Source organism: Lupinus angustifolius, chromosome LG01 (genome assembly GCF_001865875.1).
Source record: "Lupinus angustifolius cultivar Tanjil chromosome LG01, LupAngTanjil_v1.0, whole genome shotgun sequence".
In the NCBI taxonomy this organism is placed as follows: domain Eukaryota; kingdom Viridiplantae; phylum Streptophyta; class Magnoliopsida; order Fabales; family Fabaceae; genus Lupinus; species Lupinus angustifolius.
The window spans coordinates 21,816,138-21,958,393 of NC_032009.1; the positions used below are offsets into that span (position 1 = coordinate 21,816,138).

Below are 142,256 nucleotides of genomic sequence, written 5' to 3' on the forward strand. Positions count from 1 at the left end.
GTGATTAATTAAAAATATATATTTAAATTAAATTTTAATAATTAAAAAACAAAATGAAATAGAATAATATATTTTTTGGGATACAATATGTAGACTCCTTATAAACATTGAAACGTTTTTATTTAAGATATGTCCTTATTTTGACATCGTTAACGAATGGCAACGGTGTATATGGTTCTGTGGAATATAAGGCGCTTTGCCCACAAATCCATATCATTCAATTTTCAGACTTCCTCTTTGAAAAGAATGCGTCATCATATTATATTGTATTAATAATAAGGTAAGATAATTTATTTCCATCATCTACTAAAAAGCATGCGTATATATTATTTGTTATATCATATTATATTATATTATATTTTCCTTTTATTTCTAGAGAAGAATCTTGTGTGCAATATGAAACTTGAGAAACTTGTGTATTTTTAAGAGACGCGCTACTGCTATAGATATTGAACCTAGTATAATTAGAACAATTTATTATAGAGCTATAGTGCATAAAGGATTGAAATTTGAAAATGTATATGTGATTTTAGTAGTTTTTATTTTGCCTAGCTTCTTAGTTTCTTAGTATATTATTCTGGATCGTATGATCGATGTGTATTTAAACATTTTGATAATAGAATTTTTTCTTGGTCCAAAAAAAGGTGTTATATTATATTATATCTTCCTTCTATTTTTAGAGAAGAATCTTGGTCATGTTTTTTAATAAATTTAAGGTATAAGATTATCAATGATTTATCCAAATAAATTAAATTGGTTATTTAAGTTAGTAAATTAAAATGAATATAATTTAATGAATATTTTTAATAATGTAAAAAATTAAATTTGTTTATTATATACAATAAATATATATCCGGATCATAAATGAATAAGCAAAATATGATTGGATCAAGCAAAATAAAAAAAAATGATTATTCCAAAATTTCATTTTATGGGAATTTTTCTCCCCAAATGTTTTTTTGGTGACAAAGTAATTTTAATAAAAAATGAAAATTTTGGAAGAGTCTTTTGAAAAAAGAGAATGTTACTTTGGAAAAGAACTCTTATGATAAATGCCTTCAGAAAAAAGGAGATTTTGTGGAAATGTTATTTCGGAAAAAAACTTTTTTTTTATGAAAAAGTGATCTTGGAAAAAATGCTTTTTTGAATTATGCTTATGTGAAAAATGACGTTTGTGCTTTTCTTCTTTATATTTTCCTATTTTGAATATTTTGATTCTTTATATTTTTGTGCCAAATGATGTGATATTTTATTTTCATCGTAGATAATTAGCAATCTCAACTCGATCAGGGTACTAGCAAAGTGGTACAGTGGTTCAGTAATTAAATTGTATGCCGGTTAAACCAGACATACCTACTTATATTTATATATATACAAACCTATAACAAAAAAATTACAAATAGGTAGATACTCAAATTTATAATTCATATTCATAATCTACTCGAAATTCACATAAATAAACAACTTTAAGTCTTTAACAAATTCAAAGTCTAAACTACAAAACATATATCAATCCAAGAATATCACGTAACAACCACAAGATATAAATAAATGACACAAGTTCACAACTCACTCTACAAAATTAATAAATTTGGAGTTTTAACATTTAATATCAAGAAGTCAAAGTTGTCTCATATCGTTATTATATTTTTTCACCAAATCCTATATTCAGACTCCAAAATTACATAAATGTCACTGAAATTACACAAGATCTCCTGCTTGTTTTCACAAGATTCTTGTAAAAGACTTAGGTTTAATCTTTAGAAACAGTATTTATTTAAAAGGATAATCATACATACACAAAAAAAACAAATTATTTACAATAAAATAAGATAATACATTTAGTTAACCACCAACTTTATGCATCCCAAATTAGTTCAAAATTATTTTTAATAATGAGTAGATAAACAAGTAACATGCCGATGACTCGATACATAGAGGCAAGTAGAGTGCAAATGAGTTGGGTTAACCTAAACTTTATTTAAATAAATAGATATATGTTTGTTTTGTAAAATATCAATTTCGATTTGAAAGAATTACAAATATATTTATAGCAAACTGATTACCCTTAAGTAAGTTTTCGCGTTTGAGTCTTGTGGATAAAAAATATTCATTAGAAGAATTAACCTCACATATTTGTGGATATTCCTGACTCGAACAGAATTGTCTCAAGTATGATCGGATACATGTAGGAAACTACAAAAACTGAATACATTTCAAAATAGAAGATATGGAATTGTTATTTGTGATTGAATATGTTTTGCTCTTGACTTGTTTCTTTACCAAAACATATATGCTTGTTAAATTCAGGACAAAAACCACATACTTGCTCTTATTTTTCTTTTTAACGCCCTTTTGGTCATGATTAGAATGTATCACTTGTGCATACATTTTTTTTTATCAAAAAAAGCAATCACTTCTTGGATTAGGTAGCTAAATTTGGTGTTAAAGATAATAATAATAATAATAATAAGTTTTAGCATCACCTCTCTCATTTATGACGCTTTTGTTGTTGGAAAATGTTTATTTTACACCAGAAGCACCAAAATGAGGTGTAACATAGTGTAAAGAAGTGAGAGGTATGAATAAAATATTCTTCAAGAGAAAATTTCTCTTCTTCTTTAGTTGTAAAAATAAATGTGTAATCTCAACATAAAAAGTACATAAATATTATTACACTTTATTTTTTCTTTACTTTTTTTAAGAAGAGTCTCATTCAAACAAAATAATAGATGTCATTGATGTTGTACTAGCAAGGATGAGAATGTAAGAAAGTAAATTAAGATTGATATAAATGGCAAGATATAATAAAGGAGTATAAAAATATAAAGGATGAATTGTTAAGTTTTAGTGAAATTATATAAATCATTCGTTCATTTTTTATACCTACCGAAAAACTTTGATTGTTATACATACATTACACTGAGTACTTCTGCATGAGAAATAAGTGTGCTATTTTAAACAAAAAAAGATGATAAATGTAATTAAGTTAAATAAAATATAATTCATTATGGAGACAAATCCAAATAGTATATCAGTCAATACATTTTCATTATTTTTTATTCATTATAAGATGCATCAAGAATTACAAAGAAATATTATTTAAAACTTTAAATCACTCTTATACTATATTGTAATGAAAAAATAATAATAAAAATGTATTGACTCATATACTATTTGTATTTGTTTTCACAATATACCATAATTTGTTTAACTTAATTACACTATAACCCATTTTGTTTAAAAATCAACTTATTTCTTATGGGGGTAGTCATCATAATGTAGGTATAAAAATTAGAGGTTTTTGTATATATAAAAAATAGAAACACAATTTGTATAATTTCACTTATGGAATGTGAATATAATTTACTTCAAATATAAAAGATAACCAACAACAAAGAGGAGGATGAGTTGCCTTAGGAGTTAGTTCTTTTTTGCAATTGTACCGACAAAAGCAACATATTTTTATACTATTAAAAATATTTTTTCACTTTATATATAACGAGTTAATCTCTTTCAGGGTTCGTGATTGTCCCTCCTAACAAATGTCGCTCATAGAAATCAAACTCTTAATATTTTGGTTATCATAAGAATCTAATAGACTTTATGTCACCCTGGTAAATAGTTAGAAATACAACTCAAAAATTAAATTCATACATTAAAAATAAACATATATTAAAACTTTTTAACGATGACCTATGAAAAAAATAAAAATTCAAGTTTGAGTCAGACATTCCCCTAAAATCCCACCAACATATCACAATTTGACAAGGATCGGATTACATGACTTTGTATAGGCCTCGGAGATGGACCCGTACATTGATATCAACAAAACCAAGTTAATTGAAATAAAAATATAATCATGTCAAATTTTTAATGTTGCCGAATACAATTATTACACCATTGATAATGATATTTGAACCCCTTAAATAAACATATATGATATATCCCTCTTCCACTATGTTTCATGATGACATTATAATATACAATATAAAATATGAATGTTTTTGTATCATTGAAATGAGATCACCTGTTCCACTTTTTGTGACCTATTCTATTGTAATCCAATAGAAAGTTAACACATATGTGAAAATAAAAATAGAAAACATATGATAATATCTTTTATGTTATTTTGTAAAATATAATTAGTTTGAAACACGAGGATCAAATGATCCTGATTTGTCGATAGAAAATAGTTCATCATATCTTTTCTTCTAAACTCTTGAAATGAAATATAAGTTCCAAAGGATATCAAGTTCCTTTTGTGTATAATTAAGAAGCACAGTACTGAATCTATGACATGCATTAAAGGAATCTATCAATTTGCCCTTTGTGTCTCTTATACTTGCTTATGTTCACTACTTAGTTGCTACATATGTATGCATTTATGTGGTGATCCTTCTATGTACCAATCTCACTCTCTTTTGGGTGAGACATCACTGTCTTATATGGGCAAGTTTCCATGTGATTGCTCAAACCCTTCATAGAAGTTGGTGGGTACAATCAACCCTTAACCGAATGGAACACAACCCTCCTCAAAGTAATGTCTATCTTCATCTTGGGCTTTTGAGTTTTGTGATTTTGTCATGACATGGAACATATATAACTTCATTTCTTTTAGTTAAATCATGATTTTCATAGAAAATGAAATCCTCAATCTTGTTGTTTTGTTTTGAAAAATATAATAAGAATAACCAGGAACCACATATTTGAGGATTAGCTAGCCTTTAGGATCGGTTTGGTTTGGGATTAGTAGTGGGATATGTTTTTAATGTCTTTCTTTAACGTGTCTTATATTTGTATCTTTTATAAATAAAAAAGTAAAAAACAATAACTTCGGGTCATTTATAATTAAAAAAAATGTGTTGGAAACCCAACTTATTCATAAATGTGTTTTAGGTTAGATTTTTAGGTCATTGTAAATATGATAGTTAAAATTAGGAGTGACCGACACTATCTGATCATCCATTTTAGATTGATCATGACCACACCTAAATATGGCCAGGTTTTTATCTAGGGTAGGTTTAGATTAAAAAATGAGACTCGATTAAAATTTAGGGTCAAGTAAAGGACAAACATGATTCCGCTCATGGTTACTCATTCGTCATATTTGTATGTGTGTCTATTCAATTGTGAACAAAGTATGACATATATTTGGTCGAAAGTATCATTAATTTTCTAATTTTTCATCATATATTATATAAATGATTAACATTATATATACATATATTATTTCATATTTCAAATTAAATATTTATAACAATAAATAATATTGAGAAGATTTTATCAAAAGAAATATACATTATATTTAATCGATTCTAAGTTCAAAGGTCGACTTCAATTGACATTTGGGCTACATTCCAATTTAAAAAACAGTCCGATCAATATTTAGTGGTGGGTAAAGGACAAACCTTGTCTAGTAAAGTAAAATCCATCTCTTGCTCACCTAGTTAAAATACTGATAATGAGGAATCATCATTTCCATATTTAATTGACAGCATCAATGCCTCTATTCATTTCTTCATCACATTGATATTGACTCCCCTTACAATTTCAATACCTCAATTATTCTCCACAAACCCCTTTTCGCAAACCAACATTTTCACTAAAACAACAACTTCAGTGTATACCACAACCAAAACTACACTCATTCTTGCTGTTTTTTGTTTGAAACACTAGTTATGCCCTTCTCAAAGCTACATTTGCTAGAAATGAATCTAATGTTGACATGGTGTCTTCTAATACATGACCCTAATGCTTGCACGACTTAGAAAAGTACATTGCATATTTGATGTATAACAAATATTTAATAGGATTCAGGTATATATATTATAGTTTCTTATCTATTGGTGTTACCTTTATCTTTTAAATCATTTTCCCTTGAATATAGTATAATTAGTATAACTACATATGAATTTAATATCCGACCGTGGCAGAATTATACTCTTTTACAGTTTTACCATCAAAATTTGGTAACTATAACTATGAAGAATTTTATTTTGTATGCTTTATAAAATATAAGTTATTTCTCCCTCCTTCAAATTATTTTGTTTTATAGTGACTATAAAGGAAACTTATTCTATATGCCTTTTACTAAAGAGGTGATTTTATTTCTCCTAACAAATCAATCTATAAATCCTCCAAAATATAAAAAAATGACATGTGCAAGTTTGTGTGATTATTAGGTGGATAGAAAGTAACCCAGAAGTTAAGTTGGATAAAATTGCTAATCTTTTTTTCTTCTAATTAAGGATATTTTTTCACCGGTTGATTATCCTTACTAACAAGAGCTTTCATGTGGATTAAGCATTGGTCATTGCCTTGTATAATATGTATAAATTCAATATGATTTTATATCACCAAATCAACTCTTTATTGATGTAAAATCTCTAATATTACTAATGGTAGTTATTAATACAAGTATAATTGAGAGTCACTCCGGGATACTCTTAGGAGATATTTACAAGTTATATTTGAAAAGGATATAAATAAATAAAAAAACTTCAAAGTTATATCACAAATATATTTCATATTTTAGAATCTTTCCTTTCTCTATCCCTCTCTCAAACAATACTCATTACTATCTAATCTAATATTCTAATAGAGTAATATAATATTATAATAATACGTTTCCAATATAGGGTATTTGCATTTTATTTTTGCTTAAAAACCATTTTCACCACTTTTTCCGAGAAAATAAATTTAAGGTCGGGCAAACATTTGAGCATATATGACTAAATTTAGATTAAAATATTATGAATATTTAGGAATTTATAAATGACAAACTTTATCCAACCCTATTGAGCTATGCTCACCCTATAGACAACGATAGCAGTTTCCCAAAATTATATATTCTTTTAAGAGAAAAGATATATATGGTATAGTGTAAGAGTTTTTTACACTGTCATTGTATTATCCACTATTTATTTTTATTTATCGTTAACATTTCAAAAAAATAATAATTCAAATGAATGATAAATGACACACTAATTATGTATAAATTTTTATGCTGTAAATATATATATATATATATATATATATATATATCACACTCTTCTTTTAAACCAAACTTGGCAAAATGGATTGATTTCAAAGATGATTTACTTATATGACTGCTAACTTCTTCCAACCTCACTACTATAGTTTTTTATTATAAATATACCCAAGTTTATTCAATCCATGATTTTTGATTTAGGAGCAATAACTTTATTGGTATCTCCGAAAAATAAAATCACCAATGAATATCATCTTTCATTCTTACAAATTTTAACATTCATCTGTATCATTTGATATCAGGAAAAACAATTTAAACTAATATTTAAAAGTTGTGTACAGTCATCAACAATCATAAAAATATTAAGAATGACTAATATAATTCATATTTAATAATTTTAAACTAGTCTTTTACTCTAATCTTGTATTTTATTGTTACTTTTCTTTCCAATGGGTAATGATTAATATAATCAAGGTACGCTTATACAACGTCATTCTAAATGTAAGCGAGAGATATTTGTCTTGGTGCGTGTAGTGTATAAATGTATAATTAACTCGTGCAAGATAAGCATGTATAATAATTTAAAATTTAATTGTAGTATATATAGTTGATACTTGGTATAAAGGTAAATCATTTTCAGCACATTTTCCGCAACATAGAAAGTAGATTTGGTGTCATAACCCCATTTCGTTTTTCCTTTCCTCCCATTTTCACATTGCAACCAAAAATGGAAAAGTAAATGAAAAAAAAAAATGCATAAGAAAGTTTTATACACTGTTAATGTATTATCTATAATTTATATTTAATTATTATCGATTTTTCAGAAAAGTAATACTTAAATGATTAATGATATATTAATTATATATTACATTTAAATTCTCATCGGTTGCATTATCAACTAAACCAAATATAAGATTGGGCTAAAGATGAGAAACTAAGGGTCCACTTACTCACCAAGACAAGAGAGCAATATGATAGGACGTGGAGCATGAGAAGTGTACAATAAGTTGGGTTGATAATGAATCTAATGTTTCTTTCGAAACTTCACTCGTTATTTAGTTCAACAAATTTGATTTATAAATTAAATGAGCTGAATTTGAACTAAAATTTGAGGAAAATCAAACAATTCATAAACATTAATTAAGTTTGATTCGAGCAGTTATCCGAATAAACTTTATATATTATATAAGTTTGATATATTTAAGGCAAAATCCAACCAATTTCAACCTGAATTTACTCAAGGTTTGTTCAAACTTCAAACCCCAACGAGATACACACCATTTCCCCAAGACACGTTAATTACACAAACACCCTTAACATGAACCGGCACACAATATTTGTTTAAATAACACGAAAACATGATAGAAAATCCCAAAATAATATTATAAGCAAGTATTATTGGAGGTAAAAAGCTTTTATTCCAGCAAATAATACTTTAGTTTATTGACTTATTCCTTCACTCATCATCTCAATATAACAGAACGGAGATAGAGAGAGAAAGCGGTTCAGTGTTGCTTCCCACAGAAGGGTTCTCTTTGTAATTTCCCAATAAACAAAGCAAAGAAGAAAAAGAAGAAGAAGAATAGATAGAAGCAAAAGAAAGAAAGGGTTATGCGATATTATTGTTTTGATTCATAAGAAATCATCGAAGCTAGGTTCCGTAACGATCTAACTTTGTTCTTCTTATTTCTTAAGAGAGAGAATCATAGATTCATAATCTTCACGTAATATATTCTAACCATTCCTTCATTTTCGCCTTACCCCTTTTCCCAATTCCTAATTTGAATAATTCAATTTTTTCAATTCCGTTCTGTCACTTGCTGGATTCAACTGTTTCGTGCTGTTCATTCTCTCTCTCCTTTTCTATAAACCGCGTTTTCACTGTTGTCTTCGTTTTTTGGTCTTTTTTCTTCACTTGGGTTTCTTTTAACTAGGGTTTTTGGCAGGATCCGAATTTAAATTCGTGATTTTTATTCAATTTTTATGTTTTGTATGTGGGAAGTTGAATATTGTTGCACTGCGCTATAATTTTGTCGTAAAAGGTTTCTTTGTTTTTGTCTGGTGATGCTGATGGCTTGTCTCGTTTCTGGATTCAGTTGTCTGAGCACTTATTAGGTTCAAAATCGAAAAAAGTTTCCTTTTTGTGGTAAAAGCTTGTGTGCTCGAAAAAAGAAGAGAATTGTTTGGTGGTGTGGTGTTTCAGTTTCAGCTATTGCTCAGATTTTGATTTTAGTGTAACCCCTTTATTTGGTCTTGGTGGAAGCTGTTTTTTTTTGTGTTTGGAAGAAAGTGATTTGTTATTAAGGTGTTGTTGTGTTGATTGAGGCTTAGTGGTGGAGAATTGGATAAGATGAGTTCCAGCATCACTGGAAGCTTGGTCCATGAGGGCCAGCTTATGGTTCGTATTGCTGAGAATGGACACTCAATTGAGTTAAATTGTGATGAAAACATGCTTGTTGAGGCAGTTATGAGGTACATTGAATCGGTTACTGGCATTAGTTTCAGTGATCAGCTTGTTCTTTGCTTGGATTTGAAACTCGAGCCACAGCGGCCGCTTTCTGCATATAAGCTTCCATCTGATGGAAGGGAACTGTTCATATTCAATAAAGCAAGGCTTCAGAACAATGCACCACCTCCACCACCTGAGCAAGTTGATATTCCAAGTTGTTCGGAGCCTCCATCACCATCTTCCAACCATGATTTGCACCCTCTAGATGATGCTCTGGATCCTGCTTTGAAGGCTTTGCCTTCTTATGAGCGGCAATTCAGGTACCATTATGATAAAGGGAACAAAATTTATACTAGTACCATTAAGAAATATGAGCATTGTGGGAGACTTTTGAGAGAACAAATGGTTCAAGAAAGAGCAGTTGAAGTTGCAAGGGGTAATTTAGATCAGTACTACAGAATGATTAACCAGAACTATGGGGACTTTATGAAACGTTATATGCTGCAACATAGGATACATTCCGATCTTGTGGTGAATTTTGGGAAGGATGTTGAAAAACTAAGATCTGTCAAACTTCATCCTGCTTTACAAACTGCTAATCGCAAATGCTTACTGGATTTGGTGAAGGAAGACCAATTGCGCAAGTCAGTGGAAAATTGTGCCAGTTCCCACAAGCAGTTTGAGAATAAAGTTTCACAATTTAAGCAAACTTTTGCGGAAGTGAAGCATCGAGTTGAGGAATTGTTGTCCACCAGGGCTTTCTTGCCTATCAAGAATTTAGAACAAGCAATTAAAGAACATCACAGATATATAAATGAGCAGAACAGTATATTGCAATCTCTGAGGTTAGCTTATTTTATTTTGAATTGTGTGCCATCTTTATTACGTGTTGATGAAACGTTCAAGGTTAATGGATTTCTACAAACTCCTGGTCCATTATATGACGATAGTGAAGCTTGTACAGTTGAGACTTTTCTGTTCTAATTTTTAGACCAAGCAAGGAAAATGATATAGGGTTGTGCTTGGTTCTAGATATTACTTGCTCTACTCATTGATTGTTGTAGTTCAATTTATACTTATCATTCCACAATTTTATACTTCTTATCTTATGAGGTACTTTCACAATATCAGCACAGCTCATAAATTACACTTTATGTGGATTTCTGCAGCAAAGATGTTAACACTGTAAAGAAGCTGGTGGATGATTGTTTATCCTCTCAATTGTCCTCCTCACTCCGACCTCATGATGCAGTGTCAGCCTTGGGTCCTATGTATGATGTTCATGACAAAAATCACTTGCCTAAGATGCAGGCTTGTGATCATGCTATTTCTAAGCTACTTGACTTCTGCAAGGAAAAGAAGAATGAAATGAACCTCTTCGTTCACAATTACATGAAAAGCATAACTTATGTTTCTTACCTCATCAAAGATCAAAAGCTACAGTTCCCTGTATTTAAAGAGGCAATGGCACGTCAGGACGGCTTATTTATGGATTTAAAGTTGTTCCATGGCATTGGTCCTGCATACAGAGCTTGCCTTGCAGAAATAGTGAGACGAAAGGCTTCTATGAAGCTGTACATGGGTATGGCTGGGCAACTGGCTGAAAGGCTTGCTACTAAGAGGGAGGTTGAGGTCAGGAGACGGGAGGAGTTTCTGAGAGCACATAGTTCATGCATACCTAGAGATGTATTAACATCTATGGGATTGTTTGATACTCCTAACCAATGTGATGTTAATATAGCTCCTTTTGATGTTGGTTTGCTTAATATTGACATATCAGATGTAGACCGCTATGCTCCTGAGTATCTAGCAGGAATAACATCCAAGTTGGAGAAACATGGAAGCTTTAAAGGTTCATCTGCTTTGGGTAGTGATAGCTCTCACTCAGCTGAAGCTGCAGATATTACTGCTGACTCAATTGATAGATATGATTCTGAGGACCTCCTTGATGATAGTGAGTTGGTAGAAATTGCTGGAACTACCAAGATGGAAGTTGAGAATGCAAAACTGAAAGCTGAGCTTGCTTCTAGAATAGCTTTAATATGTTCTCTCTTCCCTGAGATTGAGTACGAGTCACTGGATGATGAAAGTGTGGATAAGATACTGAAGAATGCCACACAGAAGACAGCTGAAGCCTTGCATTTGAAAGATGAATATGTTAATCATGTTCAGTCCATGCTTAAGATGAAGCAGCTGCAGTGTGTCTCCTATGAGAAACGTATTCAAGAATTGGAGCAGAAATTGTCTGATCAGTATGATCAGGGGCAGAAGATATCCGCTGTAAATGATGTGGCTGGCTTTCCCCTTATGGTTGAGAAGGGTAAGTCGGAATATGCAAGTGGTGAAGCTCATATACCTTGCCTTTCTACTTCTGAGCCCATGGATGAGGTTTCATGCATCTCAAGTTCCTTGGATGCAAAACTTGGTCTATTTACACAACATGCAGGTAATAGTTTAGATGGGGTGGATGAAAACATGTTGGATTCATCTATGATGGAGCATCATCGTGAAGAAATGCAAAGTGTTCATAAGGATAAGAAAGATAAGATAGTCGGACAATCAGGCATGTCACTAACAAACAGTTCTACTGCTGAGAGCATGCCTGTATCACATGATCTTGTACCATGTGCATCAGTTGTTTGTCCAGAGTTGGATTCCAAAGTAAACGATGATAAGTTATTGGAACTACGAAGGGCACTAGCAGACAAGTCAAATGAATTGAATGAAACTGAAGGCAAGCTCAAAGCTTATTTGGAAGAGGTTGCTGTGCTCAGGAGGGAGTTGGAAGCAAATCAAAAACTACTTGATGAATCTCAGGTAACAGTGTGGAATTGATTCAGATGCATATCATTGTACTGTTGCATTCTAATTTTCTGAAAAGTAGTTGCTTTATTCTCCTAAACTGTTGCTTATTTTCTTTATGTTTATTACATTAATCTCATTTTCCAATTCCTGACTCTGTTTTTTATCCTCAATCTAACACGTGTATTCTGCCATTTCTTCTGAAGAGTGCTCAAATTATTATGTCAAAGACCATGGAACGAAATTAATATTTTTGTTATCTTCCCATAGCCTCCACTATCAACACCCATATCTTTGTTAGTGTTTCATTTTTTAGATCCATTTAGATGATAATAGGTGCAGTATTAATAATGAATTTCATAAGCATTTCTATTTGACTGCATGCTAGCCTGAGCGAAGTTGCGTTTGGTTGACCTGTGGCTAGTTTACAATAGAAAAGTTAAGATCATAGGGGCATAGTCTTCTGTAGACACGTTTTGAGAATCTATTGGCTTGAATCGGTTTCTTGGTAAATGCCCCATCCAAATAAAGGTTCATTATTTATTCTTCTGTCTATATTTGGTAGGGAATTGCAGGCCCAGTCCTAAGATTCTTTGGGCCCTAGGGCTAAATATAAATGGCCCTCTAAATTTATGATTTTTTAAGTATGCAAAACTTTAACACCAACGTTTGAACAAAAGTAAAAAATTTGTATATTCTAAGTTTGATGTAAATTTTTGCAACAATTCCAGCAAAAAAAGGAAACAAACTGAAATTTTTGCTTTGAACTTTTTTTTAAGAATATATGTTTATGTATCTTTATATATTTTATCATGGTAATCCTTACGTTATTATTTGCTTTAGCCTAGTGGTCGTTAAATGAATGAATTTTTTGAATGGCAAATCAATTCAGTGTTGCCCAATAGCGGCCATGGCGGATGGCGGTGGCGTTTTTCGGGTACCACTATTAGCCATTTGGGAAATCCTGCCATATGGCCGTGTCCGCCTTTTGCTTGAAAAAGCCACCATGGCGGTAATGGCGGCATTTTGGCTTGCTGGTTAGTTTTTTTTTTAAATTGGGCTGGGATGGTTTTTTTGGGCCCATTTATGGGTTAAAAATTAAAATCCTAACCCCTTTCTATTTTTGTCTCTTCTCCTTATTGTCTCTATCTCTCAAAACTGAGTTCTCTTTTGTGCGTTGCATCGACTACCGCCGCCACAATCACGTTTCTTAACTCTTTTTCATTGCATTTTCCCTTTCTCTATTTTTCTTTCTCTCTTGTTTCTTGTTTTCTCATTTCTTTATCTCTTTTTCATTCCATTTTTTTAATTTTGTTTTTTTATTTACTTTCAAAATATATATTTTTCCAGTTCATTTTTTTTTTCAAGATTACTTTTTTCCCACTTTTTTTCAGTTTAATTTTTAGTTTACTTCTTTTTTTTTTACAGCTTACTTTTTTTACCAGTTTATTTTATATACAAATTTAAAACAATTATTTAACAGTAGCACAATGTATTCCAAAAATAGGATAACACACGGTATGAATGTTTTACATTTTATATTTGTGTTTTGCTTTGATTTTTAGTTGTGGCTCTTTACAATACTTCTTAGTATTGTTTATTTTACTTTTTACCGATCTTATGATGTTATGAGACATTAATACTTATTGATTTTTAATAAACTTTATGTTATTTTTTGATTTTTATGTTATTGTATTATTATTTTATTTTTCCTATTATGTTATATTTTTTATTTATTTTTTGTCAACCGCCATTATGATGTCCGCTATTTTCCCGCAACGCCATCCGCAACGCCTTCATGGCTGAATTTTGACAACCGCCATGGGCCACCATCTGCCATGGGCAACACTGGATCAATTCTCTAATAATTTAAGTTCTAACAAAAGAAAGGGGGAATACCATAGTGCTGAGAATCAAAGACAGTATCTCTAGACTAGCAATGAAGCAATTTGTAAACGTACCACAATTGCATCTTGTTAACTGCTTAAAAGGGTGGCCCAGTGCAGTGCATGAGACTTGGGGAGGGTAAATGTATGCAACCTTACCCTACAAGTGGAGAGGCTGTTTTCAGGATTTGAACCTATAACCTCACCGTCACTAAACAATATCCGTACCATTGCATTAAGCTCACCCTCTAAGTGGGAGCCTAACTGCTTAAGAAAGTATGTTTACTATGACTGTAGTAAGCGTTGGTGCAATAAAAATTTGGCCCCCTAATATCATGAGACCTAGGCCATTGCCCCTCTGGCCTACCTTTTGGGCCTGGCCTGGGGAGTTGTGATGTGAAGGTGAATTGATATGGTTGATTAAGAATTGGGCATCTATAACTTGTGTATGATTAGAAGGGGATCTGGGATGAAGACTAACTAACATAATTGAATTTTTTATCCATAAGGGAAATATTCATTGGTTTTCCTAATTGTTGTGGTGGACATTTTAGTGCTGGCCTTTTATATTTCTAATGTTAAACCTCTTTCACTACAGATGAATTGTGCTCACCTAGAGAATTGTTTACATGAGGCAAGAGAGGAAGCTCAAACGCAAAAGAGTTCTGCTGATAGGAGGGCCTCAGAGTATAGTTTACTGCGTGGATCAGTTATTAAAATGCGCAGCCTATTTGAAAGACTCAAGACCTGTGTTTATTCTCCTGGTGGTGTGGCTGGTTTTGCAGATTCCCTGAGTATTTTGTCACAATCCTTAGCCAAGTAAGTTATTTACATGACTACCTATAAGTAGTTACATCATTAGGGCCTCTCGGCAGTAAAAATGACATCCACTCCCACTTGGTAAAGAAAAAGGTTTTATGGTGTTAGATTGATAGTGATGAAATTAACAATTCACTTCCTCAATAGAAGTATAGCATACATACATTTGGTAGTACTTATATTCAGTTAATGCTATTTGATGCTTATAAAATCGTCTATAACAAGTTAATTTTGCAATTATTTCATTAGATTGACTATGTATACATTAAGTAAGCAGCTCCTGCCTCCTTTGCATGCTTTCCTTTTTTTGGGGAGGGATTGTGTCATACATGATGACTGACTGACTCATAATGAATAACGCCCGAAGATGCTCCTTTCTGGTTGTGTATCAAATAGAGCAGCAGATTCTAAGCTATTATAGTGTTAGACTGATTTACTTTGCAGTGGTAAACTAGTTTATTCATGAACTGTGACAAGAAGGATGAAACTCTCTTTTTTCAGTTCTGCTAATGACAAGGATGATGATGATATTGCTGAGTTCCGGAAGTGTATTCGTGTGTTGGCCGATAAAGTTGGTTTCCTTTCTAGGCACCGTAAAGAGCTGCTTGAGAAGTACACAAGAATGGAAAGTACGAATGAACAGCTTCGGAAAGAATTGGAGGACAAAATAGATCAGGTCAAAACTTATTACAATAAGCATCAACTTGAGAAGCAGGTAATTTATTGTCCTTGTGTTCATGCTAGTTCTAGTTTTGTTGTTTTTTTAACAGCATGTGTTAACATCTGATTATTACTTAGTAGCATGGGTGGTTTGTTATAACTGCATATAACAGGATGCTAGTTCTAACAATTCTAAACTCTTGACTGTTGCTACAGGCTAATAAAGAGAAGATTTCCTTTGGTTGCCTTGAAGTTCATGAGATTGCTGCCTTTGTGCTCACTTCAGCTGGGCATTATGAAGCAATTACTAGGAACTGCTCTAACTACTACTTATCTACTGAATCGGTGGCCCTCTTTGCAGACCATCTTCCAACCAGACCTAACTACATTGTCGGACAAATTGTGCATATCGAACGCCAGACTGTGAAGGTGCTGCCTCCTACTTCTGCTCGGCCGGAGCATGGAAGAGCAGATAAGTTGACCTCTGACATGGCGACTGACCGGTTGACCTTGAGTTCAGGATCAACTACAAACCCATATGGTCTCCCTGTTGGCTGTGAATATTTCCTAGTGACAGTAGCCATGTTACCCGATACCGCTATTCATTCGACGTCTCCTTCCTGATCTTTCTGCTTCATCATCCTACTGGCAGATGAGACATGATGGAAGAAATCAAATGTAAATAAACAACATTCTAAGTTAGAAATGCTCTTTATGAGTGTTGAACTTATAACCATTTGTACAGCTGATGGAGTACTGTTTCAATCCCCCTTTACCCTTTTACATATTTTCTTCTACCTTTTGTGTTGTTGTATAAATTGTGAATATTATTTAGCACTTAGTTGTTTATTTGGACTTATATTGGTCTTCATATTTTTTTCTATATTTTCACGTTTGCTCTTGTAAACAGTGTTTTACAAGGTCATCACCACATCCATATGCAATTAACATTAGATTCTAGTACGCGCTTCCAAATTTGGTCAACTAGAAAAGTGATGTCCCAAGAAAGCAGCAATGTCTGTTGTGTATTTAGGTATAGGGGCATGTAGCATTTGGTCTAAAAAAACTAAAAAAAAAATGTTTCTTCCTGATATAATTTACAAAAAAAAATTGACATCGCCTTGTATTTGAGAATTTTAAGTTCTAACATATTTTAGGAAGCATGTGATTCTTATAACAAGTAGAAATCATGTGTCCCTGCAAGTTAAATAATAGTGCTGTGATCATACAATTGCCTGTAAATCATCAATTTCTTCACCCATGGAGAGTCACCTGATTTTTTAAGATGTATTTCCTTTTTCCTTTTTCTTTGAAATGTTCAAAATGGCAATCTAATTAATCCCTAATTACTATTACACATACATTTGATAGGCATTTTGAATATTTAGGGATGAAAAATATAATTTTAGAATATAAGGACTAAATTGCAATCTGCCTTAACTTTTCGAGGTCTACTTAGAAATTTACTTTTATATATAATCAATGAAATCCCCTTACTCATGAAAGCAAATATTATTTACACATTAAATATTGACGTTTGACCTTATATAATATTAGAGAATCCAAAAGAATCTTATTAAGTTTTTGTTAGCTAATTTAATTTAATTGGATATAAATTCATGTCTATTATTTTAGGCTCTTAAAATTGAATTTTAGCACAATTACACAGAATTACTTCCTACAAATGAATCTCAAATTAAAGGGTAAATTTCCTTCGTAAGGGATCAACAGAATTTTCCACGAATCTCTTAACTTGTGTAATGTGAGTAATTTAATTAGATTGTATCTTAAAATTGCTTTGTCTACATTTATATACATTTATGTACATTTTCCAGAATTTTCCACGCATTACGAAATATTTGTCTACATTTATACTTCATTCATTCCTTCAATTATCTTTCAACATTACGAAACATTAGATTAAGAATTGTAAGTAATATATCTACTTGTATTACATTTATGTATTTTTCTAATTTATCTCTATAACAATTATAACAAACATAACCCCCTACTATATTTATCTTATTAATAATCACAGCTGTTATCTTCATTTTTTTAAAAGTCAAATAAATAAAATTTAATATATATATATATATATATATATATATATATACTATAGTGTAAAAGTCAAAATAATATAAAATAAATATATTTGACTGACCGTTTAAAAAACATTATCGGGTAAATATTAGACTCTAAATAGAACCAAAAGATTTCCAGACGAATAAAAACTAACTGATGTAGTATTTCTTTTTCTTTTCGATGTGAATGAATAATCATTGATTAAAATTCGCACCGGACCTCAATACACCAAGACAAGTTGATATCCTTAACAGACACAAAAATCTAAATCCATAACAAGTGAAATTTAACTAGGCAACGCATTTACTTAAAAATGCGAACAAGAATCGTCTACGAAACCTAGAAAGAGAGACCACAAAACTATCTTTGCAGTTTTTTACATGGGCTCTCAGGATTCTTCATCAAAATATTTTCCAAATCCTACAAGTTCCCAAATACAAATTAAACTTGTACATGCCTATGAGGACATAACGTATTCGCCATCACGGAGGCTCGGCCATGCTCTACCCTCCATTTTTTCTCACTTTGAAATTTCAAACATGAGAAAAACTATCTGCCATTACTACCCCAATCCTCAGATATGTTAAACAGGAACTTCGGAAAAGATGCAATTCGAGGAAGATGAAGAAGCAAATCTCCCAACGAGTCTTTCCTGGACATGCCTGGTGCCTGCTTGCTAGAAGAAACATTTCTGGAGTCCTCTTCAGCAGCCTTCACATCTATTACGCTTTTGTTGCCCTGAATTGGATCAAAAGTATGATGTCTAAGTTGAACATCTTTTCCACCATGAGGTCCTTCAATAGGATTTTCATTGACGTGTGCATTGTGCGCTTCTGCGGTGTCCTTCTGCAGAAGACAGTAGAGAGAATTGACCCTTGACATGAGTTTTTCATCAGAAGCTGCTGTAACCTGATTGTCATTAAGCAGATACTGTCCTATCTCCTCCAGCATTTCCTGGTACTCTGGTCCTTCACCATCATAGGATGGATTCCCAGAGGTAATTTGTTCCGAAAGGCAATGTTCAATGTGGCCAATAAAATCACTCATTGACATAGAAGGCCGCAGTCCAGGCACTTTTATCTGATCCCAATTTCTTGGGCCTTCTTTGGAGTCCATTACAGAACTTGCTGAACTCCTTTCAATTGCACGACAGTCCATCACTTGTACATAAAAGAAAGAAGGTTAATGCAAAGCACACCACATTGGATATCTAATAAAACCAACCCAGATTAATAGATAAGGTATAGAAATGACCAGATAATCTTGGTTCATTATGAAGCCATGCACATATAACAGACAAAAAGTGTATTGATGATACCAATCCACAACATACCCCTTTGGAATTTGGAGGAAAGATAGGCATGAAAAACCAAAATGCAGATTTGTATAGTCAGAGACCTAAAAATAAGTTATACTTCTGACGCTAAATTTTAATTTTGTAAGAGAAAAAACAATCTTGTTAGAGTTGACGGAGATAAAGTATGAGCACCCGGGCTCAAAACCCGGCAGTTGCATGATTCCCCCCTCCCGTAAAAAAAAATGAAGATCCACATTAAGAATGGAAAACTTCCAGCCCAGAATGTGGTGTGTTCAATGCCCAAGTACTATTTGACAAATACAAAAGAGCTACAAACAATATTTCATCCGGCTTTTCAGTAGACGTAACAACACTACTCAGCAAGCATAATGAATGCATGACGAAATTGACATGTAAAAACAACACTAATAGATATGAGAGCCATTATTGAATTTTATTATCATAAACATATCTGACAAATGTCAGACAGGTCTTTTCATAATGATGCTATTTTATTATAGGTGAGGGTGAGCCTCGGCGCAACGGTAGTGACCAAGAGGTCACGAGTTCAAATCTTGGAAGCAATCTCTCTACTTGCAGAAGTAAGACTGCATACATCTACCCTCCGCTGACTCCACTAGGTGAGAGTCACGTGCACAGGATCACCAAGTTATTTTATTATATGCGATTGAAGAGTCTAACATACCGATTTTTCCTGATTTTTATCACAATCACTTTTAAAGTCCTGAATAGATAAAACATGATCCTAAGATGCCATATATTGTAAGCATGAAAGATATATGCGACCTCTCTCTCACACACAGGGGCAGGGGAGAGGGGATAAGCAAACTAATAAATGAAATAAAAGGTCTAGTGGATAGGGAAATAAAAACACAACACTGAAGTTCTTATAATACCTGAACTAGGGGAAGGTGCATCACGGGGTAGACCATCCAAGGAAATGCCAGGAAGTCCATTGTGCTCAATCGTAAATGATGGTGATAGGGACGAATGAGGGGATCCCATGTCCTGGAAACAAGATACAGCAGATCCTTTACCATTGTCTTGATGCATGCCATGATCTTTCAGACTGTTATAGTAAGGCCATGCATCAAAATGAGGTGGATCCAAAATTAATTCTGGCAGTCTGCTTAAGTAATTAAGACGCTCATCACACTGGATAAGCTTTTCAAAATGCTTCGTCAACACCCCTTGCGCACATTGCAAAATATGCACCCTACAAAAGCACAAGATAGAGTTCTAGACATCATTGCAGCCAAGTTAATATTGGAAACATATGACCCAAGCATTTAGTACCAACCCAACACTTGTTAAAACTGGCAAATTTAACCAGATAAACCTTTTACAACAAAAACGACTTTTGCTTTAAAATGTTTTAAAATGTGCATAAAAGTGTTCTCTAAGGTCAAAACATATTGCATCAAATGCAAGTTGACCTCTCTCCCTCAATTATTTCGAAGAGCTCACTTGCTCTTGTCTGAGTGCTCTCCGATGTCCAATTGGAAAAAAGACTTTTAGCATTTTAGAAAGGTTATATTGAATGCTGGTTGTCCTGCCCAGCTTAAGAGTATTAAATGAAATCATGATATTTTTCAATCCGTACCAAATTACTAATGCATAACGGTTGAGCCCAGAACCACATGATATACCTGTATTTGCTAGCCTGTCCATCAGTAAAATCTGCCGTTGCCTGCCACAATGTATGCTTTCTAGGCTGAGGATTAGTCTCCCTGAAGAAAAGAGGCTGTCTAGCAAGCTGCAATAGACAGAAACTCACAAATGAATCAACAAACATAAATGCTCATCCATAAACACAATTTCATATATTAAAGTAGCTAACACCTAGCGCTCAAAGGAGAACAGGGGAACAAAATACCACTACAGTCAACGAGCTAGGACCATTATCAGGACAATTTTCCTTAAGTGCTGTAATATCTGACCACTGGATTTCTATTTTGCTCTTTAACGCACCTTCGAGAACTTCCCAAACAAGCTTGTGTTTAGCAAAGTAACACTTCGCCACTAAGTCACCCTCATATGTTGATTTATACTGTCATAGATAAAACATTGAGTTAGCATATAATCATTGGAACATAAAATTTCCCAAAATTAATAGTGACATGTAGCATCCTGATTGTACCTCCCATGCACCAATCCTTAAAAGTGAAGCTGGGAAATTTGAAGCCTTAAGTTTGTCTGAAGGACCTGATATGGCAGTACCTCCCTGGCTCTCCTTTTTCACTCCAGAGCTTGAGTTTTTGTTTTGTGTATTTGCAATAAGAGTACTCCCTTGAGAAAGCTTCATCTGTATCAAATCTAAAAGCGAAGGACTTTTCCTCAAACGCAAACCCAAAGGGCTGGGCTCATCAAGTATATTGAATTGGGAGGGAGAGCTGAGAGATGTGTCATTTGAAGCATTCCCTTCCTAAACGTTTCACAAAACCATGCACAAGGGGAGAAAAGTAAGTTACAAAAGTAACCAGTCAAATTTATTAACCATACAGCTTATGGAAACAAAAACACCCAATAAAAATGTAATACAAGGATTTTTTATGTTATTTGTAATCAAAATGCATGTTTTATGACCTCAGCTGGATATTACTAATGGCAAGAATAACCTTGACTCTGAAGGCAATGTCTCTATCAGAAAACTACAATCTTATTCCCTAATTCAATTTCTAGGTCAGAATGCTCTTGTAGCAAAAGGCAAAAACAAAATCAACAAATATAAACAATAGTCTTCCTTATTTAATGTTAATGCATGTTCCTAGCTTATTTCGTATATAAAAAACTTATAATCAAATACAAAATATTAAAATCAATATCTTACAGAGAGAGCTTCTGACTCTTAAAAATGTTTGAGTAGAAATTAATCAAATACAGCCATACAGTTGGAGTATAAGGATTTCCAATCTCAGCCAGCTAGAATTAGATAATAGAACTTATAAAACCAAGACCATATATATGAGTATATGATAGATAAAAGAGTAGGAGCTAGATCTGTGTGCCATACACTAATACATAGATTTATAAAACAATTATATGTTTTTTTCCATCATAATTACTAGGATTAAATACATTCAGAATTTTCAAATCCGGACTAGAATGAGAAAATATAGTGAATGCAGACCTCGTGCTAATGCCGCCTATGGTGATTATGATGAGTTAGTTGAGAAAAACATTTTAAACATGACCAGAATAAGGGATTCATTCAAGAAATCTTTTGTCTTAAAACAAAACAAAAAATCCAAAACCACAAATAATTATCACAAAAGTAAATACTCCAGGTCAACTTCGGAGTTCACCCCCCAACAAAAATTTCCTCGGAAACGAGATATTGACTAACACAAAGAGTTAAGATCACAAGTGAACATATCATCCTTTCATATTTCATAACACAACATTTGATTACCAATGAAAATAAGATAAGTAAAGAAGAAAGAAAAACCTAAGATCACATTCATTCAAGTTCTTCCACTGTTTAACACAAATAACAACCTGAATCTCCTAAGATTTACACTGAATATATAATTTATATAATAATAATAAATAAATAAAACTGACTACAATTCCAGAAAACCAAAAAAAACCTTAAAAAGCAAAAAGAGAATCGATTGATGAGAAACCTGTTGCGAAGGCTTGAAGCGCTTGTTGAGAGGTCCATGCTCCTCTTCTAGAGGATCCTCGCTCTCCAACTTCACCGGTACTTTGTCACGAGACGGCGGCGCCATTTGCTGAATAATGAATCAAATAATCCTAAAAAGTAAAAAACAATAATGGAGAGATAAGATAAATATGGAAGTTGTTCAGAAGAATCGAAACCACGATCGAAAAGATTGAAGATTCTGGTAACCCTAGAAGAAGAACCAAAGATGAAGGAATAGGAGTAACAGAAATATTCGATTATTCTGAGTTTGGGAAGAGAAGAGAAAGATTATAAACGCGGACACGTGAGTAACCTGACTAATATGACCTTGCCTTTAACACTTGTCGAGGTAAAAAATTAGATATTTAATATGTTATCATTGGGCTGGTTGAACTGTCTTAATATCAATACGGTATAATAATTATACTGGTCAAATAATCATATTGTCAAAATCAATTAAAACCAGTTAAAACTGGTCATATAGACCAGTTTTTAATTAAATCATACCAGTCATATAAGTCAGTTTTTATTTAAAATTATTTTTTAATAAAAATAAAAGAACATTAGTTTTTATTAATTTTTCAACATTAATGTTAGTATATATATGATTTTGTTAGTATGCAATTTAGTTAATGAACCATCAGATAAACTGTTATACAATTATCTCAATACTCTAATCAATTTACTAATTTAATGATCGATACGATATTAATAACACTCGTTAAGAAATTAGTTGTTTTTATATCTATATACACTTCTCTACTGATGTGTTTGGTTTGAGGAAGGTTAGTTATGTCATTTAGGGGTAGGTCATAGAAAGTGTGCTGGCACACACGTATGAAATGGATAATATGTGGGTCCCTTCTTGGCAGTGATGTGTTTGGCATGCCACGTGGAGCCAGATGGTGCAACGAAAGTAGTGCTGTGTTTTTGTGTGTGTCAGAGCTGTTTTAACTTTTAATTTATTGACCAACTAAATAAGTGAAAGGAAATATTACAAATACTCTAAGATTGTTTTCTAAAATGAGTAATTTTATATAAGGAAATTATACGTTTAAGGTGTGATAATAAATGGATTTGAATTTTCAATATTAATTTACTTATTTTCTATTTATTAAACAATAACAAATTCATATCCATATTTTTACATCATTTTATATATTTCCACATAAATTAAGAATATAAATCATTTTTTTAATAACAATAACAAACATAAATATATTTGGGTATCACAATCTACTATTTTATTTTCTCTCCTCCAAAACATGTGCATATGTCAAGCTATGGAAAGAACTTGTTCTTGAGTGAGAAAAGCTTTCCAAAAATAATAACAACTATAATAGTGAACAAAAAACTTAAAAAATGAATAATTATTATGATTGCTTTAATATTCTTGTAACACCCATTAAAACAAATCATAAATGAATTTATAATATAATAATAATACCATGTTAAATTCCTTCCGAGAAAATATTGCCATTTTAATGTGCCAGCTTGTTACACTACACTGAAATTATAATTTTTTATTATTATGTATACTTTTTCCGCCTTTTCTTTTGTATTTTTATTATCAATCTATTCATTTCATATTTTTTTAAGAAAAGTAATATACACATTAAAAATTATTAATTTATCATATTTAAACTAAAATACTCTTGTTTATCTATTGAACAATAAAAATACATGGCTCAGAGTACGAATCTCTCATTTAGTAAGGTCTAAATATGATAAATATGTATATATTCATTGGATAATGATATAAATGAGATGAACAAATTTATAGAATCTTAAAATTACTAGAGTGGAATAAATTTCAAACTTTAAAAAAGTCTAAAACAAATACTTTAAATCTAAAAACAAACAAATAATTAAAAGGATAGAAACTAGTTTATGCAATTGAAGTAGAAAGATCAACGGATGTTGGTTCAAGTGATACATGTTTGATTAAGGTCTCAGATTTGAGTCTTGTGAATGAAAAAAAATGTCCGCTAAGAGAGTTAGCCCCACGTACATGTTGATGTTCCCGGTTCGGACAAGATTGCCTCCAATGCGAGGATGCATGTGGGAAACTAAAAAACTTTGAAGTAGGAAGGTTTTTTTATAGAGTTAATATATCATTTATCATCTAACTATCATCTAACTATTAATCTTATCTTACTTTTAAGCTGAGGTAATACATAATAATAATAATAATAATAATAATAAATAATATAGTGATTATATAAACTATTGATTACTTTACCATTTGATTATATAAACTATTGATATGAATGGAACTAACAGAGCAAGTGATAAAATGTTTTGGATTGATTTTCTAACTCATTTATTTCTATATTCTTCATCAACACTTTCAACAATATTTCTTATGTAGTCATTTCAGATGGATGGTCACACTTTGGAAAAAAAGTATTTCAGTAAGTATAAGGTGTAGTTAATTTACCTCATTCTCCTTTGAAAATATTTTATTAAACCCACGTGTATTTAGTGATAAGTAAGGGATGTTTTTCTTCCACTTGTTTTTACGAGTAATAATAGTATTTTCCATTTGATTTTTTGAATTTATTTTATCCTAATACAAATGGAGAACAATTTTCCATTATGATGACTTTCTTTTTTTCCAATGTCAAAAACATGTTTAACGTATCATAATTTGTTGTGCCCTCATTTTAAGCTTCCACTATTGTTTGTGATAGATTACTGCATTTTTTAATTTTTGCATGTACTACTTATTTTCCTATATTAATTAATGTCTTGATTTCTAAAGTTGGACAGTAAAGATTTTTTTGCTGCTTTTACTACAGGTGGGTAAGAATGCTGAAAACATTATTTTTATGAGTGGTTAAGAATAAGAAGACTTGATTAAAAATATCATTATCTATAACATATAAAAAAAACACACTTCCTTTCATTTGAGTACTAAGTTTGCAGGTTGCAGAAATTGATACAAACTTAATTGATAAAAGAGATTGAGTAAAATAGACAAATAAACTAAATTTGTATGCCACAGTGACAAAAAAATGCATGTTATATGAGTGGGCCTACACGACTTTACTCATTTTGCAATTATTATGAGTGGCTACTTTAAAGATTTTTTCCTTCCTTTCTATAATGCGTTTTATAAATTTCATGTTATATTTTTTGTTTTTTCTTCATATTTGTGATTTGTTGATTAATAAAAACAATAAACAGTTGAATTTGCAAATGAGACTTAAGGATAAAATTGTATTTACATCATTTATTTATAAGTGGTATCCTTTTAAAAAAATATTCATAATTAACTGTTATTTCTAAAGTTAAAAAGAATATTAAAATGATTTACCAATTATACCCTTACCATTATTACGAGGGAGAGAAAAATAATTATGAAGTAAAACATAAATAAATTTTACCGAAACAAAAAATCATCTATTTATCTGTTTGTGTAAAAAGGAATCTACAGTGTTGGAGAAGTTAATATTAAATTAAGATAATAACACATAACATAAATTATTTTTTAATTAAGTAAAATTAAAAATGACTAAATTCCATTTTCTCCTCATATATTTCAGGAGAGTATGGAAAAGAAAAAATACTTATAAAAAAGTGTAATATACTCTTATAAAAAAGTAGGGGTAAGGATACAATATCTTTTTAGATGATTGAAAAAATCAACCACTCTTATTTTTTCAGACTTATGGAAACTAATCGAACTCATCTCAATATTAGAGATAAAAATTATTAATTTTACTCTTGATTTTAAGGGAAGAAATATCATATAATTAAAGAATAAAAATATCATATTATTTATATATATATATATATATATATATATTTTGTAATTTCCTTAATGCTATTTCCAAAGATTCTCATCCAAAATGGAAGTACGATATTTCTTCCTAGTTTTTTCCGATGTACCAAAAAAAAAATGAAAGTACAATATTGCCCTTTTATTTGATTGGGTCTAATGGACTTTAGTGTAAATATGATGTTGATGAATGGCAAGTGGATAAGATGAGATGGCTGTCACAGGAAGGAGCACAAGTGTTATCTACCTCACCTCTTCTCTACCTGCAAGAAAAAATGGCAGCAAGTTTGGAACAACAACAATATTTGCAAAAAAGAAAGAGTTTAGCAAAAATCAAAAGCAGCAACCCTTTTTCAAACTCAAGATTTCAAAATCACTTTTTTCTCGCACTGCCATTGGAGTGTTTGGATTGGGATTTATTGATGCAGGGTTAGCTTAATTGCTTCTTTAAAATTTGTTTGCCTTCTAGTGTTTTAGTAAAATCTGGTTCATGAGAATGCTTCTTTATACGTTGTTTCAGGTATAGTGGAGATTGGTCAAGGATTGGAGTAATAACAACACAGAGTGAGGAATTGTTGAAGGTGGCAGCATTTCTAGTGGTTCCATTTTGTATGTTTCTCATTTTCTCTCTGTCCAATGATTCTGATTCTTGAAGTTTTTAGCTTACTTAGTTTAATTTGGATATGTATAATTGTGAGTTTGGACGTGATTAAATAATTTACATTTTGTAATGTTATTGTCATTTACATTTGGAAGTTCATATTTTTGCAATAGAATCATAGATATAAGCAAGTGTGGCTCTAAAGGTGCATCACGGATAGAAATGCAAGGAAATTGCCAAGCAACTTCATCTGATTTAAATCTAGTGAAGCCTTCACCTAAAGATTTCTCTTAATTTCAATCGAACTTACCTCATTCTTCTACCTGTATAGATGTGAGACATGGGAATTGGGAGGGAGAGTGTATGAATCATGATCACCATTTTATTTTATGTAATTTTTTGAGAGCTAATATGCCTTATAAGTTTGGACTTACTATACATTGCCCACACTGTTATTATACATTCTTCCTATCGTATACTCAAAGCTAACTTTACTATAGATATCGATCGGGTTAGCTTTTAAACCTGAGCCTGACACTTGATCCGATTAAATATAATGATACTCATTTTAGATAAAGTCTTCTTAATATTATTTATCATATGTATATGATAAAAAATGAGAGAATCAATGATATTTTTGACCAAAAAATGTCATTACTCTGGACACATTTTAATATGAACACATACAAATATGATGATTGAGTAACCATGAGACGGGTCAGGTGATGATTGGTCTCTACCTAGCCATAAATATTAATTAAGTCTAATTTTTTTAACTCGAACATGGTCCTAGATGTGATAAGACCCGACCCTATTCAAGCTCAATCATGATCGGACTATACCGGGTGAGCTGGTCGGGTCAAGTCTTACTCACCCAAAACTAGTGAGGCATGAGAATAGTAAAAAACTACAAGTAAGATAATATGTATTGAACTAAATCTTTCAAGATAAGTTATGAGTAACTCTTTCACTCATCACCTGTATAGTATACAGACCATGGACTCAAAATAAACCTAACACACCTAACCAAGCACCACAAAAAGGGAAATTGCTTTCACATAATGTGTGGAAAGATGTAGACACATTTTGTTCTGTGAGCATGGGAAAACGTAAAATCCGGGTTCCCTTTATTAGGACCAAAAGACCGAAATGCCCTTGGGCTTCAAATTATTGTATGGGCCCCTAATAAGGAAGGAGTTATGATATTTGAGTTTAACATGAGGGTAAAAGTAACCCAAACCAGTCTCTTTTCTTGCCTTTTCTTTTTTAAAGTGCAACTTTGTCTAAGCCCCTCATCATCCAAGATAATAGAAATCTCAAATGAGTCAATGTTGGTCAAAAAACACCTTTTGGGGTGTGTGGCTGCTTATTCTAACAAATGTCACTATCAGTAATCAATTTATCGGTCATTCTAAAATTTTAATAGGGTTTTATCTCCCTAAACCAAAATTTAAATAACATTACTGGGATAAATTTCCCTATGGGCTGAAAGCTAAAATAAGTGGTATAACTTTTTTGATTGGAACAAAACAGAGAAGAGAAGCTCTATGTCATGCCCCAAAAACCGTAGACCAAAAAAGCACACCAACCATTAATTTCTCTCCTGCATTTACTCCTTCGAAATCACTTTATGTTTGGTCAGACAATTTCAGTGGGACAGAAAATGCACAGAGACCACAGCTTATAGCTTCTTCCAATACACAATCACTTTTCCATCTCTTTTCTACAACCAACTTTACCCTTTAAACAAAAAAATAAGACATGCACCCCCTTTCTCTCTCTCTAGTATCTAATTTTGATTTTTATTATTCATGTTCATTTTGACTACTATGCACTAACCCCACTATTTATTTTCCTTCACAGTTTGTCTTCAACTGTGTAAAGTATCTCACCCTTTTGATGGTAGTAGCAGCTGAAGAATAAAAAGTGAAATATGGTGAAGCCTGTGGATGCAACAAGAGATTATGGGATTGAAGAATGGTTGGTGTTTGATATGAGAGTCCTTATGAGGAAAAATGGTTTCTTTAGAATATGTGAAGAATGGGGTGCTTATTATATAGTACAACTTCTGTTTCTCAACAACAACTATTCTTGCTAGTGACTATGTTCTTGTTCATGTTCATCCTCTCCCTCTCATGATTATGATTTTGGTGATGGTGATATTGGTTAGACGGCTCAATATGTTAGCTTAGTGATAGTAGTATTGTTCTTTTTTTGTTTTGATATGGAAGGAATTTGATATCAAAAGCATATATTGCTTTGCCACAGTCACAGGTTTGAATATTATTTGTTGTTATGATCTTAGTCCACTGATTGATTTTTGGATTTTTCTGTATTACTAAAATATACCTCTCGTCCCTATAAGTAAGAAACTAATCATTTCCGTGTGCCTGATTGTCCATCATAACCAGTGTTGCTTGCATAAATTAAAACCTTTAACTTTTGATATTTCTGACATCAAACGACAATTTATACTACTATACTAATATTTTGTTGGTCGGTTAAGTTACTGAGAAAGCAAAAAAGGAAGGGGACGTTTCTTCATTTCAGTTTTGGGTTTCTACATTTTGCAGTAAATGATGTGCACCATATCCTCTAGGATTTTGGTGGGTGAGGCTTTAAATTGAGGGTCCCTTCAGGTACAGTCCACATAACCTTCACCATCCCAACACTGTTTTATTACCGTTTCAAAATTAATGTCAGTCTTTTCTTCTGTCTCTTTTACAAAAATTTATTCATTTTTCTTGGGTAACGTGAAGCTTTGTGATAGTACTGTTAGTAATAAGGAGAATTGAAAAAGATAGCTCTTTTAAATGGTAGTAGCTGACTCTAGTTAGCAACATTCCTAAAATATTACTAAAGGATATGCTTGTTATTTAGTCATCCCTTTCAACATTTTTCCATAATTGAAAATCTCTATTTGCAAATGTTCACAACTTGCAATATATAAAGGGACTATCATACTAATTACATATATTTATATTCGTATAATTTTACACCTACATAATTTCTGCTATTTGATTATGTTTAGTCTTTCAGTTTTCTTTTATGAACGTCATCTAGTCTGCCATATGAAAGTGGTGTATTAAGCAATTTTCAGCTACGTCTTCTCCCTGCTAAATTGATTAGGAATTGTCTGAATTTGTTCATGGAATTTCGTTTTCAACCTTGTGTGATTATGTAGTAGTTCAATGCTATTTTGGTTCTTACATGTGGAATTGTATTATATTGTCCAATCAAGATTGTGGGTGTGGCGTCGGTGGAGATGTTGATCTATTGGTGTAAGACACCCAACTAAATCCAAGACTAAAGAGTGAATGATTTGATTTCTGAGAACAACACTTATTGGAAAGACATTCATATACCGTGAAAGTAGGGTTTTGGGTTGCAAAACATTAAAACTACCAAGTAACCAAGTAACAAAAAGAAAGGCAGAGACTAAGAAATTTGAGCTATGAGTGACGAATGCCTCTTCAGTCTACAATTTCCCTTTAGTTTTAGTATGCAAGTCAAATTGTGGATGTGCACAGTGCACAGCACTATTGAAGGAATAAAGGGTAAATAACAAATAACCAAGAAAAGTTAGATGATTCTTCCTAGGATGGTGACTTGTTTTTCATGATGGATGCTAAAAATTTCATTAAGCATTGTGACAAATATTGTCCTCATAATTTACGTTGGTTTTGATTGGACACGAAAATAATAATAATGCTAGATGGGTTTAACTTCATTTACCTTTGCAGCAAAAATGCATTGAAATGGAAGAGAGATCAGAAATGAAATTGAGTTCTGAAAATATTTTAACCCACAGTGAATGCCGTCAACACATTATTCATCATTGATTTGTATTACTTTTGTTTGACAATCAATAGTAATTAACAAATTAATATTATATGATTTGCTGATAGTATAAAAAACTCTTATACTGTCAGTATATACATATTAAATTTCTGACACAATAGAGAACACTATAACTGTTTTAACCTTTAGCCTTTGTTTACCAAAGGAAGCATAAGAGAGAGTCATTACCATTCTTTTAATTTGAAAGGAAACAAATGGGTTCGGATAGTCCCATTACTCTTATCTATAATGATCCCATTAATGATAAATGAGTTTTTCACTTTTTCTAACATGTTTCTATGGGGATCACACATTTGAAGTTACTGAAGAAAAATATGTTTGTACTGAAATTTGATAAATATACATTTATTGATGTATCTGAATTTTATAAGTGCATTATGTTCCAATGCAAAGTCTATCATTTTTGGGTGACATAAAAGGTAAAAAAAAGTATCATTTTTCGATGGATCACACATTATAAATGCTTGCCCCTACTTTTATTTTGTTTCCACTTGGATTTGGAGTTGTATTTGAAGCCCTTGTAGAGCTTGCAAGTTTGAACTTTGGAGTCGAATGAGGCCACATGACTTGGACTAAGCCCAAAAACAACTAGCCAGATTTAATTGGTAGTGAGTATGGATTGTGTTTGAACTTTGAAGTTTAAGCAATGTGCATATACAAAAGTAATTTAAAGTAACATTTTTCGTGTCAGTTTCAGTGGAACATTTTTCGGGTGCACTTGGTGCTGTTTAATAATTTGGATCCACGTAACTGTGCATTAGCAAAAGTAATTAAATTAAAAGGACATGTGACCCACCAAGCAAAGATAACAATAATAAAGGAACCCAGATGAAAGGGAAGAAATACAATAAATAAAGTAACCAATGAAAGCTTGCTCTAGTAGATATAGTTCAAAAAGATTTGTCTCATTCTTCAAAAGTGCCGTGAGATTGAATGTTGATTACAATGTGAATAATCATAAGTTTCTACTAGATTATCAGAAATATTAAAATGTCAAAATTTGATTTTTAAGAACAACAATTACTAAGAGGAACAAATACATATTAAAAAATAGATTAATTTCTTACACATGTAGTGAAGGGATATACAATGATGAATAGTTTATAATGATGTATATTGGGAGTTTCCTAAAACTTAACTTAACTTTATTTTAAAAGATAGGAAAAGAATCGAGCAACATGGATTGGAATTTTTTAATATTAATTACGTGTCATGGAGAATATTATATCAAATTCTGTCCAACTAATAATACCATGACTCTTGGAGTGTAGTAATCCTAAATGCAAAGGAAGTGTTTCTTTTACTCCATGTAATTGACTATTTATACTAGTTCTTTAGGAAAAAAATGTTTATCATACGTTATTTTTTTAATATTAAAATCTTGACCTACTCAATTTTATACCCTATATGTAAAAAATAAATGCAAATTATTGTCCGAATGCTATATAAACTACCAAATTCCTGATATCACCACCTTAATTTTTGTTAGAAATGATTGCTCTATTATTGTAGGGATTAGGTATATTAATTATACTATGAGCAAATGGAATCTACACCGTCCAACAGTGGTGAAGATGAGAAAAGAGTGGGGCTTTGAGAATTATGGGTAGGTGGGGCCATCCGAGATCATAAATAAGATTAGAAAAGCACAAAAGGATGCAATTGCAGGTGGTAAAGAACGATGTGGACGTGGGATATACAGAATAATTATAAGAGGAAAAAAAATTAAGAAAATGATATATGACTAAATTTTTATAGAAATTTTTATTAATAATTAATTTATAAATAATATGTGTTATATAAGAAGTGATTTCTAGAAATATTTTAGTAACAGAATATAACGTTACTGAAAAAGAGGTTGACTAACACATAAATAATTATGCCTTCACCTCATTAAACCATATCTCATGTTCAATGAACTAGAACTATTGTAGGTGGATCAAGTTGTATTTTTCTTTCTTACCAACAAAGTGTTAGTTTAATCGTTTAAGACTCTGTTGAATTACTATGATGACTAAAATGTTAAGAATTCGATTTTGTAAGTGATATTTGTTAGGAAAAACATTCACATACTTCGAAACAGATTAACTCTTTCCGAAACATAATGTTAATAGTAGCAAAAATAAGTTTGTATTTTCTTTTACATAAAAAGTATATGAACTAGTAATGTAATAAATGAATGATATACACGTTTATATCTAAAGATGCACACATATCACACCTTTTTTTAATCTCAAAATAAAATCACCAATTAAATGGAGCCATTATTTCACGCTTTGTCCAAGTTTTAAGTTAATCAAGCTCTAGTATTATTGGGAGTTAAACATCACCAAATTGTATTGTTGGAACTTTTAGGCCAAGTTTTTAGCAAAACACATGCGGAGTCAAACATTATCGGAAACAAAACCAAAACTAACCTGTTATAGGCTTATAGCAATTAGCAAAACCATATCGAGAAGAAACATCATCGGAGCGAACAAAGTTGGAGGCTCTCATATCAATATCGCACGATTTCTCTTCTTGTTTTCTGCGACTCTTCTTATCTTTTCTCCACCAAAGTTAGTATCTTATTATTTTTTATTTTTTAATATTTCCTTTTGCTAAAGTTCCCCTTTTCAACATTTTACCTATGATGTTGGAACCAGTTAGGAATAGCGGTTATGGTTTGTCTAATTGTCTTGCAAAGTGCATGCATTCAAAAGTTGTCACTTTTTCTTTGCCGGAGATCCAATTTGTTTTTTGTCTTAATCTTTCTCACTCATTTTTCATTTTCAGTTTCTTAATTTCATTGAAACTTCCCGTTCTTGTTTTCATTTATATTTTATAATTTTCAGCACATTATTACAAGGCTTTACATATTAGTTTGTTCCATTTCTGTGTTGCTGAGAAATTGTTATGATTGAAGATAGATGATTATTTTATTTCAGGGATTTTTGATATTTTTATTTTGAGGTTGAAGATGAGAAACGTGGTGATTCGTTCTCTACGCCAATTTGCAGGAGCTTTTCAGAGCCAAACATATATTTTGATCAGTGGTCGTGTTCCTATAACACCACATCACTTTGAAAACTGCTATCATCATTTTCATACTTCAGCTTATAGAGTTGTTGATCATGCTGAAGCTAACCATAATAAAAACCCTTCATTTACAATAACCACAAGAACTCTCTCACTTGATTATGCAAAACTCACTAATGGAGGTTAGTATTTTATTTTATTTTAATTTTTGAGAAAAAATGTATGCTATGAAAGTGCAAGAGTTTTGAAGTTTATATATGTCACTACAACATTCATATTTAATCGTCATTGGCTATAATACAAATGAATGATGCATGATGTATTTTCTATAAATCTTTAAATGACAGTGCATAGACTCTAACTTTTTGGTGTGAATGTTTTACCGTTATTTAATCTTTTATTGGAATTTTTTGTTTTGAGTTACAGAAACAAATAGAGCAGGGCCTCTTGTTGAGTATGAAAGAAGAATTGCTAATGGTGAACTTGTAGAAGGTGATGTCTGCCAGGTAAGAATGTAGCACCATCCATAAATTATAACCCGTAAAATCATTAATGGAATGTATTTTGCTACTTTGGTTTATTGGTAAATGATGTTAGATTGTTAGTTATTATTACATAGATTTGTTCATGCATACATTGCTAATTACTCCACTTAATCTTTTTTTCCTTTGTTTAAAACATGTTTACAAATTTTGTTTTTTGGGGAAGCAGGTAGAAACTCTGACAGAACTTCAGAGACTCTATGATGAGCTTGTTGAGAATGCTGATGCCTGCCAATTGGATCAGACTACTGAAAAACCTGTAAGGTATATGTTCTTTCTTCCACTTCTAGAATGTACACTGTTTCCGGTTGATATATCTGTTCAAATGTTGCAGCATCTATTTTTGTTGTTTTCAGATCATGTTCAGGGCTTCTAAATTTAATTTAGCTGTTGTTTTTCACAGAACTGGGTGGTTGTGGTCTCGTCTATTGTCGCATCCTTCTTACTCACCTGTAAAAGGTCTATATCTTTATGGAGGAGTGGGCACTGGTAAAACTATGCTGATGGACCTGTTTTTTCATCAATTGTGAGTTTGAAAGGATTTATGTTCCATTGGTCTTTCTTAACTTTGCTGTGTTACTTGCCATTGAATCTTTATAATTTTCAAGTGACAATATAGAAAGAGTATGAGGTATTTTTGGAAATTTTATGAAGTGTATTTGGAGGAGGATATAATTTTATAATCTGATCATCTTCACATGTTCTCTCTTAATACCTTTTTTTTCTTCCTCAGGCCATCAAATTGGAGGAAAAAGAGGATCCATTTTCACGACTTTATGTTGAATGTACATAGCCTATTGCAAGTGAGTTTGTTGAACCTGTTGCTTACCTCTCAAATGTATTATTTCTCTTTTTGTAGATGAAAGGGGACTAAAGCCCCACATATGTATTTATTTTTAATGCATGTTAAAGCGATGCTTTCTCAATATAGTTACAGATGACTACACTTTGATTGAAGTAAGCTATAATTCAACTGCATTTGTCGTATCCTTTTGCTGATAATTTTTTTTACTTACCATAGGAAAAAGTTCCAACAGTTTTGTATGCTTTAGGAGTAAGAAATTGTTTAAGAACCATTAAGCGATACAAAAGGGGTATAATGCTTTGAGCATTGATAAATTTTGTTAGCAGTTTCTGGAATGATGTTTTCCTTGTATGCATAATTGGCCAAAATAATAAGAGGGGACATATCTCTAATTTCTTATTGTGTATCCTTGTAGAAGCATAAGGGGTTGTCAGATCCTCTTGATGTTGTTGCAGGAGAAATTTCTGAAGAGGCAATTTTACTGTGTCTTGATGAATTTATGGTAAATTCTTTAGCATAACATTTGTTTCTTTAAGCCATAGGTCATGCTTTTGTACTTCAATGGCATTACTGGACATTTTTTATCTCGTTTTGCGTAGGTAATGTTGGAAATATCATAGTCAAAGAATGTTGAAGATATAAACTACATTCATCCACTTCATTAAGCAGTATTCATGTATTTTGTAGGTTCATGGTATTTTTCCTATGCATGCATCTATACACTCAAGAACTCATTATTTCTAGGAGTTGTAGTTTTAATGCACATGCTTAAGGTTCCTTGTACAACTTGCATCATATGACATCTAAAGCACCTAAAAATACCCGTGTACTAGTCCATTTGTAAGCAACTAAAGCAATTCACAAAACTTGTTTATTCTCTCCTTTCTGTTTTTCTATCTAAAACCCTTCAATTCAACAGGTAACTGATGTTGCTGATGCATTGATACTTAACCGGTTGTTTAGACATTTGTTCAGCAAAGGAATTGTGAGTAATCTAACCGTGCAGAGACCTCTCTAAGCGATATGATTTAATTAAATTATTACCTAATTAATTTCACTATTTTCATTTCTCCAATGTGCTTGAACTCAAGTATAGATTCTAGTTTCCACTTCAAATCGTGCTCCGGACAATCTATACGAGGGTGGATTACAGAGGGATCTCTTTCTACCCTTCATTGCAGCATTGAAGGTATGCATCTAAATGTTTCCTCACTCTGTGGTGTCAGATAGGCTATTCTTAAGCTTCATCATATTGTCAACAAATATTCCATGCATAGATATTCAAATTTTTCTACAGGTTCTTCTGTTTTCTTAGTAATTTACTAATATGTATACTGATGTAGGAAAGATGTGTAGTACATGAGATTGGTTCATCAGTTGACTATCGCAAAATGACTTCGGTATGGCATACATACTTTTGCATCTGTAGATGTATCTCATAAATTCCTGTCCCGCTCTCAAATTGTTGGATTTTCTACTCACTAATTTTGGACTGAAGGGTGAGGAAGGATACTACTTGGTTGGCAGAAACTTATCTGGCATTCTTCGGCAAAAGTTTCAACAGATGATTGGAGAAGTTGAGGCTACTCCCCAAGAAGTGGAAGTAGTAATGGGAAGGACACTGCAAGTATGAGCTAAATTTTGTATTGCAGAGAGCCAGAGACACATGATTACTATTATTACCAATTTTAATATACTTTCATTTTCATTATTTAGGTTCCACTTGGAGCTAATGGATGTGCCTATTTTACATTTGAGGAACTCTGTGATAGACCTCTTGGGGCTGCAGATTATTTTGGATTATTCAGTAAGTCATATTTATTTTGGATTTTGTCTGTCAGAATCGTAAACGAGGAAGATAAAAGCAGCTAAATTTTGAAGTTGATATAAATCGGTTAAAGATTTCATTTTTGTGGAAACTTGGGTTATTTTCTCACATTGTGTTGGCTTTCGTTTCCCCTTTAAATATGTGTTATCCTTTATACATTTTCAAAACTTCCAACATATAATAGCCTCGTGTTTTTGTTTTTGCAGAGAAATTTCATACCGTAGCACTAGAAGGCATTCCAATTTTTGGGCTTAGCAATAAATCAGCTGCACATAGATTTGTCACTTTAGTGGATGTAAGTTCCTTTCCATTTCTAAAATGGGCTGCTCTTGTTTAAACTTTCTGATGCAGGTTTGATAAATAATTTTTGTCAAACCTTATGTATTTTAATAGTTCAGTACTTCATTCTATTCAAGTTAAATCCTAGCCATGTATAAGCCAGCCACTTTCCATTATTTAAGAACATGAAGCTTAGATCACTCTGATAAGTTGTTGGGGATGGATATACATTTTTGTTCTCTTCCATTTTCATTTTCCTGCAGTGTTAGAGTACAATAAGAAATTATGAATGATGCCTTGTATCATTTTGATTATTACAGGTGATGTATGAAAACAGGGTTAGACTATTGTGTACAGCTGAGGGAAGCCCTCATGAAATTATGGAAAAAATAGTAACAATATCTGAGGCTAAACAAATGGCACCAAGAACCTCTTCAAGATCAAGGAAAAGTGATGAATCTGATCTTTGTGTAGACAATGAACTTGGTTTTGCAAAAGATAGAACCATTAGTAGGTATAATATATTTCCACAAAAAAACTTCTTATCTATTGTGTTTTACCATCTCAATCCACTTATGTAAATTGGAAACTTTCATCTTAATATTGATTATGTTTTCATGTTATGTAGAGCAATTTAATGTGTTGGGAACGTCATTCCATGTGCCATGAATTGTGATTGGTCAGAACAAATACGTAATAATTAAATTTTTAACTTCAATACATTTTGTCAACTAATCATAGTTCATGACACATGAAATAACACAAACTCTGAGACAGCAGATGTGCACCCGTTAGAACAAACTCTAACAATTTATGTATTCACAGTGCTGACAGTGCTCATCTTAATATTTGATGCAGATTGACAGAGATCAACAGCAAGGAATACTTAGAACATCATGCTGCTTTGTTAGAAGAAAAGAAACTAAAATTGGGTCAGAATGTGGTTCATGGTTGAAGAGAGGATTGAAAACTTGTTAACAGTTCTGCAGCTCCTCTAGTATTGTTGCAGCATATATGGAGTAAAACCATGTGTAATGATTGTGAAACAGCCACTAATATGGAGAGGTGTTTAAGAGACACTATCATTACCCAAAAACAATGAATGTATAATTGAATAATGTAGTATACAAATTCAAAATTAAATGGAATGAAGTTTGAGAATAGCCTTTAGTACTTTGATTGGTGTATGTATGTTAAGGTGATAGTAATTTGATTTTTAACTCTAAATGTGGAGTATTTGATTGGAAGCAATGAAAATAGGTTGTGTGTGTCTTTACAATTTACTCATTTGGTATATTTAATATGTTTTCATAATAAAAATATTCCAAACGTTATTCACTCACTTCAAATCACTTTTTTATACCCAAAAATAAATAAATTTCATCTGCCAATTTTCTCTCTTTTTCACACTTATATCTTCCAATGTTACTCTACTCTCCAATGTTCTAAGGACTGGATGGTCTGATTAGTAAAATGGGATTATATCTGTTATTTCATTTTTTTTTGTACTATTGTTAACTTAGATTGGTTGAAAAAAATTATTTAGGTTAAAATTGTAATTATTAAATATTTTTCTGAGTAATCACACTTTTTGACATATAGAGTGATACAAAGTTATGATACAACAGATGTGGAGTATGTTAAACCCAATTAAACTACTTTAGTGTGTCCAAAAAAGATGGAGATAATTTAATTATACATAATAAAAAAATTGAATTTATATATTACTATATATATTTATAATAAGTAATAACTATTAATTATATATCACAATTATATATGACACCATTAATACATGACATCTTCAGCTTGAATGTCCTCGTAGGTTCATAACATTGCTCCTATCACATTGACAACCATGTTTCCCCACTTGTCCTTATCATCCCAGCTGTCTCCACGCTTTCAATTACCTCCTTCCAAAGTCACCATTTTTTTTTATCCACTAAAACTAAATAGTACATTTATAATATTATTAAAGATTATGATCCACTTATTCTAAGAACTAGATTTTTAAACTTACTCTAATATTGAGTTTTTAAACTTATTACCATTAATTTTAGAGACATCTAACTTACTAATTTAAACCATTAAATTTCTCTAAAATTAATAACTAAAATGAAGAGTTGGTTTAAAAAATTACGAATGAATCCCTCCTGATTGTTAAATACTCTTATCTTTTAATCATTAATCGCTGGATTAATTTTTAACACTATACTATATATATAACCTCAACAATTAATAACCATCCAAAAGACTAAGGCAAACCAAAGAAAATTACGGTGCACCAAAATTAAAGTTAGAAGAAAATTAAATATAAGAATAAATAATTAAACTTCAGTCACTAAACAAACTTGAACTTTTCTTTACAGAAAAAAAAAAGAAAAACAAAAAACAATAATTAATTCCACAAAAAAGAAAAGAAATCAGCCAGGAACAGCTGTTTTTAGCTATCCTCTTACGCAAAGACAGTACTTTTCTTTTCTCTCCTTTTTCCTCCATTTTCTATCTCTCTCCTTTTCCCTCCATTTTCCATTTCTCTCATTTTTTTATAGTCTCGTTCCCCTCTCTTCCCCAGGTTCTCTTTTTTTTTTTATTATTTCCTATTTTCTTTTTTCCTCAAATCTGTCATAAAAAATTCTACAGACTAAAAAAAGAAAAATAGAAAAATAAAATACCCCTTCCAAAAAAGGAAAGAGATATTAATTTACAGGTTTCCCGTGATTGTAGCCATAATAGGAGAGATACCACTTAACAAACTTCTTCAACCCGGTTTGCAAATCGGTCGTGGGCTTATACCCGAGTTCGATTCGGGCCGAACTTATATTCGCATGTGTAAACGGAACGTCACCGTTTCCAGGCATATCCACAACGTTCTTCTTCGCTTTCACCTTCAAATGACCCTCCAATATACTCACCAATGTAGGCACTGTAACCGGTGAAGTATTCCCAAGGTTGAAAATTCGAAACGGTGCAGGCCCACGCTTTTTCCCACCAGACCCGGTACTCTTACCCGAAGTATCCAATGACCCTAAACAACCCTTCACTATATCATCAATGTAAGTAAAATCACGGGCCAAATCGACCCGGTTTTTGCCCCGGTACACAGTAATGGGCTTTCCTTGAAGAATATTACGGGTAAAAGAGAAATAAGCCATGTCGGGCCTTCCCCACGGGCCATAAACTGTGAAGAATCTCAAACCAGTTATTGATAAACCGTAAATGTGGTTATATGTGTGAGTGATTTCCTCTCCAGCTTTCTTCGTTGCAGCGTAGAGACTAGCGGGTTGATCGGTTTGATCCAATTCAGAAAATGGAACTTTCTCGTTAAGCCCGTAGACGGAACTTGAAGAAGCCCAAACAATAGCGGGCTGTGGGTTTGCAGATTTACAAGCTTCCATTAAAGTCACGAGGCCCGCGATATTACTATGAACATAAGATTGCGGGTTTTCCATTGCGTAACGTACACCAGCTTGGGCCGCGAGATGCATCACGTGCGTAAAAGCAACGACGTCAAATAACTTGGCTAAAAGCTTAGCGTCGTTAACATCAGCTTCAACGATGAAAACGCCGTGAGTTGACAGAAGAGCCTTGCGGGCTTTTTTCAATGAAGGGTCGTAGTAGTCGTTAAAGTTGTCGAGTCCAACGACACCGTCTCCTCTTCTTTTTAAAGCAAGAGAAACGTGGGACCCAACGAAACCGGCTGCACCGGTAACCAAGACGGACATACCTCCTTGGCGGTGGATCTGAGCGGAGGTGCGAACCTGTTTCTCCCACTGGATCCCGCCCCATGAGGCTGTAAGATACCGGCTACCGGAAGAGACGAAGCTCTGGAAGCTGAAGTAGGAAGCGGTTAAAGCTATGAGAAAAAGGGTCCACAAGAACATCGTGCTTGAAGAAGAGAAGCAACGATGGAATTGACGATTCATATGGTGAGTTCGTTCGATCTTAAACTTTCCTGGTGTAGATGGGAAAAGTTCTTCCTCCAATGACGGCATTTTGTTCCCCATAAAAGATGAAATGCTATTTTTGTGGTTCGTTTTCTGTCGAAATTGGAATGATTGATGATGAAGGGAAAGAAGGAAGATACAGATGCAGAGAAAAGAAGTGGAAGGATGAATAATTTTCTTGCACCTGATGAAAGATGAAATGGGAGGAAGGGTTATATATAGTGAGGGACGAAAGAGAAAGGGAAATGTAAACGCGTGAACGCGTTAAACGATGGACAGGGTGGAGGGCAGAAAGAACACAAAATAAGGATGTAGGGTAGGATGTAGGGTAGGATGTAGGGTCATCCACTTTTTTTAGACAGAGAAAAAAACAGTGTGTGTATGATGACTGATAAGTCTCACCATGCCACATTAAATTAGAAAATTGCCCTTTTCCTATTGGGGGAATCAATTATTTACTCTTTTTTTATTATTCACTTAACTCATTACAAATGGACAAAATAGTTTATGTATGTCAGGTGATATAAAGTTTTACTAGATTCTAAAGTTGAGAAGAATTCAATTTCTGTGAGCGACACTGGTTGGGATAAGCATCTATGAACTCTAAAATGAATTAGTTTATTACATAATATTCTTAGTAGTACAGAAAAAATAGTTTATGTATTCGGTCTAATTTTGTTTTACATTACATGTGTAACATTTGTCTTTTCATAGATTAATTAATATTGAATAATGAGTAATGCAAAAAAAGAAAGTAGTATAAGCTAGACATATATTAATTTCTTACAAATGTCGTACAATAAAATGTGAGAGAGAATTCAATCCAGTCACTAACGACGAAATAGCCCGTGATTCATCTGTGCATATAACTGTACAACTTTTGGATACATTGCATTGATAGGAACTTCTGTTTGGCTTCCTTTTTTATTTTATATGGAAGAGTATTTATTAACATACACTGATGCCTTTAGCAATGTATCCACAAATATTTGATATAATATGAGATGAATTTGGATCGATATTATCCACTTAATAAATTTGAGCTAGATGTAAACAATATAAAATTTGAAGCATCGAAACCCATGAAAGGATAAATTTAGAGTTCTATTGTGGTTACCAAAATCTTAATAGTTCGAACATAATGCTAAAAATAGATTTCTTACAAAGACAAAATATAATAATTTCGTACCGTATTAGAATCAATTTCTACTGCAACCAGTTATTGACGGTGTTTAAAAAAAGCAGAATGTTTTATGATGCAATTCGTTTTAGGTTTTGGCCCATGTTTGATGTGTGTGCCTTGAATTCAGCCTTTTTGTTGTCGAGCCCATTTGTTAAGTCCATGAACAAAGTAAAAGAAAAATAGTGAGTGTGTATGGTGGGATCACCCGTACCCAATGGTGTCTCATTCCATGTCTCAAACCAATCATATAATAACACGTAGTTAAACTAAAAAATTAAAATAAAAAATAATAAAATGAAGCATTTTGATTGACTTGAGACATCAAGTGAGACACTGTGTTTGTGACAAGTGATCCTCATTCGTGCGTATGAAGCTCCATCTTGGATTAGCTATCCCACTTTTGTGTGTCCCATTGTGTCACAATCCAATAAAAAATTGACACATACTTGAAAAGAAAAATAAAGAAAATATAAAGTAACATTTTTATATTATTTGGTGGAATATAATTAAATTGAGATATAGGGGCAAGAACTTTTGAGGATATACGATGGTCATCCTGCATGTGCATGTAGAACGTGTTTTTAAAGTTCTGTCACCTTCTTTTAGTGCATTAGTTAAGGCTATCTCTTTGGCATAACTTGTTGATGAGTAATGAGTTTTTTTGTTGAAAATTTATAAGTGAGATGGGCTGAAAACTTGTAAAACATTTAAAAGTTTATTAGTGTTTGATAAGATGATCTAATATAGTAAAACGAACTAAGTTCAATGTTTATAATTCATAAATTATCTCAAGTAATTTACTGCAAACTATCCAAATTAAACCTCTTAACCCTTTTAGTGCCAATAGACAATACACTGGTTCAAACTGAAATACAACATTCTTCTATTCTTCTCTAAAACACACATAATAGGCAAACACTGCTTTATATGAAGACTTACAATACATAATAACAATAGCTGCTAGATAAACAAGTGAAACATTAAGTAACAAAGTGACAGGCACATAGTGAAGTGCATGAATTAAACATCACAACACACATCAAGGATCTTGCACATTGAACATAACTAGAAAGCACCATAACTCCCCCATGTACTTAAATGTACTTATGACAACCCATGTAAAAGAAAAACAAAAGGTGAAAAACATAATAGAATTAGTACAGTGAACTAATGAGTAATGATGAGTGGTGACACATGTTCTTTACTTTATTACGCATGATTTTACTTTCCATTACCACCAGCCTTAGACCCAGCATATGAACCTGCTTCAGAACCAGCTTCAGAGGATCCAGACCCAGCATGTGACCTAGCATAAGAACCTGCTCCTGCCCTAGATGACCCTGACCTTGATGATGAAGAAGAGCTAGAACTTGAGCTTGACCCGGACCCAGACCCCGCACCTGCACCAGCTCCAGCTCCAGCTCCAATTCCAATTCCTATCCCAGCACCCAAACCAATTCCAACACCACCAAGGTCCAATCCTAGGTCCTTTCTTGCAACTCTACTTTCAGACACTATAGCACTAATTGCAACTAGCAAAACAACAAGAGTTAAAGCCCTCATAGCAGCCATTTGCATGAATCAATTAAAGCCAAAGGTTACTCACTACTTACTATCTAAGGAACCCAACTCTATCACAGTGGTTAGTTACAAACTTGAAGAGAAGTATATTACTATGAAGGGTATTTATAATAAGAGAATAGCTACTTAGTGAGGTTGTTGAGCACATGTGTAAAAGACAACGCGTGCTTACTATGACATATAGGAGATTCGGTACACTTGTTGGGTTTTGCAATGCAGACAAAAGTTATTTACCTCTAGGTACATTATTTTCATGGCTTCATTAGCATTTTTATAAAAATACAATATTGCTTCAGCTGTCAAATGAATCTGATGACATGAGAAAGATTAGTGCTTTTTGTTTTTTTCTCCATAGGGTAAAATATTAGAGAAGTTATACCGAGTTGAGTAAATCAAAGTGTATCAACTTAGCATATATATTTGGATTACATTTGCAACCCATGTTGGTCCAAATTATCACGTTTTGGCAGAAGTTATGAGTGATGTTGGCATCTCCAACGTGATTCAGAGCTAACTCACCACAGTTCAAAGCAGCACGAACTTAAATAGAGTTACTCTCACACTCGAGATAAACCTTGTTGAACACTTTTATGAACTAAAAGGCCAGGTTTAATTTTCCAAGTGAAAACTTGAAGCAGAATGTGGATATATATATGAGAACTTTCTAGAAAAGTTCGAGGTTCCTTAACATGTTGGAAAAATACTAGTTGAAAACTCTTCTGTTCAAATACAATGTTAGCAATACATTTAAAGAGTGAGATTCTTCCTCATTATGAGAGAGGAAAACATTGTACAATATAAAAAAATAAGTGTATTAATATTTGTATTTTTTATTTAAAATATGATTATATTTTTATCTTTAAAACTTAAACAAAATTTGATGAGAGAGATCTTCAATAAATGATAAGTCAGTCTTAAAATATTAAAACTTTAATTTTCCTCCTCAAATAATACCCTTAAATTATTTGTTAAAACAGAGAAAATTGAAAAATAATAAAAGGAAAACACGGAAAACTGCATCCACAAAGAACACAACACACACGAATAGTTTTGTGGTTGGAATGTGAATGCCACTGAATAACTTTGTCTTAACTTGCTCTCACACTAGCAAAAAGGTGCATTTCTTTATAAAGAGTAAGGGTATTTAGAAAATTCAATAAATGCAAAGTTAGAAAATTCAATAAATGCAAAGTCAATCTTAAGCGATGACGCATTTAAATACTGAGAAGCAATCATATGATTTTTTAAATGAATTTTGTATTAGTATATCATTATCATTTATAAATCAATCACTAATAATTAAAGTATAAATTTATAATATATGTCAATTTTTTATGCATAAGATAATTTAGTAAAAAATATATTATTTTTCATTTTTACTTCTTAAATATTTCCCTACAATTATTGAAAATCAATAAACAACCCATCCATTCTATAAGTGTTTCTTTATTTTTAGGCAAACTATGGAAATTATTGTATTTTTTATTTTAGGAAAACATTGTTTTTCTTATTATAGCCTCATCAATTATTCCCACCACTTTATTTTATAATTATTTTATATTTTCATATTAATGAAGGTGGGTTATAATCTATTGAGCAAAATGAAAATTTATCAATCATAACGTGCATAAGATAAATGACAATCCATTAATATAGTTAGTATAGGGATGTAAGATGCTGTTATATCTAGAATGATCAAAACTCAAAAGATTAAGAATTTGATTCATGTTAACGATATTTGTTATAAAAAGTAAACACACAACCCAAAAATGATTAGTTCATTACTCATGGAGTAAGTACATACATTTTATACCCTCTATTAAAATGGAAAATATATAAAATATGATAAATTTAAGGGAAAAGTTCACAAAACCGCCTTAAACTTTATGTCTTTTCCAAGTAGACATTATAAACTATTTTTTCTTCATAGTTACTCTTTACTTTTAACTTTAAGAATTAGTGACTTACCTACATATAATTTTAAATTACTAACAATAAAAATAAAATTAACACATTATTTAATATGATCTAATTGGGTTTTCTTTAGCATGTGGTACTTATATAATATTTAGGAATTTTAGAAGTGAAACATGTATAATATTGCAAGTTGACATTTTCATGATTTTCAAATAAAATAGAAGATATATGCACAGGGCAATTAGTAAATAATAAGATAGTAAGTATTAGATTGTCATTCCATACAATGTTTTGCCTTGTTAAACTTTAGGTAAGGTTGTTTGCTACTTCTGTTTAATGCGTCATCCAATCACCACTAAATTTGTGTCAGCCATTAATCATACATTAGTCCACTAATCAAATAATTTCATTTTCATTATTATTAATTTAAAATTATATATATATATATATATATATATATATATATAAATATAAGGATCAATTTTACTAATAGTTAAAATTCAGGGAACAATTAGGATGAAAAAATAATTTATAGTATTTAATTACGAAAGACATAAAGTTTAAGAGATTTTGTAAATTTTTCCCAAAATTTTAATTAGACCAACTAACTATCTATTATATTTGTTAATAACACAAATATGGTTAGGTTAAGGTATGTCCTCAAAAGAATTATTAAATGGAAAACAATAAAAGAAAATTTAATCTGAAATGCTAAGTCCACTAGTTAAGTATCTCATAGATTTCCAAAACCAAAGCTTACTTTTGACTAGGTTAATGTTCCACTTGTCATATTCATCAGGCATGGAATAACATGTAAACGATAATGTTGGATCGCATTAAATCTAAAATTTTATGTGAAAAAAGATGTATACCTTTATGCTGTTAATGCATTATCTATAATTTATTTTTAAATATTATTGATTTGTAGATAAAAATAATAAAATATATATATAAATCATTACATTATTAATACATAGATATTCATTCAAACTTGGTAAAGATATGAAGTCTTCAAGGTGAAAGTATAGGTAAGATATGGAGAGAAAAAACGCGTATAACGTAACGCCCCTTCCTACGTTTCGACCCTGTTGTGAAAAATTCAATTCAATTTTAATTCATCCCAACTTCCCAAGCGGTGCTGGTTTGTTTTGTTTTCGCTGTCCTTATCAATAGTCAAACCTACCCTAAGTAAAACCCACCCCACCCACCAACAAAATATAAGTATAATATGGTGGAAAGTTCGACTTATTTCTAACATGATAAAAATTAATATCATTACTTAAGAGATAATTATGCATTTCAAAAATAATTATATTAGACCATTTCCAGCCGCAAATAAAATCCTCATTTTTATTTGAATTTCACACATTATTTTATTATTTATTATAATTACCCATAAAATAAGATTAATATAGATTTTTTCCATAATAACAAATATCATTTTTATTGATCTTACAACATTTATTTTTTTCATACGATCTTTATCTCTTTTCTCACTTTCTTTTGGCTAAGAGCAAGAAAAACATTAAGAAAAAGAAAATAATGAAGTTTGTTATTTCATTAAAAACGACCTTAATAAAAATGGTGGTATTAGTTATTTATGTGATATCATACCCTTGGTATTGTCATAAAAAACTCACCCAGCCTTAATTAAGCCTCATAACAGGTCTTACATATTTATATATAACCCCCTCTCTCTTCATTATTCATTATTCATTATTATAGCCAATCTTTTTCATCAAACATGGCTAAGTGCAGCAACAGCTTAATCGGAATACTCAATTTCGTAACCCTTGTCCTCTCCATTCCAATTATTGTCGCCGGCGTTTGGCTGAGCAAACAATCCAACACCGAATGCGAACGGTGGTTAGAGAAACCCGTCATCGCCCTCGGCGTCTTCTTGTTAATAATCTCAATCGCGGGTCTCATCGGCGCGTGTTATCGTGTTACATGGCTTCTATGGGTTTATCTATTAGTCATGTTCGTGCTCATCGTTATTCTCTTCGCGTTCACAATCTTCGCTTTTGTTGTGACCAATAAAGGTGCTGGTGAAGCGGTTTCTGGTAAGGGGTATAAAGAGTATAGGCTTGGTGATTATTCGAATTGGTTGCAGAATAGAGTTAATGGAAGCACTTGGGAGAGGATTAAGAGTTGTTTACAGTCTGGTAAACTCTGCTCCAAATTTGAGAACCAATTTATCAATGATAGTGTTGATAAATTCTACACCGAGAATTTGTCTTCTCTTCAGGTATTTTCTTTTTTCAATTTCTATTTTTGAATTTTTTTTGTTTGATTTTGCATGTGTTTCTTAATTTTTTTTCTTCATTTTTTCTGGATCTGGCTCTTGATCTATGAAATATTACTAAATTGCTTTGTAGATTTGATACGATTTTAGCTGATTCCACGATTTTATAGCAGATCTGGTTTTGATTTCGAATTCTGTTCTGCTTAAGGGTTTAGTTTTGACTTAAGTTGAAATTTAGTGATGGATCTCATATTTAAATTTTGGGAATCTTCGTTCTTTCTGAGATTGAATTTCAGTTTAATTCAAATAAAATTCCGGGAATAATTATTGATCATCCTATTATCTAGCTTATAAATAAATCGTCCAAAATTGAATATTTTTCCTACTTATTTGAATCTATAAATAATAATCCTAGATATTGAATTGAATATTCATTAGATTCTCAAAGATATTGAATTATATATTATTTAATATTTCATTATTTAGTTGGAAAAGGGTTTGTAGAATAAATTAGCAGCAGTGCTTCCTTGTGCATAGTCAAGGTTCCTTTTAGAAAGATGATCTTTTTAACTTGGATTTGCTTCCGTCTGAAAAAGGCTGTTTTCTTTTTCTATAAGTCTCTTTCCCAATGCATTTTTGATAGGCTTTTAGAACTCTTTTCATCCATTTTTTTAATTAATAGCTCTAATGGGTGCTCCTGCCACTATTCTGCTGCTGCCGGCTAAAAGTTAATTCGCTTTTTTTGCTCTTGGCCAAGCATGTTTTCTCTACCAAATAAATAATAACCTTCATCCTTGTCGCATTAGTATATAGGATTCAATATTTATGCATTCTTAAAATGCATCATACGTAAGTATATTATGATTATGATTGATTCTTAAATAAAAAATAAAATTAAAAACTCTACAGTGACAATGTATAATATCAATCTCTAGTATATAACTATTTCTCTTTCTATTTATTGGTTTTGAATTTTTGTATGGAGTTAAATTACACCAACATCATTATCTTTAGGTTAATTATATTCACTACATTTGATGTTTAAAATATAACACTCACATTCCCTAAAGGAAGTTAGAGTAGTGTATATGTATAAATTGTTGTAAAAATGATGAGTAATTTGTGTAGTTTCACAAAATTTGTCATTGTAATTTACTCTTATTAGCACATAATTATTGTACATATATCTTCGCCTTTTTTAAATACAATTTATTATGATAATCAGAAAATAAACACGTATGATGTCCTTTAATGTTTATAAAACTTTTCCTTTATGTTTGATTCTAGAATGACCAAATGTGTTTGATCTTTAAATTTTCAGTTTGAACCTTATTTTTGTTATCTGACTTTTTTCTGCTTCTGTTTAGTAAATCTTAGACACCTTATGAATTTCAATGTTTTTGACTTATAATGCAGTCTGGATGCTGTAAGCCTTCAAGCGACTGTGGTTTCACTTATCAGAGTCCAACTAGCTGGACGAAAACAGGAAATGCTACTTATACAAACCCTGATTGTAATTCTTGGAACAACGATCCGAACATTCTGTGCTACAATTGCCAATCCTGCAAGGCTGGTTTACTGCAAAACATCAAGAGTGATTGGAAGAAGGTAGCTATTGTGAACATCATATTCCTTGTCTTCCTCATTATCGTCTACTCCATTGGTTGCTGTGCATTCAGGAATAACAGGATGGACAACTATTATAAGGGATATTAGTGTGTAATTAGATTCAGTACTATTACCATGTCAATGAGTAGTGTCATTTGATTTATATGTTGGATATTTTACAGAGGAGTATGTTTCAGATGCTGGATTTTGTACTGCTTTCAGTACAGTGACTACAGTCTGTTATCTTCATTGTAAATTCGCACAATTTTATATTGCAGTTTGCTAACATATGTAGCTATATCTCTATTGTCTTGGTCACATCTTCTTCTAATTCCAGTTTCTCCACTTGTGTTGCTGATGATTCTGATCAACTTTGTTGGCTAACAAACTACTTTGGATACACTGCATTTCATTCTGTAAACTTGTTTTTTGGGTTAACAATTCAAATTATGGATACACCAAGCACAAAATATCATTCTTTCTCATTTCTGTTAGTGATTAAATTATTAATTTCTGATCTCAATGGTATCTATCTATTATCTAGCACAAGAAGGTGGTTGTGTTCAGACTCATCCTTGTAACCAGGTGGTTCAAAATATTGTCTTCCCCTCCCATTCGAGTTGGGACTGCAGGATCACACATGGATTTGATTGGCTAGCTAAGTTTTTTCATCTCTCCTTTTGAGAGAGTTCATCTGGATTATCCCCTTAACCCTCATTAACAAAATAAAAATAGTTTAAGATTATTATACTGCATACAAGCGTATAACCTTTCTATAAATTTTTTGGCATGATCTTGCACATAATTCTTAAATGTTTCAAAGTGTCTTGCATTTATAATTGTTGTGCCCAGATTGCAGCTTTATTTACATAAGACCAGCTTCGAAGATGTCCATACAATTTCAATTCATCCATTGAACGGTTAGTTCTGAACGTTCTATAATAGTAAGTGGCCATTATTCAACCCAAAAAACATTCCAAACGGCCAATTCTGGACGATCTATAATTAGCAGCTATGTATATCTATACATAAACCATGAGAAATTCAATTCTTGTTTTCTGCAACTTCCTTCCTCTCCTGGTTTGTTTTGTTTTGCTGTCCTTCTCAACAGCCAAAACCAAAACAAACCAAAACCCACCCCCATTAGACCATTTGACATCTTCATAAGATGGTTCGGTGCAGCAACAGCTTGATTGGTACACTGAATTTCTTGACCTTCCTTCTTTCCATTCCCGTCCTGTTTACCGGTATATGGCTCAGCAAGCAAGCCCACACCGAATGTGATCGATGGCTCGAAAGACCCATCATTGCATTTGGCGTCTTTCTGTTGCTGATTTCCCTCGCTGGCCTGATCGGAGCATGTTGCCATGTCAGGTGGCTCCTATGGTTATACCTGGTGGTCATGTTCATGTTCATCTTGCTCCTCTCTGCATTTAGCATCTTCGTTTTTGTTGTGACCATCAAAGGCGATGGGGAAGAGCTTTCGGGTAAAGGGTACAAGGAGTATAGGCTTGGCAATTACTCCATCATGTTGCAGAATAGAGTCAATAACCCCGTTGCATGGAACAGGATGAAGAGTTGTTTGCAGTCTAGTCAAATCTGCTTCCAATTCCAAAAACAATATGTCAAAGACAATGTTCACCAGTTCTACAACGAAAAGTTATCAGCTCTTCAGGTATTTATCCAATTTCTATTCATTTTTGAAGTAGACAGTGCATGTATATTATTTCTGTTTTTGAATTGGGATAGAGGGTAAGTCATAGCACAATACCGCAATAGTAAGGTTAATGTTTAATAACCAAGAGGTCACGAGTTCAAATCCTATAAAAGTCTCTCTCTTTTTGAGTAATGACTCTAGAATGATTGATGTATGATGTATGTTATCTGACATTTCTCGGGTCCTTATTCCTAAATTTGAGACTGGTAATTCAAAGAAAAGAAAAGAATCAAGAGGGAATAGAGTTCCTCTTGTTGAAGAAGAAGAACAATGTGACAAAGAAAATGAATATATGTTTCAAAGGGAGGAAGAAAAGAATAACACTTATACTTTTTATTAAAGATTGAATTAATTATACAAACTTGATTCTCCTCAATTTATAGGAAGAATAATCCTTTAACAACTCTTAACAGCAAACCAACTAACTTAACTAACTTAATTAGCACATGCTAAATATGACAAAATACATGAATAGCACAATGACTTGGACAACAAGTAATAGAAGGCCCAGTGGACTTATGCCCAGATTTCTGGTTAGGTTGCTTGACTGGTCCTTGGCCTTGCTTAATTGATGCTTGGCCTGAATCGTGGCTGAGTGGATGGCCTGAGGAAGCTGCCTAAGCTTGACCCGAGGGGAAGTGCCTTGAATGGCCTGAGTCGTGTACAAGGCAGCTCTGGCCTGGTGCAAGGTGTATGAGGATGCTCTGGCCTGGTGCAGCTGATGCATCTGGTGCATCTGATGCTGCCTTGTGACCCTAGCCTGGTGCGTGTGAGGTTGCCTTGAGATCCTGTCCTGGCGCAGCTGATGCAGGGCAATGTCTTGGTTAGTCCAATCTGTTTTGATCAAAAGCAGGACATTGCCCAAATTTGGAGCATCAATTGTGTTGCTGATCATGCCCATTGTGCACATATTGATATTAAGCCTAACTGCCATTGGTATGAGCATGACTGCTGTTGGCTTAAGGCTAGTCACAACACCATTAGTCTTGAGCACATTAGTTCTAGGCAAAGAACTTACAACATTATTAACAAGATTCAGTTTATCATTTTGATGATCATCTTTTAATTTTGATAGTAATGAATTTCCTTATTTTTCGATGTTTTACGCAGTCAGGATGTTGTAAGCCATCAAACGACTGTGGTTTCACCTATCAGAGTCCAACCAGGTGGATGAAAACAGGAAATGTGACTCATTCCAACCCTGATTGTGATGCTTGGAGTAATGATCCAAACATTATGTGCTTCAATTGTCAATCTTGCAAGGCTGCATTACTCCAAAACACAAAGACTGATTGGAGGAATGTGTCTATTGTCAATGCCATAATCCTCATCTTCCTCAGTATTGTTTACTCCATTGGTTGCTGTGCATTCAGGAATATCAAGAAGGACAATTGGAAGGGATATTAGTGTCATTACTATTAGATTCAGTATTATTATCATGTAGATGATAAGAGTCATTTGGTTAATATGCTGGATTGTTTTAGGGAGGGGGAGGGTTTCACATATTCAGAGTCCTAACATCTGTAGCTAGTTGGGTATGGTCTTCATCAAATCTTGTACTCCTAGTTTGAGTACACTAAATAAAAAATATCATTCTCTTCTTATTTGTGTTAGTAATCTAATTATTGATGTTCGGCCTCATTCACATGTCTTAAGGGAATCTCTTGATCACAATTATGGTCACATCAATTGTATTTTTTTCTCCATATTTGTCCATGATTACTATAACCACAATCTAACAGCTACAGCTAAACTATGTCATTGACATGGTTCAGGAAGCATTTTTTCACACGTTTCTGTTGCATGTATGAGGTATACAACTATGGAGGGACATCATTTGTCTCCAACAATGTCTCATTTCCCTGTTCCGGGTCAATCAAAATATTAACTTTTGTTACTTTTTGTTTTTAAAAAAATTCTTTTTATTTTATGCATGTGACAATATGTGATTGATTTGTGATCAGAAACATGACACTGTTGGTATCTCTCCATTCAACTATACTACCATCATTCATTTTTCTTTATAGAAATTTGGGGATAAGTATGAAATGTGTGATTGAGGTGTAGACACAGGATCTTAAATGGATGTCATTTTAAAGAGATAATGGATGGTTATGTCCTTAATGTGGAGGAAGAGAGTTTTTTCTCTAGGAGAGTGAAATAATGTGTCATTTTAAAGAGATAATGATGCATGGTTCCCACTGTTCTTGTCCCAAGTCCTTAACCATTGCTATTATTCTATTAGAGAGATAAGGATGTGGATAACATTTGTCGCTATTGTTATCTGGTACACATAAAGTTACTAACTCATATTGTTTGGACTAGAAACAAAGATTCTTTTTCAGATGTATTAACATTTTTAATAATTGCCATTGAATTATCATCTTCAATTTGTTTTCACGTTCTCTTCAGTACAGATTTTGGAGAAAGAAACTAGGCCATGTTTCTTTAAGCTGCCACTTGTTTCACCTTGTTGTTTCTTCAATTCTGAAGTGATCCAATTGCACCAAAACTATCATTGGTTCAGCATCATGGTTCAATCTTGGCCTCTGCTACATTTTCTGAATTCTCTGACAAAAGTGGTTCTTCCAAATCTATACTACTACTAATTATCTTATCATCTTGCAAATTTGATTGTTTCTCTTGTTTAATCTCTTCAATCTCTTTGGCTTTACCCCAAAGTACAATATATAAACCAGCTATCACTCCAATAGCTCCTACCAAACTGAAAATGAAGTCAAAGTAGGCTTAAAGTGAAATCCAATAACATTGTTTGAGTTATTGATGAACAAAAGCTAAATATAAATAAAATATACGAACATGGAAAATTAACAATGTATAACCTTCCAACATATAGTTCTTCATGCATAAATGTAACAGTTATCAAAGCTGTTATGACAGTTGCTAGAGGATTGAACATTGCACAGTACAAAGGACCTCTTTCTGATATGCACCATGTTTGAATAAAGAAGCTAACTGCAATCCCAATTCCCTATATCATAAAAATCAATGATTACATTTGCATCTACAAGCCAAATTCATTATACAAATACTAGTTCAGGAGTATGTAACTTACTGCATATAAACAACATGAAAATTCTAGTGGTGAATGTAAAATCCATGCTTGAAGATTCTGCTCATAGAGCAGTGCAAATATAGCTGATTGTATAGTTGCAAAGAAACACATCCAAAAGGTGGATAATATATGATCTGGGCAGCATGAAGAAATTGGTACCTGTTAAAGTTAAATCAGATTTCTGTTGATAAACAATAAAGTTGATTAGATTATATTAATGATGGTGTTGTCAATGCCATAATCCTCATCTTCCTCAGTATTGTTTACTCCATTGGTTGCTGTGCATTCAGGAATATCAAGAAGGACAATTGGAAGGGATATTAGTGTCATTACTATTAGATTCAGTATTATTATCATGTAGATGATAAGAGTCATTTGGTTAATATGCTGGATTGTTTTAGGGAGGGGGAGGGTTTCACATATTCAGAGTCCTAACATCTGTAGCTAGTTGGGTATGGTCTTCATCAAATCTTGTACTCCTAGTTTGAGTACACTAAATAAAAAATATCATTCTCTTCTTATTTGTGTTAGTAATCTAATTATTGATGTTCGGCCTCATTCACATGTCTTAAGGGAATCTCTTGATCACAATTATGGTCACATCAATTGTATTTTTTTCTCCATATTTGTCCATGATTACTATAACCACAATCTAACAGCTACAGCTAAACTATGTCATTGACATGGTTCAGGAAGCATTTTTTCACACGTTTCTGTTGCATGTATGAGGTATACAACTATGGAGGGACATCATTTGTCTCCAACAATGTCTCATTTCCCTGTTCCGGGTCAATCAAAATATTAACTTTTGTTACTTTTTGTTTTTAAAAAAATTCTTTTTATTTTATGCATGTGACAATATGTGATTGATTTGTGATCAGAAACATGACACTGTTGGTATCTCTCCATTCAACTATACTACCATCATTCATTTTTCTTTATAGAAATTTGGGGATAAGTATGAAATGTGTGATTGAGGTGTAGACACAGGATCTTAAATGGATGTCATTTTAAAGAGATAATGGATGGTTATGTCCTTAATGTGGAGGAAGAGAGTTTTTTCTCTAGGAGAGTGAAATAATGTGTCATTTTAAAGAGATAATGATGCATGGTTCCCACTGTTCTTGTCCCAAGTCCTTAACCATTGCTATTATTCTATTAGAGAGATAAGGATGTGGATAACATTTGTCGCTATTGTTATCTGGTACACATAAAGTTACTAACTCATATTGTTTGGACTAGAAACAAAGATTCTTTTTCAGATGTATTAACATTTTTAATAATTGCCATTGAATTATCATCTTCAATTTGTTTTCACGTTCTCTTCAGTACAGATTTTGGAGAAAGAAACTAGGCCATGTTTCTTTAAGCTGCCACTTGTTTCACCTTGTTGTTTCTTCAATTCTGAAGTGATCCAATTGCACCAAAACTATCATTGGTTCAGCATCATGGTTCAATCTTGGCCTCTGCTACATTTTCTGAATTCTCTGACAAAAGTGGTTCTTCCAAATCTATACTACTACTAATTATCTTATCATCTTGCAAATTTGATTGTTTCTCTTGTTTAATCTCTTCAATCTCTTTGGCTTTACCCCAAAGTACAATATATAAACCAGCTATCACTCCAATAGCTCCTACCAAACTGAAAATGAAGTCAAAGTAGGCTTAAAGTGAAATCCAATAACATTGTTTGAGTTATTGATGAACAAAAGCTAAATATAAATAAAATATACGAACATGGAAAATTAACAATGTATAACCTTCCAACATATAGTTCTTCATGCATAAATGTAACAGTTATCAAAGCTGTTATGACAGTTGCTAGAGGATTGAACATTGCACAGTACAAAGGACCTCTTTCTGATATGCACCATGTTTGAATAAAGAAGCTAACTGCAATCCCAATTCCCTATATCATAAAAATCAATGATTACATTTGCATCTACAAGCCAAATTCATTATACAAATACTAGTTCAGGAGTATGTAACTTACTGCATATAAACAACATGAAAATTCTAGTGGTGAATGTAAAATCCATGCTTGAAGATTCTGCTCATAGAGCAGTGCAAATATAGCTGATTGTATAGTTGCAAAGAAACACATCCAAAAGGTGGATAATATATGATCTGGGCAGCATGAAGAAATTGGTACCTGTTAAAGTTAAATCAGATTTCTGTTGATAAACAATAAAGTTGATTAGATTATATTAATGATGGTGTTATTTACCTGCATGATCATCCAACATGACCAAAATACACTACTTGCTAAGAGCAATAAACAACCTAGTTGCCAATTATCACTTTCACTGGCAGTGAGATATGTAGAGGGAACAAACTCCATATGTAACAGTTTTTGTCCTTTGAGCAATGCCATGGTTAAGGCTCCACTGACACAACAAACTGTTCCTAATATCTTGGCAATGTTTCTTAAGCTTCTTAGACCAATTTTCTCAAATCTAATTCATTCAAAGAAAAGAAATGTTATTCCATAGTAAGTAAAGAAAACAAATATTAGTTATACTGTTCTTGATTTAAGTATTGTTTTTACCATAATTGCAAACTGCATACTTAGTTTTGGAACATCATGGGATAAGAGCAATTACGTACCCAACAATTGCTGCCATAATAAAAGTTAATGCGGGTATTAGATTACTCATTGCAGTAGCTGCAGTGGAAGATGCATAATATAAACCTTTAAAATATGCATTCTGATTTGCTGTTACTCTGCATGTAAAAAAACCAACATTAGTAAGTTTCATAATATAAGAGTTACAAGTTTTTTTTCCTTTCAAATTGTACCCAATAAGAGAGGTAGCAAACATCAAGAAGAAGCTTCTTAATCCCATTGAAATCTTCAAAGATTGTCTCCTCTTAGAGGAAAAAGCCATAGGGACCAATGTTAAGGTGGCTATGCCTTGTCTGTACACTACAAATACCGTGGGACTCAAGCCATCTAACAAAGCAGCTCTTGTGAAAATTGCAAGTGCTGCATAATGAATCTGTAACCCTATCATGCCTATTACAGGAAGATGGTCACTTAGACCACCCATTTTTGTGTGAAGATGGAGTAATCTATTTCACACACTTGATATATATATATATATAGAAAAACGTATTCATTCATGTGAGTTTTATACATTATTACTGTATCATCCATCATTTATATTTAATTATCATTAACTCTTCAAAAAATAATACAAATAAATGATGGATAATGAATTGAATGTGTGAATAAATGATGGATAATGAATTGAATGTGAAGAGATATTACTCTCATAATCACTTAAAAAATATAAAGATTTGTCTTTTTAGTCTAGTCATACAAATAAATATAAATGATGAGTGGAGTTGGATGATTGGATTGGATTCAAAGATTTATTTGTTTTTTTGTCCATGTGAAGGACTAAACATTAATGATAAAGATGCACGTTCATGACGAGGTGTTAAAAGATAAGTTACACTTACTCCTATCATTATTAAAGATATGTGGAGATTGGAGATCGTCATGGCAGGACAAAGTAGACCATACTCGTTTAAAAAAAAGGAAGCTACCTAACTTATGATGCTCAATATATATATATATATAGGAAAGTAAGTTACATTTGCCGACTTTATTATCTCATAAATAGTTTAAATACATGTTGTTGAACTATTCCTCTTATTGTCAAATGATTTTCAGATAAAACCTTAACATCTTCTTATTTGTAAGTGAAAAAGTTATAATAACATATGATACATAAATGTTTGGTGAACATTGGAAAATGACATTAGGACAAAACCCAATTTTAATTTTGATGAAGAAGATAGGAATTCCACGTCAATAATCGCTGTCTTGGACAGATCATAAGAGTCCAAGTTAATCTGTTTCTAATAATGTTCATATAATGTTTATATATACATGAAAGGAAGTTTCTTGAAGAAGCAAGGTGGCCTGTATATAATGTTTTTAATTATATTTGGAATAAAATCGAGTGAGATTCCACAACAATGTTCATCATCTCACGTGAAATGTGACCCAAAAGACAATCAGACTAGTTATATTAATTGAGAGTGTATCAAGTTTTAAACATCATATTTCATTTCACACATATTTTTTTGTCTGTCACTTTATCTTTATTTTTCTTGCATATACATATCTCAAATAATAAAGAAAACTATTTTGTTGACCCATTATCGCCAAATTATTTTCCTAAAATAGAAAGTGTGACACTCCAGATTAACAAGGGCAAGGGAGTGGTTACTAGTACAAGAGACATGGTCATGAAGCGAGTTCTTACAGGCTTATAGATGTTTGGTCTCTTATTTGGATGATTGGAATTTGGATAATTTGAACTAACATGAACTAATTATTTTCAATAGGGAAACTGTTTCGGAGGATATTATGGATGAGATAAAATTCAAGTCTTGGATCTAGATCAAAGAAAGACATAAACATGCTAATATGTTTTGGTTTGAATGAACTTCTCATTCAGTTCTAAGCTTACACTGTTGTTTTAGATGACTTTAATTAGTTCTTTCTTGGTTTTGTGGATTGTCTTGTGTTGTTGCATGTGACTTGTTTTGTTTTTGTTGGGTACGCTAGGAGGTTGTTTTGTATATTTATTCCATTGTAAGTATTCTTGTTTCTTAATAAAGTTTTACTTATAAAAAAGTCCAATAGAGTATTAACACCTATTTTTTTTTATATGTAACTTCATTTATTATCTATAAAAAATGAGAAACAATTATCCGTTGGCATAATTTCTTCCCTCGTGTTGCAAAAAGTACTTATATATGTAAAAGAAATATTTTGGACTTTCATTAACTATAGGGCCCATGAATCCGTACATGTGCACAAATAGCCCAATGTGTTGGTTTACAAAGTTTTAATCTAAACTCTAACAACACGATGGATGCTCTGAACTATTTATGACAATAATTGGATGTATTGTAATTTAAGCAACTTTGGACTTTCAGTTATATAAATTTATCTAATGTTGGTGTTATGTTTTGTTTGATTTTGATTATTGTATTACGGCAAGAAAAAGCACAACACAAGTGTTGTAGTTTTTTCTTCTAGTTCGACCTGTGTTTATATTAATCAAATTATCAAAACTATAAATAAAAAACTATGTTCAATTGATATGAAAAAGTGTTGATTCTAAATTTTCTATAGAAGTAGGGTTTTTAAGGACCAAGACTAAATACATCTCATAAATAAAGGAAGACTTAATTAACACATGAATATTATATAAAACAAATTCGATAGTGTTAGAGATTCAATTATTATTTTCTTTAGAATCCTATCAAAGAATTTTGAAGAATATCCTAGCTAGAACTACCATTGCCGACAAGAAACACAGGGCCTTGGAGATGAATTAATAAAGATGTGTTGGACCTCTACTAGAACAAATAGATAAGATGCTGTAATAATATCTATAACCTACATGCACGAAATTGCTTTCTATAGAGGGTCGCCATCAATACTCGAAGTTGCTTGCCATAGAATAAGGTCACCACCTATAAATAAATGGTAGATAATAATTAATGATAATAACTTAAAAGTGTGTCCAAAAATAAAGATCTACGAGAGTAAGTCTATAAGGGACATTATCTTTTAGTGGGATGAGATCCCCTAATTCAGGTTAGTTTAAATGTAATGTGGATGGTTCTGTCAAAAAGACGAGTATGATGGTGGGTTGTGGTGGTGTTTGTAGAGATGAGATCGGTCAATGGATTTTTGGTTTTTGCAATAACTTGGGTGGATCTAATGTTTTTTGGGTAGAACTTTGGGGCTTATTCTCAATTATTACTCTTGTATGGAGAAAAGGAATAAAAATAATAATTCTTGAGAGTGATTCATAATTGGTTGTCAACTTGGTCAATAGTGGTTGTGACATTTTACATCCTTATGCTTCTATGGTGAAAATGATTATATCCTGGATAGAGCAAGACTGGACAGTTGAATGTATTCACATACATAGAGAGGCAAATCAAGTGATTGATTTTATAGCAAATATGTCTCATGACTTAGAGTTGGGACTGCATGTAATAGACATTCCTCCCACTAGTTGTAGGGATTTGCTTTTGTTTGATTGTTCGGGTGGGCTTGTCCCCCGTAATGTTCTAATGTGGTTTTCTCGGGTTCTTTATCCCTCCTTATTACCAAAAAAAAATATCAAACTTTTTGATCACTTCCTATTCGAGTACTTGACTATCTCCTAATCACTTTTACATATCTACCACTTAATGAAAAAGTTAGTATCAAGCGATAATAATTGACATAGAACTCAAGTTATATATAAGTTTTTCTTCTTCTTCTTCTTTATTTATCATGTGGATGTGATTGGAGCAAGGTCCTAGAACTCAAGTTAGTATATGCAACTTATGATAAAGCTGGTGTCTACACGTGAACATTAAGAAGTGAACCCAAAAAAAGAACTAGGCAAAATCATCATTCACATGTTACATAAGATGAAAGGTTTTCATAAAAAAAAAAGTATAAAGTGGGCTTGGTGTTGAAATTTTAAAGGATATTCATTGTATATTTAAGTTGAATTTCAATCCATAATGTTAAAACCAACCCATTGAATTAGATGGGTGAATTGAATGAACTTAATTTCTCATCATTGATTTGGAGATTTGATAAATCGGTGGATAATATTCTCAGGCCTTATTTAACTTGATGTATTCACCATATTAATTAGCTCCATTAAAAAAAAGTAATTAGTCTTTATGCAATTGTTTGGTCATATATTTTCGGTGCTTGTATCTCTATATATAGTTTCAAGATGTGAGTTTCAATGTCAATGAATGTCTTTATGTCCAATATATCAAATATAATACGAGGTACTTATAATACTATAAATATTACTAAAATACTTGTTCAAGAGAAGACAAGTACTCAAAAAACCAAAAATAGTAAAGCCATGAAATCAAAGCAAGTAAGATTCCAAAAGATTGTACTTATTTTCCTTCTTTGTCTATTCCTTGCAAGGGATTGTCGGTTCCATAATGAGGTTAGTAGGGCCAGATCCAATAATCATATTTATTTAATCTTGTAATGAATCATTTTAGTTTGGCCATTTGCATCATCGCACGATGAGTTATGAGAGAAAAAATGTTAGAAGGTGTTTGGATGCTTATAGAGAAACCAATTCTTAGAAGCTAAATATTCATGCCATAACCTTGTGCTAAGCACTATTATAGTAAATTTGTGGTGGATTTTGTCCAAGTTGTTTGGTGACGGATGGTAATCTGTTGTCCCCAACCACGTTCCTGACCAATCACAATGAAGTAAAATTGATAAAATTATAAATATTTAATTTTTTTAACTAACATGACATTATATGATTGGTCTGAGACAGAGTTTAGGACAACAGATCTTTGTCTGTTTGGTGACACATATCTCGGAAAGCCCACCTCAATGCTGATATGTGTTTACTAATCGTAGGTAGTTAGTTATTACCATGTAGTCAATTGTATCACCATGTAGTTCAATTGTATCATAATTAGAATTGGTTTTCCAAAGAAGTTGATTTAGCTCACAGATTCTTTGATAACTAAAAGATACAGAGTTTAATTCTAAAAAATGATACTTGGAAGAGACAATTATACATTTTAAAGGGGATTAATTTTTTATCTATAGGATAAGGGTATATCATTGGTAGTACAAAAAAAATTACAATTTTATTTTGAACCATGGATTTTATGTTTGAGTTTTGAAAAGAAATTAAAATGTGAAAATATAGCTTTAAATTCTATTTTTCTTAAATTGATGATAATGACCACTACGATGATGCTAATAGGAATAAGTGAATAACATTATGGTGGTTGGAGTGATAATATCGATAGTTAGGAGAATGATGGTGGTGTTAGCATTATAGTTGAGTTGTTCTTTAAGTTATTATTACAATTATTAGGGTGAATATTAAGATTTGGAAAATGTTTTAAGTTGGCTATATTTTATTTTAACTATATATCGGTCATTTAAATTATGATTCCACTTAAATAGGCTTCCTTAACTTAAAATTAGAATTTTAATTAGCAATTCTAATTCCGAAAACTAACTGCGGTTCAAGACACTTAATAAGGCAATATTGGAATTTGTTAAGAAAATATTAAATTACTTTTAATGAGGAAAAATATATATTTATTATCCATATTATGAATATGATGTGTTAATTACTCATTATAGTAAATAGTGTTCACGTGATTCTAGTTTTCCTTAGTTGTTTTATTATGATTTTAATATGCATATATATTGTAAGTGTAAAGTTTTTTATACACACATTACATCTTCCATCATTGATTTGTATTATTTTTACTTAAGAACGATAATAATTAAGATATAAATGGTGGCTAATGAAATAACAATGTAGAAAACAATTATATTATCCGATTAAATCTTTTTTTTTATTTCTGTTTTTTTGGAATGGTCTTTAGTCTTTCACAAGACAATTAGTACTTGCCGACCACGTCTTGTGATGCACGTGGCAGTTAAACCATTGCCCCTAACTTCATTATTAGACGGCTTGAAATGAAAATGCTTCCAAACTAATGTGCAAGTAGCACAACTTTGTTCCTACTAATTAAATAGTTGGTATACTAAAGTTGTAATCACTCATTCATTTTTGCTGCAGAGATTTAAAAGCTTAAAACTAGCATTAACTATGGCAAGTTGTATGTACATAATAACTACATATTTATTCATAAAAATCGCAAATTCAATTCTTAATTATAATGCTACATTTCCAATTATGCTAGGAAAAAAAAGACTTTCCATAAACAATCTTAAAAAAGGTAAATTGTAATATCATATATTATCAAGGTAAAGATTTATATACAACTATTATCATCTATTACTCATTTGTGTTATGTTTTTTGATGAGTTAATAATGATAAATATGAATGATATATAATATAATAATAATGTGTAAAACTCATACACTATATGTATGTTCAAATGATACATGTTTGATTCCCCCTAAGCAAGGTCTCTGGTTCGAGTCTTGTGGATAAAAAAAATATCCGATAGGAGAGTTAGCCCCACATACCTATGGATGTTTTCGACTCGAGCATAATTGCTCTAATGCGAGCATAATGTGGAAAATATAAAAAACTCATACACCTCCAGAACATGTTTTTTATTAAAAGCTAAAATTTGGATTCTCATATAAATATTTGTTAGGTAAGAACCTATTTTCTAGAATGCTAACCAAACAAGTCAATTATTTTTCCGTCGGAATAAAACATTTATTTTATTAAAAATTCTAAACAAACTCATTCTACGTCCAATTCAGACAATTGTATATCATTTCATGTAATTAAGCTAAAAATACCCTAAATACACTAAATGTCATTTTATTTATTAATAATTAATTTATAAATGATATATATTATTTCGTTAAGGTCAAAGAGAATGAGTAGCTATTAATTAAAACATTTTGAAACCGCCATAACCTACGTTGTCAAAGAAGGGTACAACCCCCAACCATAGCGCATTTACTTCTCCAACTGTGCCAATAACAGATTTCAGCTGCAGAACGCGTTTAGTGATACAATCCTCATGGATGTCTTGTCAAGTTCTCATGTAAGTGGATTCCTAGTTTTTTTATAATCTGTTTATGAGTTGATTTCTAGTAGGAAATAAAGGAAAAAGAATCACTTAAAATTTATCTTATAAGTATATTTTATAATTCTGAAGTCTTTTTCTTACGTTATTCTCCCAAACGGCCAGCAAACAAACTCTTAGCCTTAATTTTTTATAAGTAACGTAACATGAATAGATATACGAGTATCAGGATATCGGTTCAATGAACACATAATAATAGCAAAACTAGTATGAAGTCACGAACCGTAATAATAATGATCAACGTATCAATCTAATTCAATGGTGTACCGTAGGAACATTATTCAACATTAAATATCTTGAGTGTAATAATTGCAAATCTGGGGATGGTGCTCTATTACATATTTTCATACATATATTAGCCTTTAATGATTTATATCTCAGCAAGAAAAAAGAAAAGATACAAGGCTTAGTAACTATTATCAAATTCGGCTCACATCAATCAGATTGAAATTAGGTACCTGATTAACCAAAGTCAACGTGAATTGATTCCGTTAGACTATAAGTATAAAATTAGTGATCTGGGAGAAACACCTCTATCAATATATATATCATATTTAAAGACATATATATTGGGAATAATTATTTCAGAATTTTTTTTAATTAGATTTTTTTATATATATTATCAAGATTTTATTGATTTTTTTTTATATATATATTTGTTTTGATACAAGTTTTTTCTCACATTTGAATCTTATTTAGACTGGTAAGTCAAACAAAACAACATCATTTTAAGTTGAATAAATGTGATTCATCAAACTTATTTGTTAATATAATTATGATTTTTTTGCTAAGCAAAATACATTAAAATACATGTTATTTATCATTACACAAATTAACAAAGAGTAGATGAGTGAGAGCAATTTCTTAGAGAAACTACGTCTAAGATCTAACTTGAATCAAATCTAAAATATTTAGATAACTCACTGCCTTCACTTTTAAAATCAAATAATTCCTTGTAATCTAAATAAACCACACAAGCATAAACAATAACATCCTCCAAAAGCTAGAACCTTTAGAATCGGTTCTAATAATATTTTCATGGCTCAAGTAAAGTTGTTGGAATTGTAGTAGACAAATTAAGCCATATAAAAAGCATTTCCAAACAGAAGATGCAAATTTATAAGAAAGGAAAAGATGTTTAATAGATTTTTCATGATCGAAACAAATAACATACTTGATAGATTTATGATTATTATACATTTATTTATCATTTGTTAACTAATATTGTAACAAAATCTTACTTCTTTAAAGTTATTTGTATTTTTTGTCCTAAAGCATAAAAAGAATGTTTTTTATAATGATTTTAAACTTATTTTTGAACATTTTATTATATTAAGATATTTCTCGTTTGTAGTGACAAATCTAGGACTCAGAGGTAGACTGTATAAGATATGTCATCAAGATGAAAACATTAATATCCAAATTATAAAATTTAAATACATTTAATCACATAAATTGCATATTTCATAATTAATCCCTATGATATTTCACATTTTAAAATCGTTGAATGATCAATTGGTTAAAAATATTATTGAATAGTTCTCGCTAAATATAAGTTAATGGACAATCATTCATCAATGTATCGCCTATTTGATTACATGACCTATTTTTCAAATTTTCATAGTTGAAAAAACTCTTTCTACAATTATATTGTTAACTTTAAAATAAGATAAATCAATGTGTAAACAATCCACTTTCAACAAATTATATGAAAGATTATTGATTCAATTCAAAGAATTAAATTCAACATTATTATGCATTATCAATGATATATAGTAACTCTCAAGCTGATTATCAAACATCACCAAATCAATTGAATAAAAACCATGTGGATAAAATTTTGCAAATTTAATGTTGTCATGTCAAGACTAGAGAAGAAATTAGTTAGACTCAAACAAGACATACATAAAAGCAGTTGAGTCGTATGTGCCTCGAAAAATAATCATGAAGTTTCTTAAATTACATATCCATAATATTATAAAATAATAGAATACAGCAATGATTATTTCTTTTTCACAAAGAATATTATATTATTTATAAAAAATAAAGTTAGGATTTATAGAGTTATAAGTGATATAAATATTATTTTTTAAAATTGAGAGTCAGTGACACATAGCATCGTCCCTGCTTGTTGGTAGTGTGAAAATGAGATGTCATGTTTTTAAATTTGTAATATAATTTTTTTAAAAATATTAATCTTTTTAATGTAAGCGTAGATAGCAGGTTAAAGTTTAATAACACCAACTATAATAATTTCGTGTAAGTCATGATTCCTACACCTATAAATAGGTGATGGGAGAAAATAAATGCTCAAACAGTTGAGAAAAACTTTCCAATCTAGAAAAGATAAAGGAACAATTTCATTACAGAAACGAACCCCTAGGCCATTGATTCATCTAGTTGTTCCTTCTCTCTGATATTTTGTTAGGGTATTGGGATATTTTTCTTGTTGTTGCAGCTATATTGGGTGTAGTTAAGTACAGGAAAAATATAGTAGAGGTACCTATAAGAAAGGTACTATACTAACTCTAGTGTTTGACCATTTTACACTTGACAAGGGAAAAAGGTTAAAATTTAATAAATAGTTGAAACTTTTAAAGTTTATTAATTACCATCCATATCTATCTATCTACTGCAGTGAGATGGGTGCTCCTTTATCATCTTGGCCATGGCAGAACTTTGGAATATTCAAGGTATACAATATATATGTATATGATGTATATTGTATCATCATGCTTCTTTAATCTTTTCTTATTATTATAACATTTCTATGGTACTAACATAGGCTATGTTAATAATCTTAATAGTATCTGTTATATGGCCCATTTATCGGGAAAGTAGTGCATGAAAGGTGGTTCTATGATGAGGAAAACTTCAACACCAACCATAGCTGGTGCTTTCATTTGCTCATACTATGTTTTCTCAGAGGCTTAATTCATGTGCTATGGAGTTCTTATACTAATATGCTTTTTCTTACTCGAAATCGACGGATTCTTCAACAAGGTGTTGATTTCAAACAGGTTGACAAAGAATGGGACTGGTAATTACAATTGCAGAATGATTTGCTTCTTTAAAAAAATATATATTATGTATTATGGTTTCATACATATTTACGTGATTATTAATGTGTTTGTTATTTGTTTTTTTTTGTTGTGTAAAAGGGATAATTTCTTGATTCTTCAAGCACTAGTTGGTTCCATAGCTTTCTACATGTTTCCCTTTCTTCAACATCTTCCTCTCTGGAATTTAAAAGGTGTTATTGTTGTTTTGATGCTCCATGTGGGAGTCTCAGAACCACTTTATTACTGGGTGCATAGAAAGTTTCATAGAGACTATCTTTTCATTAATTATCACTCACTCCACCATTCTTCTCCAATACCAGCGGCATTTACAGGTGAGAAACATAAGTACCTATCTTCATCTTATCTTATGTCTTCTCTTCATATACTTATTTTTGTGGACATGATTGTTCAAAAAGGAAGATTAGTTGCAGTAGTTTCAGGCATGTTCATTCTGTTAACATTTCACATCTTATCTAATAGTTTATACACGGTACACATTTGTTGTCTTCATAGTTATGTCATCACTTGCGATTGGTCAAAAAAATAGTTAATTTTTTATTTTTTAATTTAAATATATTTTTTCAAGTAATTACAAAATAATGGTGATACAACTTGTAGGAGATCAATCCCATTTATATAATCATTTTCATTTAGTGACATATTATCCTCTTAAAAATAGTCTATGATTTTTTAAAAAATCAAATTATTGGATTAATGTATTTACTTATTTTTTTAATACTCCACTTTCTCAACTAATAGAATATATAACGAAAACAATATCTACTGTCTAATAAAATATGTTACTACTCATGACATAAATTTTGATTCATTTAAATATTCAATCACTATTAATAAGAGATGTTATGATTAGCAAAAACTCATTCATTAATTAGAAATAGTTGTTAATCTTGCATTGATGATTGCAGCTGGAAATGCAACATTTTTGGAGCATCTTATTTTGATGACAGTAATAGGAATCCCTATCCTGGGGTCTTGTGTGATGGGATATGGATCATCAAGCTTGATATATGGTTATGTTTTGATTTTTGATTTCTTGAGATGCTTGGGCCATTGCAATGTTGAAATTCTTCCACATCATCTCTTCGAATCATTTCCTTTCCTTAGATACGTGTTATATACACCAACGTAAGTTACAAGGTCACATCTGCATATATATCTCAATTATTGACATCACACATGTATTTAATTGTCAGACTTGAGAACCTTGCATTTATTTCTTTCTGCTTTTTTTTTGGTGGGATAAGGAAAAGCAGTGATTGTGAGAACTTAAAGGCAACATGGACACCAATTTTTGGTGTACTCGTACTTGTTGAAAAGAAAAACCATAAGTAAAATTATCAAGGGAAATAGGTAAGGAAGAAAGTAGGAATAGAATGCATCAGAAGAAAAAAAAGTTAGGTTCATAACTACCATAAAAAAATTATAGACATAAAATATGAAGTGTGTGGTATGTTGTTAAGTTAGATTAATATGTTAGTTGATGTTTTAAATCATATAACATTATGAGAAGTTTAAGCAGCCCTTTTAAGGTATCATCAGGTGGTTTGTTCATGTCTGCAGAAGGACAAATTATTTGGATGATTCGAGATAAATGACTCTAGATATTCCAGTACTAGTTAGTAGTTACTATCCATTTTTTATTTCCCTTTTAACTCAAAATGTTTATTAAATGATGGTGATGCATGCTGAATAATTGGTTCCTAAAAACACCCCACTATTCCACGAATTCTAGCACATAAAACCAGTAAAAAATATTAATATTTGTTGATAGAAAATACTAATATTTATGATAAAAAAATAAAAAGAGAATATATTAGACAATGAGTATCCCAACTACTAGAGGCAAAGAGAGAGAAAAGAAACCATAATCAACTATAAAAATTATTTGAATATCAATAGTTTGCATATATGATTTTTTATTATGTAGGGAAAAGACTTGTTATTGTTCATTTTTAAGACCCTTCAAATTTTATCTAGCTTAATGGAACATTGAGATGCTCATATAAAAATTGAAGTCAGGGATTTCAAATAATTGCATGATTACTAACAATTGGTTTAAGTGGTACATGCTTGATTCCCTTTAAGTAAATGTCTCGAGTTCGAGTTTTGTGGATGAAAAAAGATGTCCGGTGGGAGAGTTAGCCCCATGTACATATGGATGTTCCCGGCTTGGACAAGATTGCCTCGAGTGTGACGATACATGTGGAAAACAAAAAAAATAATTGCATGACTAAGTAGGAGACAATTAGATTATTCAGGGACTAAAGTACTAGTTACAAGTTTACTACAAATTTTTGGCATGAAGCCTATTTAAGTTGCAGTAGACACATGCACTTTCTATAAAGTGGTCCTCACATCCATTTCCCACGTACTTGTATATATTGATTTACTTTCTATGCTATGCAGATACCACTGCTTACATCACACTGAAAAGGACACTAATTTCTGCCTCTTCATGCCTCTCTTTGACGCATTAGGCAATACTCTTAACAACAAGTCATGGCAACTACACAAAAAACTAAGTTCAGGTTCAGGTATATATATAACCTATCCTATATATGAAATTTTAAATCCTCCATCTAAATGAAAATTTTCATTAGGACTTCAATTCTTTAATATCTATCCCTAATCACATGCTGATTATTCCTGCACACATATATCAAGGGTGAAGTTGTATCTGTATGAATGCAGGAAACAGTAGTAGGGTACCTGATTTTGTTTTCCTCGCTCATATAGTGGATGTCACGTCCTGCATGCATGTTCCTTTCTATCTACGATCATTTTCTTCATTGCCATACACAACAAGGTTCTTTTTGCTACCATGTTGGCCCATTGCTCTCTTAGTTTTGCTAGCCATGTGGGTTTGGTCAAAGGTCTTTTTACTTTCTTTCTACTCCCTTAAAGGTCGATTGCACCAAACCTGGGTTGTACCTAGATGTGGCTTCCAGGTAAAGAAATATTTTGGTTCCTTTGCTTGTATTTTATTTTTCACATGAAAAAGAATAATGAGTATTGACTCTTTTTATTTTTCAATTGTTTTTTGCTGTCAGTATTTTTTGCCATTTGCTACTGAGGGAATCAATAAGCAGATTGAGGAAGCTATCCTAAGAGCTGATAAAATTGGAGTTAAAGTTATCAGCCTCGCTGCTTTGAATAAGGTTTGCCATATTCAACTTTTTCTCTTGATAGTACTTTAAAGCATTAGTTAGCATTTCCATTAATATAAAGTGAAGGTAATTAATTGAAGTCTGGTGTGTTTTCTGAGTATTGTTGTTGAAGGATTTAATGCATTGTAAGGAAATCTCAGATGCATGACAAAGCCATCTACTTAGCAGTACATAATAAATCATTCACTGAAGAAGCATTTAGATCCTAAGCATATGACAGATCAATGATTTTATCATACTTTCATCACAGTATTGTGGTGTATGACTTTTTGAAATTTAATGTCATATTCTAGGAGTACTATAAAGATATATGCTCTATGTTATTCTATATTGAGGGCTAGTTAAACATTAATTACATTACTAAATCTAGGCTTGGATGGAACTTGCATTGTGTTCAATTTTTACAATTCAATAATGCAGAATGAATCCTTAAACGGGGGTGGAAAGCTTTTTGTGGACAAGCATCCAAACCTTAGAGTTAGAGTTGTTCATGGGAACACATTAACTGCTGCTGTTATTCTCAATGAAATCCCTCAAGATGTAGAAGAGGTGTTTCTCACAGGAGCTACTTCCAAGCTTGGAAGAGCAATTGCACTTTACCTTTGCCAAAAGAAAGTCAGAGTTCTTGTAAGCTTTTTCCCACTCTCCATTTTTATTATTAAATGGCAGGTGTTAGTCATATTTATATATATAATATGATATGTGATATAGAGTATTGTAAATTGAATTTTATGTACTGATTCATCCTAGTTAGATGATAACAATGGTTGATTCTCATTATGAGATAAGTGTCATGATCTTCCTACAATTACTAATGGACAGAACTACTTTGCAGATGTTAACTATTTCAACAGAGAGATTTCAGAGAATCCAAAAGGAAGCACCTCCTGAATACCAAAGCTACCTTGTCCAAGTTACAAAATACCAAGCAGCAAAAAACTGCAAGGTACTTACTATGTAAATATCATTTACCAATTATTTATTTACTCTTCCTTATTCACGCGATTCCTTACTTCAGCTCACTCCAAAATAATAAATCACATGTTGGGTATTCCAAGTGGAAAGAATAAATCTCACATTTTATAGAAGCGAATGAGTTAAAAAAATTGAAGTAAATAAACTTATAGGCCCGTAAATTTTTGGGAAAATTTGTTTTATACTGCAATTCTTATTGTGATTATTGTCTTAATTCAGACATGGATTGTTGGTAAGTGGATCACCCCAAGAGAGCAAAGTTGGGCACCACGTGGAACCCATTTTCATCAGTTTGTAGTCCCACCCATCTTACCATTTAGAAGAGACTGCACTTATGGAGATTTAGCTGCCATGAGATTACCAGAAGATGTGGAAGGCCTTGGCTCCTGTGAGGTATGCTATTCAATCAAACATATATGCTTCGACATGTATCGAGTTCCTTACAAAAGAAAGAAATATTGTAATAATAATGTAAAAAGTGACAAACTGTATATCAAAACCGATACCACGAGTCATGTAAATATGATTCTTTTTTGTCATGGTTTTTTGTTCTAATGCAGTATACTATGGAGAGGGGAGTGGTACACGCATGCCACGCAGGAGGAGTGGTGCATAATCTTGAAGGTTGGACTCATCACGAAGTTGGAGCCATAGATGTTGAGAGGATCGATCTTGTTTGGAATGCAGCTCTTAAACATGGCCTAAGGCCAGTATCATCAACATCCAAATAGTAAAAAGAAATTGAAATCTTAATGAAGCATGTGATGAAGTACTTGCTTCCATGTTATGGTGCATTATACATAAGAGTGCCCATTTAAGTGTGACTATAATTTATTTGAAGTCGCTGTAATAATGTTTCTTATATGCAGTAATTTTATACTGTTGCAAGTCACAAAAAATGGGATAATCCCACAAAAGACTTGCTAATTGTTATATCATATAATAAAATTCATATTTGACATAAGTTTTAACTTCTATAGTTACAATGACTGGTAATATTTCTCATACTTTGCACGAATTACTTGTTAAAAAGAAATCTGAAAGTAGTATTAGGAAAAAAACAATTAATTTGACTCGAAGAAGAACCACAATAAGGTTCAAGCGAATTAGTACATAGTTCGTATGCGTGGTAAAAAATTTTGGTAATTATAGTCAGTGCTTTGAGGACTGTATACAAAAGCTACGAGAGATTCAGTACACTGTTCTTTCTAGTTTGATCCAAGACTTGATTATATGGATATCATTGAAATTTCAAATCCTTGTGAAGAAAGAAGTTTTGTTCCTTTGGCTATAATAACGTAGGTAGGGTTTCAATTTCTTAGCCTTTCTGCACCATTTGCTAGGAATGAGATGGGTGAGAGTGAAGTTTGTGTTTACCCAACTCTAAACCTCAAATTTAAAACCCAACATGAATTAAGCGAGGTTGAAAATAATAATACAATTTCTGACCTCATCAGGGTTTGAGTAAACCAAATCTGACGGTACTCATTCGAAACATGTATTTATATATATGAGTTTTATATATTTATTTATATGTAATATTGTAATTTTATATATATTAATTGGATTTAGGTTAAGGTATTAACTATATCAAAGCAGAAACGAAAAGTTGAAATTTGTGTAAAATCCGAATGAACCCAATTACATTGAGTTTTTCACGTTAAACTCGCATGCTCATAGAACAAAATCATCTCCATTAATAGAAGGACAAGTGCATGTTTTTGCACTTGTTTTTAGTGACAAAAATGTAATTTTATTATAATCAAAATGATAAATGTGTCATTGGAAGTTATATTTCCCTTTATTTATTGAAGCATTTGTCTCTCTATTAATGAATCACAACTCCATGCTGATAGGCTCAGTTTTAATTGACATCCCTGCCCTTAGGGGATTCAGGTTGAATGCCATGGGAAGATGAGATAAAAGGGCTCTGTGTTATGGATTTAAAAAGTGGGGTTGGGTTTGGAAAATTAAAACTCTCCATAGGTCGTGGAAGCCCATCATTATTTTCAACAAATGGGTCTTAGACCCATTAAACAATGATCAAGCTAGATGTAAATCAATGTGATATGCCATGTGGAGTATTGATTGTTCATTAATGGAGAGACAAGTGATTCAGAAAATAAAAGGAAATACAATTTTCAATGACACACCTACCTTTTTTATTATAATAAAATTATATTTTTGTCACTACTTCTGACCAAGTACGAAGGAAATTGGAAACATAACAAGATCATATTAGACTAACCTGTAATGCTTGCAATTCAATCCCTTTTTGAACAACACTCATCATATTTAAAATTTAAGGACTGCACCTAACCTTAACTAAGAAAGGGTCAACCCTAGTCCATAGACCTCACTAAGCTTTAACTAATTGACGTTTGGTGAAAATGTTAAACTATGTTCTGAGGACTGATTTGCTTTTCATGTAGATAATTCCAAAAGTGAATTCTAATAGTCACTTGATCACTACAATTTAGTGACCATGTAAGTAAAAGCTTTCTTATAAAAAAAACAGGATAAGCTCATTGTCCTACCAACAAAATTTCATGGCTACCAATTAATTAAAATGATGTTATTTATAAGAATATATTGTCTCAAACTATGTCTCATGTCAATTAAAAAAATTAAATATATATTACAATTTTATTTTATTTTCAATATTATTGATGATTTATGACACAATTTGGGACACTGTCACATTTTAATAGCTAATCAATGGCATAGTCTTCTGACAGCAAAATGTCACGGGCAAACTTTTCCTTATCTAATAGGACATTGTGAGAAAAGATTTTATTTGAGTTCCAAACAAAACGATACAGAAACCTCATTTTATACTCATTAAGAATTCCTCATTTGATTGTTTTGCAGGCGTAATAGATTAACTGGTCATAGATCTGCCTCTAAGGTGAAAAGGATTTTCCAATGCAAGTTGAAAACGCACGTAATGCACATTCAGTACGTAGCCAAAATGAATATTGATCATTTCATCTGTGAAAATAAACATTGACTACAGTATATATACATGATTTCCATAACAAGTGTTTGATCATGCTAGCCATATATTCTGAATTGTTATTTATATCTTCAATTCTAGTAGCTGTTTTTGTATAAATACATATTTATACGCGTATAAGATCGAGTATACGTGACTCCATATCTTATGAGAGTAAAGAAATTAAAAGATGATAGCTTTATAGCTAACTTGTCCTTGTCATAATGGGATAGCATAGGGGCGTGCGTGCAATTTCAACTTGACTTATTATCCCCTCTTCTTATATGCATCAATAATGCAAAATCTTTATCACGTTTCTTCACTAAAATCAGCTATAGTCACAGCCTGGACAATCAATACTCCACATGGCATATCACATTGATTTACATCTACAAACAGTTCCTTCTTTTTCTCTGTCCCTTAATCATGGTGTATATGTATGCGATTTGGCCTTGTGTTTAGTGAGAATTGGTTAGTATTATTGTATTAATATAACTATGATCAGCCTATGGAAACATATATTATATGGAATTTTTGTGGTATAGAGTTATATAGATTAATTAATTCTCCCAAAAATAAAAGAAAAAACTATAGATTAATTAGTAATGGGCAACCCTTTTGATTTGATCGATATTTATTGTAAAGCACCAATCTAATTGAATTGTATTACCAATTTCCTCACCTTTGGTTTGGTGACATATACTAATTATCTACTCATGAAATTGATTCACGATGGAAGAGAAAAGAAAGTTGAACGAATTAAAGATAAACACACATATAGAAGCTAGTTACTTACATAACTTCCGGAAAAAGAAACCACCAATCATGGTGGTTTTGCTTACTTAAAAGAGTTGTTCTCAAGTCTCTTTTCATTTATTAATAAATAGTAATGTTTTCTACTTTCGAAAAAAAAACTTCTAAATGGAAATCAAAGCTTGATTCGATTGACTTACATTACATATATGTTTCCTTTGTACAATGCCTCCTTTTCTCCCTCAGTTCTAGCTTGCTAAGAGAAATTAAAACTGAACATATAAAATTGAGAACAGAAATATATAATTAAAATATAATATAGTGAATTTTTTGTGTGTACTTCTCTAATAAAGAAGTTAATCTCTGTGGATATTAATATATCTATATTACATAGAGATATATAAATATAAATATTTATGATGGATTGATGAATAACTCTGAGGCAGTGACAAGGCATCTCATAACTTCAACTTGAGCTCGCAGAGATTGTATATAATCTAGGGTTTCTTCAACCAAAGACACATCATCCATAAATTCTCCACCTGGTAACAAATTCTTGAGCCTTCGTGTTCTCTTTTGAACCTTCAGCCTCTTAGCAATTGAACTAGTCATCAACCTTTCCTTTGATGATTTATGAATCATTGTACGGCTTCTTCTCAAGACTTTTCTGCTTCTAACTCTTTTACTACAAAGTGGTGACAAATTCATCAAGTTTTTCCTTACCAACTTTTCCGAGTGCTGTGAAGATGAGTCTAATATGTTTTCTGTGAGGACTTTGTTGTTGCCGTCTCTTGAAGCATTAGCAATAAGAGCCTGGCTCCAGCGTGTGGTTTCGTTTCTGGTTGAAGCCATGGCTACATCTGCTGATAGCTTTATGGCCTTCTTTCTCTCCACCATGTTCATGTTCTTCTTTTGTGAGCTATATTTTCTGAAACCTCTTATCCATTTCCGGAGAAATTCTTGCTTGACCAAGCTAGAATTCCCCATTCTGTAAATAAAAAAACTATTTTTTTAGCTACAAACATGATTGAAAATAGTGTAGCAATATATTGTGTTCACCACAATTACAGAAAAAATATTTTGTGATTCCTTGCAGTACAAAAACTACTAAAACCGTAACATCATGGTCACAGTTAGCACAGACACAAATTTGAAACCTGGGTTATTAGTGAATTCATCATGATCAATCCAGAATATATAGGGTTGTAGTACATGGTAAAATATATTTACATACATATATACTAGTAGGGCTTTCTAGCTTATGGAAATAGAGAAATTCATAAAATAAAGCATACCCTTTGAAAATTCCTGTAACAAACACAGTAGAAGATGAAGAAAGATTTGCTGATTCAAGCAGTGTTATAGATCCAAGCAAATTAGGATATGATCAGAGAGAGAGAGAGGTGTGAGAAGAAGGAGAATGTGATGAATTTATGTGCTTGAAAGAGGATAGTGGTGGGGCTTTGAAAGCAAGACATAGCACATGCTGGCACATGGAAACCCTGGCCCACTACCCAAACCCTAGAGAATAATTTTATAAAGAAAACAATGTTGATTCATATCGGAAGAGAATCATTCCACTAATAGGGAGATAAATTATTGATTTTACTTTTATATTAAAGGACAAGATATTATCACATTTTATCTAAAGAGTAATTATATTATAAAAAAAATTCTCTTTACTTTTTTTTGTAGATTTTTCACTCTAGTAATAGAGATGATCCTAACCTATTTAGATTAATGGTAATTAAAGAAGAATAAATTAAAGGTGACCTTAATGTAATGCAAACCAAACATCAGTATCTTTGTTTTGAATACAAACAAAACTCACTAAATACGAATCACTTCGAAACAATGTACCTATGACCCGCGAATGGAACTCCTTGAGAAAAAGATTGTATTTAATTTGTATTTTTAATTTTGATTAACTTTTGTTATGTTAATGACATGAGATTTACATTAACCCGTATGGTTGATTCTTTAATATGCCAATGTTTAAATATGATCAAGACATACTAAAATTAAATTATGTTTCTTGTTATCATTACGTTCAACGAAAAGTTAATTTAGAATATTTACATTGGGAAATTAAATATATCTAACATGAGCTAATCATGACGTGTTATATTAAATTATATAAATAATGCATTTCCTTTATGAAACAATTTGCTTAAATTTTGCTGGAGTATATTAATATGCTAATATTAGTCTACCAAAGTAAAAATCCATTTGATTCATAATTTGTTTAAAAGTATTTGTTCCAGTTAACTCATTTATAAATAATAGAGAAAGTGAAGCAAGAATTTGCTTTCCTTTCCTTTTCTCTCATGGGTAGGTTACATAGGACGAAATATCCTAAAAGATCATATTTTTTTATGTTCCTAGACAATTAAATACTAATAAATAATATAAGATGTAAGTTTATATTTTCATAATTATTTTTAATTAAGTGTACTTTCTAATTAGATTAAGACATAAAAATAAGATAAATGATATTAATTCTATACAGGACTGCAGTTACCTACAATTTGTTTGATTGACACAACTAGTAGCTAGCCATTTTTCGGAAGCTTGATATTGTATTTATAAAAACGTTAATAATTCCAAAATATACTCCATTTCATTGTTGCTCTTGAAAGATAGGGAAAAAATTGATTATTCCTCCATTTATTTTATTTCATAGATAGCAATATAGTACAGAACTACAGCACAGCTTTAGGGGAGTTGGCATGAAATGAACATTTTCATTTGGGATTAATTGGTTATTAACATTTAACACTTAACATGCATAATAGTGTTTGGCTACCAAACAATTCTTAAGCATGTGGCATGTTCTCAAATCATAATCATAATTAAATAAGATCCCATTATCATATGCCGTTAATTTATCGATTAGTATGTTTCAAAGCTGGCAGAGAAAAGGTAATGGAGTGTGGTTTTTAGAATATTAAAACAACATTAATGATTATTTATACTATTTTATCTCTACCTAATTAGTGAAAGAGATAAAATTAAAAAGTAGAAATATAGGGGTATAATTTTTATGGGGGATAAATGTATTTTTAAAATATTATATAAATTTATATAATAGACATATCAATTACAGTGTACCCTATATTTCTAGAAAGTTGAATTGGAGGCTTCTATTTAAATTAGTTGAGAGTTATAAAACAGTTGAAATTTTTAAATTAAGAGTTGATAAACTAGCATGAAACTAAGATATTCGACAAAAAGTTAACCATAACCTTACCTAATTATTTTTTATAAATTGTAAAGTAAACGACTTATAAAATAAATATGAGAAATGTTGTATATGTCATCATCTTCACTTAGATAAGAAAGTTTATACATTGTAATAGCAAGAGGATACAACATGATAATAATATAATGGCCATTGGTTGTCACAGTTTATTTATTGTTAAATATTAATGTAGTTATTTAAGAATAAAAGGAAAGTAATAATTATATCTAAGATGTTGTTAATTTTTTCTATAAATTTTTTCCGTCCATTTAAATTTTGTAGAAACTGTCACATATTTAATTTCAAATGCATTTCAAATAATAATATGGATGATTTGACACATAGAAAAGACTTCACTTGAACTCCTTTTTAATATTAGAGAGTCCATTATTCAAATATGAACAGAAAAAATATTTTATATTTAAAAGTAACTTAATATCATAATTATTAAACACATTTTTGTCGTATATCACAATCATCCTTTTTTTTTTTGAGATAATTTCTATCTAATAGAGATCAAGTATCATCTTTTCTCTATCTCATTTATATCTTAGTCGGACAGCTAATTAAACACACTCTTGCCTAAGTAGACAACAAAGCTAAGTTCACTACTTTTTATGCTTTGAAAAACATGAGTGTTCATTAGTCCACACTATAAAGATGATAATTGCCTAAAAAATTGTGTGATAGAGAAACACAACCATAATAAATTGAAATGCTAACAAACAACTATTAGCAGATGCCTTTATCCTCGCCAGTAACTTTTGAACTGTTAGATCAATCTAGGAACTGTATATTAAAACCCAAAAAATACATCATGGAATGGCCATTACCGACCAACCGCGCCACCCAATCTCCGCCGTGTCGGACTAGTCATGACGCTGTCTTTAACCTAAGCATCGTTATGCTGTTGTGAGTTTGGTATTGAACTCTTACACCTCTACATTAGCTTCATTCCAAAAAAACCTATGGAGTATTTAATTAATTTTCTGTATTAAAAAGCAACTACTACTGGGTGTTTTCCAAATTGACAAACAAAGTGGTAATCACAAAACAAGGATGGGATCAAATGTCTATATCTTTAACTGTGTCTCATTCTCTATCTCAAACCAATTATGTATTAATATGTAGACAAAATAAAAATTTTAAAAGCAAAAAGTAAAAAGATGAAATATATTAGCTTAGGACATGGAATGAAACATCATTTAGAACAGATGATCCACATCCCATATGGGCCTTGGTGGAAAATGGGGTTTTACTTTATTTTAATATCCCAGTTCCTTACATTTATCTAAAATCCACACTCTTCCTACACTTCTGAAAAATCAAAACCGGATAATTCCTATAGGGTTCGAGATAAATTCAACTGAGTCAAAAAATTCAGATATAATTTATATAAATCCTTTGAACTTACTTCTTATGCCCCGAACAATGTTAATACATTTGTTCTTATGTTTGTGAATACTTATTACCAAAACCAAATGTCATTGTGAATAAAAATATCCTCTCATTAAATAATCTGAGGTGATATACCTACTTTATTTATTTTAAAGAATTATTATCCTACTTTCAGTAATTTGACCGATATTGATAAACTTAAAAGAACAACCAACCAAATATATCTGGTTGTTCAATGGTTGAGAGCGTATGTTTGAGTATATATAGTTAGCATTAATCAACCAAATCATTCATCTATCAATCTATACCAATTTTGTTAAAACTGTACCGGTTATCAAACCAGTTAGGGTACTATAATGGTTCAGTAGTGACCGGTGGTTCAGTAGTGACTAGTTGTTCAGTAATTAAATCACATGCCGGTTAAACCGAACATACCTGCTTATATTTTTATATATATAAACCTAAACAAAAAAAATCAAATAGGTAGATACTCAAATTTATAATTCATATTCATAATCTACTTAAAATTCACATAAATAAGCAACTTTAAGTCTTTAACAAATTCAAAGTCTAAATTACAAAACATATATCAATCTAAAAGTATCACTTAACAACCGCAAAATATAATTAAATGACACAAGTTCACAACTCACTCTACAAAACAAATAAATTTGGAGTTTTAACATTTAACACCAATGAGTCAAAAGTATAAATTTCACATGAATAAGCAACTTTAAGTCTTTAACAAATTCAAAGTCTAAATTACAAAACATATATCAATCTAAAAGTATCACTTAACAACCGCAAAATATAATTAAATGACACAAGTTCACAACTCACTCTACAAAACAAATAAATTTGGAGTTTTAACATTTAACACCAATGAATCAAAGTTGTCTCATATTGAGATTATATTTTTGCACCAAATCTTATATTCAGACATTACTCCAAGATTACACAAATGTCACTGAGATTACACATGAATGTTATGAACCAAAAGGTATAATCTAAGTATGCATTGGAAGCATGTGTCTTGAAGTGTTGAAGAATGGTTGGAAATATAGGTCACCTTGTAATGAGTTTTTAAGTTTTTTTAAAAAAAAATGTGTATAAACCAGCCGGTTCACTGGTTTTAACTGATTTTTAACTAATTTTGACCGGTTATAATACTTGGCCGATTCAACAACTATATCGTACCGGTTAGGAGTCCAATTCACCAATTTTTCAATCAAACCGGCCGCTATGGTATGGTTTTTACATCATTCATCTATACCTAATGTGATTTAGATATGAGATAGTTATGAAGAAGTATGGTAGAGGAGGCTGCAGATTCTCTTGCTGGAAGAAAATAGAGCAAAATTAGCCATACAGATATATTAGTTACAAAATATTATCATTTTGACGAATAATGTGTATCATTTAACTTTTTAAGATATATGTGTAGAAATAAAGATAAAAAATGAGTAAAAGTTAAAAAAAAATGATTTTTTTTGTAAAAGAAGATTTAAAATTCTAGTTATATAAATAATATTATTGTATTATTTATAAAACAACAATTCAATAATATAAGATTTTATTGGATTCTCAAGTACAACATCAGATATCATGTTTGGACATCTCAGAACCATATATTTTTTGTATTATCAATGGTATCTCCTCACTCTTTTAGGTAAAGAACTAATCATTTATGGAATATGTGACTGTCCCTCCCAACAAGTGTCGCGCTCAAGAGAATCAAATCATTGACCTTTTGATCATCTTGGGAATCTATAGACCTCACACCATTATATCAACACATTGTTGATTCTCAAAGCAATATTTGATGGGAGTTACAATTATATGATGAGAAGCACCCTTAATTAATTAAAAATACATTTGTCCTAATTAAGATTTAGGAGCAAGTAGTGAGCAACACAAAGAAAAAGGAAAATAGAAGAAAAAATGGCATGATCCGAAAAACTTGGTGATTAGAGTGCGTGAGGTCCCATAGGAAGGGCACTTGGGATTTGGCATTGTCTTACAGAAAAAAGAGCACAATGGATTCCCCACATGGGCCTCTTTCTATAAAGTGTGTGCTATTGCCTCTTATCTTTCATTTTCTCTCACCTCTAAATCTCCATAAATTTATTTTATCTTCACCGAATCTAATCTCCCTTTCTAGTTGTTACCTATCTTTTTCCACATACTTAGAAAGAAACAATATAAGCAAAATTGTGATTATAGCTTTCTCAATTTATGCAACTTTCTTCCTTCTGTCAATCTCTTTTAATTGACACATATGCCTATCAATATGAGAATTAAACTTAAATGGTTCGGTGAAGGTGAATGAAATGTTTTATCTCATTGACATAATCTCATGTGCAAGATTCTTTTGGGCTAATAAGTATGGACATTGTACATATATACCATTTTTTGCTGAAATTTAACTTGTATTTATTTATTTATAAAAATAGGTACAATAAGGATCAAACTATTGTCACTTGGTCAAAAAGATTCTTATATCGTATTAAAATTTTATTATATCGTATTAAAATTTTATCTCAAAATAAATTGATAATAACATAAGTAATGAGATTAACTATGTGAAATTTAGTTCCCAACATTCTTTCCACTAACAAACCTAATTATGAGTTAACTTTGACTTAAATGAAATGATATCTTTTATAGCTCATATCATAATAGTGAAAAATAAATAACTGTTATGATAATTTTTCCTATCAAAATCATTTAATGATTAAATGATTTAATATTTATATATTGACAGTGTATATTTTTTATACTATCAATAAATTATTTATCATTGTTTATTAATCATCATTAACTCTCAAACAAAAGTAATACAAATCAATTTGTAAATAATGTGTTATTTTTACACTGTCAGTGCACATATTTTAGACTCATAATTAAACAAAGGTATATCAAGGGTGGATTAATTAACAATTAGTAATTTGGAGGAGGATAAAGAGGGGAAAGTTGACCTAATCTAAGAAAAATAGATTGAAGAAAGAGAAATGTGTTAGTGTTAAGTGTTAATTGTTGAGTATAGCAGTATGGGTGGGACAGGTGGTTAAGATTTCAGGTGTGCTTAGGAAAATCAATGGAAACAAAAGACTGCATGCGTCCCAAAATTTGTCGCCAACTTCTCTCCCTTTTTTGTAGACATTTTATTTTGCCCTTTAATTTCTCCAAACTATCTATTTTAAGAATAAGGACCACAAGTGCATATTTTCCCAGACAAAAATATGATTTTATTATAATAAAAAAGATATATATGTAATTAAAAATTATATTTCTCCTTACTTTTTGAAGTACTTACCTCTTTATTAATGGACAGTATTCTAACCCCTATTGTTTGAATGTGCATGTGGGATTGACTCACTCTTACCTGCTAGCCATTAATGACATTGATTTGCCATACCTCCTACGGCACCTATGGGACCCTCTCCCAAGTCTCAAATTTGGTACTTCCTAAGAAATTAATTTTTTGTTAAAATGTGTGATTATCCTTCCTAATATGTATCACATTTGTTAATCAATCTTTGATTTTTTAGTTTTTTTAGAGATCTAACAAAATCTGATATCAATAGACTAACACTCAACACTCATGAACTTATCTGCTTCAACTTAATTTGAGTTGGATTGATTTTGTGCCTTCAAAAGTCTACTTTTTATTTGGAAAGTTCTTAGAGGTAAAGTTGGTGTGAAATTAGAGCTCTTTAAGAGAAACATTTTGAGAGCAATGATATAACTTGTAGTTTGTGTTTGCTGAATGATGAAGATTTGGACCACATTTTTATCTCCCACCATTTTGTGGCTAATGTTTGGAGGGGTTTTTATTCGTGGCTTCAAGTCCAGTTTCATTTTCCACCTACTATTATTGACTTTATCCAGTGGCACAATGATTTATGTACTTCTCAGAAGGGAATAGCTATATGGAGAATGTTGCGGTTTGCTATGATATAGTTCGTCTAGATAATGAGGAATAATGTCATCTTTATGGGAGAAAATCCTAGATATATTCACATCATGAACTTGATTCAGGTTAGATCCTGATTATGATGATCTAATTTAGTTTGTGTAACCTCTTTTTTTTTTGCACAATGGTGCATCGCTCCTTCTTCTTATATTGAACTTTTTTGTAACCTTTAACAGAGTTCTCACCTCATGTGCCTTTTATAGTACTTTTGCTTATAAAAAAAATAATACTTGAAGCACTACCACAAACTTAAATGTTAGCTAGCAAACATTATCATGTACTAACAATATATGACTAAATATCTTGGTACTTAATTTTTTAGAGTAAATAGACATTTTAGTCTCTCATGTTTTTCGATCTTACTAAATTGATTCCTCAAAAATTGAAAAACTCAAAATAGTTTCCAGAAACTTCATATGTGGGTCAAATTAGTTCTTTTTAGCATATTTTACAACACCTAATAACAACTAATTTGTCCATAAAAATTATTAATTTGACCTATATTTGTTATTTTTTGGGACAATTTTGGAGTTTTTAATTTTTGAAATACATGAGAGATGAAAATGAATATTTACTCTTTTTTTATTATCAATCCTAAAATGTTAAAATTAAAATTAGTATTTAGAAATTATAAATATAGGTTAAAATAGTCATTGAGGAGATTAATATGCCCCAAAATATAGTCATAAACATATTTAAGGTGATTAATACTCACAATTGATAACTTAAGACCATTTTTGTTTTCCAATTTCCAAGGTTGAAGAACCAAAATAAGACTACACTAAAAAAAAAGTTTTATTTATTTATTTGAAGAACCAAAATGAGATTTTTTTTAATGTTAATTATATTATCAGCTAGCAAAGTAACTATTTACGAGACCCAAACGGGTTAAAAAAAATAATACTGAACCCGAGCACCCTGTCATTTGGGCGATATCCCTATATTTGGTTATATACTATTAGGATGGGGATTACATGTCTCCTTTATATTCTACTTGGTGTACTAACAGAAAATTTATGAATCCTTGTCCATAGTGTTATTCCTTTTACTCTTTCAGTTTGGAGGGCTTTTTTTCAACTGCAGGGCTCGACATATAATCATAACCGGTTCAAGAGGAGTAAAGATTCTCACCACCACAAAAAATAAAGAAAACAATAATATCGTAATATGTTTTTATCCTTTTATATACAATAGAATAATATTTTTATCTTTAAAAACACATGTAAAATTAACTATTTATCTCTCCATTAATGGATAGTAGCCTTTTGCATTACACGCATGTGGCCTCCGGATTTTCAGCCTTATGATGACTCAACAATAACCACAAACTTTCTCTCCATGCGTCTATTGCAGTAAAGAGGAGCATGCATATGGTATCTCTATATACAGTGGCAGACAAAGCAGATATATTTGATGTTATAGTTACAGTAACCACTACGAAATCATCGGAAGTTTGTACTTATAAAGTTACCAACAACTGCCACTAAATGAAAGAGACATTTCTGTCACCTCCAGATTACTCTCGTGCATGTTAATTCTCTCCTCTTACTTACCATGCATGTGTAGGAGAAGGCTATGCAGGGTACATTTAATACTAAACCTTAAAAGTTACGATTAATGATAGAAGACCCTTAATGATAGACTAAAGAGACACTCATCATCCTCAAATCTAGTACTACTCAAGTCAATATTGGGGCCTGGGATTTTAAGTTTTAACAAATTTACTGAATTTGATGAGTAAACTTTTGAATTAGGCAAATTCCTTGTCAAAACTTGCTACTTGTCATGAAAGTGATACCACATGATTTCCACGTTCATAACAAATATCTCAACAGCAACAATCGTAAAAACAGTGAACATAACAGACACTTTCACTATCTGCCTCCCAGAAGTACTACAAAGATGAAGAGACAATGGACCAGAAGTCAACAAATTATATTAAAATTCACGCGCATCCACACTAAATTAGAAATATAAAAAAACAATATTTTTTATATCTCATTATAAGTTGACACATATTTATTTTTTATATTATTTAGTGAGATTTGATTGATTTGGAATATGTGGACAAAAATATTTGGGGAATGATGATCCTGTTAATAAAAAAACACTACTTATTCAACTCTGAAGATACAAAACAAGAAGTTAAGGTTACTAAACTGAATTTTTAATATAAGTTCAAAGTTTAAAAACAGGACTAATAATCAGATACCCGCTACATTCGTTACAAATATCAGTCTGGGTAGCTATGAAATTGGTCATGCTGCCTAAGTGGTTTCTCCATTTCAAGTTAATACTTAATTATTATGCAAATACTAAACATCTGAAAAAGAGTTCCACGTCCCGTTATTATACACAATCACAGATTATACAACAATGAATTTTAGCTCACTGTTGATCATCCAATGTAAACTCCAATAATGTAGAAAGATACATGGCATTTCATCGTGAGCTACACATCTGTTATCCCATAAATTATGTCATTATATGTGTCATTAATTGTGATTAGTCAGAAAAAGAATTAATGAATAATTTTTTAACTTCAACATATTTTTTCAATCAATCATAGGTACATGATATATACAGTGATGCAATTTATAAGATGTGTTCATGTCCTCATGTCACCACTCATGTCTAATTGTTAAAAGGGTCATCTAGAATTTTATGGTTGCCAAAGCTTTCACTGATAGGGAAGTTCAAACTACCATTGCAATAATCCATGCATTACATGAAAAGCTTATCAAAGTAAGTTAATACAAACAAGGGCATTAGCATGTTCTATCAAAAACAATGTTAAGTCGATAACTACTAAAATTGTAGATACATTTATAAAATGTACACCTAAACAATTGTCCATATAGGTCATTGTATTCTATGTTCTTCACATTTATATCTGAAAGTTTTAGTCAACCATGAGCTTTCAGCAGTGAGTTGAGGGTCACATTTCCTGCACAAGAAATACAAGATATATAGTGGTACATTATATTATATCCTCAGATTCCTTATGCTATGTCAGCTTGGCAAATTATATTATCCATCAAAATTGTAACATTTCCCAGTCTCATCCTCTATAGAGTGTCCACCATTAAGGACAAACTCATTTTCAATGATCAATAACTAATATAACTAATAATGAATTAAAACAGTTAAACTTGCAAATTAATGTTCTTTATGTGGCAGAGTATTCCTTATACTGGGATTTCATGTTTGGTTGTTGTAGTATTCTTAAAACAGTAAAATCAAGTGACTGCAACATCAGTGTATCTTCATATTTCATTTTCTACTTGTTGCAAGTGAAGTCTGTTCAAATATGAATTGTTTCAAGCATCGACAATATCTTTGATTATAACTGAGAGGTCTACATTGTTATATCCCTCCAAAAAATGGTAGGAATTCATACGAGTGAGAGGCAATATGGCAAACAATTTTGACTTGAGTTTTTAGCTCTTATATATATAGCTTTCACTTTTGTTTTTGGAGAAGAGGTGTGGTGATATAATCCTGTTTTGAACGACCAAATATCCTTCTATCAATTTTAGAGACAAGTACTCGATTTTACAAATATTTTCAATAGCAAAAATGTTATTTCATTATATATAAAATGATAAAAATGTCTTACAAAATTATATTTTCCTTTGTTTTTTTGTAGTACTTAACTCTATATTAATGGAGATGATCCTTACTCAAAATCTAAATACCATATTTGTAATTTAGAATGTGATCTTAGATGAATATTCCTTCCATTTCGAACCTGAATTGAGCATGCTTAACTTCATGATTAGCCTATGGAGCTGCCCAAAGTTGAAAATAAGTATTGGACTTGATTTCCAAGACAAATAGAACACAATGGACTTTATCACACTTCGATCCACATCAAATCAATACTTTGTGCTTTTTTATTAAAATTATTTTGCTTATGAAAAGGTTAATCTCTTCAATTTCTTACATTCAACCCTTTAGCCTGAGTTTAACATTTCCCATTAGTTAATGTGATTTTTTTAATCTAAGTATTAAATTTGATAATAAAAACACCATCCATTTCACATGTCTTTAATATGATTTTATTATCTGTTGAAATAATTGTTTTATTTAATATAAGACTGAACAATGAATCAAAAAATATAAAATTAGCATGAGAATCAACTTATTAATTAGGTAGATGATTTTAATTTATGAGTGAAATGAATTGAACTTAAATTAAAGGTTGAATCCGTTAAATAAATGAGTTAAACTCGTATGAAATTTAATTCAAATAGTTATAATCTTATGTCTCAATTATGTATGTCTATATAAAAAAATATATTTTATAATTATTATCTATGTGTATAAACTTATATATAAATAACAAATATAATAGAAATTGACTTTAAATATGGTAATTATCATTTAAGTGAATGAGATCCAAAAATTTGAGGTCTTTATTGGCATAGACAGTCCGCGAAGTTTAATCAAGTTGAGTTTAAACTAAAATAGTTTATATTGAATTCAACTCAAAGCACAATTTGAACTGATTGTTATGGAGGCGAGCTAAGCTAAGTTAAACTTGACCAAAGTGAACGAATATCCACATAGTTTAATGAGAGTTTAATCATATATAACAAAAAAAAAAAATTATATATGATGCTATTTTAATATTTACCATAAATGTATTGGCAAATATGTTGGTTGCCTATTCATCATTATAGAGTTGGGAACACCTTTACTAGTTTTTGGAGCATACAGCGAAGAATAAGCTTTGTGACAGAAATCCAAAACCTAGTCATTTTAAATCCAAAACCTAGTCATTTTGACAAGGGGTGATGGTGGAATACAATGTTTTAAATTACAGTTATAAGTAGTGCAATTGTGGTTTTTGCGATTATTGTGATGTGATTCTCTTGTAATTAAAAATATTTTTAAATTTGATATGATTTACTACGTTTGTGCTACTCCAATGTGGTTGCGCTACAGTTTGATGTTATTACATCATTGTGACGGGTACTACAATCTTAGTATTATGGTCGTATCACTTTATGAAGTTCACAATTTGAATCACTGTGTTAACTCATTCATCCGTCATGACTCTTTCGGATTATGTTATGCAAACTTTCGTTTTGCTTATGGGGATTTGTAATGAGATTGATAAATTATGTCATTTTATATGGAATAGTAGAACATAAATATTGTCACTTTCCTGTGAATCTATTTATGCTCATAAATTTCAGGGTAGTTTGGGGTTTCATAGCTTGAATGTTGTAAATTGCCTAGTTGCTAATCTTCATCATTCGTTTCTTTAGGCTCAATGTTCTATAGCCAAATATAAGTTGGAGGGTGTTTCTAGAATTCAAGTTCATGGTTTAGGTTCAGTTTTTTTTGTATACGGAGAGGAATTGCTTGTGCTTACACTAGTTCGTGTAAAAGCATTCATTTGAAAGATATATGGGTCCCTAAATCTCTTTGCTTGGACTTGGTTGATTGCCTTGATTTCAAAGTGCTAAATGCTGTGCAAATTTTATAGTATCACATTATACATTAGAGTGAAATTGGCATGAGATGCTTTGCAAGAATACTCCCCCAGATTAGGCTTGACAAAATAACCCAAAGCCTATAGGTAATGGTTTGAACCATGACAGTACTCACAAGTATTTAAATAATGTCTAAGAGAATAAGGCACGCGATATTGAAGTTAATTCCCAACATACCCCTTAACCAATTGACAAAAAGAAGGATATCTTAATAAGTATTTGGACCATGTCAAGAGAATAAGACGGACTATTTGAAACTTCTCAACAATCATTATCCAGTCTGGGAGTTTTTTTAGCCTGTCTTCAAAATAATTTGTTATCCCTTGGATGACATTTATGGTCTTTAGTGTCTAAGTTGTTGCTTAAAGGGCTAAAGTTCAATCCTTCGTCATAGTCTTGGTATTTATTCAGGAATGAAAATAATTACTGTAAAATTTGTAATGCTTAATTGAAAGAACTTGTGTGCTTCGTGTGTATTGCTATGGTTTTTGTTATTTCCTTGGAAATGCCTATTCTATTTTGATAAAAAAAATGCTTTTGGGTCAAATGGATTGGGTTACTGGGTTCTTTTTGGATCGATGAATTTCTATAACTCCCTCTAACTGTAGTGTTGGATCTTTGGACGCTCAATCAAGTATTATTATTTGAGAAAAAATGTATGCACATTAAGTATATGAAGTTTATTCACTGTTATTATATCATATATCATTTATATTTATTTATTATTTATTATTCACAAAAAATTGATACAAATGAATGATGTATATTTTACTACTCACAATACATTGATATTACACTCGTATTATTTTAGCATCATAGTGTGGTTTTTATGGAGAGATACGAATACTTTGCTTTTTAATCACTAACTTTACGATCTAGAGACACTTTTAACCCATAATGCATAAAGTGTTTGCTTGTCACATGAACGTAATCAGCACGACTTCAAGTAAATCACTTCAATTCCTAGTAATTACTTAAACTCAATGTCATTCTATAATGATTATATTTTAGAATATGTAATGTGCAATGTTATATAATTATAATACTCGATTAGCTTTACATGGTCTTTTCAAGAACACGGAAAGCTAATATTTATCTTTATTATTTAACATGTATGTTAATCATGGGTTTAATTATTCTAATGAAAAATGCTAACCCACAATGATAACTATTAGCTGCCTTTCATTAATGTCAATTATACATGTCTAGTTTTTTCCATCAACACTGGTCCACGAGCATGCTAGGTTATAATGCATTCCTACCTTTTGTTCCTTATTTTTGGGTGGCCCTAAAGAAACCTCTGGTATTATCAATAATATTCTTTCATCTTTTGGATAAGGAACTAATCACTTTCAGGATTCGTGGTTGCTTCTCCCAACAAGTGTCACTCTCAAGAATCGAACTGTCGACCTTAGGAATCCAGTGAGATCTTACACCACTAGACCAATACCTTATTGGTTAAATTTATTATTTAAAATGCATCATGGTGACCTTAAGTTGATGTCTTTCGTTTAAAGAGTCATAAAGAAAGGGGCATCTTAACCCTTTGTACTATCCCACAATGTTGTATCATGACTAGCATGTGTTATATCTCTTATTCGAATCTTGAGGCATTGTTTTCTTACAATCAAAATCTGTTCGCAAATCAACTCTTTCAATGGGTCCCTTAGTCTTCAAATCTGTATAACTTCACAACTAGATGCATACAATTATTTAAAGTGTAACGACCCTTTCCTTCTGGAATATATAGACATGTACTTTCTTTTCAGTTTTTTAGGAAATGAATAAGTATTTGGGTTTAATCTAAGCATTCACACATTTCATATTCTATTATTATTCAGAATTGAATATTTTTTGAATTTAATATTTTTGTTATAGATGAGACTTAAATTCACAACCTTCTTCACTTCATTCTTGAACTAATTCACCCTAATTATCGCATCAGGAGAATTAGATAATTATTAATTGAAGAGAGTTTGTTTACATAAATGAAGTCTAGTAAAGTTGTAATTGACTACAAGTAATTAATTTTGTGAAACCCAAAGTTTTTGGGGGGTTGGATTTTCTTCATTGTAAGAAATAATGAAACATAAAAACCAAACGAGAAATAATCCATATTTAAAAGATAGAAGAACTAACGTTGTTTCTTTTTCTAGCCAACTTGCACTTGTCCAACAAACTTTGCATGTAATTCTTATCCCTTGTCCATAGAAACATTTGGGCACAGTGAGATATATTAGTTATTGGAGTGTAGCAACATGTACTCTAAAATATCTATGTATAAATAGTCATTGGCACTCTGCTTCTGATTAAGAGTTTATATCGTGGATCAATATGATCAATGATGTAAGTGAAGCCACTTGTTTTCTGTCCTCTCTAAAAATGTGATATTCCACTCATAAATCAACCTCAAGATATTTCCAATTATAATAAAGTCACATGTGAAGTTGACATATATACTTTAAACACAAATATCATGTTTTCATCGTTTGTGAGATAATTTTAACTAATTTGTTAGTGATATAACATTACTCTTTAAAATCTAGTGAAATAAAGTTTATGATATTCTTAAGAATTATTTGAACTCGTAGGAATGTTTTAAATGGATATATTGTTGGAAAGAAAGTCTCACATCGCCTATCTTATTGTTTTGGGAATAGTTTAAATACATGTTGGGTTACTCATCTCATTGTCAATTGGTTTTGAGATGAAAATTTAACATGATATCAGAGTCAAATGAGCATTTGGTTAATGTTTTTCCCCCTTTATATAGATGATTTAATGTAACTTTGTAAAATTCAATTCAATAACATTTCTCATTCCTTCTTGTTCATCAAGAAGATCTCTCTTATCCATGGCTCCTACAATTTTAACATGGTATCAGAGTGTTATTATTCTTTTTGATAGCTTCCATTTTTCTTCTTTTTCCGCCATGAGATATACTACAAAACTCATTCTTCTTGAGGTTGTGTTCTTAGCAAGAAGATGTGGTATTTGCATCAATTGTAAAGAAGATGTTTCTGGCTTCAATGCATTTTGCAAGAAATATGTAAGATTGATAAACAACTTATTATCATCTTCAACATCATCTTTTTTATCAACGTCATTTTAATGCATCATTGTCTTCTATGGTGACTGAGAAATCTAAGAGGGTCTTGGTCACAAGATCACAAGCCTAGGCTTCTTTAACAACATTAAGAGTTAGGGTATTTATTGTCTTAGGTGTAAGGCTCTTACTTTTGGAATTCTTGGAATTCTAATGATAAATTGTGGGTCCATACTTGTGTTCAAGACTTTCCCGTGATAGGTTGAGACATGCCTAACCATTCACCCCATCTTCCTCACAATGTGTTGCCACTTCAAATTTTTGCAAAACCTCATCTATCAAAGGTTCACTTTCTAAAATGACATGCACGTTTGCTGCTTCTAAAGCTTGAAGTTCTCTTTTCAACCTTTCAGAAAATGTCATTAAGAATAGCATTATGTTCATCAAGGAGCTTCTAAAATCTAAATCTCAACATTTTCATATTCTTTATCATTTACTCCCAATTATCTTTCTTTTTTTCTTTATTATTCTATTTTCTTTACCACTCTTTCATTAAACACACAACATTGTGAAAGCGTGTAATTTTTCTTCTTTGAAGCAATATATTCGGATCAAGATTAAAGTCCATTTTATTTTCTCTTTTTCATCTATTATGGTTGATTTGGTTGGTTAAACTTCTGCCAAGATATATAGTTAAACTTTGGATGAAGTTGCTTCTGCATATGATGGTTAAACATCGTTGTTGCTTCGCATTATGATTTCAAGACTGAAGATGAAGATTCGCTCACCAACAAGAGGATATATTAGAGTATATCGTTGTATTCAATACAATCATTTCAAGCTTAGAATGCTTGATACATTCCAGCTTGCGGGGGAATGTTAAAATAGTTGAGTTTTTTGTTAGTTGGTTAGTTAATTTGGTTAGAGTAGTTAATGTTTTCTTCCCTTTATATAGATGATTCAATGTAACTTTGTAAAATTCAATAACATTTCTCATTCCTTCTTGTTCATAAAAAAGATCTCTCTTATTTATAGCTCCTACCATTTTAACAGAATTAGCAAGAAATACATCTAATTTGAGTGATATTTATCACTCAACGTAATAATGAGATATTTATCATTTATACATAATAATAATAATAATAATAATAAAATAATAATAATAAATACATTTATCCTTCATCATAATAGTTATAGTGTAGAGATATTACTATTTGTTTTGTCTCATTCTATCACGTAATAATGAGAGTAAGTAACTAATGTGTTTAAGCCTTGGGAATCACAATTAAGTAGCAACACAAATTTTATGAAAAACTACAACAAAGCAGAGGTAATTCTTTTCATCCTGGAGCCAATATAAATATATGATAATACAAAGAAACCGTAGTTTTAATTTATTGGGAAAACAGCCACATAAAAGTTCATAAAGGTATTAATAGATATTTGCTAGATGTTACTAGTACTTGAAAAGGTAGTAGAGCATAAACCTAGGAAAAAGACTTGTATAGAGATATATATACGTGAAGATAATTAATAAAACTTTGTTAATATATTAAAAATTTAATTCCAATTAAAATTTAGTCATGAATGATAGTATCAAATAACATAAAATATATTTGTCTCCAAATATGATATGTTGTATGAATCTCTATAAAGTTTTTCTGGAAACTTGGAAGGTTAAGGTGGTTTACAAAAATACCATCGGGAAAAATAGCAATCAAGTAATTTGTGGAAGTTTAGCACATTGATATTTTAGAATAAGTTGGAATTAAGATATGTCTACATTGTCGGGAGGTTTCAGAAATGTAATAATATAATATAAGGATTATATTTAAATATATTTTAATATATATGCGCTGACAGTCTAAAGACTTATACACACTTAATGTATCATCTATCCTTAATTTTTATTATTTTTTATGAAAAGTCAATGATAATTGAATATGAATAATAGATGATATAGTGATAGTATAAAAAATCTTACACCATTAGTATATACATATTTTTCTCGTTTAAATATGTCAAATTAAAATTATAAAGTAATTTTTGAAATAAATGTGACATCATGGTTATTCTGTTTCAAAAAAAAAAGTCATGGTTATTTAGCATGTATAAATATGCATACTTGCTTACACCCATTTTCATATATGAGACTACTCAACTAAATTTTCCTCCTTTTCCATTAATCTGCAAGATAATTTGTGTTTTGAAGATACCATTATCATGGCTTCTGATTTTAATCTAACCCCTTCAGATGCACATCCAGAAACAATGGATTTCCTTTCACATACATGGTGCAACTTTGCTGTACAAGCTTTACAGCCTCAGCATGGTTCACTTGTTCTATTTGATAACTCTATGGACCAATTAGTTTCTGCTAGCCCCATTAATTCTCATCCTACAGTGAGTCAATTCAATTCTATGCTTAACTTTTCCAATACTATATATTAATTCATTTATTCATTCATTCATGTCTAATGTTTATTGAACTTACAAAAGATGGAAAAGAGTGCCAGAATGGATGATGCAGATTTCAAGTCTTTGCCTGGTTGGAAATCTAATGATGTTAAGGTAACAAATCACTCAACAGATAACATTTTAATGATCTTATTATATATTGAGGGATATGACATTTTATATCAGTTTCCTTTTTTTTCTTCTGCTTCAGTCATGGATATGGATGCAGCAAGCCATGCATCCTGAATTAAATTACAACAGTGGTTTCCGAAAGAAATTGGTATGTAATATTTTCTTTCAATCAATAGCTGCATGTCTGCTAGTTCAAATTGAGTAATTTACAACATTGGTAGGTTTGTCATTTACATAATTTTAGTCCGTTCGAGTTTAGGTTCCTCAAAAATTGAAAAAACTAATTTGACCATAAATAATTTGATCCACATTTGAAATTTTTTAGAACCTTTTTGGATTTTTCAAATTTTGAGAGAACAAACTACTAAGGAACCATGAAGGACTGAAATGTGTATTTACACTAATAAATAATGAACACCTTTGTCCCTTTGCATTTTAGTACTTTTTGTTTGAGTTGTGTGTACTCTTGAAAGATAGAAAACAATTGAAATGGAGATAATTTAATTTGTTGCATGAGAAAATTGTAAAATTCTGATATTCAAACAATGGAACTATTTGAATTATAATAGAGGCAGGATCCAATATATTGTCATGATGTAATTCTGCCATAAGTTTGAACAATTTTTATATATCTGATAGTGTTTTTTTTACCTTGCAGCTTTCATGGAAACAGATGATACCATTGAAAAGTGTGTCAATAAAGAAATGGTTTATGGAAATAAAGTTGAAGAGGAAAGAAGAGCAAAGATTGCAAAGAGCAGAAGTGCATGCAGCACTTTCCATTGCAGGGGTTGCAGCTGCACTTGCAGCTATTGCTGCAGAGAGTTCAAAAAAGGACTCCAATGAAGATAGAGATGCAGCAATAGCTTCTGCTGCTGCATTGGTAGCAGCCCAATGTGCAAAAGTAGCAGAAGCAATGGGAATAAAGAAAGAGCAACTTGGCAATGTAATTAGCTCAGCCATGAGTAGCACAACTACAAGTGATATTCTAACTCTCACTGCTGCTGCTGCTACATGTAATAATAATCTCTTGAATACTTTTGTTTGATGAGAGTTTCTTACTCACTTGGTTATAATGTTAAAAACTTAGTTAGAGTAACAAATGATATTGACAAAAACAACATTAATATGATACAAGTTCAGTAATACAGTAATGAATAAGAGACTTCACTTAGAACAATACATAGTTTTCTCTTACCTTTTGGTACTACCAAGAGTATTTACTCACTTTATGGGTAAAGAACTAATCCTTTTCGGATTACGTGGCTGCCCCTCCCAACAATTGTCATTCTCAGGAGTCGAACTCTTATTGGGATCTAGTGTGGTCTTACACTACTAGACTAACGCTTTATTGTTAATTATGTACTTTATGTACCATCGACCCGCTGACCCTATTGGTTAACTGCAGCATTAAAATGTGAAGCCACACTTAAAGCAAGATCAGGATGCAATAACAGATTGAATGGTGGAGTCCCCATCTTGACCATAGAAGACAACAATGATTTGGACTTTGACTTTGAAAAAGGCAGATCTATTCTTTCACAGGGTGCTGAATTACATGTAGAAACACCAGAAGGTACAATAATGCTATAATAAAATAATAATAAGAAGAAATCTCTATTATATCTAAGTTAGTTATAAAGCATGTTATGTTTTTTAATCTATGCTTACTTCAATGTTTTCTCAAACAGGGAGGTACACGCCAAGATCAGTGCGTGTCATCCTAAACAGTGAAGCCAAGGTTAGAATTTTGGACACTTTTATGTCAATCCACATATTTTGATTGAACATATCTAGAAATATCATTGTGCTACTTGCTATAATCTTATCATCACTTAATTTAGCTTTCAGTGTTTTCAATTATGAAACTTGCATACTTCAAATCCTCAGTCGTGTAGCCGATGATCTGCCGAACATCGGGCCGTGACAGTTACTCTTTGAAACTTACATCTCGCAATTAAACTTAAGAGTAATTTAGACATTGGGATTAAATCTTGTGCTGCTAGTGTAGTAGCTATACTTTTGTCTTTCTACCTCTGGATGCAATGATACTCACTCTAAAACTACAGGTTGTACTAATGATGAGGAAGCATAATCTATTGAAAAACAAGAAGGAGAGTAAGTGCTTTTTGTTTAATCTTTCACCATGTTCTTTTCTTATTCTTCTTTCTGCATTTCTTTATTAAAAACTTAGAAGGCTCAATGACTTGCTGCTTACGGCACTGGCTTTAGGTATTGTGCTGAATATACATGCGGAGCTGTACAAAGATTCAGAAGCTGATACATGCTATTTGATTGTTTTAAAGACCATAAGAGGCAATTTCAAGCTAGATATGGCTACCGATTATCGTCGTTATAAGACATGGGCCACAACCATCAATCATATGCTTAGGATCTCCACTTCTTTTGCAAAATATGAGCTGCAATTTTACTAAGATTCATGTTATCAGCACTTGCCTAACCTCTATGTCCATTTCAAACTTTGTACTTTAATATATGTGGAACTAATGCATATTATTTCCCCCGTTATTAAATCCCTAATGCATAACCATTGTCATGATTTATGATAAATCATCGTTCCATCTATGAAGCAGATCCTACTTAGTGAAATAAAAACTTAGTTATTATTATTGTAAAATTATGTCATTATGATATCCATCAAAGAAATAATCTTCTTAACTAACAACATAAATGAACAACTAGAGAATGTCCAAGGGAGTTCAGATTGTTAGACTTTGTTTGATAAGTTTGATTATAATATTAAGAAACACCGGCCCTTCTTTGTACAAAACAAACATATTCTCCGGACATAATTCTCAATACGGGTATTAAAAAGGTGACACATCAGAAATATGAATATCTTAAATCTTCACACTAATAATAATAATAATAATAATAATAATAATAATAAAAATAAAGCAAAAATAAAAAATATAATGTATTATTTATTTTTATTTGATATTGCATTTTTTAATTGGTGTAGGACATATTTTTTTAGTATTATCAATGAAATCTCTTACTTTTTTTGGGTAAGGAACTAATCATTTTTCAGTTTGTGGTTGTCTTTCCCAATAAGTGTCACTTCCAAAAATCGAACATTCAATTTTGGTCTTTAAAAGAGCCTTACACCACTAGACCAACGTCTTTTTCTTGGTAAGACATGTACAATGTTCCAAAAAGATTAGCTTTATTTCCTCTTTTTCTTTGTAAGCCCACTTATTCATTTACATTGCTGGCCCATTACTGAGTAAACCCAACTTGGATCCAGTAAGATCCATAAACAAGGAGGAAGAAGAAGAAATGAATTAACTAATACAAAATCCTTAAAAATTGAGACGAAGAAAGAAAGAAAAAGAGTAATGTATACACATGTAGATCATAAACAACGAAATTACAGTAACAGTAGCAGTGTGATCTGTGAGAAAAAGAATGAGACGAAGACAAAACAAGAACGAGTATGAATCAGAAAAGCACAGAATTCCAAATCCAGATTCAGAGAACTCCAGATTCGAGGATTGGTCAGATAAACGAGTATTATGTTTCTGCTTAGCATTCCGAATCATAAACTCTCTTCTAATTCAGACTTACTTCAATCCTGATGAACATTGGCAAGGACCCGAAGTTGCACATCGAATCGCATTTGGGTAATTAATTTCAATTTCTCTTCCATCAATTCATACGTAAATGTCAAAAGAATAAAATGACATTGATTAATAGACAGGTATGGTCATTTAACATGGGAGTGGAAACATGGAATTCGAAGTTACTTACACCCTATGCTCTTTGTTCCACTTTATAACCTTCTCGCTTTTCTTCGTCTCGATAATCCTTGGGTTATGGTAAGTTTCTATCTATCTTATTTCATCACCAGTTATACATGAATGCATGTTTCAATTTAAAACTGTGTGTTCATTTCATTCTTCATTCATTGTTCCAAGTCGTAGACCTTTAACTTTGTGAAATCAACTGTATGTGTTTCTTTTAAGAAAAGAAGGTTGTGCATTTTATTTTTCCAATGAGAGCTGCAACACCGAACTAAAGACTATAGACTCTGATGACCAAAATGTCAAATGTTCCATTGTTGTGAGCGATACTTGTTGGGAGGGACAACCACGCACCTCGGAAGAGTCAGTTCCTTACCCAAAAGGTTGAGAGGATACCTTTGGTAGTACCAAAAAAAGACTATAGACTCAGGCTTAAGAGACTATAGTATATTGGCTTGTTACATTTCATAGACATGATTCCACTAAGGTTAGTATCTTCTCATATCGGGGGAAACATGATCGTCATGTGTAGCAAATCTCCACCTTATATTTATGTTAAAACTTATTTAAGCCATTGTATCATTGATATGTTTGATACATGTGTAAGTTTCAGATCCAATTCTATTTTCTCCAAACACTTTAGGATCTTGATCCCTCTACTAATTCTATTTTATGCTACATGTTTCTTAGATGAAGGCTCCCCGGCTGCTGCAGTCGGTGTTCTCTGCAGTTGGTGATTTGTACTTGTACAAACTTTCTGCAGTTCTCTTTAGTCACCATGTTGCAAAGTGGGCAGTATCCGGCTATTTTTTATTTTTTTAGCACGAATGAGTTTGTGTCATGTTAGATGTTCTTGCTGCTCTGCATTATTTATAATAATACTTTCTAGCATCTTCTTCCTCGTCCTATATGAAAAGTTGAAAACTTAACTCAGTTGCAGCTATTTTCCCAGTTGACCAATTGGTTCATGTTTTATTGTTTTTCTCGTACACTATCAAATAGCTTGGAGACTGTTCTTACAGTAGTGTCTCTTTACTATTGGCCCTGCATGAGATCTTCCAACAAATGTTCCTTTGTTTCAAGGAAGTGTGGTTTAGTTGTGGCTGCATTAGCTTGTGCTATTCGGCCAACAAGTGCAATCACATGGCTTTTCATTGGCTTGCTTGAGCTTTTAAAGACACGTGACAGATTGAAATTCCTTTTTTATGAAGTGGTTCCTATTGGGTATGTTTTGGATATACAATCTTAATCATTTTGCTTATGCTTTTAGAGAATCATATATCGTCATATTTATTTTCCCCTTTCATGATTCGCCTTTTCCCGGAGGCCATATTTTATTAACATCTCGGCTCACTTTGTCAGGATCCTGATGGTTGGACTCACCTGCTTATTAGATCATTTCATGTATGGCAAGTGGATTCTAGTACCGCTGAATTTTCTAAAATTCAATTTCCTTTCATCGGGTGGAGACTACTACGGAACTCACAAGTGGCACTGGTACTTCACTCAGGGATTTACAGTCATGATCTTCTCTCACTTACCATTTTGTATAGCCGGTATCATTTATTCCAAACAGTGGAAGTTTGCTGGCCTCATTGCTTGGGTTTTGGGTTTCTACAGCATATTAGGTCATAAGGAATTCAGGTATTTCTATCTGAATTGATTACATATGCATATTAACGTATAGTTGGCCCACTGGTATTTGGATGTAGATTATTTAGCAATGTGTGTTAACATAATTGCATATCAATTACTGTGAGGTACAGGTTTGTCTTGCCAGTTCTTCCCATAGCTCTGATGTTCTCTGGTTATTCTTTGGCTGTGATAGAAGATCCTGGTTCTCCAGTGTACAGAGGAAAAAAATCTTCAGAAAAGAATACTAAATGTTCTCCCAAGATGACACTTGCCATCTTATTTTTGCTTGTTACCAATATTCCAATGGCTTTGTATATGAGTTTGGTTCATCAGGTATCTATTTGACAAGTAATTGTTGAGCGAAAAATCTTCTGAAAAATCTTTAGATAATAATATATTCTATATTTTCTCGACAGAGAGGACCTGAGGATGTTATGAACCACCTTGCCGGTGAAGCACAACATGGGAATGTAAGAAGTGTCCTATTCCTAACGCCTTGCCATGCTACCCCCTACTATTCCATGCTGCATCATAACCTGCCAATGCAATTTCTGGACTGCACACCAAGGTTTGGAATTTAGAATTCTGGAATGGCTTGTAATCTTAATTGGGACTAAAATAAGTTCATAATTCTCGTGGATGTTATCATGTTCTGCAGTGAAGAGAAAGGAGTTCCAGATGAGTCTGACCATTTCATGATGGACCCTGCTCCTTTTGTGTCTGAATATGCAAAAAAATGGTCTCTGCCCAGCCACATTGTTTTATTTGATTCAGAAGAACAAAAATTGAGGAACTCTTTAATTTCATTTGGTTATAGAGAGGTAATCAATAAAGACTGTTCTATGATAATTACTGCTTATTTAGCTTTCTAATGTTGCTCTTAATGCGGGTACTTTGTCCTCATTTAATTAACATTGGGATTTAACAACAGGAAAGAAGATTTTTTAATGCTCACTTCAAGGTAGATCGTGATCTTCAAGCTTCGATTGTTGTATACGTTCTAGTAAAATAGCTATATCCATCTGACCTGCAGCAAGTTTTGGTCTTGTGAGAATTCAATACTTCAATTTATATCTCAAGTGTCAAGGTATGTTGTATGTTAATGTATTGCTTACCAGGGAAATTGCAGTGGCCAGCTTGTAAATTACCTTTCTTATCTTAAGATAATTATATTTTTATAGATAATCCACACACCTACTGTGAGATCATTTTCTGGTTTAGCATCACCAGATTATTCCTGTCTAAGTAAATATTCATTTTGTGTGACTTTCACTTGAACTTTGATTATAAGAATGGTGGAGGATGGTCTTTGACTGTAGAAAAACCTTAACCCATGCCTATGCCAAGATATCCTCATGCAGTCATGCAAGTTCTGTTAACATTCTAGAATATCATTTTACCACAATGGTAAGAAATTATCATAGTTTTACTGATAATACTGTTCAGCCAGATTTGTTAAAATGGAAAAACACTTTACAAAAAATCATTAAATTTGTCTAATACTTATTTCACATTTATCAGAACATACAAAAAATTTCTATACCTACTAATGCACACAAATGAGATAGTAATTCAAATTGTTTGAATAAATAGAGACATTTAAGAAACTCATTTATTATACCTTGATACAAGAGTAAGGTAAGGCATGGATATTCTTTTCATAATTCTGATTAATACAAGAGTAAGGTAATACTGTTCATCCTCTTCATAAACAAACCCACTCTTGGTATACGATTTCTTTTCTGGTTCATTGTTAACAGCTACATGAACGTTCAAATCTGTTATGCCTGAAAGACAGAAAAAGAGTTTACTCACTTTTTGGTCTAGGAAAAATCCATTCTGGGATATCATGTAGGAATAATAGAATCTCTTAGTTATACAAAGTGATTCATATCTCCAAGGAATCTAAATCGACTACAACAAGCATATGAAGTGCACTAAACACAGATTACGGGTAATATTAATCATAATTGATTTTATGATGTCTGGTTATTAACATAAAATTTCTTTAGATCAACGTGGGAAGAGTGAAACTGAAAAATATGAAGCTAACTCAGATAATAATCATTTGAAGTAAATCAAATCCCACAATTCTGAGGCAACTATACACAAGTTTCCAATCCCATAGAAACTAATTTTTAATAGTAATAATAGTAAGAGTAAATTACATTACCTTTATTAAGAGTTAATGAAATTATACAATCTTCATTCATTTTTACACTTACATATGTTAATTCACATCGATTAGTTTTGGTTTCTGATAATTATGTATGTGTTGATATACAATTATAAATTATTGTCAATTTAGAACTTCAGCTTGAACAAATAAGACAAATTTTGGATAACATTTTTCTTATACGTTTGAAGTTCAGGTTATAGGACAAAACGTTATGTCACGTTTACTCCAATGCTATCGGATCCTCCTTAGTCCATAACATACCTACTTATTTAGTGATTTATTTATCTGTTTTATTATATAAAATATTAAGAAATATAATTATTTTCATTCTGTTAAATATATGATGTTTTTCCAAATATATAGGACAAAACACAAAAATAATTATTTATTGTCTCAAATTATACACATCACTAATAAGAATGAAGTAAAAATAGAAAAAATAAATATATAATTTTTTAATTGATATAAACATAATTTAGAAAATGATGTTGTTTAACACAGAATCGATTCCTTCCCATATCAAAGTGACTCACCCAATAAATAAAACAGTTGAACCCTTACCTATTTGTTGACGAAAGGCTTTAATAAATTGGTCTCAGCATAAAAACAAAAGGTGATAAGAGAGATACCCTTCACGTAACCATAACGGTGAATATAAAGATTTGGAGAAAAATAGAAAACAGAAAAAGCATTTATTATTCGTAAGATGGAAATAGCAAAGGCTCTGAAGGCTCATAAGTCACAACACACACATGCGTGTAATATGACACATGCTGCTCATAATCTTTGTCTTACGTAGACGGCTGCAACTACTGAACAGAAAGAGAAACAACTCTGAAAAAGAGATTTCAAGAGATTGATGGATTGACCAAGTCTTGTCCCATCATGCTAGCTAGCTTGTCAATTCTGTTCATCATTTCAGAACAATGGTTAATGCATAAATATCAGTTTTATTAATTTATCAAAGTTATAATTGATGGGTTAAGCGTTCTTCATTTTTGAACACAAACCCCTAAAATGGTACCTGGAATAGACTACCTCTTACACGGCTATATAAGCTTTAATAGGCATCAATGGTGATGGCATAGCATATGGGAAAGGACCAACTTACAAAGCTGAAAATATAAATCCAGAATCAACCAACAGAAAGTTCAGTATATGTTTTAAAACAGCAACCTGTATTGTGTTTTTTTCTCCACCAAATATATGAATATGTATATATATAATATAGTATAGTAGACGTGGGTGACTCAGACTCTTATGGATTATTTTCATTGAAACCCTCCTTTTGAATTTTGATTTATTTAAGTCAAATGGGAAAAACTCATATATGAGACAGTTATGAGAATGCCTACTTTTTCCATTTATAAGACTTAAATTCAAAATTTTACTTCAAGAAAAATCATTCTTTACCACCCCCAACAACATTTTAGTGCAGCAACTATCACTTAGAAAGCAGATAGATAATCAACGTTTCAACGTCTTGGAAAAAACAGATAATTAGAAAGCGAAAGAGGCTTTAATTATATATTATTATTGTAAAGATTTATACACAGTTATTATATTATCCACTATTTATACGTATTAATTTTTTAAAGAATTAATAATGATAGTAGATAATACAATACAATAATAATATATAAAACTCATACCTGCAATTCTTTTACAAACCTCTTCTATTTTCAGTATTTAATTTCTTGTCTTATGACAACTTTGATTATCATTTGAGTTGACACAGTTGAAGGAATAAGTAATTCACATTTTTCATTAATCAACTACTATTTAGTAGAATAACAAAATAACATAATTGGTTAATTAAAAATGTTATTAGGTAATATAGCCCCACATGTTATACAACAGATTATATGTTTGATATTTACACTTACTGACCTTTGTGAGAGAATTCATTGCAGCTAGAGGCAGCAGACCCCATATTGTTTTAGCCCGGTTCAAGAGCACATCTTATATTCAATAATAATTTATATCACTTATGATTAGTCAGAAAAATATTTGATAATTATATTTTATTTTAAATATATTTTTCAATCAACGACAAACATGTAGATATACTAACACCATATTGCACCATTCTCTTTGATAGAAATTTGAGTACGAATTCCCATGCATTTCATATAGTATAACATGCTTTTGAATTTAACGTGACTGAGGAGGTAAAAGATTAGAAGACAGAAGAGAAAATTGGTTAAGTCACATTGCTTCTCACTCTGCACTGTCCTTTATACTTCCCTATCACAAATCAGTCGCCATTTTCTCTGATTATAATCAAGACTTCTCACTGCCAAAGAAACAGAACACAGACATAGACAACGATAAATGGGTTTTTTATATGTTCATTAATTCATAGTTTTTGGGTCCACTAAACTGTTCTTTTTCTTCATAGTTTCACTCAAACAACAACATTTTTGGGAATGTCATATTTTCATTTATTTCAAACTTCTCTTTTCATTATATAAACCCCATCAGTCTCATCTGCATGCACCTTCACTTACCCATTTATATCATATCATATCTCAACACTCCTATAACATTACCTTGTCTTCACCCTACAGTTTCATTTCAAACTTGTCACTTCTTTCTCAACATGCTTTTGGTTCTACCTGCTCAAGAATCTCTCTCAAATGGCATCAAGCATCTTCCACTATCTTGTGAGAGCAGTGCCACAAGATTCCTTGCCTTTCTTTACAGCAAATGGAGAAAAAACATGAGTTAGAGTTTTTATGGTGCTATCCTAACTGAGCTTTAGTTTACCTTTTCCCTTTTCTTAATTTTTTCTTGTTCATCCCCTTCTTCTTACTCACTCCTTCGTTTTCTATATTAACTTCATCTTTTTATGTCATTTCTTTTTCTTGACCTTGCAAGGCTTTTTTGGTCTTGTATTCTTGCTATGACCTCCTTCTCTTTCATTCCTCTCTAAAGTTTCTCTTCTCATCAAGTTAACCACTCCCATCTTGTCATTTTTTTGCTATTCCTCCTGAGCTTATACTTTAGTCTTATGATATGGTGTTCTTTTCCTTGTAACTTATGAGCAATGTGATTATATGGTTATTTATTTTATACAAGTCAATGTACAAGTCTTTTATGTTCCTAGTCTATTATGTTAAATTTATATTTCACAAGTCCAAGTTTGTTATGTATTTTTCTTTTTGTTCAATTCAGGTTCATATTTTTCCAGTTATAACTTAAACTTCAAATAACATTCCTGATGTATAAGTTGTTTAACGAGAATGAAAAGAAAAGGAATAATCTTGTCAAAAAAAGATGTAAGGAAATGATCCTTGTTAATTTGGTTTTAGTGGTAAAATGAGTTCAGTTTTAAACGCATTATGCATGACATATTCACGCGTATGCCAAAAGTTTTAACATGTTATTATTTACTTGTTTAATATGGCAATGTAACTAGTTTCAGATTAAAGTGTGAAACCGATATAATGGAATCACCTACAACTTTGTTCACATTTTTACACTTTTGAAATCTTGAAATCCGAATTATATACATGTATTAGATCCACTATTGTATATGTTTTAGTTAGTTAGAGTCCAAGACTTAACTTAATACCCAGGCTAACATAATCATTTCATTACTCACCCTAAAGTCCTAAACCATATAAGTTTTCTACTTTTTTTAATAACCCAGCAAAAAAAACTAAGTTTTTTATGTTTCAAACAAGTAAAATGATTAAAGGAAGTATATAAGTTCGATTTTTTGTTTTATGAATGGAACGGAACCATTATATATCCTTAGTTTTAATATATTTATATACTGGGCTAGTTGCACATATTTATTATTTTCCTGAAAACTGAGTTAAAGGAATAAATGCTCCTTAGGTTCTGAACTTCTGACCTCTCAACCAAACTATGATGAATTTGTGACGTGTGCATAACTTACCCAGCGGTGAAGTTTTTTGTATTTTCAGTCTAGTAGTTAAGTTACCTTGGACTAGTTATTGTGTATTACATTTTACTCATTCTTTTTTATTGATAAATGTTAGTATTTGTTGTAGACGAACTCCTAACTTTTTTTTACTCCAATATTTCTCCATAACCATCACACAACTTCATGACTCCCTTAATGACTTATTCTTTAAAGTGCACTTTGTAACACTTTGAATTTTAAAAAACCATTGAATTAAGAATGAACTTGTGTAATTTAGCTGAGTCTCCTTAAATTCATTATATAATAGAGTGCGTTGAAAAATATGGAAGAGTGTGATACTATTATTTCTATTCATTAGCAAGACTGTCACTATCAGCTTTATCACAAGGGAAAGGCATAAATTTTAATTAGAACAGTTCCATGTTTGTTTTGAAATCCACAGGCCAATGCATAGAAACATGAACTTTGTAGAAAATGTTGTGTAAAATCTGTTGCCAAAGCAGAAATGCTAGTCTCAGATGAACAATTGGATAATATTTACAAGTCAATATATATCAACAATGAATGATATTTTGGAATAATGAATGTAGCACATTGGACTTTGAGGATATTGGGTAAATGAAAAGCATAATAAAAACACCAAAAAGAAATCAGCATCCACTGCCTGTGGCAACTGATTGATTGAGTGAACAAAACCATGATGCTTTCCTCCTCTCTGTGTCGGAAGATGATCGCCTAAAACCCGGAGCAGAACTCCTAGCCAAACGGCTCCTTAAGTTCTTACTTGCACCACAAGGAACTAAGGAAGAGCTAACATCTGCTCCCAGGCAAAGGCTAGGGTTGATTCTGAATGAAGGGAACTTATGGCAGCTCATGGAGCGAAATGATCTCGAATGGGGAGTTTTGACGCCGCGCGAAGGTGGTGTTTTGCAAAACGGGGTGGTGTCTGAGGAATCCCCTAACACATCACTTGAACATGAGCAAAATGTTAGAGACAAATTTGCTGTCCTTTGAATTTCCTTAGTCAGTGGTCTTGTGTGTGGAAGCTTCACAAATGAAACTATGCTGTGGCGGCATAGAGGACAAGCAATTGAACCTGGGGGGCCGTTAACTGTAGTTGAGGTAGAGTTTGTTGAGCAAAGATACAATGCACATTGTGTGCAAAACTCGTGATCACAACCTGCATTATCACAAGTAGAAGAAACTATTAAGAATACAACCAGAAGAGAAGGGTAATGGAATGCCTCGCAGCAAAAATTGAAGAAACAGAAACTCGAACCTTCTATTTATTAAGGTTCGAGGCAAAATGGTTTTCCATATTAAGGCATTTCATTACATGCAATCATGCATTTATACAAATGAATAAAGAATAGATGATAATTTGCGAATACAAGAGATGTATACCTTCTACAGCAACCATACATTTCCTTTCCAAACAAACTACACATGGGTCTAGGCATGTTGGTGCTAATTCACTTGTCCTCCATCCACATTCTCTGTTAACAATGATGACAACAGAGTCAACTTGTATAATCAAATCAATTGGATAAAAATTTACGCCAATTTTACTCAATATTGTCAAGATGAAGCATTTGCTGTGGAATAATTTGCATGCAGTAGTGTGTCTTTTACTGAATGAACTACTTAATTACAAAAACTACACAAATTAGGTGCTTTGAACAACTTATGGTTTGGTAGAATACTTCACTTTGCACAAATGTCACTGCATGGTGTAAAGCATGAATAAGAATATTAAAGTATATATTATTGACACATAAATATGAGTAAATTTTCCAAGTTTCATCAAACTTTGTCAGTAAAAATCTCAATCTCCAACCAATGACTATTGAACAATCATGCCTATCACCAGATTCAAAGAATAACCATTTAATCCACCAGCTAGTTGATTTGAAATCAGTGCAGACTTCACAAAATCATGGAAAGAATTATGCTTATTAAAATCAATGGATGCTAATCTCTTAGAAAGAAAAAAATAATAGTTGGTTTTCCCAAGGAAGAGCATAGCATATAGCATTCAGAATTGCTGATATTAAACATGATTATAAACTGATAAGAAGAAATTGGATGAGCTGGAATAAGATGCCTTCAACAACACATACCTCGCAATTTTCACAATGCTCATAAGTGGAAGAGATAGATATGGTGAAGGAAGCACTTTTAAGTGTTCTGCTGGAGGTGCTTTTAGGATATCCTCTAGCGAGTTTTTATTCCACGAACGAGCAACCATCAACGGGGTCCATCTTCAAAACAAAAATCATATAAGGAGTTAGCCAAAATGTTAGAACCCCACCGATGGCAAACAAGTGATTGAGATGATATAAAAACTCAGGTGGCTTCCTCCAGATGCAACAAAGCATCATAATCACTAAAGTTATGACAGTTTCAATTGGTTTTTCTGACAATTACATAGCAGAGATCAAAGGATTTTTTAAAACAACAAAATCAGAAGACACTATTATCCTAGATGCATATTCTAATGAAAAAGAACAGACACTTGAAAGTCCAAGTTATGCAGATATACACAAAATTCTTATATAATGATGATGATTCAATTTAAACTTCAAAGTGATAAGCAACACAATTTGACCAAAATTTTATCAAGCTTAAGTTTCTGGCGAAAAGCCAAGTGAGCTCGATTTAAGTTGATACAAGTTAGAAGACAATGGTGCATGGAGTTGTTTGGCTCCTCTAGCAGAATATTAAATTTTCAATCAACTATTGGACCAAAATATTTAATCTTTAGCATGCCTGTTAGTATATAAGATAAATTCATAAGACATCAAAAAGTAATAGAAAGAGATTGATACATACCCATTTGCATTCTCAGCATTCAGATTGGCACCCTTGGCAATCAAAAGCTGTACCAAACAAATAATACACAAAAGGAAAAGGAAAGGAACATGTTAATGTAGAAAAATAATATATTTCAAGTTCCAAAGGTATAGTTTTCTTATAAAGGGAAATAAAAACACACTTGGCAACATTGTGCATTTCCGCCACATGCAGCATAATGGAGAGGAGTGCTCCCAGAGCCTGCAAGTAAGAACAGGCAGCAGTTATTAGAGGCAAAACTATATAAATTAACCCAAACACTTTCTTTCAGGCTATACTATAGAGTTTAAATTTAGTCTGCACAAGGAGCCAAATTCAAACAAGAATAGTTGATGGACAAAATGACAAACGGCGATTTCATTTTCTACTATAAAGTAGAAGGAAGGAACATCTAGTCTATATCTCTTTCCATCTGATTGAACTCTATAAATGTATATAGTCAACAATGACTCACTAGCATACTACTTAGTAGGTTAGGAGGAAGATAGTATGGGAAGGAAAGTGGAGTGAGATTGAAAGGTTTTTTAGTTTTCACTTCTTGGTTCGTCCTGCCGGGTAGAAGATGGAAGTGGCTGAAATGAGATGCATTTCTCTTTCAAGATTCAACCACTCCTAATTTTAGTTGTACCAAGCAAGTGTAAAATGATTTTCCTTCCAAATTTTAGTTGAACAATATTGATGACTAATCACAAATTATCATAAGCATGGAGGCACAAGGATTATGGAAACAATCAACAAACAGTAGTGGCATTAATCTACATAGATATAAATTCTGACTTTACAAACCAAATATTTGATATCACTTTATCACACTAACAAGAATTTGCCAAAGAGTTACCAATTAAATCAATTGTAGTTCCATCCTCCACAGTAACCTCAGACACTGAAGCTCCCAAGTCTAAGAGTAACTGCACAGTTTCAACATGCCCATTCAATGCTGCCATATGCAGAGCAGTGATGCCTCCATCAGCAGTTCTGTTAATTACCTCATGAAGACCACTTTGCATGCAACAATTCAAATACAAAATTATATCAGTACAACAGTTTAGAATGCATACGGCAAGAGGAATTTTGAGTGAGAGTACCTTTGATCAAATTCAATGGTCGATTCATGATCATCAGTCTGTAATACAGTCCAAAAGTTAGGGATGCTAGGTATGCAGTCTGCAAGGAGGAGGCGAATGCACCTGGTATGGCCATTCAAAGCAGCCACGTGGAGTGCGGTACCTCCATTTAGGTAATCTGCTTTATGAATCTGCAATCCAAATTAACAGCTAATCTTTTACTACTCATTCTCCACAAGAATTTTTCGGACTGTAAATAAACGGTCTTGCATGGCACCGGTAAAGGAATCAAAAGATGGAAAGTTTTCATAGGTAAACACAAGTTTTGGATTTTTCAATATATTAGAATATTAGATACACCAATTTCCAATGTAAAGTCTCTATATTTGATTCCTTGACTAATACCTTAATAACAGTAGTTAAGGTTCACCGTTAATAAAACATACAAAATTGTTTAGGAGTAAGTATCATACGTTGGCATTGAAAATAATCAGGGTCTGAACCACCTCCCAGTGACCATGTTGACAAGCTTGCATCAATGCAGTCTGTTAAACATGTAAGGTAAGTTAAAGAACTGGCTCTTCATAATGAAATATGGAGCTATTCATATCCAAAACAACAAAATTTGCAGCCTTGCACATAAATCTGATAGTTCTAAACAATGAACTATCAGAATGAGCACACGATTAAGCCGTAAACTTTCGTGAAGAAAACACTGAAACAAAATAATATGAATCACCTGACCACGATAATTCCTGAGGTTAATATCAACTCCAGACTCAAGCAAGAGATATACTATCTACATCAATCCAAAACAGAATACCTTTTTAAAACTAATAATTCAGAACATGATGATACCGAAAAAGCATGAAGATTGGAGGTGGTTGAATTGAGTACCTCATGGTGTCCATGAGCTGCAGAGTAATGCAGAGGAGAATTGCGAACTCCGAAAGTGTAATACCTTGCAAGCCGGGGATTATATTCCAATAAGGCCTTGGCTTCTTGAACATCACCATCTCTTGCTGCAGAAACTAAACGCTCACCAGATGCAGAACATCCAAAAGAATTACCCACAAGGCTCAGAAACTTCATGTCCCTCTCAAATCAACACAATCCAAATTGATTATTCACAAAATTGAAAGCAGGATTCCTTCACAACCTCACAAATTCATTCGATATGAAATCATCAATGATCAATCACAAATTCTGAAAATAAAGACTTTTTTGGAGATCTCTTTTTCTGTCAGAGGTTCATTCCTTTGACCAAATTAACAACAACTCAAAACAAACATCGGAAAGCATTTGTTGTAAAAGTCAAAGCCCAAAATCCTCGTACGGTTAGAGACAGAAACCTTCAAACCTGTGCAACCATTGAAATTGCCAACACTCAAAAACTTCACATTTAAATATTATTACTACTAAAAATCAATTCTTTTTAACATATGAACACAATACCTGCGAATTTCGAGAAACCCAAAAAAGATACATAACTAATTATTAAAAAATAAACACTATTTATTCTACTTGTGAATAATTTCTAATATAATGTAATGAATGAACCTGACACCAATTTCTTACATTTGCACAATCTACACCATATTATCAACACAATCCACAAACCCACCTCAAAAGTTTCTCTCTTAATACACAGATAGAGATATCAATGTGCAAATTCTTGTTCTTTTCAGCTAAAAATGTATCCTTTTTGGTGTATATAGGAGAAGATTAAAAAATGAATCTTCTCAATGACCCAAAGGGATGAAAAATTATTTGATAACAAAAATGATTGATGAGGGAGAAAGATATTTAGCTTAAAGTGGCAAATAGTTAAAAATAAATAAAATATACAAAAGGGGTGACAAATGTTGTTATAAAATTATGAAATGAGTACATTGAAGGATGAAACAAAAAGGGAAAATGACATGTCAGCATGATTGGGTATTATTAGAGAGTCAACTCGGTAGTTGTATTGTTCCTTTCTTTATACCCTCTCTTTACTTACGACAAACAAGGAGGGCTACCAATTTAGATCTCTCTCACTCCTTTATTTAATATATTGATATGTATAAATCTTTACGGTATATTTGATATCATTTACATGGTTATTATATTTGATGACCCATTATGCTCATGCATAATTTCATAAATATATATATATATAGAATGTATATGAAACTAATTTTGAGCTTTGAAGTTATTAAGTATATGAATGAATTTAGTTGGTTAGATAAATAAATATAGAGGAGTTGTAAAGGACCCTTGAAAACGTGAAAACACCCAACATAATAAAAAGGCCTTGGGTCCTTTCAATCGTTTTCGCCCCTAATAAAGATCATGCCATGAAACACGAAGCAAAAGGCTGTCCTCAATAAAGTGGTGAAATAGCACCAATTTTATGCATGAATGAGGCCACCTAAGATAATGTTGTAGTAATAATAATACAAAAAGAAACAATTCTATTTAATATTAAAAAGATTTGCCAACAATGAAAAATACTTTATCTCCTCTATCATTCCCACTGAATTTAATTTTTTTAAGTTTCTTGAATCTGTCATGTTTTCTAAAATGACAACTAAATAACCCTCCCATGTTATTTCATTTAATTCGAGTCAGCACCCTCATTGTTTATCTTGTAGAATACTTTTTTATAAACGAAAAGAATCAAAAGCTAGGCCCCTACTGAAACAGAAGAAATAATATCAGAAAGGAATTTTATGTTTGAAAATAACCACTTATGATAAGAAGAAAAGAAGAAAAATAATAATATTCATTTTGGGCACCTGAATACATTGAAAATTTTAGAATACACATAACACAAACTTCAGATTGCATTTACATGTCCTTATCTTCTTTACTTCATCATACTTGACTCATTAAATAAACGCAACATTCAGCATCTTGCCCTATGCTATTGTTATTAATATTTTCTAGGAATCATTTGAATGTGATCATTTGTTCTCGTTCATATTCTGTTTTGTGTATCAAGTTAATTAGAAATCAAATTTTAATTAAAAAGAAAAATCATAAAAAAAATTAATTTTTTAATATTATTTTATAAAATTTAATTGGCTGGAAGTATAAATAAATGACATGACTTTTATCTTTCTTTTGTTCACGATCAGGGCTTCCATTTGTGGAGAGAATAATATATGCTAACTTCTTTTCGATGCTTCTTAATTTGTTCAATTGTTTTCCATTTTATGGAACATTACAGGATCTTCTTCAAGCTGTGACCGTTTTATTTATGGTTAGATTCTCCAACTTTTGGTTTGTTATTTTATTTATGGGGTTTTACCACTTATTTTATACTTTTTATTTGTTTATATTTTTCACTTTTATTAGTAGTGATTAAGTTAGAAACACTCTTTTGTTCTCATTATATTTTATAATGCCTTTTTTTAAGCAATCCTGATTTTTTATTCTGTTAGGAAAAGTTTACCAAGTTAAAAATTTAATTTGATATATTATTTTGGCATTGGTTGCTTGTATGTATTTAGTTCTTGATTAGTCTCCTCACATACTAGGTTTCACTATTCTAAGTCCAGTATGAGAAAGGAGTCTAATTCCAAACAGTCCTAATGATTTTTTATTAGTTCCCTTATATGCTAGCATTTCCCAACACAAACTAAAGTTATAAAATGATTATTAAGAAAAAAGAGGATTTCCATTTCCAAATCAAACCAAATGCATTGGAGTATTATTTTCTTATGAGGTTCATTAAAAATAATTAATAATGTTTTCTAAAACAATAAATACTATATGAAATGGTAAACAAATTAAGGTAAATGCCTAGTTATATAGAGGAGCATTCTCTCCATTACTATATATGAAAACAAATTAATATATTGGTAAGATTTAATTAATTATGTTCATGTTCATACATCTTCGTGCAAGTCTTTATCTCCCTCGTGATCTTTACAGCACCAGATATTCTTAATCTGCAATCTCTGTGTTCCTTCTTTCACTTGATAAAAATAAAGTTGCAGCCTTTGGTAAGTTCTCATTCTCTTTGACCATCAACTACAACATGACCAAAAGCTTTTTACATGATAAAGGTGATGTCTTTTTGCTTCAATCAGAACAAGCATCTTATTTTATGTCTCAGTCAAACCCACCTTCCCCATCAAATATTCAATCTAATACTTTCATTTTTAATGATAAGGTTCTAAAGGTTAGTCCAAGTATACTACTCATTATTATAATTCTAGCCATTGTTTTCTTCATTTCTGGTTTGCTTAACCTCCTTGTTAGATTCCTATGTAGAGCTCAACATAGAGACCCTCATGATTTAGATAATGTTACTGCACTTCAAGGCCAATTGCAGCAACTTTTCCATCTCCATGATGCTGGGGTTGACCAGTCTTTTATTGATACCCTCCCTGTGTTTAATTACAAAGCCATTATAGGATTAGAGGACCCTTTTGATTGTGCTGTTTGTTTGTGTGAATTTGAGCCTGAAGATAAGCTTAGATTGTTACCAAAGTGTAGCCATGCTTTTCACATGGAGTGTATTGATACATGGCTTATGTCACACTCTACTTGTCCTCTTTGTAGAGCTTGCTTGATCCCTGAGTTTTCCTCAAACAATACATGTCCCCCTTTTGTTTTTGTTCTAGAATCTGGGAGTGAGAGTTCTAGGGAGATTTGTCTTGAAAGAGAGGGTACTACTACTGCTTCTGTTGTTGGAAGAACTAGTTCAGTTATAACAGCAAATTCATGTTTTGGTGGTAGTGAATTTGGATCTACCAGAACTGATTTAACAAGGAAATCAGGTGATTTGATTTCAAATGAGAATCCTATTCCTGATTCAACTTTAGAGGGGTATGTTATGGAAAAAGTGGTGACTGTGAAGCTGGGAAAGTTTAGGAATGTGGATGGTGATGTTGTTGATTGTGGTGAAGGAAGTAGTAGCACCAATAATATAGATGATAGAAGGTGTTTTTCAATGGGGTCATTTTCTTATGTTATGGATGAGAGTTCTTCACTTCAGGTACCTATAAGAACCTCAATCAAGAAGCAATCAAGTGAGAAGAAGTGTGTGTTGCCTTTGATACCAGGACCCAGGCTTGCAATGTCTGAATGTGACTTTGAATCAAAAAGAGATTTCAAATTTGCAGTCTCTGATGATGCAAGTGCTACATCTATTGGAAAGAGCAGAAAAGAGAGTTTTTCTGTATCAAAGATTTGGCTGAGAGGAAACAAGGAGAAGCCTAATGCTGCGGCTGCGGCTGATTCGTCGAGAAGGGCTGTTTCGCTCCGGTACCCAGCTGCAGTCAGTGATGATTTGAAGGCCAAGAATGGAAAATTTGACACAAGGAGTACTATTTCTGAGATGGATATTGGAAAATGGGAGAATGGAGGAAATGAGTTTGGGTATGATGAGGAAAATCAGAGTTGCCTATAGTATTGATTCTCAAGCTAGAGCAACTTCTTTTGCTAGAAGGACTTTGCTTTGGCTCACTGGAAGACAGAATAAGGTTGTTCATTCATCTTCTGCTTCCAATGTCTAGTTTCTCCTTATTGCAACCATTTTTTCCTTTGATTATATAATTCTGGAATATTGATTTGTTATGTTAAAGGTAGAATATTGGTGGTAGAAAGATGCAAGAGAGAAAAGGTGAAATGAGTTGTGGGATCTTAAAGAGATTGTTTTGTTTTTCTCTTCATGATTTCCCTGTTCAATGGTCACATAGTTCTTCAGGCATTCAGATTTCAGCTTTCACTTGATAATAGTACAATCATGCAATATTTGTAAAATACTTTTTATAAATTATAATCTTAGTACTGGTAACTGTATTCTTGTAACTTGACAAACCCTTCAAATTTGAATTGTTTTTGGATGTGCAATTGAAAGTGAAACATAAAAATAAAAAATTTAACATGGGTTTATTTTTGTACTTGGTGCCATCATTGAACATCTTTTATGTGAGTTTGTCTTCCCTTTCTAAGTTGATTCCATTTATTCTTTTTTTTTAGTACTATCAAATATATCTCATCATCTTATATATAAAGAACTAATATCTTTCAGAGTATATCAAATATATCTCATCACTTATGTATAAGAAACTAATACCTTTCAGGGTATGTGGTTGACCCTTCCAACAAGTGTCTCCCAGAAATAGAACTCATGGCCTTATGGTTATCCTTGGAATCTAGTGAAGTATTACACTACTAAACCAACACATTGTTGGTGAGTGTATCTAATCCTGATTAAGTAAAATGTGTGAATTCATACTTATCAACTTCAAACAAAATCTCATTTCACATGAATTTTATGAGAAGAAAGTGACCCGGAGGAAATGTGAACTTGTAATAAAGCCATGAATACAAGTGACAAGTGCACAATGTTCAAATTTTACTAAATGTGTAAACTACTAGTCCATGAATCATATTTGTGACTTTAACTACTATAATAGTCCACTGGTTGGTCCTTCACTTTTAATCAATGTTGTCTTGAATGAGAAAGCTCAGCAGAAATTGATGGGCAAGGGAGTTTTTATTGCATGCATGTCTTTGTATTTAATAGAAGCAAGCAATATTCAAAAAAGCTTGTGAAAAGAGGAAGTAACCAATGACTAGGCTAACACATTGATGAGTGATGTTAATAGGATCACGTGAACGGTTGGATGTTGATGTCAGCTCTAATTTCTGCACCTAACCCTTCACCACGTAACACAGATAGATATTATCTATCTCAAACGGTATCTCACTCAATGTTCCAAGTTTTTTATTACTTTTTAAAAATTTCTTTTATCCATGACACTATTGAGGACAAGTGATTCTCATATCCATGTAACACCCTCTTCAATAAATAACAATAATGTGCATTTTTTGTATACTTATATTGTACCATTCAAACATATGATAGTCCTTTATTGATTTTTTGGATGGCGATCCCTGTAAAAAAAAACATCACTTGTTAACTTTGTGTGATTCTTCTTGTTCTTACTTACACTCTGATTGAATGTACTTTGATAATTGACTGGTACTTTAAATTTGTGGAACACAAATATTGAAGAGTATAAAAAATTTGCTTTATGCCATTCATATGAAGCATAAATTTCAAATGGCAAAAATCAAATGAATCCACAACTATGTCTATTCCATTCGACCAGGACATAAATTAGTTACATAGCCTCGACAAGACGTTGTACTGTTTTATACAATCAAAATGGTAGTATTAAAGAAAATCACTACGCATGCTATATTTTGGGCATCTAGAGTTATTATAGGTATACATATATATTTTTGCCGTTAGAACTTACAAATTTTACATATTTGCTTATTTAGTATTATCCATTTATTTGAGGACATTTCTATTGAGCAAAACAGATCACAAACATATGTGAGAAATGAAAGACATTAAGAGATTATTTAGGATTAATGCAAAAATTCATTTCCAATTAAATTATTTTTAAAATGATTTTTAGATGTTAAAAACTTAGTATTCTATGATCCTTGGACAACCTAGCTTATTTTTCATTCCAAGTTATTTTTATTGGAGTCTCACATTCAAAAATGGGTTCTTATATTTATTTATATGTAGAGTAAAATTATATTGCATTTCAAAAAAAATTATATTGCATTTAATGTAAAAACATCTTAACAAAACATAAATCTCATGATCATTCTAAAACGATGTCGCATACAAACTTTGATAGAGTGAAGCTTAACCTCATGAATCTACCTTTCCCTGAAACGACGTCGCTGATTTAGCAGAGATGGGTGAAGGAGAAGGTGAAATGGCGAAGGTGAGAACAAAACCAATCGTGCGATTGGGGATTTTTCTCATCTCTCATAGTTCCTTTTTCAGGTCACTCTCTCTTCATTTCCTTTCAATTATTACAATTACTGAATAACTGTTTTGGATTTTGATAAACTAACTTTTTCTTCTTCTTCTTCTTCAATTTGCAGTGTGATTTGTTTGATAGCAGCGGTTGTTGCTCTTCTTCTTCTCCCAGTTCTGGCCAAGAACACCTACATTTCCGAAAATGCCCTCATGCCAGGTCAACTCACCCTCACTCTCACTGGTTTCACTTGTTTCTCATTTCATTACTATTCCTGCACAAACACAATAACTTTTTAGTCTCTTACACCCTTGCTTGTCCAAAATGGTAAATTACCTATTTCACTAAGGAGATTACAAGCCTATGCTTTACATTAACTTAGTCTCAAAATTTAATATTTAGATTGAGTTACTTCTATGTTTATATATAGAATTTGTCAAGCTAGTTTTACATTTTTAGTATTATTTTATAAAACTCCAAAATAAAGTAAGTGTTTAACTAAAAGTTATATAATTGTTGGGACAAATATTGAGTTGTTTTTATAATCTATAACCTTTATTTGTTTTGTTATGAAGTTACAATGATGAATTTATTTTTATATATGTGATTAACCTATGTTTAGGTACTAGTATATATATTTTGAAATAATATTTTTGATACATGTGCACGAATCGAGCTTTTGTTTTGAATTCTCTACACCTCTATGAATTTACTTGAGCTCTCGAATATGAAACTACTGTTATTCATTATTGTGCAGGTTCTGCAAACAACATGCTGTCTACTCAAGATGCCTCTGAAGCAAATAAATTGGTCAATGACTTAACTCATTTGGGTTTGAGATCACCCATGTAATTTCCTTCTTCTCAAATCTCTTCCTTCACCTGCAGTTTCAATTATTTATATTATATGTTGTTACTTTCTTTTGTGGTGTGCCTTGCTATGAAGAATAAAAAAGATGGCCTATTGCATGAGGCTTCATCTAGTGGGGTCTGGGAGGATAGATGTACGTGACATTAACCTCGTAAGTGAATATGTTGTTTCCAGGATTTGAAACCATGTTGGTATGACCTCCAGGCGACGAGGCAAGAAGCCTTACCGTTGCGCCGAGGCTCTCCCACTTTTTGCCTTGCTATTAAACATAAACTCTTCAAATAAGTTGTCGCGTTTAGGTATCTGCATCAAACATTTCGCTGACACTTAATTGTATTTTATAACTTGTTTCCAAAAAAAGTTGTATTTTATAACTTATTTACATTATGAATTTTCATACTATTACAGATGTGAATGTCAAAATAATTAGATAAATGTTCGTGTTCTATAACTTCTATTATGCTTACTATGGCTCATGCTAACTTTTAAAATTTTCCTCTTTTAATTTAAATATGTGCTTTTATGTTATTCTTATATCTATGATATCCTCACGGAAAATCGGTGCTTTTTAGCTGCCTTGGTCTTCTTCTCCCGGGCTTCTTTGCAACGCCTGTATTTTTTCAAGAAAAAATAATCCCTCAGCTGATAGGTAGCATTATGTGTTATCTTTTTTATTCTCCCACTCCCTGTTATTGCCCCCTCCTTCAATGTTGTTAATGGTAGCAGTTAGTGAACTTCTGGATCCTAAGTCCTCTACCGGTTATGCCCTAATATAAAAAAGATACAACATTACATGAAAAAGAAATAAAAGATTCACTCAGTTTTTCAATGCAGTGAAAGTCAAAAGATTGTTGGGCAGTATATGTCAGGCTTGGATGCTGAAGTCACGTATCACAAGTTCTATCCTCAATTAAATCGGTTCCATCCCTTGCACTTTTTTACCAGTCCTGATTCAGGCATAAGTTCAAAAACATTGAATTGTTCATCACCTGCAATCAACACGGTTGGAATTATTAGAGCGCCACGTGGGGATGGCAAGGAAACTATTGTCTTGGTAACGCCTTACAATCCAGTGAAAAACGATGTGGGGGAGGCTCTGTCTTTGGGAATTGCATACTCGGTATTCTCTTTGCTTTCACGGGTTACTTGGCTGGCAAAGGATATTGTATGGCTTGTGGCTGATTCACGATATGGAGAATATTCTGCAGTGGATGCTTGGCTAACAGAATATCACAACCCTGTTTATGGAGTCGACATGGTTGATAGTGAAACATGTAATAAGAGCAATACTACTCTTGAAGCTTTATGTTAATAAGAAATTTTACAGTGGTTTTAGACGAGCAGGGACTATGGCTGCAGCCTTAGTGATTAAAGTTGCAGAGGATGGTAACCATATTGAAGACAGTCTTAATATATATGCTGAGGCATCCAATGGGCAGATGCCAAACCTTGACCTTATCAACATCGTAAATTATCTAGCAGTGCACAAACAAGGTTTAAGGATAAAAGTAAAGAAGATATGGTCTCTACTTGGCTTGAGGTGGCTTAATACCTTGGGTGTTATATTTGAATCAGTTGGACAAATTGCTAGAAGCTTAAATCCTCAGTGGAAATTTGGTATTCCTGCTAGTGAATATGTCGAGGGCACTGCTACATTGGCAAGTTCATTGTATTACCAGGTGCTTCACTTTTACCCGTCTAAAACTTGTGTGTCGTATAATATACCCCATGGCCTCATTATGAATATTCTTTATCCGTGTTGCTCAGGGTTTGGGTGTTCCTACTGGTCCTCATGGTGCCTTTCGTGATTATCAAGTTGATGCAATTACTCTGGAAATTTCACCAAAAGTTTCGCTTACTAAAAGTATCAGGCGCAATGATTTCATTCTCCGTGGTGGAAGGTATGTGTAGTAATATAAGATTTAAGGATTCAAGAAAAGGTAATTTTACTTCTGCAAAACTAAAATCTTCAGTTCTCAACCGTTTAACATCACCATTTCCTCATTAAAAAACTGTTAGATAAATAAACTGTTACTGTGAAGAAACTCCAGAACAGAACTTTCATAAATTGTTAGATAAGAAAAATCTTTCAAATAGGTAATTTAATTAGGTGGTATCATTTTTGTTTCTTTTAGTCGTTGTGGGAGTTGTGCTTGTGTTGAGAACTGCGAATCTCAGAAACATGCAGTTCTTTTCATTTTTCATAGAATGTTATTGAGATTTAACATTTTATAAACTTGTGTTTTACTACTTATGAACTTCAATTTAAAGCACATATTAGTCAGAAGATCCTTCTCTCTTTATTTGATCACTTTAGACAAAGTGTTTCGTACTTGTTTCAGGTTGATTGAAGGAGTTGTACTCTCAATAAACAACTTTCTCGAGAAGTTTCATCAGTCATTCTTTTTGTACCTCTTAACATCGCCTAGTAAGTTTGTGTCAATTGGAGTTTACATGATTCCATTTGCATTACTCGTTGCGCCACTTCCACTAGTTGCAGCATCTCTCCACGCTGATACTAGTAAATCAACAACTCCTCAAACCACTGGAGTTGATGTCAGCCGCAAATCTTGGAAATGGCTGAACTCAGCCCAAAAGGTTTTCGTCATTCATTTATGGGGCATTGTTGTCACATTGCTTCCCATATTTCCGATGTCAAATACCATATTCCACTCCCACAACCAACTTTACACTGTGGGGTTTCCTATCAGCTTTTAGCCTCTTAATTTTGTACTTGATACTGGGTTCTCCGGTTTTTGAAGCTTCCACATCTCAACCTCAGAAAAGAGAATGGGTCAGCTTAAAATCAGTAACTATAACAGCCGCTTTTATGGGTTTGTCTCTCATGTCAGTCATCAACTTCGCTACAGCACAAATCAGTGCTTTATTTATCGTCCCGATTTGTCTCATGGCTCGACCGTTGAAGCTTGATGCCCTAGCTAGGAGCCTGGGAACTTTACTTAGGGCCAGTTTTAACCTTGTTTTAGGTTTTATTGCATTTCCTCCTGTTGCATATGTTTTATTGAAAGTGGCATTTGATGATGTTGATGGTTTTAATGCTGGTGAGTATTGGAACTGGTTGGAATCTCTTTGGACATGGAACAGTGCTACTTACCTCTATGTAGGCATTGTTCACTTACCTTGCTGGGCACTGTGTATTCACATTTTATTCCATCCTTGTTGACTTTGTACCATTAGTTAGTTGGGACAAGCAATTTATTATCTTGATGTTTATGCTTTCATCTTTATAATGCATATCATTTTTCTCTTCCAGTAGTTCTTCAAAGTTTTCTTAGAAATCACAACATTGAGTTCAACGATCTCAATCATCCTTTTACTGTCTTAATCCTTCAAACTAATAGCTTAGAATGCAAATTTAACTGTATAAAGATGCATTTTTTAATCTCAGTGCTGAAAGTTTCTGCTTAGTGATCCTTAAATAGTTAATTGAAGCAAAATGGGATCATATTCCTAGCTGACATGCCTCATTCAGTTGTTCAACTTAATCTTTTATTTTCCAACCATTGGGAATTTTGATCAGAACAAACCAACCTCTAGTCTTTAAAGATACGTTAACCTCTAGTCACTGATTACTTACCTGAAGACTTACCTTCTTCAACCAAAAAAGAAAGATTTGTGTGAAAGATTAAGTCATCACTTTTCAGTATATTAAACATGTTATTTTTCTATAAAAACTAGTCCCTTTAAATTTTATACCAGCTAACATTTACTTTGTTAAAATGCATTTCGGATGCATGGGTTGTTTGCCATTTTCTGAGCACCACTTACTCACTTAAAAAAGAAATGAGAGTGATTTTAAATGTGAACGTGGTATAAATCTTTTTTACAATACACCAAAATATATCATTGAGAGGGGAGATTGTGGGATTTGAGAGTGAATGTGAGGGCGAAATGAAAGTGTAATTTGGAGAGTGAAAGTGAAAGATAGTGTGAATGCTTATACCTTAGTAATTTAGAATTTTTCCTGATTTTATATCTTATGCATTCATTACATATTTATTATATTCTTGGTCAGGCTATCAAATATGTGAAAGAAGTAATATCTCAAGTTCAAAAGTTGAATTCCTGAGAACAACACTTATTAGAATGGACAACTACGAATTTTAAAAGAGATTAATTTCTTATCCAAAAAAATGAGGAGATAAAATAAGTCTATAATTCATAATACTAATAATAAAATGACATATTAATAATTTACTGATCATTAATAAGAAAGTATTTGATCATAACACATCATTTCTATGCATGGTAAATAAACTATTTCTTATATGAAAAATATATGTTTTAGTTTAGAAAAATGATAAGAAAAATGATATATCATCCTGTATCATTTTATTTATTAATCATTTACTTTACAAATAATATATATAGTTAGTATTTAATTTATGTTCCTGATTCTGAAAGTACACAAATGTGGCTAATAAATAAATATTGTGGTGATATAATAAAATATTTGTGGAGATAACATATTATATTAGAAATGTGGTACATAAATATCTATTGTATTAAATGAAAGGAAACCCAATAGAAAGGAAAAAGGAGGGTCCAGAATAACATTGTACCGCCCCCAGATTTAGAAATTAAAATTGAGATATGCACACACCTTTTTTTAGTTCCATTCCCTATTTCTCAGCCACATTCATCAATCATCATCACCATCTCTTGAATCAAAATTTCAAAATCTTATTTTATCATTCACCAAACCCTAATTAATCCCAATTCAATTCAATTCAATCATGCCTCCTCCTTCTTCCATTCATGGCGATCCTCATTCCAAACCAAACTCCAACCTTCTCTCCCTTTTCCTCAAACCAATCATCATGCTCCTCCTCACCTCCCTCTTCTTCCTCTTCATCGGTTTCGCCGCCTTCCTCCTCCTCCACGTCTTCCTCCTCGGCGGCGCCCTCCACCGCCTCCGCCATAACCCCACCCGCAACCTCAACAGCCTCCCGCGCTTCCGCGTCTCCAGGGGATCCGAACCCGCTCCCGAATCCCGTTGCGTTGTCTGCCTCGACGGATTTCGCAACGGCCAGTGGTGCCGGAAGCTCGCCGGTTGCGGCCACGTCTTTCACCGCCGATGCGTTGACACGTGGCTGGTTAAAGTCGCTGCTTGCCCTACTTGCCGTACACCTGTTCGATTCAATGCTGATGCGGATGCTCCAGTTCGGGATGATAGGCTATTTTGGAATTGCACCAATAACACTAACGCTATCACCATGTTATTATAGTTTGTGTAAGTTTAACTTTTTGTGATTTTTCCTTTTATGGAAACTATGTAACATTCAGTCTTTTTCTTTCTTTATCTAATTACTCAATAATATATATATATAGATATAGTATCTCATATGAATGGCTCAATTGCAATAATGTTTTTTTCCATTCTTTTACCCTTTGGGTTTGGTTCGATGTTAGAGTGATAGTTTAAGTTTGAAGTTAGGAACTGTGGACTAGAAAGCATGGATAGATTCAAGATACATATCAGATTCAAATAGTTGATATAGCAAATCATAAAAGTAATTGAAAGATATAGGGTAAAAGGTATATGAAGGTATCCCTAGGTAGTCAATCCCGGATAGCTGCCGACGAGATAGCGGGACAACCGCTACAACTATGGAAAAAATATATATAAGGAGTTTATAGCCTACATATGTAAATACTAAAATAGATCATATTAAAGACACGTTCCTAATTAATAATCACGATAAGAGTATTAAAGGTTCTAGAGTTGGATGCCATAACAGAATTGTATCTCACAAAATTGAACCACACGAAGATGATGTCAATTGGGTTCAATCAACTTTGTTAAGAGAATCGATAAAGAGATGATGGGGCAAACGATCAGGGACCAAAATTTTTTTTTTTAAGAAAAGATGGAGAATGTTCGTGAATTAGGAAGTCTTGCAATTTTGTTGTATGCTGATGAAGAACATGAAAGCAATTGAACATGTGAACTGGAATTAGGAAGAAGAAAGGTATAACCAATTAAAAATCACATGGCCTAGGGAAATCAATGTGTTAAGTAGAAGGGAAAGAATGGGAGGTTAAATTACCTAAAACCCTAGTGAAAAAACCAGCACCTATTAAAAAGAGGAGCAAAAAATACTTTTCTTCTACAAAATTAGGGTTCCACTCGCAATAAAACATGTAGCGGGTCATGACCCGCTATTTGCCCTGCGATTTTGTCGCTATTTGACCTGCTACAGGCGCTACGACCATCTGTACCGCTATCCACTATGGTGTTGCGGGTAACAGTCGAAACACTGCTACAGTCCGCTATTGCGGCACTATAGCGCGCTATTGACTACCTATCCCAAGTATGTATTCGATACGGGTATGGCAATTGTGATACTTCTATTAGGCTTGCATCTGTGGATAAGATAATGTTGCCCTTTCAATTTAACTTTTGTTTGCTGATTTCTGTTCCTCAACAGAAATCATCATGTCCTTCATAGAATCAAATGGAAGCTTGCTTTTCCGCATGTGTTATGTAGTTCTGAGTTTTTTTTCATGGAAGAATTCACCCTGAGTTGCATCATTGTCAGCTATGACTGATGAACTCCTTGAGCCTATTTAAGTTTTCTTCTAATCAATAAAAAGCTTAGTAGTTGATTGGTTTAGTTGTTTACTGTAATTGCCTTACATCACTGCTTTTAAATTACTAGACAAAGACTTGAACTTGCAGGCGCATTATAATTTGGGTCATGGCCTTAGTATGCCTAATCAATATTTCAGTATTTGGTTATAACTTTTGGCAAGGTGAAATGTTAAGCTCTTAAAAGTTAAAATGGTGGAGCTGATAGAATTTCAGTTTCTAGGTGGTAGAGGTCCTTAACTTTCTTTTATTTTACAAGCAACCTCCTAATTTTCAGGTTATTTAATTGGGTACTACATTTTGTCCTTTCTTGATGCATGCCAAGTTGCCAACTACTGCATTTTTAATTTATATCCACAAAAGTCGTTGCAATGGATTTGTCAAATCTCGATTTATTTTAATTGTTATAAATTGTTAAATTCTCTCTGTTCTAGATTAAGTATCTTTTTCTTCCTTGTAATTTATTTAGAGATGTCACTGTGGTACCAAAATCTAGAAACTTAGACCAACAAGGCATTGGTCCAGTAGTGTAAGACCCCACTAGATCTCTAGCATGACCAAAAAGTCAACGGTTCAATTCCCAGCGACACTTGTTGGGGGCAACTACGCACCCAGAAAGGAGAGAATAACTAGAGTAGTAGTAAGTGAATAGAAAAGGAAGAAGCAAGGAACAGGGGTTACTAAATATCTTTTCTGAATGTCTTCTCGCTTTAAGATACTAAATATCTGCCTTCCCATATGAAAATTTTCAAGTCAAGTATCCATTTTGCCTTTCCCTCAATCAAATCTGTTATTCAGTAGCAGAAGAAGCAACCTTCATCCTTTACACCCTTCTCTGATTCTCGATGTAGGTCTTCACGTGGTTTTCCAATGTATTTAGGAATGCCATTGCCGTATAATCATCCAACCAAGTACAATGTGTGAACTTGTGCTTGCTTAGTATTTGTATAATTGTATCTAGGAATGGCAACGGGTTTGTACATACCCAAACCCGAAATTAAAAACCCGAACTCGAACTCAACGGGGTTGAAATTAAAAATACCACCCCCAAACCCGTCGGGTTTCGGGTAACCCGAATGCGAAAAAGAAACTCGAAAATGATAAAGTATTAAAGAAAATATGATATTATTTTCGTGTAATTTTTCTCTTAACATTTCTATTTTCTCTTGCATTATTTTATTTCTTTTATGTTTGTAGATCCAATAGTATGTAAAGTAAATAAAAATTAAAAACAATTGGCAAATAATAGAAATTTCAATTTTAAATTGAATTACCTTACTTCGGGGTGGGTTCGGGTTAGGGTATTTGTTATATCAAACCCAAACCCGAAATTTAAACCCGAAATTTAAACCCGAACCCAATCACATCGGGTTTTCCCCGTTAAATTCGGGTGGATACCCACTGGTTCGTTTTTTATTGCCAACCCTAATTGTATCTGTATGTTTGAACAGTAGCGAACATAAATTGTATGTTTATTGGATAAGGTATGTGATGGAGTCGTGATTATGGCAACAATAGTAACCTTATCTGAATTGGGCACAACCCTAAGATAGGATAATATAATTATTTGTATGAAAAAAAGGTGCTGCCAAACAAATTGCAAACATGATGGTGCTGAAGTGACCCATTTCAACTTGGCCCCACTCACAAACAATGAGGAAAAAATGTAAAGGAAAAAGTTAAATAAAATGTTAATTTAGACATATTGATCATGGAACAAATAAGCATGGTGGTTTAGAAGCCTGCATATATACGAAACTGCATGTTTTGCTTCATCGACTACTTGTTCTATCTTCAATGCCTTTCTTAACTCATCTCATAATCTGTTTATATTATATATGTCAATTTAAATAAATCTGCCGAGCAATTATTATATCACCAAGGGGATCCATCCTCTATTATTACCGTTGTTATATATAAAAGTAAATTAAATTAAATAGTGCCAATGATTATAAAAATACTATCATATGTTTTAAATTATTCATCATTAAACTTTTCAAGTTGTCATCGCCAAACTATTGATTTCTTTCATTTATTATTATTAGCATAGATGATTTTAAAACAGTTAATAATAATAGTTAAGTACCTTATACATGTAACATGTTGATTGGTATATTATTTGTAAACAATGCTAATTATAGAACATGTTTATCGTTGGTATTTTAGTCATTTAGAAAAAAAATTATGTCATTATCTTTGTCTATCCGAAATAAATGGAAGATAATTTTTATGATATACACATGGCATGCCGTAATTTCATGATATATCTAGACGTAACAATAAAAAAAAGGTTGTTTTGTTACATGTTGAAAATCCCATACGGGGATTTAGATTCTGATGTGACCACTTATATTAAAATGCAGGTTGAATGATAGGTAGTAGTACTATATTGTTTTCCATGTTATTGCAAGGTACTGTTCATTTTACCTAGGAAACAAGGTAAAATGGTAATACATCTTAAATAGTTCAATATCAAAATTAATTGGTACTTGCAAAAATACAAAGAGTGTGATATCTTTTCCAAAGTCCTCTTCATAAAAGCATATTGGTCCATGCAATAAGATGACATTTTCAAGTCCTATTCATAAAAGCATATTGGTCCATGCAATAAGATGATATTTTCAGCCATGAGAAAAGGATATAAGTTGTGTTTGCTCTTTTACCGTATTAAAATTTTATCTTAAAATTAATTGATAATGAAAGAGGTATCTCAATGAATATTTAAGTTAAATTCAAGAGGATGAGATAGATGATATGTAACTTTATTCAGAAAACTGCATTAATATATTGTCATCCTTTCACATATTAATTAATATATTGAATATTTTTAAAAATTTTATGTATGAAACACATTCACCACATAACATTCAAAATATAAGATACAAGGGCATGACACTATATATAAAAAATATTATTGAATATGAATATGGAACAAAGATAAATTGATAGACAACTTTTCTATGATGATGGTCCTAAAAAAGCTGTAAAAAACTTCACTTTACAATATGAACATTTGTCTATTTATAAAAAAAATCCCAAAACAATAGATAGTAAATCACTCAATTAACAACCTTAAAGTCAAATTGATCCAAAATTATTTCATATTTTAGTATCTCTTTATCCAAACATATTACTTTTTAAAGTTTTTGTAGAAAAGTGAAAATTGAAACAAATATTTGTCAATTTGGGATGTCGTCTAATTGTCACAGATAGTAAATCACTCAAATCTCTTTTAATTGGTAAGCAAAATATGTTAACTGAAAAACATTCGTTTGTGTCGGTAGGATTGTCTGTTTGGCCATTACGCATATGCCTCATTTCTTCCCTACCAAATTACTCATACTTAACTGAATCCCCAAGATCGAAGGTTTGATTTTTTAAAGTGACACTTGTTGGGGTGAGCATTCATGATCTTTGAAACAACTAAGTTGTTCATAGACCGAGCGGCATGGCAGTACCAAACAACCTAATGAATATGTTTTACTATAAAATTGTCACAGTAGCTTAAGTTTTATTTTTAATTTGGCATAATATCCTAGCAAATCTCCCCTAATATGAGGTAAGAGAATAATCTCCAAAAAAAATTATCACAAAAAATAAAATAAAAATATGATCAGACTTTTAAGGGAATCTATCTCTCTCAGATTTGTCTTCATCATGACCTTACATGCTGCACCTTTTCTGTTATCATTACCATTAATTAATATAAAATTGCTACAACAATGATACTGTATCTATGATATATTCTATTATTTGAATATATCTAGCATGTGATGTTACCCAGATAACATGCTATCTTTTGTGGACACATTTAAGCGTACTCTAGTATATGCATATTTTATAGTAATACATATTCTTTTGTGGGGTGAAATTAAATGCTAAACAAATCAACGAGAAAGGTACTTTTATAATTTAAAAATTAAAAGAAATTCCAAAAAAAGAATAATAGCATTATTATGAGGGTTATGGTGAAATCACGGGAAAATAATAAAAATGCCCTCATTTTATTGATATAATCATTCTCCATTTAATTAATAAATATACCTATGCTTACAAGAAAAACAATAATAAAGTTTATAAACGCAAAAGTTAAATATTCTGTCTACAAAAAAGGTAAAATGTTGACACTGCCACTTCTAACAGTTTTTCCCCTCATAATAACGGTCTTTGACTTTTCCCCGCCAAAGTAGATAGCATATTTACATTTCTTTAACTATCAAAAACGAATATTTCACTCAATCTCTCAATACTCTTCTGCCACCACTCTCACTGTAGAAGGTAGCCACTGTTCCGAGTTCCGGTTCCGGCTATCGGAGTAACCGTCATCTTCGAGCCTAACCACCATGGAAGACTCATTGTCATTGTTACTTGAATTGAAATTCTTCTGTAGCTGGTGAAAGCTTGGAACTAACACCTTTTCCATCCATTCATCTATGCTAGTTTGGCCTAACCACACTCCACTAGCAATTTTCTCAAGGGCTTCCTCTTTTACTTCGATTGAGATTCCGTTTCCGATGAGGGTGGAAAATCTTTTGGTGATAGTTGTCGCGAAATTACGTCGAATGAGGTCGAAGTTCAAAGGCTTGAAGACAATGGCATCATCTACAGAGTCCAGAAGTTCATGTGGAATAATTGAAGGTAATGCTTCATTATGAATGACATGATTGTCTTCATGGTCCACTGTGAGGTCACTAGAATTGAGTGACCCATCTGCTTTGTCCTCTTCATCTGCATCAGCAGCTTCATTGAGATCAAATGATAAGCCTGAATTGGTCTCTTCTCGTGGTTTCACTGATCTGTCTTCACTGGATAACCAACTCGGTCTTCGTTTCGATGCCTTCTTAGCTACGGATAGCCGAAGTTGCCAACCTCCTTTTGCTAAATTAGCAAGCTTTTCTTCATCTAGTGAATTTCCATTTGACATGTACCTGAGATCCTCTGGAAACCAATTTGCAGTGAGGATGAACAGGACATTACCGAGACTGATTTCGCGACCGTATGAATCAGGGAACCGGCCTTGCTCCATGGCTCTTTTTATGCTGCCACGAATAAGCATATTGGCTTCATCGATGTCCTCAAGCATGATGATAGAATGGGGGTTCCTTCTTATAGTCTCTGCGATTCGATCAAGGACTGTTTTTCCACGGAGATGAGAAACATCAGAGTCTCCATCCCGAGTCCGTTGTGCAAGAGATATTATTGTTGGATTGGACCCATTTACCAGCTCAGCAACAGCTGTTGCCATCTTCTTCTTGCCAACTCTGTCAGGACCCAAGAACAGTAACCACATGTCACCCTTTGTTCCAAGTTGGCGTCTTTTTCCATTCCCCACTTTGCGCTGGGTCACTGTGGTAGCCACTGCAGATGCTGCATCATGCTGCCACCACAGCTTTTCAGTCAGACCTTTGAGTAGCTTCTTGAAAAAATCGGCATCAAGTAGCTTTTTGTTCTGAAATTCATCAAACTTGTCTTGCTTTTGTGACAAGCCTCCCAAAAGGTCATTCATGGGTTGTTCTTGTGTTTCATCTAGGACATTATCAGCTGGCTTTGTTTGCCCAAGGACAAGTTCTGTTGTTACCGGATTTTGCTGCAGACTGACCACTGGTTCCGATGGTGGCTGGATGGGCATTGAATTTGAGCTCAATTGCAATGAGGTTCCGAAATTTTTATTCATCGGTATTTTGGGTTGAAATTGGCGCCCCATCAAGCTCACATTATACAGGCCTGTCATGTTGAAAGGAGTAGGGGTAATCCTCTCTGTGCTCACATTTTGCTGATGAAATTTCGGGTGTAAATTCAAGCAGGTCTCATGCCATTTCGTCTGCAATTCTTGTCTCCTCTTCTTCACATCTCCTTCGATTTTACTCTATTAAAACACAAAGGAAAACAACAGTTAGAAGTCAAAAAAATTCAAAGAAACCCACCAGCTAACCGAAAGTAATTGGAAACTGAAAAGGAAAGAGCAACTGTGAGACTCTTTAGCTTCTATTTATGAAATTTACCTGAGACTGATCCTTCACCTTGGCACTATCATTATTTGTTCTAGCATGCTGCAACCACTGTGGTAGAGGTGGACTAGCTGCCTCTGATTTGGATTCAGAATCAGATTTCTCGTTTTCTTTCAACATTTCTTCCACCTCTTGCTCGCAGTTCCGCATACATTGTGGGCAACAAGTTGATACTCCAGAAGGAGCTATGTTCTCAGAGGCACGCCTAGGTGGAGTGATTGTTGTGGTTTGTAATGCCTTTAATGAGGACAGAGACTCAAGTGAACCAAGAATGCCATTGTTCCCAAGCCTGGTTATAACAAAATAAAATTATTACCAGATAACACCAAATGCTGGATGGAATAACCATATTCCAGAGCCTAAAATTGAATATTCTTCTGTGTTTAATATTGTCATTGGAAAAAGGAACATGGCATGCTATACATTGAAAATGGAATATGTGGACAGGTGAACTGCATTAACAAATCAGATAAGATTCGCTAAATGCTGTCCCAATTGATTCTGTTAAGAATAATTCCTAATTCCATTCCATCAAATATGCAAACATTAATGTTAACTATTTTATATGATACTGTAACAAAACAGATATCTTAAAACAAAGTAGTAAAAAGATGTACAATTATATCATCTCACAAAGGATAAAATCTTATTAAGATAACAGCCATCACTGAATCAACCAAGAACAATATATTGGATCAAATTGTGAGACAAAGGGAAACAAACAGAAATAAAATACCTTGGAAACATTCCAGTCATGGGTGTTCTGGAAGTAATGGGCACTGCCTGAAGATCCCAATCATTTTCCATGGAAGGATGATAGACTTGACACCTCAAGTAAGTCTCACAAGTAGCAGTACCTAATAACCAAAGCTTTCCAGCACCACCCTCACCAAATTTGGCAACCAATCCAGCCATCTCGGCAACAGCAGCGCGCCCAGCCTCTACACCCGACAGTTGCTGCTTGTTACCCAAACCGCCAACTCCGAACCCAACAGGCTGCTCAACCAACCATTTCAAGTCCCCCAAATCTACAAAAACACCTGAATTCCCGATGCGGCTCTCAATCAAAACCCCCAATTCCTTCAGCCTCGCTGGTATCTGTGATCTATCAGAAGGAATCTCCTTCTCCAAATGAATCACATAAGCATTGCTAAAACCAAAACTCGCTTCTACAAACTCCTTATTCTCAATTTTCCTCAAAGCCTCTTTAACTGCAGCCTCTGGCTCTGATTCACCAACCAAAATCGGGTTCCTCTTGTTTCTTCTCATCAATATACCAACAACCTTCTTCACTTCCTCCCCTCTCTGCACCTGTCCAAATTGCCCTGCCCCTGCCCCTGCCCCACCACTACCCTGTTGCAACCTCGGGTTCAAATACAAGCTCCGACCAGGTGGCTGCGCAGCAGGCATCGTCATCGCAGCTGGCCGGAACCCCAATCCAATTGAATTCGAATTAGCAGGCGCCAAATTCAACGATTGTTCAATAGTTGTTTTAACTGCAGGGCTAGAAAAACTAGCTTCCCTCATCACCCTACTAACACTAGGATCATCAAGAATCGATATAATTAACTGTTCAAGCTCAACTTTCACGGCGAGGAGAGGCTGTTGCTGCTGCTCCGGGTAACCACGGCGCTGGTGAGCCTGTGCACGCTTCAGAGCAGCCATTAGAGCATTCGAAATCGGTGGCTCCGTTGAAGGACTTGTGTTCTGTGAAGTTGGTAACCGTTCAAGCGCAACGCTGAAGCAAAGCTCCAACGCTCTGCACTGAAGGGGGTGAGAGGAATTGGGGTGTGATTTTATACATGCTTGTCGTAAGTACCCAGATGGCGAAGACAGAAGCGTCGCCGCCACGTGTAGCGGCGTCGTTTGGCCGTGGTTCCGGCGACCTGCCTCGGCGATAGAGTGGTTGAGAACAGTCGCCGCATCCGGCGTCAGAGTTTGCTGGATTGTGCTTAATCCGGCTCTCATTTACGGAGTGAGATAATTTGATGTAGCTCCAGCTCAATACAATACAAGTTATATACTACAACCCAATTTCAAAAAAATGAGTTTTCCTTTGCTTTCTTTCAAAAGGGTCGCAGATTCTGGTTTCAAGTTGGAATTTTGAGTTGGTTTATGGTTTATGGGTTTGAATGAATTAAATGAAAGGAGAGAAAAGAGAGCAAGGAAGTTTCATATGAATCTTATCTGAACTAGCTTTTTTGGGGTTACTTGACTTTATGTGTGTGAAACTTAAACTTGTAATGTTTCTGAAATCTCAAGCTATGAAACCCCACAAGCAGAAAATGAAATTTGTGTGTTATTATGGTTAGATAAACAGAAAACAGCTCAGTATAGAAAAATTCGCATTTTGAAGGGGTTGGAATATGATGGGTTGGCGAAACAATCAAAGCAAACTTGTTACAAACACAAACAATAATCGATTCTTTCATACGGGATCTATCTTTTTAACTTCTAACTTCAACCTCTCTCACCCAAAAAGCTATTTTGAGAGAGTTAAGAATTCAACGCGAAAACGAAATATCAGATCCCATCATTTCAAAACAACAACCCCATTTCTTCTATCTCTATTATACATCTCATACAATATAACAGAATTAAGTGGTGAATATAAATATACCACCTTTTTTATTTTTATTTTTCAAGTAAGCAAAGGTAATTTTAAGAGTATATAGTATTAGTAGGACTATTCTAGTTATGGGTGCACTGCAGAGTGGAACAAGTAAAAAGTGAGAGAGAGAAAAAATAAAAATGATTTATTTATTGTGGTGAGAGAAAGACACAGAAGTAGAGAGAATTTCTAGTAAACGGGGAATTGAAAGTACTATCGGTTGCAAAGATTTCTGAAAATTTTGCTTTGAGGACAGACCAATCTGCTCTACTTTTTCTATTATCTTTTCCCTTGTTTTCTTTCTACAACTTTTATTATATTTATTCAAGCTTTATTTTATTTTTAAGGCACCTTTGTTTTATTCATCATTTGCCTTTCGAATATTTCTTGTCCGGATTTTAATTATTGAAAGATTCATTTGTCTCAACTTCAAAGTAGAGATAAATAGATAATGGAGGAAGAGGTAACCTTTATATAGAAGTCACTCAACTTTCCAAAAAAATATTTAAATTAAGAGGGGGGAAATTATGTAATGATAGTTTAAGAAACGTATCATTTCACCATTTATATTTAACTATTATTGACACATAGATAAAAGTAATACAAATTAATTATAAGTAATGTATCGATCATATATAAATAAAATTTTTACAGAATGTATATATATATTCTTATAATTGTATATAAAGTTGTATAATTAACGAAGTATAAAGGGTTCAATATGTATATATTATGAGTGTAAAAATTTATATATAAACAATATATTATCTATCATTTATTTAGGTTACATTTTTAAAAATTTAATAATAATTAAATATAAATAGTACAGGATAAAATCACAGTATATAAAATTGTATATTATGTAGGCATAACTTTACTCTTTTGATGGAGAAAGATGTAGAAGGTAAAAAAATAATGATGAATGGGAGAGAGATAGTGAGGATTGAGGCAAAGTGTTTGATTGACTCCACTTTTCATGAATAATATTTTTTTAGTAATTAGTTAAATATAAAAGAAATATAGTATAGTTTTGAATATGGAAACATCTCTACAGCACATTGAGTTGGGGCCCTGACGCGCATAGAAAATGTGAAAGTAACTCGTGCTGCTGCTATTTCACTCCTCAATTTTGCACTTCAACTAATTTTCTGCTTTTCACACGCAACACCTACAAAAAAGGTATCTCTCCACTTTCACCTTTTTCATACTTAATTCACACTCTCCTTCTCTCTCTTACTTTATCTCAACTCCAACCCTACGTCATCGTTTCCCAACGTACCATTACCACATCAAAATAAATGAGTACATCATTTATTATTATCCTATGTGATTAGTCAAAAATATATAAATTTGTATCACTTTATATATTATTATTTATGATTAGTTAAAAAAATATATTTAAATTAAAAAGTTGATAATTAAGTATTTTTTCATAAGCACGAGCAGTAACTAGTAAAACATAGAGTTTTGTACACTTTTGGGAGATATCTACAGTGACAATAGATACTAATCCTTAAGATATCATATTAATTTTGTATATTATTATTATAATATTATATACATTATTCATATTTAATTATTATTAACTTTTAAAAAAATATATTATAAATTAGTGAGTTTTCTTTCTTTCTTGGGTGGCATAAAATTTTAAACTTGCCTTTAAGCAAAAGATGATCAATTTACTTTTCTTTCTTAAAACGAAATAGTTTCACAATATCTCGTTTTAATAAATTTACTAATATACACCCAGATAAAATGGCGGTGTTATTGTAACTTCATTTGTACATGGAAAAAACAATTGTAAATCATTTTCTATAACTTGTGCTGAAAAGATGAAGTACATTGAATGCATTGAAAATGGTTGGAGCCTAACGTTCCCACGCCACAGCACCCAATAATATCTAGCATTAAATTCAGAGGACAAATTGGACTTGGTTTTATATGGACCGACCTTCATTGAATCCAAAAAATAACAATCTTATTCAAAGAAGAAAAGGACCTGGTTGAATAGTTTCTTTTCATTTTCACTACTACTACATATTTAATGTATGAAGAACATGCCAATTTGAAAGGAAGAAAGTTTGAGAACAGTTAAAACAGTAAAAGATATTTAATATAGGTAAAATGAAAATGATATGAAACCCTTTAAAGACAAGAATCGGTACTTCTTATTTATGAAGATTAAATAGCACTATATGATAAGGGATGATTCCGATAAGAAATTATAAGGTGTGCTCTAACAATAATGATAATTGCCATTATGCAAGTATAAAAAGCAAGATCAATTAAAGATATGCTAATAATGTAAATGACAATAATAAGAAAATGAGAAAATAATATGACCACAAAAGTATCTTATATTGTGGATAATAGTTTATATGTTAATTAACATATAAATAATGTATATTAACAATGCAAAAACTACATTGTAAAAAAATTACATGATATATAAAATGGAGGTCATATTATAGTAAAAGATCAATAGAAAGAGAGACATATATATAATGCTTTATTCTGATTGTGTTATGGATCGATCCTTATGAATATATTATTCAATTCAATTGTCTTGAATCCTTTACTCTAAATATTATCTACTTGCTTTATGTAATTTCTTTTTCATGACTTGCATTACTAATGTATTACTCTTGCACTTATAATACAGTCAATTATAAATAATTATTCTGAATAACATTAAAAATAAAAAACTCACCTCTCTCCAAATGTGATATGTTAAACATGTCTTTACACAAAATTTTATCACACTTAATATTATGGTGATAAAAAAATATAATGGAGTGTAATACTTTTGGGATTCCGAACTTTAAACAACTTTTTAAAGAAAAGCTTACAGAAACTAAAAAATTAAGAATCATGATAGTTCCTTTTGGTAACGCACGCCCTCTATCCCCTCCTTTTTCTTTCTCTATCTCCCTTGCCTTTTACGCGTTTTTCGAGTTCACAACTACTTCTACCTTTTATAAATACACCCACCTTCTCTCTCCCTTCCCTCTTTGTCTCTTTTCCTCACCCTTTCCATACCCACTTAATTCATCAACCATATACCATATTAATCAATCACAAGTAATACACTTTTGTCACATACAAGATATTGACTCTTTAATTAATTTATGGCTACATATCTCTTATCTGCAAGTTGTGCTACTGCATTGTTATTAGTTGTAATTGATTAAAAAAATAGTTAATTATTAATTTTTTAATTTAAATATATTTTTTCAATCAATCACATGATAGTAATACTTCCGATAATACAATTTGTATGACAACCAATGTGCTTCCTTAATTCATGCCTTAAACTTTAAATTTACTTGTGTTAAAATATATCTTTAAAAGGCCACTCAAATGGTTTATTAAGTAAAGTGGTGTAACTATATTCTTATTTAGTTTTATTTAAAATGTATTATAGTCTTAACGTATTCATCTCCTTAAACTGATATTCCTTATCTTAATCATCATCATTGCTCAAAAAAATAGTCTCTTGTTTTGGTTTATGAAGTGGTCAAGTTACCAACTTCAAAAATTTCATATTCATTAAGTGATAATAGCTATACTCAACTATAGATATATCTCATTTTTAATTGCATCTTGATTCAAACATTTCACGTTTTGAAAGCTTTAGTATACTTTTTAAAAAATAATTTGAGACAAAGTTGTGCCAAACGTATGGAATAAATGTCCAAACCAATAAAAAAAGTTATTTTTAACATATTCACAGTATTAAGCCAACCCGATTACTTTGGTTTTATACTTTTTAAAATCCTTTTATACAAGTCACTGGCTTAGTGCAATTATTGATAATCTTACTTGATTGTCTTTCACGAGATATATATGTATTACCGAGAAAAAAGGTATCACTATTGTTTTCTGTATAAAAAATAAAAATATTAACCCAGGAGCACGACATTGTTTAATTCCTAATGTATGTATGAAAAAGAAAATTTTTGTTGATGAAGACGCAATCTTGTAAGATTTTTTACGTCTCAAAAGGGAGCAATTTTTGACGATCAACTACCCCATTTTGGAAAAAAATCATCCTCTCCTTTCATTTTCTTGTTAACACTCACACTTATAAATAACAGTTTAACACAACAATTGCATCTGTTAAACATAAGTGTTCTGGTTTATAGATGGATTCAATTAATATGAATTCATAAGACTAAAGTGTGTAAAATGAAGTGTCCAAGTACTAAAGTAAGAATGATTCAATATGTATATACCGATAGTGTAAGTGTTTTTTACACTGTCAATAACTTATCCACCATTGATTTATTAACCACCATTAATTCTCAAACAAAAGTAATACAAAGCAATAGTGAATGATGTGGTGATAGTGTAAAAATTTCTATCAAAACTAAGAATATAAACAAATAACATAAATAAAAATAGTTTTGATTTTATCTTTTTGTATATTTGGCACATATTGGATTTGTGGAACATATAATTAGCCGTTGCACATATTTAATAGTAATTGAAGTATTTCTTACCAAGCTATAAAGTTGAGAAAAAGATTTATGTACATACCATCGTCAATATTGTTAAATAAAAGTATTACAACTTTAGTGTATAGAGTGAATGCATGAATGTACTCAAGGTATTTTTTGATGTTTAAAGAATGATGGAGTGAACGCTTGTAATAAAATGATAGAATGTACTGGTTTTAGAATAAAAATGAAATAAAAAGACAAATATTGGAATAGATAAGATCACTCCATTGTTTAGTTGTTTAAGAAGATTGACGAATGACGAGGAAGAAACGTGAAATTTATAGTAGGATGAGTGATGAAGAGTCGCAAGCTGTGTGATGAGGTCAGAGTTCGAAATTAGAAGGTCAAGAAAGGCATGCAAACTGGGTCTGGTAATTTTGACTATAATGTTTTAGTGGGAAACGAATCCAAAATTTAAAGCTAGTGATAACTTTAGACAACTCATCATAGCATCAAGCATTGGTGTTTGTCATTGATTGCGTGACTTCTTCAAAACTTCTTCTTTCTAAACTCATAATTATATGGATGACTCTCGAGTAGTACTTGTGACCGGTGATGACATTAGCTTATAGACACTGAAAACTTGGCTACACTTTCATTTGCAAAGAGTTCCGAATTGATATGTAACTTGTATTTTTTTTATTGGCAAAAGAAATTTTATATTAATAGAAAAGAAATTACAAGAACCACAAGAGAAGAGAGCAAAGAAAAGAAAAAATAAAATTGATTATAAGTCGAAACTGATACAAGAAAAATGGTGAGAAATCCATTATGAATAAATAAAAGAATTCTTATCCATGTGACTATTAACGAGTAAACTATAGCAGATTCAAAAGTCTTCTGAAGTAAAGGTTTGACAGAGTTGAAGATGTAATTGTTCCTAGCAAGCCATATAGCCCAAATTGTAGCGAACTAAATGATACTCCAAATATTTGAAAGACAGTTGTTAGAAGTCACACTCATATGAGAAATAAAATGATTTATGAGTCTTGAAGGAAGCGATGTGTTGATGTTCAGCCAGTTGTAAATGAGTTGTCAGACCGAATAAGTGATATTACAGGTAGAGAAGAGATGTTCGGAGGTTTCTACACACTCATTGCAAAAAGAATATAGGGGTTTCCTTCGTGAGATACATGTAACTTGTAAACTAATCATTAAAAAATAAAATATCACCTTACAACACATGTCACTTTCGTGTGAATAGAATGATTAATAAGATAATTTAGTAAGAGAATATATCATTTTCCTTAATACATAATTTCTGATTACTATTTCAGGAAGATTTTTAATTATCAACCATAATAAAGTATATTTACTGGAAGCTGTTTTATTTCATTTATATAAATAACTATTAGGTTTAGTTCTTCGATACTAATTGCAAATAATAATAATGACGAAAATGAATCTATGCAATTTATTTTACCCCTTGCTGTGAAGAAAGGAGCACAGCAATAACAATGAAAGAGTTATGTCTCAGCTAATCGCACCTTAAAAATCAAGGAAATCTGCATAAATATATACTCCTTTCCACTTGGATTTCTGTTTTCCAGCATTTAGGTATGCAACTCAAAATTATTATTCATATAACATATTCATATTCATTCCATTAATAATACTATTTGCCACTACCAATTCCATTAATTTTTAAGGAAATATAACATGTTTGATTAAATTATTAATTTTCTCACTAACAATTGCATAAACCAACTTGTATGAGGTTTTCATCACACTAGAACATGATTGTCTTTTTTAATTGACACACTTTTTTGTTCCACTTAGACACATTCTATTTTATATTTAAATAATAGATAAATAACAATTTATAATCTCTGAAAAATGAAAATATTACTTATTACTAATTTTAGTCATGGACAAAATTTGTTATTTAATAGTAAACCAAAAACAAGAAGTTTCTAACAAAAATAATGAGTTATAGAGCAGATAAAAAATAGTTAGAAGGAAGAATGAAGTGAATAGAATAGGTGGGAGGGGAAATCAACATTAATGCGAAGGGACAATAATTGTGGTTGATTGTGCAAATAATGTTGTCTTCATCGAGCAATTTCAGCACCTTACTCAATTGATTTTGAATGAAAATTTTATTGGGTCAAAATGGGAATAAAGAAAAGGACAAGAAGCACATCCATGATTTTTTTCATCAATGTTATTAATTAACTTAGCCATGGCGCGAACATCATCAAAATGAGTCTTATTTAGCTTTATCAAAAACTTATTTATACATATGCAAAAGGTCAGATATATAAAATATTATTTCTAAAAAAATAACTATGATAATTATCTAGCAATTGTGCTACATTCTTCAATTTCTCCATTTCCTTCATGTGTAAATTTTGGCTGCTCGTATGTTACTACAAGAATAACCATTTATTGCAACTACACAATTTTATTCTAGCAAAAAATGTTTCACAACGACATTGTAACAACTCAATTTTAACGCGACGACAATAGTGTTACAAATGGATTGAGATCTCACAACTAAAATGTTTTTCCTAACTAGAAATTTCCACTACAACGACAATAGTTGTGAGAAAGGTTAACTACCTCATATTAGTTTTGCTGTGTTTTGAATTTCAATTAATGGTTTTAACATTCAATGACAAACTATTGCAACAGTAGTAGTTGTTGCAAAATACATGATTTACCACAACCATGATATGTGATTAAGACATAGATTACCTGTACTATTTTCCTGTATCGTTCCAATGAAAAAGTGACACTTTGTTAAAAAAGAAAAATCTAAAAACATAAAATAACATATTTGCATTACTTGAAGAAATACTTATTGGTTAAGGACATGCTCATTTTGAGACAGATATCATCATTCATGTCTTTAGGTTATCTTTTGCAAGAACATGACCAGATGAGAAAAACATTTATATTAACAACTTATTGCTTTTCACAAAGATATTTGAGGTTGCAATAATTATGTTTTTTTGTAGTGGTGTGCACACATCTTAAGCTTGATGCTGTAAGTTTTTTTTTTTCATTTGGAGATAGTTTAGATGACTTCAGCAACCTAACACATTTTTCTCAACTTTTATTTTATCTATTTTTTCCCTTTTTAGTTAAGCAGACGTTAGTTGAAATTGACAGTCACACATCTCGAAACGAAATAATTTCTTACAATAATATGAGATTATATCATTTGTAGTACCAAAAAAATATATCCTTTTCTTTACCACCAATTTACTTCAATTCTTCCTTCACTCACATTTAATTTCAACCTTTTTTTCTCTCTCTAAATTATTTTATGGTATGATTGTTAAAAGGTCTTATTGCTTTTTAGTTGGCTTATTTATAAGAGAAAAATGTTAAACTTATGTCTCAGCTAATCGCACCTTAAAAATCAAGGAAATCTGCATAAATATATACTCCTTTCCACTTGGATTTCTGTTTTCCAGCATTTAGGTATGCAACTCAAAATTATTATTCATATAACATATTCATATTCATTCCATTAATAATA

At 32.0% G+C, this 142,256-nt stretch overlaps 18 protein-coding genes and 1 pseudogene across 28 annotated transcripts; 11 read left to right on the forward strand and 8 right to left on the reverse strand.

Annotated features, from left to right (window-relative positions):
* LOC109355170 (autophagy-related protein 11) lies at window positions 8,460-16,469 on the forward strand. 2 transcript variants are annotated; one of them, XM_019598167.1, is made up of 6 exons: window positions 8,460-10,288; window positions 10,613-12,260; window positions 14,730-14,950; window positions 15,452-15,665; window positions 15,827-16,103; window positions 16,134-16,469. In XM_019598167.1, exons 1-6 carry the CDS (start codon window positions 9,345-9,347, stop codon window positions 16,232-16,234), a joined length of 3,405 nt encoding a protein of 1,134 aa, XP_019453712.1. In that variant the 5' UTR covers window positions 8,460-9,344; the 3' UTR covers window positions 16,235-16,469. The 2 variants fall into 2 exon arrangements, with proteins under 2 accessions (XP_019453712.1, XP_019453704.1); XM_019598159.1 differs by having other exon boundaries at window positions 8,462-10,288; window positions 15,827-16,469.
* On the reverse strand, window positions 18,005-22,940 carry LOC109355182. Of its 2 annotated transcripts, none has more exons than XM_019598187.1 (6): window positions 22,637-22,940; window positions 21,151-21,435; window positions 20,887-21,060; window positions 20,660-20,766; window positions 19,907-20,226; window positions 18,005-18,819 (listed from the first exon to the last, which is right to left on the reverse strand). In XM_019598187.1, the coding sequence occupies exons 1-6, from the start codon at window positions 22,739-22,741 to the stop codon at window positions 18,242-18,244; spliced, it is 1,569 nt and encodes a 522-aa protein (XP_019453732.1). In that variant the 5' UTR covers window positions 22,742-22,940; the 3' UTR covers window positions 18,005-18,241. The 2 variants fall into 2 exon arrangements, with proteins under 2 accessions (XP_019453732.1, XP_019453723.1); XM_019598178.1 differs by having other exon boundaries at window positions 18,005-18,852; window positions 22,637-22,938.
* Window positions 26,608-27,176, forward strand: LOC109355191. Its single transcript, XM_019598201.1, has 2 exons — window positions 26,608-26,869; window positions 26,961-27,176. The coding sequence occupies exons 1-2, from the start codon at window positions 26,652-26,654 to the stop codon at window positions 27,091-27,093; spliced, it is 351 nt and encodes a 116-aa protein (XP_019453746.1). The 5' UTR covers window positions 26,608-26,651; the 3' UTR covers window positions 27,094-27,176.
* LOC109355199 (lactation elevated protein 1-like) lies at window positions 33,155-38,547 on the forward strand. 2 transcript variants are annotated; one of them, XM_019598220.1, is made up of 15 exons: window positions 33,155-33,412; window positions 33,830-34,102; window positions 34,347-34,426; window positions 34,632-34,726; window positions 34,866-34,988; window positions 35,196-35,265; window positions 35,683-35,769; window positions 36,187-36,252; window positions 36,364-36,456; window positions 36,611-36,667; window positions 36,766-36,894; window positions 36,984-37,074; window positions 37,302-37,390; window positions 37,695-37,888; window positions 38,233-38,547. In XM_019598220.1, exons 2-15 carry the CDS (start codon window positions 33,862-33,864, stop codon window positions 38,327-38,329), a joined length of 1,512 nt encoding a protein of 503 aa, XP_019453765.1. In that variant the 5' UTR covers window positions 33,155-33,412; window positions 33,830-33,861; the 3' UTR covers window positions 38,330-38,547. The 2 variants fall into 2 exon arrangements, with proteins under 2 accessions (XP_019453765.1, XP_019453758.1); XM_019598213.1 differs by having other exon boundaries at window positions 33,156-33,460.
* On the reverse strand, window positions 39,954-41,527 carry LOC109355211 (UDP-glucuronate 4-epimerase 1). Its single transcript, XM_019598233.1, has one exon. The coding sequence runs from the start codon at window positions 41,379-41,381 to the stop codon at window positions 40,074-40,076; it is 1,308 nt and encodes a 435-aa protein (XP_019453778.1). The 5' UTR covers window positions 41,382-41,527; the 3' UTR covers window positions 39,954-40,073.
* On the reverse strand, window positions 43,525-44,152 carry LOC109342664 (alanine and glycine-rich protein-like). Its single transcript, XM_019580612.1, has one exon. The coding sequence runs from the start codon at window positions 44,080-44,082 to the stop codon at window positions 43,726-43,728; it is 357 nt and encodes a 118-aa protein (XP_019436157.1). The 5' UTR covers window positions 44,083-44,152; the 3' UTR covers window positions 43,525-43,725.
* On the forward strand, window positions 47,697-50,173 carry LOC109355232 (tetraspanin-8-like). The gene is made up of 2 exons (XM_019598265.1): window positions 47,697-48,250; window positions 49,664-50,173. Exons 1-2 carry the CDS (start codon window positions 47,747-47,749, stop codon window positions 49,961-49,963), a joined length of 804 nt encoding a protein of 267 aa, XP_019453810.1. The 5' UTR covers window positions 47,697-47,746; the 3' UTR covers window positions 49,964-50,173.
* LOC109355238 (tetraspanin-8-like) lies at window positions 50,589-53,201 on the forward strand. Its single transcript, XM_019598279.1, has 2 exons — window positions 50,589-51,530; window positions 52,683-53,201. Exons 1-2 carry the CDS (start codon window positions 51,024-51,026, stop codon window positions 52,977-52,979), a joined length of 804 nt encoding a protein of 267 aa, XP_019453824.1. The 5' UTR covers window positions 50,589-51,023; the 3' UTR covers window positions 52,980-53,201.
* LOC109355245 (WAT1-related protein At4g30420-like) lies at window positions 53,927-54,870 on the reverse strand. The gene is made up of 3 exons (XM_019598291.1): window positions 54,649-54,870; window positions 54,416-54,564; window positions 53,927-54,297 (listed from the first exon to the last, which is right to left on the reverse strand). The coding sequence occupies exons 1-3, from the start codon at window positions 54,757-54,759 to the stop codon at window positions 54,102-54,104; spliced, it is 456 nt and encodes a 151-aa protein (XP_019453836.1). The 5' UTR covers window positions 54,760-54,870; the 3' UTR covers window positions 53,927-54,101.
* Window positions 54,559-57,739, reverse strand: LOC109355219 (WAT1-related protein At4g30420-like). 2 transcript variants are annotated; one of them, XM_019598254.1, is made up of 7 exons: window positions 57,448-57,739; window positions 57,256-57,372; window positions 56,876-57,104; window positions 56,642-56,800; window positions 56,409-56,557; window positions 56,073-56,290; window positions 54,559-54,597 (listed from the first exon to the last, which is right to left on the reverse strand). In XM_019598254.1, exons 1-6 carry the CDS (start codon window positions 57,696-57,698, stop codon window positions 56,095-56,097), a joined length of 1,101 nt encoding a protein of 366 aa, XP_019453799.1. In that variant the 5' UTR covers window positions 57,699-57,739; the 3' UTR covers window positions 54,559-54,597; window positions 56,073-56,094. The 2 variants fall into 2 exon arrangements, with proteins under 2 accessions (XP_019453799.1, XP_019453791.1); XM_019598246.1 differs by lacking the exon at window positions 54,559-54,597 and having other exon boundaries at window positions 55,920-56,290.
* On the forward strand, window positions 66,568-72,413 carry LOC109355250 (protein ECERIFERUM 3-like). 3 transcript variants are annotated; one of them, XM_019598311.1, is made up of 12 exons: window positions 66,568-66,775; window positions 66,897-66,954; window positions 67,069-67,301; window positions 67,423-67,655; window positions 68,250-68,469; window positions 69,751-69,878; window positions 70,036-70,292; window positions 70,395-70,502; window positions 70,932-71,138; window positions 71,347-71,457; window positions 71,706-71,879; window positions 72,047-72,413. In XM_019598311.1, the coding sequence occupies exons 2-12, from the start codon at window positions 66,904-66,906 to the stop codon at window positions 72,215-72,217; spliced, it is 1,893 nt and encodes a 630-aa protein (XP_019453856.1). In that variant the 5' UTR covers window positions 66,568-66,775; window positions 66,897-66,903; the 3' UTR covers window positions 72,218-72,413. The 3 variants fall into 3 exon arrangements, with proteins under 3 accessions (XP_019453856.1, XP_019453849.1, XP_019453866.1); XM_019598304.1 differs by having other exon boundaries at window positions 66,900-66,954; XM_019598321.1 differs by having other exon boundaries at window positions 66,900-66,954; window positions 69,751-69,872.
* On the reverse strand, window positions 75,402-76,669 carry LOC109355269 (transcription factor IBH1-like). Its single transcript, XM_019598333.1, has 2 exons — window positions 76,530-76,669; window positions 75,402-76,222 (listed from the first exon to the last, which is right to left on the reverse strand). The coding sequence occupies exon 2, from the start codon at window positions 76,219-76,221 to the stop codon at window positions 75,649-75,651; it is 573 nt and encodes a 190-aa protein (XP_019453878.1). The 5' UTR covers window position 76,222; window positions 76,530-76,669; the 3' UTR covers window positions 75,402-75,648.
* Window positions 94,598-97,505, forward strand: LOC109355313 (VAN3-binding protein-like). Its single transcript, XM_019598401.1, has 8 exons — window positions 94,598-94,802; window positions 94,899-94,970; window positions 95,068-95,136; window positions 95,647-96,004; window positions 96,397-96,564; window positions 96,680-96,729; window positions 97,058-97,106; window positions 97,221-97,505. The coding sequence occupies exons 1-8, from the start codon at window positions 94,623-94,625 to the stop codon at window positions 97,421-97,423; spliced, it is 1,149 nt and encodes a 382-aa protein (XP_019453946.1). The 5' UTR covers window positions 94,598-94,622; the 3' UTR covers window positions 97,424-97,505.
* On the forward strand, window positions 98,320-101,613 carry LOC109355275 (GPI mannosyltransferase 3). 2 transcript variants are annotated; one of them, XM_019598345.1, is made up of 9 exons: window positions 98,320-98,632; window positions 98,710-98,827; window positions 99,443-99,547; window positions 99,693-99,976; window positions 100,115-100,396; window positions 100,519-100,720; window positions 100,804-100,955; window positions 101,046-101,208; window positions 101,319-101,613. In XM_019598345.1, exons 1-9 carry the CDS (start codon window positions 98,418-98,420, stop codon window positions 101,397-101,399), a joined length of 1,602 nt encoding a protein of 533 aa, XP_019453890.1. In that variant the 5' UTR covers window positions 98,320-98,417; the 3' UTR covers window positions 101,400-101,613. The 2 variants fall into 2 exon arrangements, with proteins under 2 accessions (XP_019453890.1, XP_019453898.1); XM_019598353.1 differs by having other exon boundaries at window positions 98,517-98,632; window positions 98,706-98,827.
* On the reverse strand, window positions 106,907-112,265 carry LOC109355289 (E3 ubiquitin-protein ligase XBAT32-like). Of its 4 annotated transcripts, none has more exons than XM_019598390.1 (11): window positions 111,957-112,265; window positions 111,276-111,501; window positions 111,118-111,177; window positions 110,852-110,923; window positions 110,400-110,569; window positions 110,153-110,313; window positions 109,457-109,515; window positions 109,294-109,340; window positions 108,582-108,722; window positions 107,866-107,957; window positions 106,907-107,641 (listed from the first exon to the last, which is right to left on the reverse strand). In XM_019598390.1, exons 2-11 carry the CDS (start codon window positions 111,468-111,470, stop codon window positions 107,112-107,114), a joined length of 1,527 nt encoding a protein of 508 aa, XP_019453935.1. In that variant the 5' UTR covers window positions 111,471-111,501; window positions 111,957-112,265; the 3' UTR covers window positions 106,907-107,111. The 4 variants fall into 4 exon arrangements, with proteins under 4 accessions (XP_019453935.1, XP_019453918.1, XP_019453926.1 ...); XM_019598373.1 differs by having other exon boundaries at window positions 111,276-111,738; window positions 112,003-112,264; XM_019598381.1 differs by having other exon boundaries at window positions 111,276-111,833; window positions 112,003-112,264.
* Window positions 114,285-116,093, forward strand: LOC109355325 (annotated as a pseudogene).
* Window positions 117,999-122,269, forward strand: LOC109355319 (glycosylphosphatidylinositol anchor attachment 1 protein-like). Its single transcript, XM_019598415.1, is given in 8 exon segments — window positions 117,999-118,191; window positions 118,293-118,384; window positions 118,923-119,013; window positions 119,870-120,334; window positions 120,336-120,714; window positions 120,803-120,936; window positions 121,378-121,675; window positions 121,677-122,269. Coding segments are annotated over 8 exon segments (2,094 nt in total). The 5' UTR covers window positions 117,999-118,099; the 3' UTR covers window positions 122,220-122,269.
* On the forward strand, window positions 123,590-124,402 carry LOC109355333 (RING-H2 finger protein ATL56-like). Its single transcript, XM_019598439.1, has one exon. It carries the CDS (start codon window positions 123,793-123,795, stop codon window positions 124,282-124,284), a length of 492 nt encoding a protein of 163 aa, XP_019453984.1. The 5' UTR covers window positions 123,590-123,792; the 3' UTR covers window positions 124,285-124,402.
* On the reverse strand, window positions 129,699-134,238 carry LOC109355342 (protein SUPPRESSOR OF MAX2 1-like). The gene is made up of 3 exons (XM_019598452.1): window positions 132,393-134,238; window positions 131,651-131,945; window positions 129,699-131,514 (listed from the first exon to the last, which is right to left on the reverse strand). The coding sequence occupies exons 1-3, from the start codon at window positions 133,622-133,624 to the stop codon at window positions 129,892-129,894; spliced, it is 3,150 nt and encodes a 1,049-aa protein (XP_019453997.1). The 5' UTR covers window positions 133,625-134,238; the 3' UTR covers window positions 129,699-129,891.

What these genes read in the sequence shown, in the direction of transcription:
- LOC109355170 (XM_019598159.1), top strand. Translation starts at nt 9,345, where the DNA reads ATGAGTTCCAGCATCACTGGAAGCTTGGTCCATGAGGGCCAGCTTATG. An exon ending in TTGTCACAATCCTTAGCCAA is followed by an intron (nt 14,951 to 15,451) that starts GTAAGTTATTTA and finishes CTCTTTTTTCAG; the next exon opens with TTCTGCTAATGACAAGGATG. An exon ending in AGCATCAACTTGAGAAGCAG is followed by an intron (nt 15,666 to 15,826) that starts GTAATTTATTGT and finishes CTGTTGCTACAG; the next exon opens with GCTAATAAAGAGAAGATTTC.
- LOC109355182 (XM_019598178.1), bottom strand. Translation starts at nt 22,741, where the DNA reads ATGGCGCCGCCGTCTCGTGACAAAGTACCGGTGAAGTTGGAGAGCGAG. An exon ending in TAAGGATTGGTGCATGGGAG is followed by an intron (nt 21,061 to 21,150) that starts GTACAATCAGGA and finishes TATCTATGACAG; the next exon opens with TATAAATCAACATATGAGGG. An exon ending in TGCACCTTCCCCTAGTTCAG is followed by an intron (nt 18,853 to 19,906) that starts GTATTATAAGAA and finishes TTTATGTACAAG; the next exon opens with TGATGGACTGTCGTGCAATT.
- LOC109355191 (XM_019598201.1), top strand. Translation starts at nt 26,652, where the DNA reads ATGGCTGTCACAGGAAGGAGCACAAGTGTTATCTACCTCACCTCTTCT. An exon ending in TTGGGATTTATTGATGCAGG is followed by an intron (nt 26,870 to 26,960) that starts GTTAGCTTAATT and finishes ACGTTGTTTCAG; the next exon opens with GTATAGTGGAGATTGGTCAA.
- LOC109355199 (XM_019598220.1), top strand. Translation starts at nt 33,862, where the DNA reads ATGAGAAACGTGGTGATTCGTTCTCTACGCCAATTTGCAGGAGCTTTT. An exon ending in ATGTACATAGCCTATTGCAA is followed by an intron (nt 35,266 to 35,682) that starts GTGAGTTTGTTG and finishes GTATCCTTGTAG; the next exon opens with AAGCATAAGGGGTTGTCAGA. An exon ending in TAATGGGAAGGACACTGCAA is followed by an intron (nt 36,895 to 36,983) that starts GTATGAGCTAAA and finishes TTCATTATTTAG; the next exon opens with GTTCCACTTGGAGCTAATGG.
- LOC109355211 (XM_019598233.1), bottom strand. Translation starts at nt 41,381, where the DNA reads ATGGGGAACAAAATGCCGTCATTGGAGGAAGAACTTTTCCCATCTACA.
- LOC109342664 (XM_019580612.1), bottom strand. Translation starts at nt 44,082, where the DNA reads ATGCAAATGGCTGCTATGAGGGCTTTAACTCTTGTTGTTTTGCTAGTT.
- LOC109355232 (XM_019598265.1), top strand. Translation starts at nt 47,747, where the DNA reads ATGGCTAAGTGCAGCAACAGCTTAATCGGAATACTCAATTTCGTAACC. An exon ending in AGAATTTGTCTTCTCTTCAG is followed by an intron (nt 48,251 to 49,663) that starts GTATTTTCTTTT and finishes CTTATAATGCAG; the next exon opens with TCTGGATGCTGTAAGCCTTC.
- LOC109355238 (XM_019598279.1), top strand. Translation starts at nt 51,024, where the DNA reads ATGGTTCGGTGCAGCAACAGCTTGATTGGTACACTGAATTTCTTGACC. An exon ending in AAAAGTTATCAGCTCTTCAG is followed by an intron (nt 51,531 to 52,682) that starts GTATTTATCCAA and finishes TGTTTTACGCAG; the next exon opens with TCAGGATGTTGTAAGCCATC.
- LOC109355245 (XM_019598291.1), bottom strand. Translation starts at nt 54,759, where the DNA reads ATGTGTTTCTTTGCAACTATACAATCAGCTATATTTGCACTGCTCTAT. An exon ending in TTTCATGTTGTTTATATGCA is followed by an intron (nt 54,565 to 54,648) that starts GTAAGTTACATA and finishes TTTATGATATAG; the next exon opens with GGAATTGGGATTGCAGTTAG. An exon ending in GAAGAACTATATGTTGGAAG is followed by an intron (nt 54,298 to 54,415) that starts GTTATACATTGT and finishes CTTCATTTTCAG; the next exon opens with TTTGGTAGGAGCTATTGGAG.
- LOC109355219 (XM_019598254.1), bottom strand. Translation starts at nt 57,698, where the DNA reads ATGGGTGGTCTAAGTGACCATCTTCCTGTAATAGGCATGATAGGGTTA. An exon ending in TTTGCTACCTCTCTTATTGG is followed by an intron (nt 57,373 to 57,447) that starts GTACAATTTGAA and finishes TTTTACATGCAG; the next exon opens with AGTAACAGCAAATCAGAATG. An exon ending in CATGTTGGATGATCATGCAG is followed by an intron (nt 56,801 to 56,875) that starts GTAAATAACACC and finishes TAACTTTAACAG; the next exon opens with GTACCAATTTCTTCATGCTG.
- LOC109355250 (XM_019598311.1), top strand. Translation starts at nt 66,904, where the DNA reads ATGGGTGCTCCTTTATCATCTTGGCCATGGCAGAACTTTGGAATATTC. An exon ending in TACGTGTTATATACACCAAC is followed by an intron (nt 68,470 to 69,750) that starts GTAAGTTACAAG and finishes TATGCTATGCAG; the next exon opens with ATACCACTGCTTACATCACA. An exon ending in AAAACTAAGTTCAGGTTCAG is followed by an intron (nt 69,879 to 70,035) that starts GTATATATATAA and finishes GTATGAATGCAG; the next exon opens with GAAACAGTAGTAGGGTACCT.
- LOC109355269 (XM_019598333.1), bottom strand. Translation starts at nt 76,221, where the DNA reads ATGGGGAATTCTAGCTTGGTCAAGCAAGAATTTCTCCGGAAATGGATA.
- LOC109355313 (XM_019598401.1), top strand. Translation starts at nt 94,623, where the DNA reads ATGGCTTCTGATTTTAATCTAACCCCTTCAGATGCACATCCAGAAACA. An exon ending in CCATTAATTCTCATCCTACA is followed by an intron (nt 94,803 to 94,898) that starts GTGAGTCAATTC and finishes AACTTACAAAAG; the next exon opens with ATGGAAAAGAGTGCCAGAAT. An exon ending in ACATGTAGAAACACCAGAAG is followed by an intron (nt 96,565 to 96,679) that starts GTACAATAATGC and finishes TTTCTCAAACAG; the next exon opens with GGAGGTACACGCCAAGATCA.
- LOC109355275 (XM_019598345.1), top strand. Translation starts at nt 98,418, where the DNA reads ATGAGACGAAGACAAAACAAGAACGAGTATGAATCAGAAAAGCACAGA. An exon ending in TTAGGTCATAAGGAATTCAG is followed by an intron (nt 100,397 to 100,518) that starts GTATTTCTATCT and finishes TGTGAGGTACAG; the next exon opens with GTTTGTCTTGCCAGTTCTTC. An exon ending in TTTCATTTGGTTATAGAGAG is followed by an intron (nt 101,209 to 101,318) that starts GTAATCAATAAA and finishes ATTTAACAACAG; the next exon opens with GAAAGAAGATTTTTTAATGC.
- LOC109355289 (XM_019598390.1), bottom strand. Translation starts at nt 111,470, where the DNA reads ATGAAGTTTCTGAGCCTTGTGGGTAATTCTTTTGGATGTTCTGCATCT. An exon ending in CAGCTCATGGACACCATGAG is followed by an intron (nt 111,178 to 111,275) that starts GTACTCAATTCA and finishes GGATTGATGTAG; the next exon opens with ATAGTATATCTCTTGCTTGA. An exon ending in AATGCTGAGAATGCAAATGG is followed by an intron (nt 108,723 to 109,293) that starts GTATGTATCAAT and finishes TTTGTTTTGAAG; the next exon opens with ATGGACCCCGTTGATGGTTG.
- LOC109355333 (XM_019598439.1), top strand. Translation starts at nt 123,793, where the DNA reads ATGCCTCCTCCTTCTTCCATTCATGGCGATCCTCATTCCAAACCAAAC.
- LOC109355342 (XM_019598452.1), bottom strand. Translation starts at nt 133,624, where the DNA reads ATGAGAGCCGGATTAAGCACAATCCAGCAAACTCTGACGCCGGATGCG. An exon ending in ATGACTGGAATGTTTCCAAG is followed by an intron (nt 131,946 to 132,392) that starts GTATTTTATTTC and finishes TGTTATAACCAG; the next exon opens with GCTTGGGAACAATGGCATTC. An exon ending in AGGTGAAGGATCAGTCTCAG is followed by an intron (nt 131,515 to 131,650) that starts GTAAATTTCATA and finishes GTGTTTTAATAG; the next exon opens with AGTAAAATCGAAGGAGATGT.